Here is a 137,810-nt window from a genome sequence, read left to right as displayed (position 1 = left end):
GTGAGACCCACTTGCTGCAGCGATCTGAGTAGAAGTTTCATTCCCCTCTAACCTTCTGGGACACTTTACAGGTCACAGAAGACTGCAGTTAGAAGCCACAAGTCTTCACTGTCGGTTTCTCTTAGTGATGATGCTGGTTCCTGGACGAATCGGCTTTGGTGAGGACATTGCTGGATCCAAGGGCAGGTAAGTGTCCTTATATTATAAGTCAGCAGCTTCAGTATTTGTAGATGCTGACTTTTAGTTTTTTGGGGGAGACTGAAGCTCCTCTTTAACCACTTTCATAATGGGCATTTCCTGCCAGTACAATTTTTAGCTTTCAGCGCTGTCACACTTTGAATGACAATTGCGCGGTCATTCTACACTGTACACAAATAGAGCTTTCTTTTGGTGGTATTTGATCATCTTGCGGATTTTAGTTTTTGCGATATAAACGAAAAAAGACCGACAATTTAAAAAAAAACTGATGGGCACTGATAGGTGGCACTGATAGGCGGCACTGATGGGTACTGATAGGTGGCACTGGATAGGTAGCATTGATGAGGAGCTACTCACAGGCATTACTGAGTGGCACTTTGATGGGGCACTGACCGGCATTACTGATAGGGCACTGATTGGCACTGTTGTGGGCACTGACAGGCATTTATTAGGGGGCAGGCTGGCAGGTGTTGGGCACTGATTGACACCTTTTGATGGGGGCTGTGCTGATAATCAATGTGCTTATTATCAGCACATTCCCCCCCTCTGACAGAGAGAGCTGCTGATCGGCTTTTCCTGTCAGCGTGAACCGAAAAAAGCCGTCACTTCCTGGTTCACGCGATGATCAGCTGTGATTGGTCACAGCTGATCACGTGTTAAGAAGCCTCTGTCAGAGGCTTCATACCACGGTTGGAGTTGCTGTGTGTCAGACTGACACACAGCACCTCCGATCGCCACGCTGCGTGCCACCGCAGGCGTGCCACCGCAGGCGTGCGCCGGCTGTGATATCCTGACCACGTCATATGACGTCTGGTCAGGATATCACAACCACTTTCCCACCTTCATTCTGCTATATGGCGGGCGGCAAATGGTTAAGGTCCTCATCTCTCCTGCATACATACACATACTAGGACCAAATAACCTTCCAGCATGTTTTTGGAGTAACCAGAGGAAACACATGCAAGCACAAGGAGAACATGTAAACTCTATGCAGATAAAAACCAAGCTAGGATTTGAAACAAGGACCCCAGTACTGCCAACCAGACATTCTAACTACTAAGCCACGGTGTGTTTTATTCTTCTAAGTCTGGCTGATTTCTTTTATTTTATACTGTCATGCAAGGGGTCATTTTAGGCCAGCACCTAGCTTGGAGTGTGGATTTATGTAGCATTTTGGATTTAGGATGGCGTTTATTGAGAAAGAGGATTTATCAGATTCTCGGAATCTGCATCAAGAAGTACACATTCCACGCTGTACGCACAGCACATTTACAGCAACTAAATAATACCCTTCTAACTTAGCACTTAGAAGTTTTCCAATCAGCCCTCTACATGTGGCTTGTAAACTGTTTATAAGCTGCAGAAATAATAAACACGCATTCACAAGGACCATAGTGACCCCAAATACACGGCTCAGCGTGCGACAATCTCTCATGCTGAAGAAATCTGATTTGTTGCTGGACCAGCGATTTAGACCCAGGAACTCAGCCACCGCTGCCGTGTCCTAAGTGAAGGGTCAGGAACATTGTGTGTTTGGCGCTCAGACATGTGGAATAGTTACAGCGGTAATGACTTCACATCTCGGGGTGGAATGTCAGCGCCGTCCCAGTAGCGCAGTGTGAGGTAAGCCCTGGCCAAATATATCCACAAAGGGAAATGACGCATTGAAAAACAATTCCACCAAAATAGAATTTTACTGGCTAATGTCTCCACTGCCTCCATCTCCGCTCCTAAAGCTGAAGTTTAATTCTATTTTGCCTTCCCTGGTTCCTCCTTTCCGCCCTCATCAACATGCTACTTACATTTTTATATAAAGCCTTTCATTACAAACCCCATATACAGAAACCAGTAATGACATGACTGGGCCTCTTTGCTTCTCTATTCAATGCAGGCAGATCATAGCTGGTGGGAGGAACCAGCAGGGTGCTCTACATAGAATCAGGAGGACATCACAGCACCTTGCCTCACTACTCCTCCCAAGAGTTCTCAGATCTGATACAAGAACTGGGCTGGCTCTGGAGTTATATAGCCGGATTCCGGTAGGCGGGCGCATCCTTGCGACAGCGTAGCGTATCGTATTTACGCTACGCTGCCGTAAGTTAGCAGGGCAAGTACTGTATTCACAAAGTACTTGCCTGCTAAGTTACGGCGGCGTAGCGTAAATGGGGCTGGCGTAAGCGCGCCAAATTCAAATGAGGATGTGGGGGGGGGGGGTGTTGTATGTAAATTAACTGTGACCTGACGTGATTGACGTTTTTTACGAATGGCGCATTACGTCCAGCCCTATTCACGGACGACTTACGCAAACAACGTCAATTTTTTAAATTTCGACGTGGGAACGACGGCCATACTTAACATTACAGTCCAGCTATTTGATGGAATAACTTTACGCCTGAAAATGCCTTACGTAAACGGCGTATCTATACTGCGTCGGCCGGGCGTACGTTCGTGAATAGGCGTATCTAGTGATTTACATATTCTACGCCGAACGCAATGGAAGCGCCACCTAGTGGCCAGCCTAAAAATTACACTTTAAGATACGACGGTGTAAGACACTTACGCCGCTCGTATCTTAGCCTAATTTAAGCGTATCTGGTTACCAGAATACGCTTAAATTTGCATCGGCGCAGTTTCAGACTTAGGCTGGCGTATCTACTGATACGCCGGCCTAAGTCTTTCTGAATCCACCTAATGCCCCGTACACACCATCACTTTATGTGATAAAAAAAAACGACGTTTTTAAAAACGTCACTTTAATTGACCGTGTGTGGGGGAAAACGTCGTTTTATGTCTTGTAAAAAACGACCAAAAAAAATTGAAGCATGCTTCAATTTTATGTGTCGTTTTTCAAAACGTCGTTTTTTACTTCACAGAAATTGACCGTGTGTAGCAAAAAGACGTTTTTACACCCGCGCATGCCCAGAAGCGAGCTTCAATGGAAAAAGTGGTGAGAGCGTAACCTCGCTTTGCTAGAACATTGTGAGAAAAACGATGGTGTGTAGGCAACTTCGTCTTTGAAAATTGAAGTTTCAAAAACTTCGTTTTTTACTTCACAGAAAATGTCGTTTTTTTTCATCACATAAAGTGATGGTGTGTATGTGGCATAATAGTATGTATTTTATATATATATATATATATATATATAAAATTCGTTTTGTTTCGTTTCGTCTCGTTTCCATAGATTCGTAAAGATTCGTAATTTCGTAAGACGCAAGTTTTCATATTCGGACTCGTTCGTATTTTCGTAACAGTTTTATTTCTGTTGATACTGAATGATTCATAATTCTGTCTAATTTATTTTCTTTGATTCGAAATTCGTAATTTTTTTAGATAATAATTTTTGTTTATTCGGTACACTGCTCGTAATTTAGTAATTGTTACTTTTGTGAGATTGCCTTTTCCGTTGATGCGCGAGTCGCGCTAAGCCTGCCGATTGGCTCCCGCTGTCAACAATGGGGGGGGGGGGGGGGGACGTCATGCCCGCCGTTTACCCGAGACTGTGTGGCCGGAAGTGGGTGCATCTGCACCCCCCTGAAAGGTGTCAAATGTGACACCGGAGGGGGGTAGGGTGGAGGTCCGCTTTAAGTAAGATACATCACTCACTACATTCGAAAGAACGATTCGAGAACACGAAATTACGAACAGACAAAAAAACTAATTACCGAAAATACGAATGAAAATACGAACATACAAAATTACGAACATGCATACAGTGGCGTCATTAGGGTTGGTGTCACCTGGTGCGGAAAAAATTGGTGTCACCCCCCTGTCCACCAACTATAGTCACCCCTCAGTACAGACCCCCCTCCACTAACTACAGTCCCCCCTCCTGCAGTATAAACCCCCCCAATAAATACAGACCCCCCTCCCTCAGTACAGACCACCCTCCGTTAGTATAGACCCCCCTCAGTACAGACCCCCCTCACTAAGCACAGACCCCCCTCATCAGTACAAACCCCCCCATCAGTGTAGAATCCCCCTCTTAGTGCAGACACCCCCCTTTAGTGCAGACCCCCCATCAGTATAGAATCCCCCCTTAGTTCAGACTCCCCATGAGTATAGAATCCCCCCCTTGGTACAGACCCCCCATCAGTATAGACCCCCCCCCTTAGTACAGACCCCCAGCAGTATAGACACCCCCCTTAGTTCAGACCCCCCATCAGTATAGACACCCCCTTTAGTTCAGACCCCCCATCAGTATAGACACCCCCTTAGTACAGACCCCCATCAGTATAGCCACCCCCTTAGTTCAGACCCCCCATCAGTATAGACACCCCCCTTAGTTCAGACCCCCCATCAGTATAGACACCCCCTTAGTACAGCCCCTCATCAATATAGACACCCGCCTTAGCTCAGACCCCCTCATCAGTATAGACACCCCCCTTAGTACAGAATCCCCCCTTAGTACAGACCCCCGCAGTATAGACACCCCCCATTTAGTGCAGACCCTCGCAGAATAGACACCCCAATTGAGGCAAAACCCCCATCAGCCTGGGCACCCCTCTCCCCATGTTCAGACTCCCCATGAGTATAGAATCCCCCCCTTGGTACAGACCCCCCATCAGTATAGACACCCCCCCCTTAGTACAGACCCCCAGCAGTATAGACACCCCCCTTAGTTCAGACCCCCCATCAGTACAGACACCCCCTTTAGTTTAGACCCCCCATCAGTATAGACTCCCCCTTAGAACAGCCCCTCATCAGTATAGACACCCCCCTTAGTACAGAATCCCCCCCTTAGTACAGACCCCCGCAGTATAGACACCCCCCATTTAGTGCAGACCCCCGCAGAATAGACACCCCAATTGAGGCAAAACCCCCATCAGCCTGGGCACCCCTCTCCCCCGCACATGTCCATCTAGAGTATAAGTACTATACAGACCTAAGAACAGCGTGGCTGCGGACGTGTACACACAGCGGTGTGTGTCCCTCAGGCTCCTCCTCCTCACTGGATATAAACAGAGAGGAGGAGGCGCCGGTGGCTTCAATCCGCTCCATTGAGAGCGAGGCGCAGATTAGTGTAGGGCAGCGGCTGTAGGGCAGCCGCTGCTGCTATTCACGGGTGTCACTCCGGTCCGCACCCACCTAGCAATGCCTCTGCATGCATATTAAGATACACTTTCTTACACTGTTCATTCAAAAGAACAATTTAAGAACACGAACAAACGAAATTACGAACATACAAAGAAACGAAATTACGAACACACAAATAAAATACGAACATACGAAATTACGAACAGACAAAGGATTGAAAATACAGAATGCAAATCATTTGTTATAGATGTAATTTTCGTTCTTTTACTGTTTCGGTGTTTCGTATTTTCGTAAGTTTGTCCATTCGTAAAGTCATATTTTCGCATGTTCGTTATTTTGCTTATTCGTAATTTTCGTATTTTGGTTCTTTCAGCTATTCGGATGTTCGAATTGATCCGAATGTACAAATACTAACAAATTGGTACGAAAATACATTTGTTATGAACCGAATAGCACAGGTCTACCAAATACTGCTGAGCTTCTCCAGCGGTCCTTCAGGTATGAGATATGCATACTTACAATGCAACTATGCAATTAAGATCAAACCTGGAGGCCAGCTTTAAATTATTCTCAAACCTGAAATGCGAAAAATTGCCTATAAAGTCAAGGAAATCCAAAATTGGTCCTTATGCCTGGTACACACGATCAGAAAATCGCACAAAAAATACGGATTTTGGAGCGATCATATGATAATCTGATTGTTTGTACAGAGCTTACAAGAGCCGATCAGGACAGTTCTTCCAATATTATTTGATCGGACATGCACAATTTTGTTTTTCGTACGATACCAGATCGTACGATTTTCGTTCTAACAGTACAGCTGTAGTTCGAAAATGCAATACAAATACATTACAATACATGACATCACTTCCAAATTTTTATTCTGTCGTATGCAAATTTTCGGGACTTTAATAAACTCATCAGATTCGATCTGAGATTAGCATACAAAAAAAAACGGATGATCATTTGTCCGATAATCTCATCGTGTGTACCGGGCATTACTGTTTATTGGGGCACTGGTTGATTTACTAAAACTGGAGAGTGCAAAATTTGGTGCAGCTCTGCAGATAAACCAATCAGCTTCCAGGTTTCTTGTCACAACTTAATTGAATAAACTGAAGTTAGAAGCTGATTGGTTTCTACGCACAGCTGCAGCAGATTTTGCACTCTCCAGTTTTAGTAAATCAACCCCATAAATGGCTAAAATTAGTATAAAAATTTATAAATACAGTCTTAGTTTTTGTGACGATTTTGCATACGGTTTCAAACAGCCACAGTATCTGTATAGATATCTAAACAGCAGCAATAAAACAATATGAATCCATTGTAACTGAATTGATGCAATATGTGTTACTGTACTGCCCTCTTATGGCCATAGCTGGTATTGGTGGAGTTGAAATGTTTTTATTATATAGCAGTATGGCACTAATATGAACTGGTGATTGATGCATCTTGAAGAATCAGAGACAGATTTACCATTAGATGTAGTAGTCCTGGGCCCATGGAACTGACTTTTTTCCTGCATATTCTTAATGCTAAACTGTTTTCTTCTGACATCAATAAAACATAAATCAAATAGTTCTAATATAATCTTATATTATATAGATGATCAAAACGTGGACATATAATTGAGATGAACTCAATAGGGTGTTGGTGCGCTTACAGGTTTCACATATGAAAACCAGGTCCTTTGTATCCTTGACATTTCCTAAAACGTAAAGTACATGTAAACGATCACCTTGTAAAACATCCCATTTAGTTTTTAACAGAAATTAAAGGCAAAACATTTGTGTGTGTGTGTGTGTGTGTGTGTATTGTAAATAACGTCCCCCCCCCCTTCTTTTTTCCAAATTGGAAATTCCAAATTTTTGCTTATAGCGCAAACAAAACAAAAAACGTCTGAGGTGATCAAATACCACCAAAATAAAGTTCTATTTGTGGGGGAAAAAGGACATTCATTTTATTTGGGTACAATGTTGCACGACCGCGCAATTGTCAGTTAAAATAACAGTGTTGTATCATAAAAAATGGCCTGGTCATTAAGGGGGTAAATCCTTCTGGAGGTTGAAGTGGTTAAATGAATTTTTCATTTTTATTGTTGCACTTTAAGCATCATTAAAATCACTGCTCCTGAAAAAACAATCAATTTTAGAAAACGTATGTCTCCCAGGGCAGTACCTGGACCTCCATACCCCCTTTATGGCCAATTACTTGCATATAAGCCTTCACTTATTGATTTTTCCTGTGCTGCTCTTCAATTCACCATTCAGATTAGAACTTTTCCCCTGTTTGGGAGTTCTGCTGCGAACCGTGGGGGGGGGGGGGGGTTGTTCGCCCCATGGTGTACTTACACCTTAGATTGTACTTGTCAAGTGATAACTCCTTATGCAAAGGAAAAGCGATACCAACTGTGGATAAGAGTGCTGTACACCCCTGATTAAACTTATAAAAAGGAAAAAATACCCCTAGGGGCTTTGAATTGCAGCAATAAGTAAAAACAACACTGAAGATTGAATTTGTAAAACAGTATAAAGTTTATTGAAATTAAAAATCATGTAAGGTAGTAAAAACCATCTGATAGGAATCAGAACATGAGCTTCAAGAAATATCAATGAAAGCTAGTACATGTGTATAAAAGCATCCAATGCAAAATTGAACAACATTGTAAATATTTACTATAGACGCAAATCCCAACGCGTTTCGACCTTTGTCTTCTTCAGGGGGAGAGATAGGTTCTATAATAGAATATATGCATATCAATGAAACTTGTTAGAGACAAAACAACAACCAACAAAGAAAGGAACATATATACCCACATACAAATGTATGTATACATGATTTTCACATGTATATACAGTCATCATTGGTAACAGTTGTAAAATACATACCAGGGTGGATGTCGAGAGCCGGGACTAGTGGTCAGCCCTTCTCCTTATTTCCCAGAGTATTTTCTTTGCTAACACTAGCATCTGTGTGAATGTGGGAGTTACATTATCCTGTAACTTGGCACTCCTACACCACAAGCAACAAACACCAGGGAAAAAAATATATCCTAGGAAAGGAGTTTTTTGTTAGAAAACATACAAAATCTATTTTACCAAAAATTCACCTATTAGCATATTGAATTTTTTTATTTTTAAGCAAATGAGTTAGAAATACTGTTTGGGTTAGGTATTAGGTGTATGGTGTATATTTGGTAGATGTTAGGTGGTAGATGGTAGGTGTATTTGGTAGAACTTGATGTTGAACATCCATGAGTAACCAGTCTCATATTGCTAACTTTTGGTCTTCACTCTTACATGTGAAATGTCTCCCTCCAGTGTTGATTTATGGTCACTACACTGTATCTTAGACTGCATTCACACTTTGAGTATCATTGTTTAAAATGTATTTTGTATGATGTAGCATTAACAGTATAGAGAGAGCATTGCCATAGTTGTGTGAGGTCATAAATTAGGGATTACAAATATTCGGGAGGTATAAGGGGATCAAATTAAACAGCTTTTTTTTATTTTATTGTTTGGTCATTTTTTCTTTGATACCATTTCTTACATAACTCATACCTTATGCCGCGTACATACGATAATTTTTTGGGTTGTAAAAAACAACGTTTTTTAAAAATTTCATTTAAAATGATCGTGTGTGAGCTTTAGAACATTTTTCGGGTTCTGAAAAACGGGCGAATTTTTTTTCGAACATGCTCTATTTTTTCACAACGTTTTAAACAATTGTTGTTTTTTGGTTCGTAAAAAAATGATTGTGTGTGGGCTTTAACGACGTGAAAAACCTGCGCATTCTCAGAAGCAAGTTATGAGACGGGAGTTTTGGTAAAACTACCGTTCGTAATGGAGTAAGCACATTCATCACGCTGTAACAGACAGAAAAGCGCGAATCGTCTTTTACTAACACGGAATCAGCGAAAGCAGCCCAAAGGGTGGCGTCATCCGAATGGAACTTCCCCTTTATAGTGCCGTTGTACGTGTTGTACGTGACCGCGCTTTGCTAGAGCATTTTTTTTAACGATCGTGTGTAGGCAAGGCTGTTTAATGATGAAGTTTTTTCTAGAGCCTGAAAAACGTAGTTTTTTACAACCCGAAAAATGATCATGTGTACGCGGCATTAGATCTCAATTCACAAATGTGCATAGAATTTTTTCTCCTGCTTTTTAGGATTACTGTACCACTATTAGGAACTGTTATACCTCTGACAATATTATTTGATTGGCTCTTATAATAAACTCATGGTAAAAGTCAATTCACAAAAATTTATTTCAGATAAAAAGGTATTTTTTTTTTTTTTATTAAAAAACAAACATGCTATACAGGCTGGCTGGTAAGTTGAGCTGGGAATTTTTCTTTGTTTTTGTTTGACATGCGTCACTCTTCCATGTGCGTCTTGCCTGTATGACCAGTTATAGGTTGCCGTTTGTTTGTACTGTTGGTTATTTGGTGAGGGGGTGCGTTGGACACCTTTTCTGCCATTGTGCTATATGCTGGGTGTCCAGTGTTCCCCTGTGCCTTTAAGGAGAGGTGAGCTCCCTCCAGGTATACCTTCCCTCAATCTATCCATTATTATATATGTACTCCGTCTGAGACTCTCAAATGTATATCGTTAGGACTGTAGATAATACTGGGGTGCCTGGTCGCGGCATCTGCAGCTTACACATATATTTGCAAATGTGTAAAAGCTAAACCCGTTTTGAATGTCAGTTTGTTGCAGGCTAGCTGGTAAGTTGAGCTGGGAATTTTTCTTTGTTTTTGTTTGCCATGCATCACCCTTCCATATGCTCCTTGCAGTTATAGGTTGGGACACTTATCGTTTGTACAAACATGTTGTACTTACCCGTTCTGTGCAGTGGTTTTGCATAGAGTGGTCCTGAACCTCCTCTTCTGGGGTTCCATGCCAGCGCTCTTGGTCCCTCCCCTTTTTTGTGCCTCCATAGCAAGCCGTTTGCTATGGAGGCACACTTGTGGGTTTGATCCTGAGCTGGGCTGTGTGTGTCTGGAAGTAAGTGCTTCCAAAAAGGTTCCAAAGTGTTAAGTTTTCTTTTTCTATGTTCATGCTCTGAGGTTAACCAGGTCAACTATGTTGCAAGGTGTTACAATGTATATTTGTTGCACTGTGTCCTTAGGTTGACCTGCTGCACTGCTGGTTCCTGAAAAGGAAGGATAAGTGCCGGTTCACACAGGGGGGAATTGTCAGGCGACTTGTCAGCCTGACAAGTCACGCCTCACTCAGTACAATGCAACCGTTCTAATAGGAGAGACTCAAGTCCCTCCAACTTAGAACAAGGTTTCTGTACTACTTTAGGGCAACTTCGGAGCGGCTTGCATTGACTTCTATTAAAGAAGTAGGGCCGGATTCACAAAAAGTTACGCCGACGTAACTCCGAATCTAAGCCCGTCGTATGTTTAAGTGTATGCTCAAACAGAGATACACTTAAACATGCCTAAGATACGACGGCCTGCGCCGTCGTATCTTAGGGTGCAATATTTACGCTGGCCGCTAGGTGGCGCTTCCATTGAGTTTGGCGTAGAATATGCAAATGAGTCGTTACTCCGATTCACGAACGTACGCTTGCCTGTCGCAGTAAAGATACGCCGTTCCTGTAAGAGATACGCCGCGTAAAGATAAACATGCCCCCTAGGTGGCGTATCCAATGTTAAGTATGGCCGTCGTTCCCGCGTCGCAATTTGAAAATTTTACGTTGTTTGCGTAACTCGTCCGTGAATGGGGCTGGACGCCATTTACATCCACGTCAAAACCAATGACGTCCTTGCGACTTCATTTGGAGCAATGCACGCTGGGATATTTTAGGGACGGCGCATGCGCAGTTCGTTCGGCGCGGGGACACGCTTCGTTTAAATGAAACACGCCCCCTACCCGCCGAATTTGAATTCCGCCGGGTGATTTATGCTACGCCGCCGCAACTTTACAGACAAGTGCTTTGTGAATAAAGCACTTGCCTGAAAAACTTGCGGCAGCGTAACGTAAATCAAATACGTTACGCCCGCCCAAAAATACACCCATCTACGTGAATCTGCCCCGTAATTTGCATGCCACGCTGAGGTCCCACTGTGCGGGGCGACTTCAGAGGCGGACGACTTTAAAGCTGCCCGTGTGGACCGGCACTAAGTGTTCCTCGACAGGTATTCTCACTGGGCCAGATTCTCATAGAATCGGCGGCGGCGTAGTGTAAGCCATTTACACCACGCCACCGCAACTTTCTGGAGCAAGTGCCGTATTCTCCAAGCACTTGCTCCGTAATTTGCGGCGGCGTAGTGTAAATGGCCTGGCGTATGGCCGCGTAATTCAAAGGGGGCGGCTTGTATTCAAATTAAGCGCGCCCCCGCTTAATTTAAAAATAGCCCAGTGCGCATGCTCCAGCTCACGACGGAAAACGCCAATGACGCCGATTCCGATAACCCCCCCACCCGCAATGCACACTGGGAAATGTAGGCGCCCGGCGCATTCGCAGTTAAAAAGTAAAGTAAAAAACGTAAAGTCAAGCACAATTAGCATACAACATGCCCCCCTAACACACATTTGAATTCGGCGCCCTTATGCCCGCCCGCTTTAGGCTACGCCGCCGTAACATAGCAGGCAAGTACATTGAAAATCATGTACTTACCTAGCTAACTTACGGCGGCGTAGCCTAAACACGCTAAGCTACGCCGCCACTAGTTTAGGCTATTGTGTGTGAATCTACCTAACCGCATCTCCAGTCATGGTAAAGAGCCTATGATGTAGGCTCTTTACCATGTGATCAACTGTGTCCAATCACAGCTGATCACAGTGTAAATAGGAAGTGCTGGTTATAGGCATTCCTCTACTTATGCGGGCAGCGCGTGACAAGAGGAGAGCCAATAAGCGGCTCTCCTGATGGGAGGGTCTGTGCTGATAATCAGTGCAGTGATAATCAGTGCAGCCCCATCAGCAATGCCAACCAGTGCTTCCTTTCAGTGCTCATCAGTGATGCCTGTCAGTGCCTCCTCATCAGTGCCACCTATCAGTGCCCATAAATGCTGCCCATCAGTGGCGCCTATGAGCACTGCCTATCAGTGCCCACCGGTGCTGCATATCAGTGCCCATCGGTGCTGCATATTAGTGTCGCCTATCAGTGACCATCAGTGCCACCTCATCAGTGCACATCAGTGAAGCAGAAAAATTACTTAGTTACAAATGTTATAACAAAGAAAACCTTTTTTTTTTTTAGCAAAAAAAAAAAAACAACCCAGTGGTGATTAACCACTTGCCGCCCGCCAATGACAAATTGACATCGGCAAAGTGGTTGTAGAATCCTGACTGGACGTCATATGACGTCCTCAGGATTCTGAGCTGCTGCGCGCCCCCGGGGGCGCGCATCGCGGTGATCGTTGTTGCGGGGTGTCAGTCTGACACCCCACAACACCGATCTCGGTAAAGAGTCTCTCACGGAGACTCTTTACCACGTGATCAGCCGTGTCCAACCACGACTGATCACGATGTAAACAGGAAGAGCCGTTGATGGCTCTTCCTCACTTGCGTCTGACAGACGCGAGTAGAGGAGAGCCGATCGGCGGCTCTCCTGACAGGGGGGGGGGTCGCGCTGATTGTTTATCAGCGCAGACCCCCCTCGGATCGCCACATGGACCACCAGGGAAGGGCAGATAGAAAAAAAAAAGGAAAAAAAAAAAAAGTCTGGAAAAAAAAATAAAGATGCACAAATGGGCACTGACTGGCAACAAAAGGAAAACAGTGCCGCCCCACAGTGTCCATCAGTGCCGCCCCGCAGTGTCCATCAGTGCTGCCCCACAGTGTCCATCAGTGCTGCCCATCAGTGCCACCCCACAGTGCCCATCTGTGCCACCCCACAGTGCCCATCAGTGCCACCCATGAGTGCCAATCAGTGCCGCCCATGTGTGCCCATCAGTGCCGCCCATGTGTGCCCATCAGTGCCGCCTATGTGTGCCCATCAGTGCCGCCTATGAGTGCCCATCAGTGCCGCTTATCAGCGCCCATCATTGCCGCATACGAGCGCCGCCAATCAGTGCCACCTCATCTGTGCCCGTCAGTACTACCTCATCGATGTCCATCAGTGCCATCTCATCTGTGCCCATCAGTGCCGCCATATCAGTGCCCATAATTGAAAGAGAAAACTTACTTATTTACAAAAAAATTTACAGAAAAAAATAAAAACGTAATTTTTTTTCAAAATTTCCAGTCTTTTTTTAGTTGTTGCGCAAAAAAAAAAAAATCGCAGAGGTGATCAAATACCACCAAAAGAAAGCTCTATTTGTGGGGAAAAAAGGACGCCAATTTTGTTTGGGTACAGTGTAGCACGACCGCGCAATTGCCATTCAAAGTGCGACAGTGCTGAAAGCTGAAAATTGGCTTGGGCGGGAAGGTGTATACGTGCCCTGTATGGAAGTGATTAAATACCATCAAAAGAAATCTCTATCTGTCTTAAAAAAATAATAAAAATTTAGTTTGGGTACAGCATTGCATGACCGCGCAATTGTCATACAAAATGTGACAGTGCTGTATTAAAGTGGTTAAAGCCAAAACAAAAAGTAAAGGGAAATCTCCCCAATGGGACACAAATGACAAAAAAAATAAAAACAATTGGGGGTTATAACCCTCCCTTATTCTGTCCAAAATGGAGAAAAAAATGTTTCCTTTAGTTCTTTTTCAATATACTTTAATTATTATGTGGGCGGGTCATCTGTGGTTCACTAGAACTAGTGGGGTAGATTCAAGTAGCAATTACGCCTGCGTATCGATAGATACGCAGCGTAATTGCTAAGTAGCGCCGGCGTATCGACTTTCTTCAGAAAGCTCGATACGCCGACTGTAGCCTAAGATATGACTGGCATAAGGCTCTTATGCCGTCGTATCTTAGGCTGCATTCTTACGCTGGCCGCTAGGTGGCGTTCCCGTAGTGGTCAGCGTAGAGTATGCAAATTGCATACTCACGCCGATTCACAAACGTACGCGCGCCAGGCGTTCGAGTTTTTCGTCGTTTGCGTTCGTCGCTTTCTGCGTAAGGCTGCTCCTGCTATTAGGAGGCGCAGCCAATGCTAAGTATACCCGTCGTTCCCGCATTGCCATTTTTGAAATTTACTTCGTTTGCGTAAGTGAGTCGTGAATGGCGCCGGACGCCATTTACGTTCACGTCGAAGCAAATGACGTCCTTGCGACGTCAATTCCCGCAATGCACGTCGGGAAATTTTCCCGTCGGAGCATGCGCAGTACGTTCGGCGCGGGAACGCGCCTAATTTAAATGATCCACGCCCCCTACGGGATCATTTAAATTACGCGCGCTTACACCGGCCACTTTTACGAAACGCCCCCGCAAATTACGGAAAGCAAATGCTTCGTGAATGAAGCGTAGCTCAAGTAATTTACGGAGGCGTAGCGTAAAAACGGAACGCTGCGCCGCCGTAGTAGTGCACTCCCCTACTTGAATCTACCCCAAGTGTCTCCATTGGAATGTTTTCCTCTATTACTGTTCTGGGGACAACCCAGAATTTTCGGATTTTCTTTTACACTCACTTTCAGTGATTAATATTAACCACTTTAATACTGGGAACTTTTAACCCCTTCCTGCCCAGGCCAATTTTCAGCTTTCTTAGCTGCTGCACTTTGAACAACAATTGCGCGGTCATGCAACACTACCCAAACAACATTTTTTGCATTTTGTTCACACAAAGAGAGCTTTCTTTTTGTGGCATTTAATCACCATTAGGTTTTTAGGGCCAAATCCTCAAAAGGGATACGACGGCGTAACTGCTGTTACGCCGTCATATCCCTGGTCCTAACTATGGAACTGATCCACAGAATCAGTTTTCCATAGTTAGGCAGAAGATCCGGCATGTGTAATTGAATTACACTGCCGGATCTTAGGATGCAGTACCGCATCCGCCGCTGGGGGCATTTCGTGTCGAAATGCCGCCTTGGGTATGCAAATTAGCACTTACGGAGATCCACAAAGCTTTTCTGCTTCATTTTTTCCCCGTAAGTATTAAGTTGCATACGCAAAATTAGGGCTGCTTTTACATGGTGTAAAGTTAGTACACCATGTAAAAGCAGACCCTTCTGTCTAGCGACGCGTTTTTTTTTCGAATTTGAATTTTTTTTTTCGCGCCGTATTTTTTTTTTTCCCGACGCAACTTTATTGACCCGTCGCAATCCACAAAGCCCGGCGTAACGTAATTTCGCGCTATGCACGTCGGGAAAATGACGTCACGAGCATGCGCAGTACGGCCGGCGCGGGAGCGCGCCTCATTTAAATGGGAATCGCCCCCATGAAATGAGGAACGCCTTGCGCCGGCGGAATTTAAGTTACACGGCCAGAAATTTCTAGGCAAGTGCTTTGTGGATCGGGCACTTAGGTAGAAATTTTAAGGCAGTGTAACTTAAATTAGAAATTCGCCGTTACGCCGGGTCTTTGTGGATTTGGCCCTTAATTTTTTGCTAAATAAACGAAAAAGACTGAAAATTTTGAAAAACATACGTGTTTTTCTTTGTTTCTGTTATAAAATGTAGCAAATCAATAATTGTGCTTCATAAATTTAGCCCAAAATGTATACAGTAAAACCTTGGTTTGAGAGTAACTTGGTTTGAGAGCGTTTTGCAAGACAAGCAACATGTTTTAATACATTTTGCCTTGATATACAAGCGATGTCTTGATATAAGAGTAGCGTCATGTCACAACTGAGTATAAAGAAGAAGAGAGGCGTCTCTAAGTGTAGCAATATGATTACATTTACTGAAGGTACAATATTTAGCAACTTATTGCTACACTTAGAGGTTCCTCTTTTTTCTTTTATACCCTGTAAAAAATGCTTTGATATACAAGTGCTTTGGATTACAAGCATGTTTCTGGAACGAATTATCCTCGCAAACCAAGGATTTACTGCACTGCTACATTTCTTTGGTGAAAATAACCCAAATCATTATAATTTATTATAGCGGTGCACCCGTGGGGTCGCTGAGTATACCAGTAGTTTCACCCGTTGCCCTGCTTAGCCAGGCATTCACTTCCAGTCACACGTTGCCAGACAATGAACAGTCCTTCAGCTTGTTTTTTTTATTGTTTTTTTATTGAGGGGATTAAACTTGGATGGGGAAAAGGGACATGGGATGCCCAGATAATTGATCTTGTTAGTTTGAACAAAAGATGATTAAATCAATATTGCTAAAGCTCCTTACTCCTCCAGCACATTTGCTTCACTTTCTCTATTGCGCAATCCTAGATTCCTGTCACAGTTAGCACATGGTTAGGCCTCACTCTGAATAAGTCCCAACTGTTGAATATCCGCCATTTGTGTGGAGTGTTGTGCTCGCCCCCTCCCTTGGACGACTACAGGAGAGTCAGGACGCTCTCTACGATGCAGATAAAGAGAGGAGCTGTGTATTAGTGAGCGTCCTGACTCTCCTGTAGCCCAAGGGAAGGGGCGAGCACGACACTTCACACCAGGGAGAAAGCCTTGCATTACTGTGTGTAGTTACAGACAGAAGAACAGGAAGTGAGGATTTATCAGAAGAAATAAGGACATTTAAAAGCAAAATGGAAGGATGAGGTAAGTGAAGGAGGACTGCACTACGGTAAAGGAAGTTATTTAGGGGGAAAAAAATTGTACCTTTACAACTCCTTTAACCCTTTGATCGCCCCTGATGTTAACCCCTTTTAGCGCTGATCACTGTTTTGGTGTCTATGGTCCCTAAAAAGTGTCACTTAGGCCGGGTACACACGGGCAAACATGTACGATGAAACCGGTCCGTCGGGGTCTGGCCGGGGACTTCTGTACGATGGCTGTACTCACCATCATACAGAAATCCGCGCGTAAACAATACGCGGGGCGTGGCCGCGCCGTCGCCACGACAATGACATGGCGACATGGGCGGCCCTGCCAGTTCAATGCTTCCACGCATGCGTCGAAGTCATTCGACGCATGCGAGGGATGGCGGGCGCTCGGACATGTACGGTAGGTCTGTACAGGCGACCGAACATGTCCGAGCGGACAGGATTCCAGCGGGCTGTTTCTAAACAAGTTTGGAAATATTTGCCCGCTGGAAAAAGGCCCGGCGGACAAATGTACGCTGGAATCCTGTCCGCTCGGGCCTACACACGACCGAACATGTCTGCTGAAACTGGTCCGCCTATTTTGTTTATAGCGCATACGCGAAATCGTAGAGGTGATCAAATACCACCAAAAGAAAGCTCTATTTGTGGGGAAAAAAGGACATCAATTTTATTTAGGTACAGCGTCGCACGACCGCGCAATTATCAGTTAAAGTAACGCAGTGCCGTATCGCAAAAAATGGCCTGGTCATGAAGGGGGTAAATTTTCCGGAGGTCAGGTAGTTAATAAAAACGTATTATGAAAAACAAAAAGTCACATCACTACAATTCTTAAAGCGGTGGTTCCCCCTTAAAAACAACTTTTTTTTATTCCACTGCCCCCCCACATTCCATCACGATTAAGGCTCTTATTATTTTTTTCCTGCTGTACATACCTTAGTACAGCATATTCACCCGTGCATCCGGGTTGCGAGTCCCACGGGAGTGGGCGTTCCTCACATGCTGTTGATTGACGTTTTGCCCAAAAACGAGCTCTCCCCCCGTCGCGTAAGCCGCGTCACGATTGGCGAAAGGAGCCGAACGGCGATGCGCATGCGCAGTATAGCGCCGACTCGCCGTTCGGCTCCTTTCGCCAACCGTGACGCGGCTTACGCGACAGGGGAGAGCTCGTTTTTGGGCAAAACGTCAATCAACAGCATGTGAGGAACGCCCACTCCCGCGGGACTCGCAACCCGGATGCACGGGTGAATATGCTGTACTAAGGTATGTACAGCAGGAAAAAAATAATAAGAGCCTTAATTCGATTGTAATGTGGGGGGGCAGTGGAATAAAAAAAAGTTGTTTTTAAGGGGGAACCACCGCTTTAATAAAAACGTATTATGAAAAACAAAAAGTCACATCACTACAATTTTTAAATGCTGCTTGTATTTTTATTTTCCAATTTTTTGGAGAAGTGACTGAACCTCTTTACGATAATGCTCTCGTTCTGAGAGGATGTCATATGATGTCCTCGCCTTGCCGAGCCACCAGCCGTCGCGTTACTGGGAACCTGATGCGCGTGTCTGGCGACAGCGATGTCAGCCCAGGCACCCGCAATTTCCCAGTAACTGAGCAGGACCGTGGATCTGTGTGTCTAAACACAGAGATCCACGTCCTGTCGGGGAGAGGAGACCGATGCTGTCCCTTGTACATAGGGACACAGATCGGTCACCTCCCCCAATCAGTCCCCTCCCCCCACAGTTAGAATCACTCACTAGGGTACACATTTAACCCCTTGATCGCCCCCTAGTGCTAACCCCTTCCCTGCCAGTCACATTTACACAGTAATCAGTGCGTATTTATAGCACTGTTCGCTGTATAAATGTTAATGGTCTCAAAATAGTGTCAAAAGTGTCCGGTGTGTCCGCCGCAATATCGCAGTCACGATACAAATCACTGATCGCCGCCATTACTAGTAAAAAAAAAAAAATGCTATAAATCTATTCCCTATTTTGTAGCCGCTATAACATTTGCGCAAACCAATCATTATACTCTTATTGCAATTTTTTTTTTACCAAAAATAAGTAGAATACGTATCGGGTAAAACAGAGGAATTTTTTTTTATATATATATATATTTTTGGGGATATTTATTATAACAAAAAGTAAAAAATATAGCTTTTTTTTCAAAATTGTCGCTCTTCTTTTGTTTATAGCGAAAAAAACAAAAAACGCAGAGGTGATTAAATACCACCAAAAGAAAGCTTTCTTTTGGTGGTATTTGATCACCTCTGCGTTTTTTTTTTTGTTTGTTTTTTCGCTATAAACAAAAGAAGAGCGACAATTTTGAAAAAAAAAGCTATATTTTTTACTTTTTGTTACTTTTAGTGGCAAATAAATTATTACAATTTCATTTGGGTAAAGTGTCGCATGATTGCGCAATTGTCATTCAAATTGTGACAGCGCTGAAAGCTGAAAAATGGCTTGGGCAGGAAGGGGGTGAAAGTGCCCAATATTGAGGTGGTTAATAAGTGGTAGATTATGGTAGGAGTTGTTCCCCTTTCTACCACTAGATGGCAGTACATGAGCGCACATGAGCTCTGTGTCCCAAGCGATCACTATGTACAGTCTGTAGACTCCTCCATGTCTCTCTATCGTCCTATAGAGGGGTTATCAGGTCATCAGCCGATCACATAGGTGCTAAGTGTGACCCCCCCCGCCCCGGGCTAAATAGTACATTCCACATCTTCCCACTCACTGCACCCTTCCCTCGGCTCCTCATTGTTCTGCCATCCCTGGCTTCCTATTGGTGCAGCTCGCAGTTGTTCCAGCAGCGGTGGTGGGCGGGGCCTGTGCGGAGCCACCGGGATCAGAGAGCTGGAGAGGAGGACACAGGAAGCAATCCCGGGCTTCCTGTACTGGGAGCAGAGAAGAAGGAGGAGGAGCTGAGCGGCTGTGTGCTGGGATGAGGAGGACTGGAGGAAGCCAGGACACTGCACTCTCTCTGCAGGTACTCCAATCACAGGCTGGGACTTGTAGTTCTCTAAGGGGAGCAGTGAGTGTAGGGATGGGAGGATACAAGGGGTGTGCGCATCTCACCTCCTTCCTGTCTGGAGTCAGATAGATGGAAGGATCCTCTAAGTGCAACTCTGATGTCTGTACAACTTACAGCGGTATTAACCACTTTCCTAACGGGCACCTTTACCCCCTTCCTGCCCAGGCCAATTTTCAGCGTTCTCGCACTTTGAATGACAATTGCGCAGTTATGCTACGCTATACACGTATCAATTTGTTTTCACACACATAGAGCTTTCTTTTGGTGGTATTTAATCACTGCTGGTTCTCTTATTTTTTGCGAAACCAAAAAAAATACAGACAATTTGGAAAACATACAAACAAAAAAAATCATTTTTCATAGTTTGTTATAAAATTTTACAAATAGGTATTTGTTTTTTCCTTTACTGATTGGCGGCACTGGGCACAGATTGGCAGCCTGATGGGTGGCACTGATTGGCAGCACTGGGCACTGATGGGTGGCACAGATTGTCGGCACTGATTGGTAGCACTGATGGGTGGCATTGATTGGCAGCACTGGCCACTGATGTGTGGCACAGATTGTCGGCACTGATGGGTGGCACTGATTGGCAGCACTGGGCACTGACTGGTAGCACTGGGTGGCACTGATTGGCAGCACTGGGCACTGATGGGTGGCACTGATTGGTAGCACTGATGGGTGGCATTGATTGGCAGCACTGGCCACTGATGTGTGGCACAGATTGTCGGCACTGATGGGTGGCACTGATTGGCAGCACTGGGCACTGATTGGTAGCACTGATGGATGGCACTGATTGGCAGCACTGGGCACTGACTGGTAGCACTGGGTGGCACTGATTGGCAGCACTGGGCACTGATGGGTGGCACTGATTGTCGGCGCTGGGTGGCACTGATTGCAGCACCGGGCACTGGTGTGGCACAGTTTGGCAGCACCGATGGGTGGCACAGATTGGCGGCACTGGACACTGATGGGTGGCACTTATTGGCAGCACTTGGCACCGATGGGTGGCTCTGATTGGTAGCACTGGGCACTGATGATTGGCAGCACTGATGGGACTGCATTGATAATCAGTGTAGATGTGCCTTTTTAAAGGGGTTGTAAAGGTTTGTTTTCTATTTTCTAAATAGATTCCTTTGAGCTAGTGCTTTGTTGGTTCACTTACCTTTTCCTTCGATTTCCCTTCTAAATGTTTTTTTTCTTTGTCTATATTTCTCACTTCCTGTTCCTCCTCAGTAAGCTGTTCTGGCTGACTAACCCCCAGCCATAAGGACTCGGATGATGGGGGCAAGCTTCACAGCCAGGCAGACATTGTCCGATGCTCGGCTGCAGAGATCGGGAAATGTCTGCCTGGCTGTGATTAGCGCAGCGCCGGTGCCGACTTCCTGGCGGGCTCCGCAAGTGTTCTATGCGAACACGCCGGAGCTCATCCTTACTGAGGAGGAACAGGAAGTAAGAAATTCAGACAAAATATAGAAAGAAAAGGTAAGTGAAGCAACAATGCACGAGCTTAAAGGAACCAATTTAGAAAATGAAAAAACGAACCTTTACAACGCCTTTAACAGAATTGGGTTATCGACTTTCTTCTCCTCTCCTCATGCTGTCAGCGCGAAGAAAGAAAAGCCGATAACCCTCTTGTGTTTACATCCTGTGATCAGCTGTCATTGGCTGACAGCTGATCACATGGTAAAGGGGCGCTGTTATTGACCCTTTTTCCCCGATCTGTAATCAGCCGAGTCCGAAGGACTGAGCGTTCACAGAGCAAAGGAAGCCTGCGTTGTGACCGTCTTTCGGCTATAGCGCGGGTGTGAAGTGGTTAAAGAAGTTGTAAAGAATTATTTTTTTTTTCACCCTAATGCAATCTATGCATTAAGGTGAAAAAACATCGGATGATGCCGCCCCCCCCCCCCGAGCCCCCATTATACTTGCCTGACCCCTCGAAAGTCCCGCTCAGCCTGGCCCGCTGATTGGGTAGAGTGGATGGATTGAGCGCAGCGCAGCAATTGGCTGGCGCTGCTGTCAATCACGCGTGTGTGTCCCAAGCATGTCACGATCCTACGGGGTAAAATGACCGCACCAGCCAAGCAGACACTGGCTGGAAAAAGCGCCCAGAGGCGATTCAGTTCACATGAGTAGCGCTATACAAGTCATTCATTCAGTGACGCGGCGCGCCGGGGCCGAGTGATGCAGTGAGCGGCTATGGCCGCTCGCTGTATCACGGGAGCGCGCCCGCAATTACTCACCACCATGCGAGCTCTCTGATGACTGTGGTCAGTACTTGCGGGGAGGACCAGAGACAGCCGCCAAGGGACCCCAAAAGACGTGGCCACTCTGTGCAAAACGAACTGCACAGTGGAGGTAAGGAGGAACGCTGGCGAGGGACCTGAGAAGAGGGGGATCGGGGCTGCTCTGTGCAAATTCACTGCAACAGAGGTGGGAAGTATCGCAGAGTATAATCCAGAACAGAAGTATGTTTTTGTTGTTTTTAAAGTGGGGGGACTTTAGTATGACTTTGAGGCTTTCGTTCTTCTATTTTCATCCGGTGAGCCAGCCAGCAAGTCTGTTTTTCAAAAAGCACAAGCTCTTCCGCAGAATCTATAATTTTACATGGATGAGACAAACCAAATAGAAAAAAACTGTTTGCAGTAACTGCTTATAAAATGTGAGCTGAAATGTGGCTTCAATTTGTTAGCGTATCTAAATCTGCTAATACACTTTTTCGCGCCGTGCATTGCTCCCAATGACGTCGCTAGGACGTCAGTGGTTTCGACGATTCAGAAACGTACGTGCGCCCGGCGGATTTTTTTACGTCGTTTGCGTAAGGCTTTTTCCGGTGTAACGTTACTCCTGCTATATGAGGCATAGCCAATGTTAAGTATGGACGTCGTTCCCGCGTCAAATGTGTGTTTTTTTGAAGCACGTGATTAGAGCCAGAGGATCTAATAAACTTAAAAAAGGGTGGGCTTGGGGCGCAGAGCACTGCACTCCGAGCCCACCCAGTTGTGTGACAATAGTGAATACATATTCACTATTATCATACTGATTCTTCTCTCGGCCAATCAGGAAGTGGGCTGGAGCTACCCCCGCTGACCGATGGCGCACCAGCCGCCACTGAATTAATGTAATACATTTCTTCTAGGTTCATTTACCAGGGAAAGCTCCTTCAGCTCTAGCCAGAAACACCCACCATGCCAGGCTCAGACCCAGATGTGGGACAGTGGAGCCCAAGAAACATGGCAGGAGGATTTGCGCAGGCATATGTTTTTTTGGAGTTACTTATGAAATAAAAGTACAAGATGCTTTGGGCTGTCTTCCTGGCAGTGCCAAGACAGGTCCCTGATTGCGCCATGTAAGAGAAGATGGTACCCCCTGGCCTTGCTGTAAAATCTCTCCTATTTGTTCCCCAGGAGCCTGCGCTGTCTGATGTCGGGGCGGATTGGAGCGATCTCTTCTGCCGAATCCTGACCTCCTAGATGAAAATAGACCCAGCGCATTCCTCACAGGTACGTTGTCCTCTCTTCGGATGGAGCGCCCCCATCTGGGCTGTGTGTATAAACTGGCTGCTTTAACCCTCTCATGACCAGTGTTAATTTTGTCAACTTAAACAGCATTTTTATTCACTGACTAAAACAAAATCGAAATTTGAATAAAAAAATAAACACTGCGTTACCACATAAGAACAAGTAAAGGGCATCTACTAAACTGCTGAAAGAGAAAAAAATATATAAAAAAAGGCTTTTAACTACTTTTTTTTTTTTTTTTCTATTTTATATATATATATATATATATATATATATATATATATATATCCTGTTAACCACTTCCCGCCCAGCCTAAAGCAAATTGACGGAAAGTGGTTCCGTTATCCTGACTGGGCGTGGCGATCGCAAGTACAACGTGTCAGTCTGACACGCCGCATCTCCAATTTGTGGTAAGAAGCCTCAATCACAGCTGATCATCGCGTGAACCAGGAAGTGCATTCCTCGGTTGGCACTGACAGGGAGAGACGATCGGCAGCTCTCCCTGTCAGGGGGGGCGGGGGGGTCTGTGCTGATAATCGGCACATTGAATATCAGCACAGCCCTCTCAGATGTGCCACAACAGCTTCTCAAATGTGCCCGTAAACTGCCAGTCAGTGCCCCATACAAACACAGCTCACAGTACTAATTAGTGCCCAGCAGTAAAACCAGTCAGTGCCCATCACAGCCGCCAGCCAGTGCCGCCTATCAGTGTCCATTAACTCTACATATCGGTGCCCGTCGGTGAAGGAGAAAACAACATTTTATAACTGAAACTAAGAAGAAAATTTTTTTTTTTTTTTTTTTTTTTTTTTTTAGTTTTGTTTAGCAAAAAATGAAAACCCCAGAGGTGATCAAGTACCACCAAAATAAAGCTCTATTTGTGGGAACAAAATTATAAAAATGTAGTTTGGGTACAGTGTTGCATGACCGCACAATTGTCATTCAACGTGCGACAGCGCTGAAAGCTGAAAATTGTCCTGGGCGGGAAGGGGCGAAAATGTGTCTGGTATTGAAGTGGTTAAGGACAGCCCTATAACAGATTTACTCCTGCACAGAATCGTGTGTGTGAGTGATTCTGCATTTCTGCCTAGAGGGCATGCACCGCTCTGCTGTAATTACTCACAGCAGAAGCAGATCTGTGGGTGCCGGGCACTGGATGTCCGCTGCCACCTGCTGATCAACCTGCAGAGACACAGAGCAAAGATCTGCCTATGTAAACAAGGCAGATCTCCGTTTGTTCTGATGGGGATTCGTTTTTGCAGGAAAAAAAAAATCACTTTCCTGTGTAAGAGCGGCACACAGAACAGTAAAACACTGGCTAGGTACACCATAAACCTCTTTAATCACCCTAGATGTTTAACCCCTTTCCAGCCAGTGTCATTAGTACAGTGACAGTGCATATTTTTAGCACTGTATTGGTGTCACTGGTTTCCACAGTGTCAGTTGGTGTCCGACTGTCCACCGCAATATTGCAGTCCCGCTGTAAGTCACTAATCACCGCCATTACTAGTACTGTATTAATAAAAATTCCAGTATATATGCCATCGATTGGTTATAGCATCTGCAATCAATATACGCTTATTGGGATTTTTATTTGTTTTACATATTTTTTTATTTTTTTTAGAGACAAGAGTGTAAAAAAAACAAAAAAAAAACACCTTTTTTTTAAAGTGCCACCGCATGCTCTCGCGTAATGAACACATATCCGTAGATCACGCCCACACATGTAAATACTGTTTGCACCACACATGGGAGATATTGCTGCGAATGTCAGAGCGAGAGCAATAATTGTAGCACTAGACCTCTTCTGTACCTCTAAGGCTGCATTCACACCTAGGCGTAGGCGATTTGCGGCGTTTTTTACCGCGATTTGCCGCGCCAAAACGCAGCCGCTTTTTACCGCGATTTTCGCTAGAGGGGTGATTACACATTTTGTAATATGGCCGAACGCCGAAGACGCCTGAAAAAAAGGGTCAGGGACTTGTTTTGAGCTTCAGGCGTTTCGGCGTTCGGCATGGAGATGTGAACCATCTCCATAGCCGACCATGTTAAATCACCCCTCCAGCGTATTACAGGCTGTAATAGCGGCAGGCGTCGGGCGTGAAAACGCCTAGGTGTGAATGGAGCCTAAACTAGTAACCTGTAGAGATTTTTGAAAGCTTTGCCTATGGGGATTTTTAAGTAATTTATTTTGGCCGCCATTCCACGAGCATGCGCAGTTTTAAAGCATGACATGTTGGATATCTGTTTACTTGGCGTAACATCTTTCATATTATAAAAAAATTAATTGGTGTGTATGTTATGATGTTATTTGTTTTTTTTTATTTATTCATTAACCACTTCCGGTTCGCCCGCCGTTGTTTTACATCGCTACTTTGAAGAGGGATATCATTGTAATGGCAGCAGCTAGCTACCATAACCCCATTATCATCTTCTTCAGCGGGCGGTCCGCTTCAAGATAAAAGTGGTCTCTGCAGCGGATACGTCACGATACCACTTTTATCGGCGACGGGAGAGGCTCTACGGTGCCCTCTGCCGCTTACCGGAGCCTTCGGTAGCAGCAGAGGCGATCAGGTTTTTCTCCCTGTTAGGTACGAGTGTTGGGAAGATGGGCCCCCACCCGTCTCCATATCATTGCAGGGCGGAAGTGACTTCAAAATGTCACTTTCGCCCATAGCTCTTTAAGAAGCTTTTTATTTTTGTGTAAATATGAAGCCTTTTTGACCCCAGATCTCATATTTAAGAGGTCCTGTCATGCTTTTTTTTTTTTTTTTTTCTATTACAAGGGATGTTTACATTCCTTGTAATAGGAATAAAAGTGACACTTCCCTTTAACCGCTTGCTTACTGGGCGCTTAAACCCCCCTCCTGCCCAGACCAATTTTCTTCTTTCAGTGCTCGCGCTCTTTGACAATTGCGCGGTCTTACAACACTGTACCCAAATGAACATTTTTATCATTTCCCCCCCCCCCCCCCCACAGATAGAGCTTTCTTTTGGTGGTATTTGATCACTTCTGCATTTTGTGTGTGGTTTTCATTTATTATTATTTTTTAAATACAAAACCGTTTTATATTTTGTTATAAAATTTTGCAAACGGGTAGTTTTTCTCCTTCATTGATTTACGCTGGTGGGCACCGAGAGGTGACACTGGGAGGTGGCACTGAAGGGAATTGATAGGTGACAATGATGGGCACTGGTAGGTGAGACTAATGGGCAGCGCTGCTAGGTGGCACTGATTGGCACCACTGGTGGGCATTAATAGGTGGCACTCGTGAGCATTGATAGATGGCACTTTATTGCACTGTGGGCACTGGCAGGGGGCACTGATGAGGCGGATGTGTCTCTTCCACTGGGGACCGATGTCCCTTACACAAAAGCGTGAACCAAGGAAAAAAAAAAGATTACAAGCTTTGTTTACATCACGTGATCAGCTGTCATTGGCTGACAGCTGATCGCGTGGTAAGGGGGTGGGACCGACCCCCTACTCAGATTTGTGATCACCGAGTCACGGAGTGTAAAATTGATATATATATATATATATATCATGTGTGTATGTATGTATATAACGTGCCCTGTCCAGTCGAGCTTGCATGCAGAAGTGAACGAATATGTGAGCAGCGCCTGCATATGAAAACTGTGTTCAAACCACACGTGTGAGGTGTCGCTGCGATCGTTGGAGCTAGAGCAATAATTCTAGCCCCAGACTCAAACTTTGCGTATGGAGATTTTTAAGGGTAAAAGTTTGTCGCCATTCCCTGAGCGGGCACAACTTTGAAGCATGACATGTTGGGTATCAATTTACTCAGCTTAACATTATCTTTCACAATATAAATAAAATTGTGCTAACTTTTAATATTGTAATCTTTTTTTCCCAAAAAAGTGCGCTTGTAAGACCGCTGCGCAAATACGGTGTGACAAAACGTATTGCAACGACCGCCATTTTATCTAGGGTATTAGAAAAAGATATGATGATTGGGGATTCTAAGTAATTTTCTAGCAAAGAACACCAAATGTTATAAAGAGGCTTGGGGCTGAAGTAGTTAATTTTTTTTATTTACCCCCCCCCCCCATTTCTTTTGAAAAACTGCTGCGCAAAATCCCTGTAAGTGAAAAATGTCAGGAAAAGGCTGGGTCTTTAAGTGGTTAATGAGTGTGTCAACATGGCACACCTGTGTGAAAGGGTCCTTGGTGTTGCCTTGTTTCTTGCCTCTGCTTTCTGTATGGTATAGAATAGATTCAGCAGGATAAGTGGGTGTTTTGTACCTAAAGCTGTCTGTACCTGCCTTGCTGTAGGCTGGGTTCACATTGCTGTGCGGAGCGGCTGACGGCAGGGATCCGGTGCGTCTCTGTTCACAGTTTTTTCAGGGACGAATAAGGCTGGATTTGGATCTGAAACGGACCAGAAAATGCACAGGACTCTTCTGCAAACCGATCCGGAGATGTGTGAACCGGCTCCATAGAGAATCAGTGTCCTGACCTGCGAATTGGATGCAGAGAAACCCACATCCAATTCACAACAGTGTGAACCCAATCTTAAGGTGTATATAAACCTTAACAATGAACTTCTCAAATTTTTCTCTGTTTATGCCTGTTAAATATAGCATTGAGAACATTTTGTCATGTACCGTATAAGCCGAGTTTTTCAGCACATTTTTTTGTGCTGAAAATGCCCTCCTCGGCTTATACTCAAGTCACCTTTTTGCGCCTGATCTCCCGGACTTTGGGGACCTGGTACCAGACGGCCGTAGGTCCCCTGATCTTGGCACACATATAGCCACATTCTTCCTCTGCATAGTTTGTTGTCTGGGGGACCTATCGCCGGGGGGCACCGATTTTCCAAAGTTGGACACCCCTTTCATAGACTCCCATGTTAAACAGTCATTTCTCCGGTAACTTTGGGGACCCGGTACCGGTCGGCCGTAGGTCCTCTGAACCTTGGCACACATGTAGCCCCAGTTCTCATCTACAAGTGTGCAAAGTTTGCTGTCTGAAGGACCTACGGCCTGGGAGCACCTATTATTATTATTATTATTATTATTATTGTTACCGTATTTATCGCGGTATAACGCGCTCCCGCGTATACCGCGCACCCCTAAAGTTGCCCCCGAAATTCCTGTAAAAAAATATGTTATAGGATTTCATTACTTACAGTTTTGGTGTCTTCCCAGCGTCCATCGTCCGGTCCGGCGTCCGTCTGCGACCTCGATGGTGTCCTCCCGGCTTCTCCAGCACGCGCCTCAAGTCGAGTCCCCGCTTCCCGCGCTCAGTTTGAAATCCTGCGCCGACATATACCGAGTGCAGTACACTCGGGTACATTCGGCAAGGCTCGGCGTCACTCGCGCTCACGCTCTGTGACGTTTTTGCGTGAGCACGAGCGAAGCCGAGCCTGGCCGAATGTACCCGAGTGTACTGCACTCGGTATATGTCGGCGCAGGATTTCAAACTGAGCGCGGGAAGCGGCTATCGGCGTATATCGCGCACCCACGATTTTCCCCTTATTTTAAGGGAAAATAGTGCGCGATATACGCCGATAAATACGGTATTATTATTTTTATTTATATATATATATATATATATATATATATATATATATATATTAGGGCTGTGCATTAAACGCGATATTAACGGCGTTAACGCAAACCCATGTTAACGCCGTCAATATTTTTATCGCGCGATTAACGGGGGTGGACGTGCAGCGGCGCGGCGCGGCTTACCTTCTCGCTGGATTCACAGGCAAGTTACTCACCTTGTCCCTGGATCCAGCGATGCCACCCCGCTGTGTGATTGAGCGGGTCCTCCTCGCTCGGCGGGTCCTCCTCGCTCGGCGGGTCCTCGCTCGATTCACAGTGCCTGTGTGCCGCCGATCTCCGTTCCCTGCGACGTTACGACGCACGGGAGCGGAGAACGGCGCCAAATTCAAAAAAGTAAACAAACACAATACACACAGTATACTGTAATCTTATAGATTACAGTACTGTATGTAAAAAATACACACCCCCCTTGTCCCTAGTGGTCTGCCCAGTGCCCTGCATGTACTTTTATATAATAAAAACGATTCTTTCTGCCTGAAAAACTGTAGATTGTCCAAAAGTGTCCCTTTATGTCAAAAATAGTTTTAGATCAGCTAGAAAACAGCGATAATAAATTATAATCACTTGCAGAATTGTGCGATATTTGTGGGGAAATTCGTCATAAATTAGATAGATTAATCGTGAGTTAACTATGACATTAATGCGATTAAAAATTGTAATCGTTTGACAGCACTAAATATATATATATATATATATATATATATATATATATATATATATATATATATATATATATATATATATATATATATATATATATATATATATATATATATATATATATATATATATATATATATATATATACTTTTTTTTTTTTTTTTCAAAGCTGGGCACCCCTTCTATATACTCCCATGTTAAACGTAAGTCTAGTCATGGGCACGGTGAGGCATGCAGAAGGACACCCTAGGCTTATACTCGAGTCAATACGTTTTCCCATTTTTTTGTGGTAAAATTAGGTGCCTCGCCTTATATTCGGGTCGGCTTATACTCGAGTATCTATGGTAATGTTCATTTAAATCCCGTTGATCCTGCCCCTATTTCAGTGGGTCAATAATGTCCAGTGTTGACTGTTACCAGTTGGCATTGTTCTCTCTGAGAACTGCAGCACCTCCCTCCAAGTATTATGGAGAGGAGGAAGCATTCGGTTGTCCTAACATACTGCCCATCCTTGTATACCAGTGCTGCTGCTCCATAGATGCAATAAAGCGAGTGAACGTGGTCACTGTAAGGCAGACCATACATGGGTCGAATTTCAAAAGAATGTTCTTTTGAAAATCTTATTTAAGAATTTTAGTTCGTATTTCGCACCATTAGTGCGGCCATCGAATTTGAGTAATCGGGCAGGTTGGCATGTTTTTGTTGTTATTAATGATTTTCTAATCGATGATGGGAGAATTGTGCGAGAAATGTAATCAAAACAAAAATGTGCAAGAAAAGAAATTCCCAGCCATGAAAATAATTTTCTGTAGTACAGGGCTTGACAAATCCCGGGCGCCAGGTCGCCATGGCGACTAGAAATGGTGTCCTGGCGACTCTTTTTTTGTGAGCTGGCGCCATCTGGTGGTGAGCCGTTGGTATTACAAGTTATTACCACCAGATGTGTGAGCTGGCGCCATCTGGTGGTGGCCGTTGTTATTACCAGTTAAGCATTACAAGTTAAACAGCAATTCTAATGTAATTTTTCACTATTTTCACTGCCATCTTCTTCCCTCCAATTAGAACCCCCAAACATTATATATATTTTTTATCCTAACACCCTAGAGAATAAAATGGCGATTGTTGCAATACTTTCTGTCACGCCGTATTTGCGCAGCGGTCTTAATAGCGCACTTTTTTGGGGAAAAAATGACACTTTTTTTAATTAAAAAATAAGACAACAGTAAAGTTATCCCCATTTTTTTTTAATATTACGAAAGATAATGTTACGCCGAGTAAATTCATACCCAACATGTCACGCTTCAAAATTGCGTCCGCTAGTGGAATGGCGACAAACTTTTACCCTTTAAAATCTTCATAGGTGACGTTTAAAAAAAATCTGCAGGTTGCATGTTTTGAGTTACAGAGGAGGTCTAGGGCTAGAATTATTGCTCTCGCTCTACCAATCGCGGCGATACCTCACATGTGTGGTTTGAACACCGTTTACATATGCGGGTGCTGCTCACGTATGTGTTCGCTTCTGCGCGCAAGCTCGTCGGGACGGGGCGCGTTTTCTGGCTCCTAACTTTTTTAGCTGGCTCCTAGATTCCAAGCAAATTTGTCAAACCCTGCTGTAGTAACAGGAGGTGAAATTGAAAGCTTGGTTAGTCGAATTTCGAAATCAATGGTGGCATCATCAGATCACAAAACGCAAGAAATTTCTTTCGAAATTCGGCCAGCCTAATGCTCCGTACACACGATCCGAATATCGTACGACAGATCATACGACTTTTTTCGCTTAATAGTCGCAAGTAGAAATTAAATAGGTTATTAAAGTCACGCAAATTCTCGTACGACAGAAAAAAAAGTGATGTCATCTTTTGTATTGTATTTTCCGATGAGCACTGTACTGACTAAACAAAAATCGTACGATCTGATACCGTACGAGAAATTTTCGTGAACGTCCGATAAAAAAAAATATCGATTGAACTGTCGTGAAAGCTCTGTACTAATGATCCGATTATCGTATAATTCTTCCTCAGACGTTATTTTTCGTACGCTATTCGGATCGTGTGTACGGGCCAGGGCTGGACTGGGACAAAAATGTGGCCCTGGACTTCATCCAGACCGGCCCACTTTAATTCAATAAAATGCTGCCCCCCAACCCCCCCCCCCCCCAAAAAAAATCACGCCCACCAAAAGGCCCCTACAACCATTATTGGATATCATGAAAGGGTGAGAGAGAGGGAGGGTTGAGGAAAAGGGGGTGAGAGAGGGGGGTGAGTGTAAGAAAAAGAGAGGGGATGAGTGTAGGACCCCTTTTTACACTGAGGCGTTTTTTAGGCGCTTTTGGGCAAAAAATAGCGCCTGTAAAGCGACTGAAAAACTACTCCGCTGCAGTCCCAGTGTGAAAGCCTGAGTGCTTTCACACTGGGGTGCTGCCAGGGCGTTAAAACAAGTCCTCCAAGCAGCATCTCTCTTTTAAAAAACGGCCCACCGAGCCATCGACTCCCTGTAGTCCCTATGGCCAGTCCATCCCTGGTACGGGTCATAAGACAGGAAGTGTGTTACTGGCAGGATCACTAGGTGAAAATAATTGAGCCTGAAAAGAGGAAAGCTAATGCCTTATCTAATGTCTCATAAGCAGCAGTACATTACGTTTTTAGTTCTAGGGTTTAAATATGCCTTAAAGGAGAAGTTTGGGGTTTAAAAAATAAAATGTATACATACCTCCATGCTGCAGCTGTCCCATGTCGGCTCTAAGACCAAGAACTGAGGGATTACATGACAGCTGATTGCTTAGTTCTCGATCTGCTCCAAGCACTCTGTCGGTTACTCCATTCTGTTCCTCCAGTGCTCAGTGGCACCCCCAGGCTGGGGAGGGGGCAAACACAGCTGGCTCCAGCTCTCAACCTTGTGCTGAGAGGTGGAGCTAGCTGTCGGGCAGTAAGGTGGATCCTGACAATATTGTTGATATCCTTCCAGAGCCTGGTGTGGCTCTGCCATAACAACTGATAGCGGGCAATAACCTACTATCAGCTGGTTCTCTGTATGGCAAAAAAGCTTTGGCTATACTTCTCCTCCTCTTTTAAGGTATATCTGAACCCAAGAACAAAAACGATTATTTTACAGCTAGCCATAACTAATGTATGTGATGGCGTTTTTCTTTTTTGGCTTTTTTTTTTTTTTACCTGGTGATTCTACAAGTGACCCACTCCAAGGTGACGATGCTCACTTGCTGTACTGCATCTACAGGGGAACAGTGTTGTTATCGTAGGCTTCTTGATTTTGACTTGGACTACAGAACACCTCCCACTTCCTGGCTCCATAACATAAGGGGGAGGGGTTATGAAGTCTAGCAGGGAAGTATGGGGACAGGCAAAGAACACTGCCTTGTGTTTTCAATGAAGCAGAAGCATGGCAGGAGCTTGCTGGTAGATCAGCAGATGTTTTTCTGTACTTTCAGCACTTTTAAAGAGACAAAATGTCACATAGAGTGACAGCAGGAAATGTCCAAATGATCCAACTAGTCTCCCCTTCCTTCCCGATTGTTTTAAAAAAAAAAAATAAAATTAGTCTGAGTGGAGATCTAGGTTTTTCCCTGTTGACCGACTCATTACCTCTGCTGGAAGTGAAAGCTTTATGTTTGATGTTAAGCGTACAATATATATATTCTAAACAAACACTTTGGCGATATAACAAGAACGGTTGCGCATTCCGGAGACGGTTTCCTTCCCTGAAGGTGGATGACAAATGTGTGTTTTATGTTACACTGAGCATAATATAAGCGGAGCCGGGCCTGTGCGTTTATGTGCAGACAGGCTGACTACATAGAGGTCTCACCAGCATGTCGGAGGACAGACACGGAAAATAAAAAATCTTGTCCGCGATGCACGCAGCTGGGCGCCAAACCGTAGCGTCCTCTTTGTGCTGTTACAGCTGTTTGTGGTATTACACCGGGGCTTATTAAGATGTGTGAGGACTGAATTGTTTCATGCTCTATTTTTATTGAAGGTTTTTCTGTCTGCTTTAAAGGTTCACATCTACAATTTCTTTTTCAATTGGCCACATATTTGAATGGTGTGTGTGTGTGATATTTTTTTTTATAAAAAAAAATTATTCTTAAAGCTTTTGTCCCTGTTTTATCGGATCTAGGGCTGCAACGAACGATTATTTTCATAATCGATTAGTTGGCCGATTTTATTGTTTTTTGATTACCGTATTTATCGGCGTATACCGCGCACTTTTTTGCCCTGAAAATCGGGGCAAAATCGTGGGTGCGCGGTATACGCCGATAGCCGCTTTCCCGCGCCGAGTTTGAATACTGCGGCGACATATACCGAGCGCAGTACACTCGGGTATAGTGGTGCAGTCTCGGCTCCTTCCGCGCTCACGTCCTGGACGTACAGGACGTCAGCACGAGAGTTGCCGAGCCTGCCCGACTATACACGAGTGTACTGCGCTCTGTATATGTCGGCGCAGTATTCAAACTCGGCACGGGAAACGAGCGGGGAGGACGCGAGGCCGCCGGACCCGACGAAGAGGACACCTGAAGCCACAGAAGGCTGCCGATGGACGCCGCGCAAGACACCAAAACTGGAAGTACAAAAAAAACTTTTTTTCCACAGGATTCGGGGCAACTTTAGGGGTGTGCGGTATCCGCTGGAGCGAGTTATACCGCAATAAATACGGTAATCGTTATTTAACCTTAAAAAAAAAAAAGTGATTTTGCTGTGATTTGCCAATTTGTTGTTGGACAAAAAAAAACACATTGCCGCAAAAAAACGCATTACATGCTTTTCTACAGCTTCTCCATTGAAGTCTATTGAACGAAATAAGCACTGTTTTGCATTTAAAAAAAAATCCTTGCCCTTTCCAAATACGCAGCAGCTGAAAAAAGCATAGATGTAAATGTGTCCCTTAGGAAACCAGGTTATATATACTGTAGAGTGTTTCTGCAAAAAGCACCAAAAAAAAGCATAGGTGTGACCCAGGTCTAAGATGTTTAGTAACATAATGGGGTTAAAAAAAAAAAAAAAAGATTTGCCCTTTAAAGTACAAAAAGAGCAAATAATCGCTACTGTAAGGGGTTAATTTTTTTTACTGTGGAACAGTGAAAGTAATATTTACAGTAGCGATTTTCCTCTTTTTGTACTATAAAAGGCTTTTTTTTTAACCCCATTATGTTACTGGCCGAATACTCGATTATGAAAATAGTAATCTATTAATTGCAATTAATCGATTAGTTGTTTCGGCCCTAATCGGATCGATTTCAAACTTTATTAAAAAAAAAAATTGCAAAAAAATACACGCCTAAAAGAAAAATAATATTTTATGGTACAAAGGGTGGGTGGTAGAAATGAGGGGAATTAGGAAATATGTATCTATATTAAGGGGTCCAATATATAGTCCATAAGGTCCAATATTCACTATGGATGGCTGCAGCTCCTCTGATTAGAGTATAGGAAATATCCTCTGTACTTGTGCCATTCAAAAGGCAGGGGGCACCAAGTGTATATTATTTTTTTTTTTTTAACCTGCACATATTAAAAGGTAAGATGTACTCGCATAGTAAAAATGTATAAAAGGCTAATCGTGTAGTACTGTGTATATCTGCAGAGTTCGCTAGGGATGTGGCCAGGTGTTGCAGAGTTCGCCATGAAAGCATTGCCGAGACATGTAGCGTTGTTGTAGACAATGGCCAGGAGAGAGCATGCTATTTAGAACCAGCATGGAATGCACCAGCATACCTGAAGCGTGATTACGTCAGGGCACGTCAATGGCAGGGGTGTGACTTTGTGTTTCAGGACTTCAGAATGCCCCTCTCTCTTAATCTACTCTGCAACACCTGACCGCCTCCCTGGTGCACTCCTTCTTCCTTTTTTTTTTTTTTTTTTTAAGTGTGTGTGTGCATTTAAAAATTTTTATATGTGCCATTATTAACTCTACACTTGCATGCTGAAAAGCCTAATGTGAGGCTAAGCAATTAGAAACCATGTGGCTGAAACTCTATGGCCAAATGCCTGTGAACGTTCCTCCAACTTGAGTTCAGATCTTTCCAGTGAAGGGTACCGTTAATACTACAGCATACAAAGACTTTGTACATAATTGTGTTTGAAGCAGGTAATACCGTACCCCAGGTGTACTTCAGGTAATGCAGGATAACTTTCAGTGACCCCAGGATCCGTGAGAAATCAAATGAGACACGGAAACAGATTTGAGTGTGTTCATAAGATCTCTAACCTTTACTGAATACCACAGTGGCTTATATGCAAAAGAAAGAAGGGAGGAGCTGTGTTTTAATGCATATGTCTCTAAAAGTTGTACAAACTCAGTATTTTCTTATCAGGCCCTGTACACACGGCTGGGAATCCCGTCAGGAAAAAAAAAAACATTGGTTTTCCTGACGGGATTCCTGCCAAGCTTTTCTTGCAAAGCCGTGCATACAGACGGCCATTCAAAAGAACCGCCGTTCTTTTGAATAGCAAGAACGCACTGACATCGACTATGACGAGCCGGCGTTCGTCGCTCTCGATGCCATCACTGCCATCTTGCTACACCCCACACTAAACTTGTATGCTACCGCACATTCGTCAAACTCTTATCGAGCATGCGTGGGTTTACCTGGGACAGTTAAGCATACCGATGACCGGTTTTCTCGGCAGGAAACACTCTGCCTGGAAACCCAACGAGAAAATGGAGGGCAGGGTTCTCTATTTTCCCATTGGGATTCTCTGCTGTTTTCCTGACGGGAAAACTGCTAGGGAGCATACACACGGCCGGGATTCCCGGCCAAATGCTCTCCTGGCAGTTTTCCTGCCAGGAAAACAGGGCTGGTGTACAAGGCTTCATGATTAAAACTGCTGAATTTTAGTTTAACAAGAACTAGTTGATGATTTTGCTTACACAACAGGCTGCTCCATGAATCGGCTTTAACTGCAATGACTTGCAGGACGTGTTAGTCAGTTATTTATACATTCTATTACAGTGTTCCTCCAGTGTTGTAGTAACTGTTTTTGGGGAAAGCCCTTTTCTGTTCCAGCTAGACTGTTCCCTGTGCACATAGCCAACAGAATAAAGACATGGTTTGATGTGGAGGGACTCGAGTGTCCTGCACAGAGCCCTGACCTCTACCCTACTGAACACCTTTTGGGATGAGTTGGAAAACTGATTGAAAGCCAAGTCAATATCCGTACCTGACCTCACAAATGGTCTTTGGTTAAATTGGCACAAATTCCCAAAGACACGCTCCAAAATCTGGCGCAAAGCTTTTCCAGAACAGTGGCGGCTCTTCTAGCCACAGAAAGGATCAGCTCCATACCAATGGCCTTGCTGTTGGGTTGGGTTGGGTTGTCCAGCAAGCTCTTATAGTATGGTGTTGCGGTTTCTACAAACTTTTAGCTGCATACCAGTGGGGGTGTTGGTGAGTAAGATGGGGGTAAGGCGTAAAAGTATTGTTCCCTGCATGGAGACAGTGGAGGTTGGGGGTGATCTGTTCCTGCCCAAGGTTCTGAACGTTCTCCAATGCCTTTTAAGCAGCTTCAGCACCACCCAACATGCAGTGAAGCCTGTGTGTGAATTCTCGTTTTCAACCCACACACTTTTTGCTCTTGGCCTCGGAAGTTAGAAATGTCCGCCACGCACCCAATCTTGATGCCTATGTGTACAGCGTTTGAATAAAACATTTTTTTTTTCCGGTTTCCCTGGCTGTATATCTGTGTGGAATTTGCTTGTTTTCCCACGCAATTCCCACCCCCCTTTCTCTCTATCCTCGTTAAATGCTCCATCATCTGGTTTGTGTCTTTCCTGACTCTTCTGCAGGATGGGCAGAGATTTCCTGATCTCATGGGAAGCAGTCTCGGATGAGGGGAGGCTGGAGATCTCTCTTCTTATACTAGATAAGGGGTGGGGGCTCCCATTTCAAAACAGATCACCCGAGGCCAGATCTTAGAGAGGCTGGGTGAGATGGGTTCCTCCACAGCCAACAGACCCATGCCTTCTCTATGGTGCTACCCACAGTGATTCTTGGAGCCTAAAGGTTCAAAGATACAAGATCTTTTAGCCCACAGCGTTTGTACTATGAATGTTGACATAAGTAGGTGAGTTTTAGATCAACAAACAGATTTTGTGGAGTGGAGGTCTACCCTAAAAAAAAAAAAAAAATTACACCAAAATACTGCAAAAAAATTGAAAGAAAAATGACCAGAAATTGCGGTTGCTAGGCGGATCTTCCTAATCTGCCGCTTCCTAGTCCACGGCTGGTCTTCATCCTCGCGTTGTCTTCTGGGGAATGCGGTGCGCTGCCTTCTGGGAACTGTGTGTATCCCAGAGATTAGCCGCCCATTCATACAGCGCCGCGAGACTCGCGCATGCGCAGTAGGAAATGGGCAGTGAAGCCGCAAGGCTCCTGACTTAAACAAAAAAAAATTAAATCGTGGGTGGAACCCCGCTTTAAGCAGGGTACAAAGAGTTTACCTAAGCAAGTTAAAAAATAAATAAATAAGAATACTTGTAGACAAAAAAAATATATATACATTTATTTTTATCCAAAAGAAAATAAATGATGCACACATTTCATACAAGTTGGCACCCGTATCATAAATAATTCCAAGAACAATTATTACCATTGCCACCCTTAAAGCGGAGGTTCACCCTAAAAAAACAACTATGAACCATGCCATCCAGCATACTAGCGTCAGCTACAGTATGCCTTTATTTTTTTTTGCGCTGTACTTACAGTTTAATCCTTTAGTTTTGTTTCAGACTCCCGCGGGGATTAGGCGTTCCTATGAAGAAGGTAACATGATTGACATCCGGCTATGGCGCGTCACGCTTTCCGAAAATAGCCGGAGTAGGACTCGTCTCTTCACGGCGCTATATGGCGCCTGAGCACAGACAAGGAGCTGACTGCGCAGGCGCCGTATAGCTCCGAGTCCTATTTCGGCTATTTCCGGAACGCGTGACGCGCCATAGCCGGCCGTCAATCATGTTCCCCTCTTCATAGGAACGCCATCTCCCCACGGGAGTCTGAAACGAAACTAATGGATTAAACTATAAGTACAGCGCCAAAAAAATAAATAAAGGCATACTGTAGCTGACGCTGCTAGTTAAAGGGTCACTAAATAGCTTCCTTTACCCTACTGCAGTACTGGTTTCATGTCCTCATTGTTCGTTTTTGCTTTGAAGTAGCTGTAATTCTGCTGTGATCTCCACACTTCCTGGTTGCCTGTTTCCTTATAACCATCGTACTGGGAGATTTTCACGGTGGTCTAAGCTGTCATTACTGTGTGTCTAAAACTCCTCCGAACCAATCAGATTCATTTTAAAAACAAAACACCGCCCTGGATTTGTTGTTTTTGTTCTGTGAGTCTTCCCGACTCACCTCTCACCCGGAACTTCATGTATGTACCTTTAAAACCGAACGTGAAACTAGAGGCACATTATATGATAGATTAAATTAAATTTTTAATCATTTTTAAAAGGAATCAGTTAACTTTTATGTCTCTATACCCTGTAAACAGTCATTTCAGCAAAAAAAATTTTTTCCTTTAGTGACCCTTTAAGTGCGTGCCTAACAAATGTTGTGTGTATTATGTACTGCTTTTTACTAAAAAAAACGATTTGTTCCTTCTCCCTGCATTCTCTATATGGAGCTCTGTGTTTGCCAACACAGGGTTTTGGGCCGTGCTTGGACACAGCCGATCAGCAGGTCTCAGCCATGAATCATTGACTGGCTGGACACAGGGGGAGTCGTGAGGGGGGCGCCTGCCCTATGCACGGAGCAACGTACAGATTATTATGGGTGACCTTAAACTAGAAATGTCTGTTCTTCGGGTAAGACGCCTGTCAATGCAATTGCAGAGAAATAATTCAGTGACTATTTCTGGTTTATTTACAAGTGTAGCTGGTGTCTTATACATTCTTTAGAAATAGATCACCCATTGGTCAATAACAGATAAGGACCACATAGTATCTAGTATCTATCTGGTAAATAACCTTCACTTTTTGATTAGTGCATTTCTTAGGGCTCGTGCACCCGGCAGCTCAAAGGAGCGGCTCCTACGGGCTTTTGAGCTCTTGTTTTTTGCCTAGAAACTCCTCTCCATGCACACTATGGCCTTTTCAAGCATTTTCATGCATATGCTTTTACAGTTGGCCCCACACCAAACACACGTTTTGCTAGTTCCCCCCGAAGAGCTCAAACGTTTGTGAGTGTGTTTTTTTATTTTTTTTGAGCTGCGGTGTGCATGAACCCTTAAACTTATACTACATGTCTGATTCCTCAAATTTGATTGCTGTACGAAAATTAGCTGTTGCGAAATTCGTACGAAAATTCTTGGATACGATTTTAATACGGGGCCACATGAGACTTTTAGCTACTAAATGGTGCTAATTATCAAATTATCACAGGCAATTCGGCTGCTTTCACACTGAGGCGTTTAAAAAACGCCTATTTAACGCCTAGCGATATTTCCACGTTTGACGCCCTTTTACCGCATTAGCACTAATGCACAAGCATTTTTGATGCGTTGGCTTAAAAACCCACCCCATTTACATCCTGTACACTTCCTGGTATTTTGTGGATGAAGACTGAATAAAGAGAAAATGGAGTTTATTGAGCTAATGTTTCGGGAACATATCCTGAAACAATTATATAAAAATTATATAAAAATGACTTTAATAATAGCATTTTAATGCAGGTATAATTTATTTATATATATATATATATATATATATATATATATATATATATATATATATATATATATATATATATATATATATATATATATATATATATAATACATTTCCTAACCTGCTCATTTTGGGGTGTGTAATAGTGGGGAAGATGTGTTCTGACTGTATGGCTGCTTGTGTGTGAAGCATGGAAGTCAAAAGACTTCTTCCTTCTTCCTCCACAATACTCGGCCAGCTTCCCGCTTCTCTCTCTGATTCTCCACCTCAGAGATGGTGAATCAGAAAGTGAGAATTCTGTCACAGATCGCAAGTGAGGTGCTGAGATCGCACCTTCATAAACTGTCCATTTCTGTGACAGTCAGTTAGGCCCCTTTCACATTGAGGCGTTTTTCATGCGGTACAGCGCTAAAAATAGCGCTGCTATACCGCATGAAAAAAACCTGCCCTGTAGTGTTCAATGTGAAAGCCCGAAGGCTTTCACACTGAAGCGGTGCGCTAGCAGGAGCGCTCCAAAAGTCCTGCTAGCCGCATCTTTACTGCGGTATAGGAGCGGTGTGTTCAGCGCTCCTATACCGCGCCTTCCCATTGAAATCAATGGAAAACCGCGGTATTAACCTCACCGCTAGCGCCCGAATATCGCGGTAAATACGACGGTATAGCTGCGCTACAAATATCGCGGCTATACCGTCACCGCAGCTCTATCCCCAATGTGAAAGCAGCCTAACAGATTCTCACTGTGCTGAGGTAATCAGTGGAGAACATGTTCTCAGCTGATTACCTCAGCTTCATAAACTGTGTATGACCTGAGATCAGCGGTGAGACTCGGGATCGCCGCTGATCTCACTTTCATAAAAGGACACCTTAAGGTGCTTTTAAAGTGCTTCACATTCATTTCAATGGACTTGGGCGTTTTTGAAGCACTTTTTTTAGCGCTAAAAACGAGCTCCAAAGATGCTGCTTGCAGGACTTTTCTCAACACCCCGCCAGAGCATCCATCGAGATGAATGGGAGGCAGTTTTCATGAGCTTTACAAGCGCATGAAACGCCTGTAAAGCGCCTCAGTGGGAAAGCAGCCTTCCTATGACACTTGGTGCCATCTAGTGGCTGAATGTAGGTTTTCTCATTTTGAATCATTGAAAGCATTCGACCAGCACAGGATATAGCCTAATGGTAGGTGTGTGTGTTTTATATATTTATTTCGTTTTTTTTCCCCCTTCCCTCTCTATTACACAGAACAAATGTACATGCACTTCACTGAGTGAATTGGTGTGCAAATCTTCAAAAAATGATCCCCTTAAAAGCATATCTTTCTATTTTTTTTTTTTTTTTTTTTCTGCTGGTTTTTTATTTTAATAGTTTTGTCTTCTAAGGAGAGAAGTTTTCCTTTTTGCCTAATGTGCGGCTCCCGGTGGCATGAATAAAGACTGTTGGACTAGGTTTTAATGTGTTTTCATTTTTACTGTTTTTGTTCTGGATTGCTCTAAGGCAAGGAGATTAAGTTACAAGAGCAAGAAATGTGCCAGCTTTGTTCCGGATTCCATTTATCGAATGGTTGTCATAATAATGATAAAAAAAAAAGGGGAGCGATGTCAATTTGTTACGGTGGGGCGAGCGCTGCTGAGACTTGTTCCGTCACTGCTGTGCATTGAATCTCGGCTCTGGTCTCTCTTGTGTTTGGAATCAATCTAATAAGTGAATCCAGGATGGGCTTTCAGCAGGGGGATCTGGTTTATAATCACTCGGTAAACTTTGGCAGGATCTTAGAATTTTTTTTTTCTGCTCTATATTTAAAGTGATCTCACATTTTGCTAAGGAGCTGGGAGAATCTCCATTTAGGATGACTATGTATAGTGTGTGGATTTTTTTTTTCCTTTTTCTTTCTTTCCCCAGTTGCTAAGATGTCATGCACAAGGTTGTTTACCTGCATGCATTCTATGAATCACTTAGATTCACTTTAAAACTAAAAAAACATGTATACTTGCGCAGTGGTTTTGTCCAGAACAGCCCTGATCCTTCTCTTCTCGGGTCCCTCGCTGGCACTCCTAGCCCCTTCCTCCTGCCGAATGCCCCCACAGATGGCAGGTTCCTATGGGGGCACCCGAGCTGAGCCACTGCTCTGCGTGTCTATTCAGAGATGGCAGCATGGCTCGGGCCTCATCTCATTGGCTCACTAACTTTGACAACAGTGGGAGCCAATGGCGTCCGCTGCTGTGTCTCAGCCAATCAGACAGCCGAGACTCTCCTGCAACATTGCTGGATCGAGGTGGACCTCATGTAAATATGACGGGCCCGCTGCACAAAAGGGTGTGGGGTGTTTTTTTTTTTATCTTCATGCATAGAATGCACAAAGATATATATATATATATATATATATATATATATATATATATATATATATATATATATATATATATATATATATATATATATATATATATATATATATATATATATATATATATATATATATATATATATATATATATATATAAAAAAAAAAACCTCTGCATTTACACCCACTTTAACATATTAATGTTATTTTGTAACTGCAACTTTCATGAAGATACTGCCTGGTGGTCCTGCCATGAATGTTCTTGTTCAGACACTTCTTGTTATGGGGTGACAACTGTTTCCCATTTGTGCTTCTGCGTTGTCACCCTGTCACATGCACCCCTGACGCACTGCACAGGAGCCGACCACTGTTGTCACTCTGAGGGAGCTGAAAGTCCACTCCGAGCAACAATGTGTCAGGCTGGGAAGAATACATGTAGCCAGGAAGTGACTGAAAATAACTGAAGGAGATGGCAGCACGATGATGGTGGGGAATATCATAATATGCATGGGCAGGCAGAATACCCAAGTTTATTGATCGACCAACTCCTGTACAACCAGCCTGTCAGGTTTTGCATGTGATTGTTGCTAATGGCTGGTGTAGCCGCTAGCAATAATAACTGTGTAATCCTGGCGGGGGGCGGCTTCCCCTAAAAATAAGTAAGAGGGATACCTTGAGATTGAAGGCGGGTATTGCAGCAAGAGCTCCTATTTTTATTTTTAGATGTGGGTTATAAAACAAACAATATAAGATGGACAACCGTCGGCTGGTTTACTTTTTACTTCTATGCGTTTTTACTCCGCAGTGGACGGACATACTTAAGCTATTATGCGTGAGCTTCCCTAGTCACTAGTAAGGTCAACGTGCCACAGTAGGGAATGTTAATGAAATACAACGTACAGAATGTAGCAAAGTACCCAGGTCCCCCCACCCCCCTCCTGACCATTGGGAGTGTTTTGGAAATTTTGCAAGCTGTAAATAATTGAGAATAAAGCAAAAATTCACAATATGGGGTTTTCTTGGCTCACAGCTGCATATAATTTCATGCTATACGGTTTATATAAATGGTTTAGCAGCTAGTGACTTTTTTTTTTTTTTGCTTAGAATAGAAGGGGAAAAATCTATACATGCATGGATGTTTATTGATGAAAAATACAGAGATCTGCACTATAAAAAAATAATTTTTTTATGTTTTGCCCAGTTGTATATTCACTAAGGCTGAACTCTGGGCACAAAAACTTCCATTTAGATATATTCCTCAATAGCAACAGAGCATATAAGTGTGTGTGCGCCAAATGCTCCAAAAAATCCTCAGTTTAGGCCGATATGTATTCTTCTACATATTTTTGGAAAAAAATTGCAATAAGCGTATATTGATTGGTTTGCGCAAAAGTTATAGCGTCTACAAAATAAGGGAAGAATTATGACTTTTTTATTGTATTTTTTATTTTTATACTAGTAATGGCGGTTATCTGTGATTTCTGTCAGGACTGCGATATTATGGCGGACACTTTTGACACATTTTTGGGACCATTCACATTTATACAGCAAACAGTGCTATAAATATGCACTGATTACTGTATAAATGTGACTGGCAGGGAAGGGGTTAACACTAGGGGGCGATCAAGGGGTTAAATGTGTTCCCTGCTAGGTGGTTCGTACTGTGGGGGGAGGGGACTGACTGTGGGAGGTGACCGATGGGTGTCCCTACGTACAAGGGACACACCATCGGTCTCCTCTCCCTGACAGGACGTGGAACTGTGTGTTTACACACACAGATCCACGTCCCTGGCTCTGTAACTGCCGATCGCAGGTACCTGGCGGACATCGCAGCCGCCAGGCACGCGCATCGGCACCTGAGTGATGCGGCGCGCGCACGCCCTCCAGCGGCAGGGAGGCCCAAGGACATCATATGACGTCCTCCCGGCATTGTAGAGGTTTCCTATTTATAATAATAAGCTGTCGGGTTAGTAAAACGACGATATCAGAACCGATTCAATCATACAGTTTTTAGTGTACAAAGATTTGCAAAACAATGGCATAAAGGAATATTCCTGAACTTTTGGTTTATCTCATGCTTACTGTGAAATTGTGTGAACGCATCAATGCAGTGCATGTTATCTCAGCTTGGATTCTTTGAATGAGTTTACCAAAAATGTAAATATTGCAGAATAAACAGCATCATGCTACATAACTAAGCTCCATTTCATGCTGAATAAACTAAATTATTAATGCATCTTAAATAGAGAACCGTCTTTAGATTAATTTTTACTCAAAGCATCTTATTAACCACTTGCCTACTGTGCACATACACCCCCTTCCTGCCCAGACTAAATTTTAGCTTCCGGCACTGCGTCACTTTAACTGACAATTGCGCGGTCGTGCGACGTGGCTCCCAAACAAAATTGACGTCCTTTTTTTCCCACAAATAGAGCTTTCTTTTGGTGGTATTTGATCGCCTGTGCGGTTTTTAGTTTTTGCGCTTTAAACAAAAAAAGAGCGATAATTTGAAAAAAAAAACACTATTTTTTACTTTTTGCTATAATAAATATCCCATTTTTTTTCCTTTTTATCTCCGTTTAGGCCGTATTCTTCTACATATTTTTGGTAAAAAAAAAAGGAAAAAAAACGCAATAACCGTATAGTGACTGGTTTGTTATATTGCCTACAAAATAGGGGGACATCATTTTTTTTTTTTACTAAGATTGGCGGCGATCTGCGTTTTTTTTTAAATTTTATTTATTTATTTATTTCGGGACTGCGACATTATAGCGGACACTTTTGACACATTTTTGGGACCATTTACATTTATACAGTGAATAGTGCTATAAATATGCATTGATTACTGTATAAATGTGACTGACAGGGAAGGGGTTAACCACTAGGGGGCGGGGAAGGGGTTAAATGTGTAGCCTAGTCAGTGCTCTAACTGTGGGGGGAGGGTGGTGACTGGGGGAGGTGACCGATCTATGTCCCTATGTAAAAGGGACACAGATCGGTCTCCTCTCTCCCTGACAGGACGTGGAGCTCTGTGTTTACACGTCCCTGCTCAGTTACTGGGCAATCGCGGGTGGCCCCTGGGCACGCGCACTGTGTTCCCAGTAACGCGACGGGTGCGCGCGCCCCCTAGCAGCTTCTAATGTCAGAACGTCATATGACGCCCTGTCAGAACAGGGGATTCTGCCCGCTGTCATTTGACGGCGTGCGGTTGTAAGGAGGTTAAAATCATGTTTAATCCATATATATAATTTTTTTTTTTTTTTTTTTTCAAAAAGTTGCCTATAAATGCCCCAGTGTACATGTACTGATAAGATTACTGAGGAGAGTTCAGGGGCAGCTGAAAAAAAATCCCAATTGCTCCTAAACGTCCGTTTACCAGCAGCAGTGTACATGAGGCCTTAGAATCTGTCCCAAGCTCTGCCATCTATGGCCTGACCAATGGGATTCTCTTTATTTCCAGCAAATGTTGAAGGTTTCTGAACATTTTTCTCTAGCCAACTGTTCAGTGAGTTGCCGCACATCAGTTGTCAGTTTACCTAAAAAAAAAACAAAAAAAAACGAAGCAAAAAAGAAAAACAGGCGACCATTGAAAAGCGAAATGACTTGTGTAAGTATTTCAGCATAGGGAAATGATAACCCCCGGGGTGGGGGGGTGGGGGGAGAGGCCAGGCGGAGGCACCATAATGAGCACCTGGGTAATAGGTGATAAGTATCTGAGCACCGTCTGTTCTGGAAGGTTACAGGGCAGCGTTTGATCCGGCGGCGGCGGTAATTGCGTCTGGTGGCACCTCATCATATCTGTAGGGTTCCCCCGCTTCTGAACAGCGAGACGTCGTATTTCATCTTTAAGAGGGCATTGCCGTGCCGTTTGGTAGCTGCGATTTTTGTTTTATGTATTTTTTTTTTTTACTTATTAAGTTGTTCACTGAAGTTGAGGGATAATTTACTGATTCACAGCCAATGTTTTCCGTTTTGAATGTTATTGGCCCTTTAAAAGAAATCTGATGTATGAGAACTTCTAGGTTGTTGCTGATCTCCTGAAAATGCTAATTGCCTGGCTAAAGAAACCATGTGACCAGGCAATTCATTTTAACAGCAATGTTCTTATATGTGCATTTGATTTATTATAGGGATGGGATTTACCTGTAAAAGCCTCCTTTGTGTACCCATCCGAAAGCCCTGAGACTGCTGCCGGGTGCCGCCATCTTGGATGGGATAGTGGCAGCCCCAGCAGACTCAGAGCTGTCACTCAAGTGACACCTTTTATAGAGCTGCACGATTAATCGCGGAGAGAATCACGATCTCGATTCTCCCCGCCCGCGGGATGACCCACGATTCTTCTGTGTCACCGCCGGTTCCACGTAACCAGCGTGGAACGCAAATGGCGCCGATATCGGAACCGACGTCAGCAGCCTGCGCCGCTGGATGGATGCCTGGGCTTCTCTCACAGTTCTGTACAACTGTAGTGTGTATCCATGCGCCACCCAGTGGTTGCCGGCAGTACTGCTTCTGATGTATTAATCTTTCTCACAGTTCTGTACAACTGTGTGTATCCATGCGCCACCCAATGGTTGCTAGCGGTACTGCTTCTGATGTATAAAAAAACAGACCAGTGATATGTAAGCAGAATCTAAGTTTGATTCTGCTTTTTTCATAGGAGTTATATGGTCTTTAACATTATAGACATATCGCTGGTCTGTTTTTTTATATATTCATTTTTTCACATAAATCACAGGTTTATTTTTGGGGGGGGGGGGGGGGGGGGTTCTGGCATTCAGTTTTTGAGAATCGTGATCTTTAGTCTAAGCAAAAGAATTGTGATTCTCATTTTGACCAGAATCGTGCAGCTCTAACCTTTTATAGTATTACCTTTGTTCCTACCCCAGCAGCAAAGATTATGTAGGGAGTTTAGGGGAGGGGCCAAGGAGCTGGGTCAACACAGAGTAATGTGACCCTCCTAATAGAGGAGAGGGCTATGACATGTAAAAATAGAGGGGGCTGCAGTAGCAGTTAAATTTTTTATTATGTTTAGTGTCATTCACTCTCCTGCATCTTCAGTAGAAGAATCCATAGAACAATCGTAGGAAGCCACTGTTTAAAAACCTAAAAGCCAGACTTATCTTCCTTGCAACCATGGCAACTGTACTATGTTCTTTACCCCCCCCCCAATTGCTTTTCTTACTATCTGATGAGAGTTTGAGATAAAATTACTGACGTTCCTACCCTATTACCTGTATAGTTGCCAGGTGATCTGTATTGTGCAAGGCAGTCCTGGAAAGTTCACATTGTATACAATGCTGCAGATGTGTTCCTGTTTCTAAAAGACCGGCGGCTACATTGACTTGTTCACATTGCCTAGTACTTCTTTTCTTCTACACAATAGATCTTCTCTGATCTTTTGTGTTTCTCAGTATCTGATCTTATTCTATATGTATGTACTCTGCACGGTAGTACTTACCTCGTTCTGTATTATTGGTGTAATTCTCAGTATATGTTCTTATTCTCTATGTATGGTCTTTGCTGGGGATCATGCGCCGATATATCGGCCCCATTTTCAGCGGCTATCTGCGTTCTGGTGATAGAAAAAAAGGTGCTGATAATGGCTGCCGGAAAACGTGTGTGATCTTTACTGCATTTGTAGTGCGCTACAAAAATGCATCACGGGTGCAGGATTTTTATTTATTTAATTTTTTTGATGCGTGATTGATTTTTTTTTTTTTTTCCTTACCAAATATGCACCAAAAACACATCAAGCAAGGATTTTTTTAAAGTGACACTAAAAGGTGTTTTTTTTTTAATAACAAACACCTTTTAGTGTCACTTTAAAAAAACCTTGCTTGATGTGTTTTTGGTGCATATTTGGTCAGAAAAACAAAAACATATCGTACTTGCCTCCACTGTGCAGTACGTTTTGCACAGAGTGCCCCCGATCGTCCTCTTCTGGGGTCCCACGGCCTCTCCTCCTCGCAATAGATAACCCCCTCTGGGAAGCTCTCTCCCAAGGGGGTTACCTTGCGGGCGCGCTCCTGTGTCCTAAGCCTCGTACACACGGTCTGACATCCGACAAACTTTCCCTTAGATTTTTGTCCGAAGTGATTTGTCCGGTCACACTCATGGCATACACACCCTCTGACTTTTCTGAAAACGTTTCTAAAACTTTCCCAACATCATGTGGTTTTTCTGCTCTTTTCTGCTCTTTATCGCCCACCCTTTGGTTAACTTCTGCTATTGTTGGTTGATTTTAACATTGGTTCTGGGCATGCGTATTTGTACTTCGGACAAAAGTCCGATGGCTTGCTGTACACACGGTCGGACTAGGCACCATCGGACTTTTGTTGTCGTAAAGTTTGTCTGTTTGCAGACCAAACTTTTTGTCTGATGAAACCCGAAAAAGTTGGTCCGAAGGAGCGTACACACGATCGGACAAATGTGAAAACTTGTTGATTTTGAAGTTTGTTGGCCGAAAGTCCGACCGTGTGTACGGGCCTTAACACTCGCGTGTATGACGCCTAGTGTATGACTCGGCTCCGCCTACCGGCACATACGTCATTGGATTTGATTGACAGCAGCGGGAGCCAATGGCTGCGCTGCTATCAATCTATCCAATGAGAAGCCGTGGAGAGCGTGACGCGGGATTGCGACCACGGAAATTCAGGGCTCAGGTAAGTAAAATGGAGGGGGGCTTTACACTGCAAGGTGTTTTTTCACCTTAATGCATAGGATGCAAAAACGTGAAACAAAACACAAATCTTTACAACCCCTTTAACACCACAATGGAAGCGCAACGGACCAGTGTGAAGACATACATAGAATTTAAGAGGATGCCTTTTTTCTTGCGCTTTTTCTGGCGCAAAAGCAGTTCAAAAACTGCTCAGTGTGAAAACATCCTATTGGTCAAAAAGGTACTGTTAATGGGTAAAAAGGAATTCTTCATTCATATTAATAATAAAAAATAAATAAAAAATTAACGTGTGTGTGTGCGTGTGAAAATATATCGGTCCAGCAGTTTTCATTTCAGCGCACCACTAGTCTGTGCACAGTAGAACTTCTCTTGTCCTGTATGCTGAGTGTAATTCTCAGTATCTGTTCCTGTTCTGTCTGGACTGTGCACAGTAGCGCTTCCCTTATTACCCCTATAACTGTCTGACCTCTCAGGATGCACGCAGCCCCCTTTATAATAGAGGCGCTCTCACCGTCTGGCGCCCGCGGTATTTCGTGGTGACAGGTTGGATTTGATGGGTTTGAAGCTGTTTTGCTCAGACCCGCATGTTGGTGGAAAGCGTGAGAATGTGAATAGTGCGGTGGTCGATCAGCCTGTGATCCGGGAGAGTCAATATTTACCCCGGACACAATAGCGGCGATGGGAGGAATGCCTTGTTTTCTGAAACATGTCGCTCGGCTGGAGATGTCAGGACAAGAAAGGATTGAAGGCGCATTGTTGTTTTCATGTAGTTCACGCCTAGGACGCCTTCACAGCAAACGCTGGAGGACTGTAGGGGTAGCCAAGTGTACCGAGCACCCCGGGGGCTACAAAGGCTCAAGTATCAGAAGACATATACTCTGACAGAGGTCCAACTCCAGACCCAATCTTATTTTATTTTTATTAATTTTTTTCCTTGGTTTTTGATGGGATGTGGAGTTTTAATTACTGCTTTGTGTCCCCACTGGAGAGATTTCCATTACTTCCTGTCTGACAGGTTTTAAACATGGAAGGAAGGGAAATTCCCCCACTTTCTGTGTTTTATTTGATAAGAATTTGTCTTTCAATACACTTTTTGTATTCTTTAAAATTTTAGAGGGAAAAAATGTGTCCGGAATCCGATGTACAGATAGAAGCTTAAAGGGGTTGTAAAGGTTTGTTTTTTATTTTCCAAATAGGTTCCTTTTAAGCTAGTGCATTGTTGGTTTATTTACCTTTTTTCCTTCGATTTCCCTTCTAAATGTTTTTTTTTTCTTTGTCTGAATTTCTCACTTCCTGTTCCTCCTCAGTAAGCTTGCCCCCATCATCGGAGCCGTTCTGGCTGGTGGTTAGACAGCGTGCTCGCCCCCTCCCTTGGGACTACATCCCTGCAGGGGATGTGAACGTTCACAGCGTCTCCCCACAGGGATGTAGTCCCAAAGGAGGGGGCAAGCACGCTGTCTAACCCCCAGCCAGAACGGCTCCGATGATGGGGGCAAGCTTACTGAGGAGAAACAGGAAGTGAAAAATTCAAAGAAAAAAAAAAAACATTTAGAAGGGAAATGGAAGGAAAAGGTAAGTGAATCAACAATGCACTAGCTTAAAGGAACCTATTTAAAAAAATAAAAAACATTTACCTTTACAACCCCCTTAATATTTGATAAGAATTTCTATAGGAAACAAGTAGAGGTCATCACTGGGTCTCTGTGCTGCTACTTCCTCGGTGCAGATCATGGTCTGGCGGGGTGCTGTACATCGCTTCCTGAAAACATCACTGCACCCATGCCTCGGTACTGCTCTCAACCCTGTTGGTGTCACCCGATGCGGTAAAGCATGGTTACCCCCCCCCCGCCCCCAGTGGAGCACTGAGCAGCCTAGTGCATCAGCAAGGCTCCCCCCCCCCCCCCCAAATTGCTGTCAGTGACCCCGTTAATGTCCTTAAGCCCCCCCCCCCCCAAAGTAGCCCTACAATAGGCAATACAGCCCAGTTCTCTCTGTAAGCACATGGTGGGCACCTCCTGAGGAGAGAACCTCACCCCCCCCCTCCCATAGGTGATACAGCTCGGTTCTTCCTGTAAGCACATGGTGGGCACCTCCTGAGGAGAGAACCTCACCCCCCCCCCCCTCCCATAGGCGATACAGCTCGGTTCTCTCTGTAAGCACATGGTGGGCACCTCCTGAGGAGAGAACCTCACCCCCCCCCCCCTCCCATAGGCGATACAGCTCGGTTCTCTCTGTAAGCACATGGTGGGCACCTCCTGAGGAGAGAACCTCACCCCCCCCCCTCCCATAGGCGATACAGCTCGGTTCTCTCTGTAAGCACATGGTGGGCACCTCCTGAGGAGAGAACCTCACCCCCCCCCCCTCCCATAGGTGATACAGCTCGGTTCTTCCTGTAAGCACATGGTGGGCACCTCCTGAGGAGAGAACCTCACCCCCCCCCCCCCTCCCATAGGCGATACAGCTCGGTTCTCTCTGTAAGCACATGGTGGGCACCTCCTGAGGAGAGAACCTCACCCCCCCCCCCTCCCATAGGCGATACAGCTCGGTTCTCTCTGTAAGCACATGGTGGGCACCTCCTGAGGAGAGAACCTCACCCCCCCCTCCCATAGGCGATACAGCTCGGTTCTTCCTGTAAGCACACGGAGGGGGGGGGGACATCTCTGCTGGAGTCTGGGGACTCCCTGCAGAGAGAAGCTCACCCCCCACCTTGAGGTCTGTGTACAGCAGTGCTAACCATCTCTCCTGCCTAATTGTCACTAATTGGAATCTGACACTGGCTGCCAGGTGGAAGGCTTCACGAGCGCTCTTCACTCCATCCGCCGGGGCTAAGGACCGCCATTAGCGCAAAGTCATTATAAATTCTCTGCACAGTAGCATGAAGACCAGCCGGGGGTGTGATGCCAAATCAGGCTGACGATTTCTACGAATACTTCTGCTGTGTGTGTGTTTTGAACTTGAAAGAAAAAAAGCCAAGCATTGTATATAGAGTGCATAGGTAGGTACCTACCCCAAGACCCTATGCGCTCTATATACCATGCTTGGCTTTTTTCTTTCAAGTTCAAGAAATGGTCTGGGAACTTTTATACAGTATTCACCAATATTACCACTGCTCATCCGCTTTCACACTTCTAGATTTTCTCTACACTGTTGTTTGGGTCGCCATGCGGCCGTGGACTGTGCTGCCTCGGCCCCAGGGGATGGTATTCCCATGGTGCCTTTAGCTGTCAACACCGCCATTTGTATATTGAATCTACCTGTAGATACATCTACTTTTAATTGCTCCTGATGATTGGGAATACCCATGAAACGCGTAGAGATACTGTTACATGCTACACCACTGCAAAGATATGTTTGAGATTCATCTGTCTATTATGTCAATGGACAACTTAGGACTATCGTTATTATTATTTTACAATGCTAACTTATGCTGGAATATATATATATATATATATATATATATATATATATATATATATATATATATATATATATATATATATATATATATATATATATAAATATATAGTTGTCCCGCTCCCACTTTTTTAGGACCGTGTACAAGTGCCGATACTTTTTTTTTTTTTTTTCAATGCTATGTGACGGTTTGACTGATGGGCACTGATAGGTAGCATCTATGGGCACTGACAGATGGGCGGCAGTTATGGGCACTGATGGGTGCCTGGCACTGTTAGATGGCACTGATAGGCAGCACTGATGGCACTGACAGGTGGCTGGCACTAATGGGTGGCACTTGTGGGCTCTGACAGGTGGCTGGCACTGATGGGCGGCAGTTATGGGCAATGTTAGCTGACACTGATAGGCAGCACTGATGGCACTGACAGGTGGCTGGCACGTATGGGCAGGCACTGAAATGCAGCAATAAATGACATGAGGAAAGTATTTTTAAATGCTATGCTGCAGCGCCCATCTTGGTACACCCTGCACTCGGCATCAGTAAGTATCGGCAGACATCTTGTTACACCCAGCCCGAACTATATGGGCTGGTTGTAACAAGATGTCAGCTGCTGGCTTACTGTGGAAAAGTACAGGGTGTACCAAGATGGGCGTCGGGATGTCCAAGCTGACGGCGACCGCTCTGCCCACTGAGGCTGCCCGCCCACTCCGCCTGATCCACCTACTGACACCGCCCATCCTCTCCGCCCACTGAATCCGCTCGCCCACTGAGTCCGCTTGCCGCCGACCAAGTATAGGGAGCATATGAAATATCAAGTTGTCACCTGTCATTGATTATATAAAATGTATTACTATTACATGATTGCTTACCAGGAATCAATAAACGTGCTTTATTCAAAGTCCCACAATCCCCCCCCCCCCTCCCCCGTTTCTCAATATATTAGGGATGGAGGCGTATGAATCTATCCCTCATTGCCTCATATAAAGTCCCATCCTTGTTTCCCCCTGTTTTATGGGCAAAAGCCTCATCTACAATTTTAGTGTGGAAAGTCTGAGGGCTTTCACACTGGGGCACTGCGCTGGCAGGACATAAAAAAAAAAGTCCTGCAAGCAGCGTCTTTGAGGCACCGCTAATAAAGTGCCCCTTCCCATTGAAATTAATGGGAAGCGCTGCCAAAGCTTTGTGGACATTGTTATTTTAACCCTTTATTCGTCCGCTAGCGGGGGTTAAAAGCGTCCTGCTATTGCCTGAAAAACGCCGGTAAAGCGCTGCTAGTTTTAGTGCTTTACCAGCTTTTTTCGGGCGCTGGCAGTGTAAAAGGGCTCTAAGGAGTGTCTATGGGAATGTTTGACTATTCTTCCAGAAGAGCATTTGTGAGGTCAGGCACTGATGTGCATGAGAAATTCTGGCTCGGTCTCCGCTCTAATTTATCCCAAAGGTGTTCCATAAGGTTGTAGTCAGGACTCTGTGCAGGCCAGTTAAGTTTCTCCACCCCTAAACTCGCTCATCCATGTCTTTATAGATCTCGCTTTGTGTACTGCTCCAAATCATTTGGTGGAGGGGGATTATGATGTGAGGTTTTTTATCAGGGGTCGGACTTGACCCCTAAGTTCTATTGAAGGGAACTCTTAAGGCGTCAGCCTACCAAGACATTTTAGACAATTTCATGCTCCCAATTTTGTGGGAACAGTTTGGGGACAGCGCCTTCCTGTTCCAACATGACTGCGCACCAGTGCACAAAGCAAGGTCCATAAAGACATGGATGAGCGAGTTTGGGGTGGAGGAACTTGACTGGCCTGCACAGAGTCCTGATCTTATCCTGATAGAACACCTTTGGGATGAATTAGAGTGGAGACTGTGAATCAGACCTTCTCATCCAACATCAGTGCCTGATCTCACAAATGTGCTTCTGGAAGAATGGTCAAACATTCCCATAGACACTCCTTAACCCTGTGGACGGCCTTCCCAGAACATTAGAAGCTGTTATAGCTGCAAAGATGGGCCAACTCAATATTGAACCCTACAGACTAAGACTGGGATGCTATTACAGTTCATGTAAAGCAGGCGTCCCAATACTTTTGACAATATAGTTTGTGTAATTTAGCAGTGTACTTGAAGTTTAGCTTTAAAGCCTGTGATGACTATGGCTGCTTTAGTAAATAGACGGCAGACTTGCCGCCGCAAGTTTAGAGAGCCGGGATTGGATGAGCGGCGTCGGCGTCCCAGCCCTGGGAGAATTATGAACTGCTCTCACATAAAAGGCAGAAAAGAACACAAAGCAGCTCTATGGAAGCAGGAAGAGTCAGGCAATGGCTTGTCACCTCTCTATCCTGACTTGGTGACCTTGTGCTCCACTCCTGCCACTCCAGCTGTTACCACTAAACACATGGCCCCTGGGGGGAGACCAGAAAGGGGGCGTCTCTCTGCTCTGTGATTGGCTGCCTCTGATCAGAGGACCCCCCTCCTCCTTCCTTTCCCAGTCCTGGGATCCAGCATGTTCTTATCATTCAGTGCACAGAGTGCAGCCTTGGAGGGAGACTCATCCATGTGCAGCTGTGACCATGCCAGGGAAATGCCCCATAGGATAACACTGTGCTGGGCAGGCTGATGACTTTCCTGCCATTCCTGATGCTGAAGGTACAGCTGGTTTTATGTCTTCTTTTGTTACTTGAATCTTTGCATTGAGAGGCGCAGGTCAGGTCTCTGAATCCATGCAGACTGAGCGAAAGTTCCACCAATATACTCTGAGATCTGTCCATTGATTTCTCGGAAATCATATATGTAGGATGATTACGTATACGTTTTGTGTGTGTGTGTGTGTGTGTATGTATGTATGCATGCATGTGTGTGTGTATGCATGTGTGTGTGTGTGTGTGTGTGTGTGTGTGTGTGTGTATATGTATGTATGTATGCGTGTGTGTGTGTGTGTGTGTGTGTGTATGTGTGTGTATATGTGTGTGTGTGTATGTATGTATGTATGTGTATATATATATATATATATATAATTTATACATTTTTTTTTTTTTTAGACACGCACACACAATTATTATATATATATATATATATATATATATATATATATATATATAATATAAAATTGTGTGTGCGTGTCTAAAATAAATAAAGAATAAATGTATTATATATATATATATATATATATATATATATATATATATATATATTAGACACGCGCGCACACAATAAAAAAAAAATATATATATATATAATTTATTATGTGTGTGTGTGTGTATATAATATATTTAATATATACAAAAATGTAATAGAAAAAACACAACACACTTTTTTTATATATATATATATATATATATATATATATATATATATATATATATATTAAAAAGTTGTGTGTTTTTTTTAACAATGGTTTGTACAACTGCTAAAATGACATTTAGTTACATAGGTTAAAAAAAAAAGCAGAAGTCCGTTGAGTTCAACCATTGAAATTTTTTTTTACTGCATCGTCTGCTGGACCGTTGCCGTTCTAATATAAAGTTATTCATTGATGTAACTTGATTCTTATTTGCGAAATGTAATCTTGGTCTCTCTTATATGATGGGTGGATGAGAACAGGAAAGATTGGTAGTCAACTGTTTTGCAGTGTGTGTGTGATATAGATGGGGAGATATATTATAGTGTGTGTGATACAGATAGATATCTGTGTGTGTGTGTGTGTGTGTGTGTGTGTGTGTGTGTGTTTTATTTATATTATATATATATATATATATATATATATATATATATATATATATATATATATATATATATATATATATATATATAATATAAATAAAACACACACACACATCTCTATCTCACACACTATAATATATATATATATATATATATATATATATATATATATATATATATATATATATATATATATATATATATATATATATATATATATATATATATATATATATATATATATATATATATTATTTATAGAGATTTGGATTGATGCCATAGACTGGGAGATGAGAGATGTAGAAATAGCTGGAGAGAAAAGATTTAAAGCAACGAATTGTTGGTTAGTGCGGTTTATTCTTTGCGTTGGACGCGATGGATTAAAGCTCGCCGTACACGTGTAGATTTCTCCTCTTTCGCACCCCTGGGCTGAATGAAAGACATTTGTTGACTCCTTCATCCATGCTAAACGACAAGGATAGTGGAATCCCCACTGACAGCTATTGTATGCAGCAGCAGCTGAATACACGGAGAGTGCTTGCGTCTGATTGGCTGCAGGCACGGTTTGCTCCAAAAATTGTAAGTTGATCTATTGATCGAGCGGAGCCGCTGAGATATCGGTTGATCCAGCAAGAATCTGACAAAATCTGAACTGTTTATATTAGAATTGTTCTAATGACTAATCAATCGGATCTTTCAGTTGATCATTCGTTGCAACCAAACTGATCGAGTTGAATATTATTAATATTATTATTATTTAAGGTACTTGTATAGCGCTGTCAATTTACGCAGTGCTTTACATATACTTTGTTCATTCACATCAGTCCCTACCCTCAAGGAGCTTACAATCTAAGGTCCCTGACTCACATTCATATACTAGGGCTAATTTAGACAGAAGCCAATTGACCTAGCAGCGTGACTTTTGGAGTATAACATTTTTCTTAGCAAATGTAGATAAATCCATTCGGTGGCTTTGGCGAGCTCTTGATCAGTTTCAAGCCAAACAGCCATGCTGGAATTTTCTCAGTCTCTTCTAAACAGTCAAATGTGTGTGGGTGTGTATCGGATCGGAATACAATGATGCTTCTGATTGTATTTTCGATCAATATTTTCAATTGATCACAAAGTGCAGAACCGTACCGTGTATAATGCTTCGTTCAGTATTTAAATCGATGAAGGATCTCTGCTGTGATCTTACCTAGGTCAATCACAAATTGCTGGGTATATGGTCCCCATAAGGCTGGATTCACACCTATGCATTTTCGTGCTTTACACATTTTGCAGATTTGCACTACAGAACTTGTTCCATAGGAAACCGTGTTAAATGGACTGTAGTGCAAATCTGCAAAAGGTGTGAATCCAGCCTAAAACTCAAAGCTGAAGTTTTTAAAGATTAAAGCGGGGGTTCACCCCCAAATTTTTTTTAACATTACATTCAGCCGAGTTGTCAGAATGACAATCGGCTGTTTTTTTTTTATTTTATCCTGGTACATACCGTATTTTCACCGCCGCTTCCGGGTATGTCTTCTGCGGGACTGGGCGTTCCTAATTGATTGACAGGCTTCCGACCGTCGCATACAGTGCAATACGAGTTCCCGAAAGAAGCCGGACTTCGAGTCGGCTCTATACGGCGCCTGCGCACCGACGTTCGTCTTCTTTCGGCAACTCGTATGCGACGGTCGGAAGCCTGTTAATCAATTAGGAACGCCCAGTCCCGCAGAAGACATACCCGGAAGCGACGGTGAAAATACGGTATGTACGGGGATAAAATTTAAAAAAACGCCGATTGTCATTATGACAACTCGGCTGAATGTAATGCTAACATTTTTTTTTTTTTTTTTGGGTGAACCCCCGCTTTAAGGAAAAAAAATACACTTGTAGTGCCCCTCCCCTGCATCACAAGTGTTAAATGCTCCGGAGTGGGGGCATTGAAGATGATCCAAGTACTTTTTTTGTAATGTTTGCAGTGGGGGAAATTTGCTCTTTATATGATGCATTGACTTTCCATCAAAAGCATTTTCGAACCCGTAGAAGCAAATGTTAACACAGAAATGTGTGCATTCTACTTTCATGGGTGTTTGATGTATCCAGACATAAGGAAAAGTCGCATTAAATCTGCATTACTGTGAAGAAATACTGGAATATCGGCGCTTGCATAGATGGAAATGCGCAGATGTGCGTATTCAGTGTTCTAATGCAAAGCCATGAATGGACTCTACCCATCTTGTAGGGGCCACGTTTGCCAGTGCGGAGAAAATGAATAAAATAAACTTTTGATTCTATCACCGTTCCTCAACTGTTCATGAGTTATCGCTGTCCGCTCTGCAGCTGCTTTTTTTTTTTTTTTTTATGCGTTCACCCACGCCCCCCAATGACACATTTTCCCCAGTCTCAGGAAAACTTGTACCAGGGTTGCCAGCTTACTTGACTATTCATTTGTAAAGACTGGACAGTAATACCAAACATTGGTGGGGCCGTATTCTGGGACCCCAAATGTCTCTTATTTAATAAACCAGTTTAGGCCACAAGAATCTGATGGCTTACTATAGGTTAATATTAAACGCATCCGTTTAAATATTCTATCTTGCATTTACTTGGTGTCATCACAGCTAAGATGGGGCTGTTTGTACATTTTAGCTTCTATTGTAGAGTTTAGGGTTTCTGACTCCAAGCTGTCCCAACGTGTTACACAATATTTTCTCAATGTGTATTATGTTATCTTTTCGAACCCCTGCTACATTTACTAGTGTCTAAATGATCATTTTTATTTGTTTTTGTAACGTTGGCTTTTCTTCTCCTCCTTTCCTTTTAAGTGGCTTGTAAATGGCGCTCTGCTGAGGTCACAGGAGGGTGTCTAAAGCCATCAGTGATTATCTGCAATGTGTGAAGTGGGGTCCTGTTGTTTAGCAATCTATCAGATACAATGCTTTTTGTTTTTTTTAACACTTCAGCTCTCTCACCTCACTCAGGACCAGACCCATTTTTGGAAAAAAAAATGTTATCAGGGAAATGCGAACGCAGTGCCCCACTACCTCAAATGATGCAGTTGGGGAAATCGCAGGGGTCAGCACAGCCGGAGTGCAATGGCTTAGCCTCGCCCTTGGCGCATTACCAACTCTACACTCCCATCGTATTCTGGATTTCCCTAACCTTTTGCTCTGTGATAATGGTTACCAGGACGGGTAGAGAACATAAATCTACCTAGATGGCATTAAAAGGTTACATAGGTTCTAACCCTTACCAACAATATCCAAAACAAACAAAAGTTATGACTTGACATACACTTAAAAGTGGTTGTAAATCCTTCCATATACACAGTACAGTGTATCCAAAGAAAAAGAACTTGCTGCTCCAGGTGAGACAGGAAGGAAGCCTGATGATTTCACGGGTGCCCACCCGTGTCGCCTCCGCGTACGACCAACAATTAAAGAGATGGCTGCACTCCAAGATCAATCAAAATTCTTTAAAGCGGATGTGCGCTCAAAAAAAAAAAAAAATTAAAAGCCAGCAGCTACAAATACTGCAGCTGCTGACTTTTAATATTAGGACACTTACCTGTCCTGGAGTCCAGCGATGTCCGCAGCAGAGGACGAGCGATCGCTCGTCACCCTGCTGCTCCCCCCTCCATCTACGGTGAGGGAACCAGGAAGTGAAGCGCTCCAGCTTCACTGCCCGGTTCCCTATGGCGCATGCGCGAGTCGCGCTGCGCCCGCCGATTGGCTCCCGCTGTGTGCTGGGAGCCGAGTATTCCCAGCACACAACGGGGGACGGACGGGATGTCAGAAAAAACCCGTCTTTTGCCCGTGACGTGTGGCCGGAAGTGGGTGCAAATACCTGTCTGTAGACAGGTATCTGCACCCCCCTCCCCCTGAAAGGTGTCAAATGTGACACCGGAGGGGGGAGGGTGCCGATCAGCGCGACTTCACTTTAGGGTGGAGATCCGCTTTAATTTCCGAACATCCCAAGTGTTACAAACAGACAGGTACACAGTAAAGTGACTGACCTCAGGTGACGCATAGAGATTAAACAAATCTTCCTAGGGAAGTTGTAGCCATTGATCTGCAGCCCTCTCTCCGCTCCAGCTTTTCAAAGTCCAGAATTGTACAACTTTTTATTTTTTTTGGCCTTTAGAAACTAGGGGGCAAATCTGAGTGAGAGCTGATTTGAGGGAATGGATACCCCTCTTCATACAACACTCAGGAACAGAGTTTGGGCTGTCAATCACAGGCTGTGTGCTGAAGCTGCCTCCCCCTCACCTTTTTACTGCTAAGTGTCAGGAAAACTTGTGAGAAGTGACAACAAAGGAGAAAGGCAGCATTTGCAACTTTGTTGCAGAAAGGTGCATGGAGTATGAAGTTCTGGAAAATGTGTTGTGATCGAATGTAGCAATTGCAGAGAACTACAGTAGTGGAAAAGTAAGTGGCCACTGCTGACCTGTCCCTCAGAATATAATAGTTTCCTGGCTGTCATCCTTATCCAATGGCTTTGATGCTTTTGAAGGCACTGACTTGGAAAAAGTATAAATATTAGGAAATCTGACCTTTTTTTTGCAGGTTTGTGCCAGGGCAGCGACTCAAACTATTTGAAGTCGGCTGTAGGCAGGCAACTGGCGTTTTCAGAAGGTCAACAATGGGTGGGGGCTACATTCTTCTCTCAACAAACGTTCCCTATTGACAATGGGGTAGCCTGAAATTTTGGTGGTTTCATATTTTTTTTCGGAAGCCCTTTGCCTGTTTTCTGGACATTGTCTGACCCGGACCACAATAAAAGGCCAATTTTTATATAAAGGGCATGAAACTGTTAATTTAAAAAAAAATAAAAAAATCTTTCTCCCCGTCTAAGGTGTGGAAACCTCCCGTCAGATTTTGGCTCTCTTTTTTTTCTGGCTGCTCGTGAAGGAAATTAAATCATTTTTAAAGTGTGAGAGCTGCTGGCGGGTTGCCGTCTGGAGATGTGAGCTCTGAGGTAACTTTTCTATACATCTGTCCAGGCCGTGTTCTGTGCGCAGATTCTGCGGGATGAAAGAGGCCTGACTCTCGGCCAGAGTTCACTCATACATTTCCTGACAGAAAGGCCCATTCATGGCCGGGGCTGGTATTCAGGCCTCTCTGTGCACAGAACAAACACACGCTCCTCAGACAAACACACAGAGCGCAGTGAAACAACTTCACACTTTCTCGCATTCATCGTTGCCGCGTTCTCAGGGCACGACTTATAATATCGCCACTTGTGGGCTCATTCAGAAAACAAAGTGCAGAGACTCGAAATTCTCCCCCCATATTCCCCTTATTTGACTTGGGTGGACACAAACTACCTTTGCTGTGTTTTAATTGCACTTCAGTCTTTGGGCCTATTCACATATTAACATTTATTGCTGTGTATAATGTGCATTTTTGCCACAGGTTTACACTCGCCGGCCTTAGGTACACGTCGCTAGTACCAGGTTGGACCCCCTTTTGCCTTCAGAACTTCCCTAATTCTTTGTGGCAAAGAGTCAACAAGGTGTTGGAAACCTTCCTCACATTTTGGTCCATATTGACGTGATAGCATCTAGGGCTGCAGCTAGCGATTATTTTCATAATCGATTAGTTGGCCGATTTATTGTTTCGATTAATCGGATAATCTTAAAATTGAGTGTGGTGTACAATTTGGTTAATATGTAAATAATAAAAAAATGCAATTATATTCTTAAATATCCATACGCAGTGGTAAATATAAAAAACCAACTACAGTAATTGTAATGCAGTCTATTTCCTCCACTTTCTCTGGGTTCAGATGCTGATCTTCCCTGCACAGTCTTTAAAGTGATATTTTTTTTTAATTTTTTTAACCAAACTTGTTGTACTTACCTGCTCTGTGTAATGGTTTTGCACAGAGCAGCCCAGATCCTCCACTTCTGGGGTCCCTCACCGATGCTTCTGGCACCTCCTGCCTTCAGAGTGCCTCAATAGCAAGCTGCAAAGTATAGTATAGAGCGCCCGCTATAGCAAGGTAAAAAAGACTTCTGCCTTTAGAACCACTCACTTCCTGCCCAGGACTACATGTCCCATGTGGCATTGCTCCTCACTTTCACTTTCACATTCACTTCACTGCCCGGTTCCCTACAGCGCATGCGCGAGTCGGGCTACACCTGCCGATTTGGCTCCCGCTGTGTACTGTGAGCCGAGTGTTCCCAGAACACAACGGGGGACGGGAGGTGATGTCATGCCCGCAGTCTGCCCGAGACTGTGTGGCCGGAAGTGGGTGCAAATACCTGTCTTTAGACAGGTATCTGCACCCCCCTCCCCCCTGAAAGGTGTCAAATGTGACACCGGAGGGGGGGAGGGTTCCGATCAGCGGGAGTTCCACTTTAGGGTGGAGCTCCGCTTTAATGCATAGGATGCATTAAGGTGATAAAACAGGAAGGTTTACAACCCCTTTAACTCCCCTTTTGTTCCCCATTCTGATGTTCGGTTTGAACTTCAGCAAGTTGTTTTTTCACCATGTCCTGGATCCCTAAATGCATTAAAGCGGGAGTTCACCCATTTCTGTTTTTTTTTCCTCTTTTCCCCATAGCTGGATGCTCGTTTTGTCTAGGGGAATCGGCTATTTGTTATGAGCAGTACTTACCCGTTTTCGAGATGCATCCTCTCCGTCGCTTCCGGGTATGGGTCTTCGGGAGCGGGCGTTCCTTCTTGATTGACAGTCTTCCGAGAGGCTTCCGACGGTCGCATCCATCGCGTCACTAGTAGCCGAAAGAAGCCGAACGTCGGTGCGGCTCTATACTGCGCCTGCGCACCGACGTTCGGCTTCTTTCGGAAAATCGTGACGCGATGGATGCGACCGTCGGAAGCCTCTCGGAAGACTGTCAATCAAGAAGGAACGCCCGTTCCCGCAGCCCATACTCGGAAGCGACGGAGAAGGTGCATCTGGTAAACGGTAAGTACGGATCATATTTTAAAACAAATAGCCGATTCCCCTAGACAAAACAAGCATTAATCTAAGGGGAAAATGTGTTCTCCATGGGTGAACCTCCGCTTTAAGTCGCTGCAATGTGATTCGGCCGATTAGCAACTTGTGTTATCCTAGCAATTGAACAGTTATTAATTATGTTGTATCTGTAATTTATTGTAGAACAGGTTAAAAAGATGAAGAAATAAAATGAATTTCATTCTTGGCGATCTACCAGTCATTGGAAATCGCATGTTTTTTTTTCGTCAACTCTTGGACTGTTTTTGGTGGAGGTTCGGGAGTTATGAGCACTGTGAATGGGTGTCCAAAGGGAATTTATGGTTACACTGCAGCATTATTGCAGACACTAAGGGGCCCGTTTACTTTTTTTGTGATGTGTTAATGCACATTATGTTGCTTTTTAATGTTTATCAGAACGTTGAATGGGCTGTCAGTGCCCCAAAATGGCCTGTCTTGAAAATTTTGACATGCGCCGTTCGTTCGGTCCATCATTTGCATGGGGTCACGGTTCATTTAAATGGATCACGCCCACCATCCACCTACTTTGAATTAGGCGGGCTTACGCCGAATAATTTACGTTACGCTGGCGCAACGTAGGGAGCAAGTGCTTTGTGAATAATCTGCTTTCCTCTCTGTGTTACGTCGGCGTAGCGCATATGAGATGCGCTACGCCGGCAGAAAGATGCGCCGATCTACCTGAATCCGGCCCATATACTATAAAAATTATGTTGATTAGCTACCTGGATGACTCTGAGGTCTCCTAACTCACACACTACAATACACATTATCATAAGTATTAACACACACAGAACACCTTCACACAATAGCAGGAGCCCTCCAGTAGCAGACTATTCGTCTCCTACGTTGTACTGAGGCCAATGTGATCAGCCTTTTCCACTAACATGTATAGTTCTGAATCCAATAAACCAGGAATAGTCTTTGTATTTTTCCCAGGAGATATTGTGAATAAATATTACTGTTCCATTAAGTAGCTGTCAATCGTTTTCCTCAGTCACCCTGTGCCCCTAATAGACACGGGGTGATTTAGGTCCCATTCACGTGGTCGGACCGTTTAGATCCGCCTGTCAGTTTTGTCAGCAGACCTGAACGGCCGCTTCATGCAATTCTATGGAGCGTCGAATGTCAGCGGAGACGTGTCCGCTGACATCTGACCCAATCCGATCCGCCAAAATCAGACGTATGGTGATACGTCCCCATCCGTCCATATCGGATCGGGTGAGATCTGATGAAGGCGGTCATGCTGTCCGTTTTCATCAGATCTCTCCATAGGAGACAGTGGCGCTGCACAAGCCCCTCCCCGCTCATTGAGCAGAGAGGGACTCGTCATCCGCCGGCTCAGCGGAGAGAACTCCCGCTGAGATGGCGGACTCCGTAGCAACAGAGTCCACCTTGTGTGAAAGAGGCCTTAGACATAGGAGGTGCATGGGGAGCTGAAACAAGGGTTTCCCAACCTCTCCAAGGAATTCTGGGTTCCACAGCCCCCCGCCCAAAGTGACTTCCGTCACAGACACAACACCTAATTTTCTTGTCAAATGCTCTTTAAAGAGCAATCCAAACACGGTCACTCTTCAGAGACTAATGCAAGTATTACCGAGCCTTTGGTGCCATTGAAAACCCTTTCCTGCAACACAAGGATGTAGATGCGCTCTGAGGGCCTTTTAACACCTTCTGCTGCTGTAATGCATGGCAAGGCATGTTGAATGCATTAGTATTGTTTGGGGCTATTTTATAATGAATAGCGCCCCCTGATGGACATGCATTGCAGCACACTAAAGTGCAGGCACGTTTTTTTTACACTGCACTGCAAAACCTGTTGCGCTGCTCTGCAATGCATGTTCAGAATGAATGGTATTGCATTATTCCAATGCCTTTTAATGTGTGTAGCTATGCGTTGTGGTAACACACGCGTTACCACAACACGATGGTGTGAATGGGCCCTAAGGGCCTATTTACATTTTTGCAGTGTGTTAAGTGTCCTCTGGAAATATTTTTTATTTTATTTTTTCCAAGAGCTTGCTTTACTTTTTTTTTGTTCCTCCTCCACCCATTAAAGTTCATGGGCTAACAGGTGGCGCCTGGCCTTGGCTGCTGGCTTAGCCGATAGACGGTTATTATGGCATTTTCAAGGAATGTTGTGTATATCCAGATTCCCCAAATGTTTCTTGCCCTTTAATGCAGGCACTGAATTCCCAGCATCCCATTGTGTGTGATTTATATTGTGCTGTGGTTATGTTTTTAATTTCTTAACTCTTTTATGGTGCGGTCTCTTAGTTGCTGGCTGGTAACCAATCCGCTACTAGGTTTTGTCAAAGCTTAAAGAGGAGTTCCAGCTTTGGGAGGAAAACAAAAGTCAGAGGCTACAAATACTGTAGCTGCTGGATTTTAATATAAGGACACTTACCTGTCCAAAGAGCCTGTGATGTCTGCACCCCCAAAGCCAATTCATCCATCGGTTGCAGGCGCCGGCATTGCAAGTAAGGGAAACCGGCCGTGAAGCCTTCAGGCTTCACAGCCGGTTTCCTACTGTGCATGCGTAAGTTGTGCGCCACACACAGGTCCCAGAAGGCAGTGGGGGGGAAGGAGGACCAGATGCAACCGCGGAAGTGATGAACCTTGCCGGGGCAACATAGGACGGCAGTCCCTAGAGGGAAAAAAAGGCAAAAGGGTGCCAAAAAGAGGGGAAAAAAATTAATAAAAAATATCCAAAAACAAGAGGGGGGTGGGGTGGTGTTCAGTAAAACGGAGATGTTTTTTTTGCCTGGAACTCTGCTTTAATTGACCAAGCTGAATGAAGATGAGGGCAGGAGGAGGTGGGGGAACACAGAGGGCAGGAGGAAGGGGGGAGAGGAATAGGGGGCACAAGAGGAGGAGGAGGGGGGGGAGAAAGAGAGGGCAAGAGGAGGAGGAGGAGGGGGGAGAAAGAGAGGGCAAGAGGAGGAGGAGGAGGAGGGGGGAGAAAGAGAGGGCAAGAGGAGGAGGAGGAGGGGGGGAGAAAGAGAGGGCAAGAGGAGGAGAAGGGGGGGAGAAAGAGAGGGCAAGAGGAGGAGGGGGGGAGAAAGAGAGGGCAAGAGGAGGAGGAGGGGGGGAGAAAGAGAGGGCAAGAGGAGGAGGGGGGGAGAAAGAGAGGGCAAGAGGAGGAGGGGGGATAAAGAGAGGGCAAGAGGAGGAGAAGGGGGGGAGAAAGAGAGGGCAAGAGGAGGAGAAGGGGGGGAGAAAGAGAGGGCAAGAGGAGGAGGGGGGGAGAAAGAGAGGGCAAGAGGAGGAGGAGGGGGGAGAAAGAGAGGGCAAGAGGAGGAGGGGGGATAAAGAGAGGGCAAGAGGAGGAGGAGGGGGGGAGAAAGAGAGGGCAAGAGGAGGAGGGGGGAGAAAGAGAGGGCAAGAGGAGGGGGGGAGAAAGAGAGGGCAAGAGGAGGAGGGGGGAAAAAAGAGGGCAAGAGGAGGAGGAGGGGGGAAAAAAGAGGGCAAGAGGAGGAGGAGGGGGGAAAAAAGAGGGCAAGAGGAGGAGGAGGGGGGAAAAAAGAGGGCAAGAGGAGGAGGAGGAGGGGGGAAAAAAGAGGGCAAGAGGAGGGGGGAAGAGAGGGCAAGAGGAGGGGGGAAAGAGAGGGGAGGAGGAGGGGGGAAAGAGAGGGCAAGCGGAGGGGGGAAAGAGAGGGCAAGCGGAGGGGGGAAAGAGAGGGCAAGAGGAGGGGGGAAAGAGAGGGCAAGAGGAGGGGGGAAAGAGAGGGCAAGAGGAGGGGGGAAAGAGAGGGCAAGAGGAGGAGGAGGGGGGGGAGAAAGAGAGGGCAAGAGGAGGAGGGGGGATAAAGAGAGGGCAAGAGGAGGGGGGGAAGAGAGGGCAAGAGGAGGGGGGGAGAAAGAGAGGGCAAGAGGAGGAGGAGGGGGGAAAAAAGAGGGCAAGAGGAGGAGGAGGGGGGAAGAGAGGGCAAGAGGAGGGGGGAAGAGAGGGCAAGAGGAGGGGGGGAAAGAGAGGGCAAGAGGAGGAGGAGGGGGGGAAAGAGAGGGCAAGAGGAGGAGGAGGAGGGGGGAAAGAGAGGGCAAGAGGAGGGGGGAAAGAGAGGGCAAGAGGAGGGGGGAAAGAGAGGGCAAGAGGAGGAGGAGGAGGGGGGAAAGAGAGGGCAAGCGGAGGGGGGAAAGAGAGGGCAAGAGGAGGGGGCAAAGAGAGGGCAAGAGGAGGGGGCAAAGAGAGGGCAAGAGGAGGGGGCAAAGAGAGGGCAGGAGGAGGGGGCAAAGAGAGGGCAGGAGGAGGGGGGAAAGAGAGGGCAAGAGGAGGGGGGAAAGAGAGGGCAAGAGGAGGGGGGAAAGAGAGGGCAAGAGGAGGGGGGAAAGAGAGGGCAAGAGGAGGGGGGAAAGAGAGGGCAAGAGGAGGGGGGAAAGAGAGGGCAAGAGGAGGGGGGAAAGAGAGGGCAAGAGGAGGAGGAGGAGGGGGGAAAGAGAGGGCAAGAGGAGGAGGAGGAGGGGGGAAAGAGAGGGCAAGAGGAGGAGGGGGGAAAGAGAGGGCAAGAGGAGGAGGGGGGAAAGAGAGGGCAAGAGGAGGAGGAGGAGGGGGGAAAGAGAGGGCAAGAGGAGGAGGAGGGGGGAAAGAGAGGGCAAGAGGAGGAGGAGGGGGGAAAGAGAGGGCAAGAGGAGGAGGAGGGGGCAAAGAGAGGGCAAGAGGAGGGGGGAAAGAGAGGGCAAGAGGAGGGGGGAAAGAGAGGGCAAGAGGAGGGGGGAAAGAGAGGGCAAGAGGAGGAGGAGGAGGGGGGAAAGAGAGGGCAAGAGGAGGAGGAGGAGGGGGGAAAGAGAGGGCAAGAGGAGGAGGGGGGAAAGAGAGGGCAAGAGGAGGAGGGGGGAAAGAGAGGGCAAGAGGAGGAGGAGGAGGGGGGAAAGAGAGGGCAAGAGGAGGAGGAGGGGGGAAAGAGAGGGCAAGAGGAGGAGGAGGGGGGAAAGAGAGGGCAAGAGGAGGAGGAGGGGGGAAAGAGAGGGCAAGAGGAGGAGGAGGGGGGAAAGAGAGGGCAAGAGGAGGAGGAGGGGGGAAAGAGAGGGCAAGAGGAGGAGGAGGGGGGAAAGAGAGGGCAAGAGGAGGAGGAGGAGGGGGGAAAGAGAGGGCAAGAGGAGGAGGAGGAGGGGGGAAAGAGAGGGCAAGAGGAGGAGGAGGGGGGAAAGAGAGGGCAAGAGGAGGAGGAGGGGGGAAAGAGAGGGCAAGAGGAGGAGGAGGGGGAAAGAGAGGGCAAGAGGAGGAGGAGGGGGGAAAGAGAGGGCAAGAGGAGGAGGAGGGGGGAAAGAGAGCGCAAGAGGAGGAGGAGGGGGGAAAGAGAGCGCAGGAGGGGGGTGGGGGGGAAGAAGCATTGTTTATTTTTACTTGTTTTTTAACCTTTTTTATTTATTATTATTATTATTATTTGTATTTTTTACATTTCTTCAGTTGCTTCCTAAATTCTGCCCTATGCCAAATTCCAGAAGTCTCCATGGGAATTTTTTTTTCTTTTATGTGGAGGAGGGACTTCTCAGCTAAACACACCCTCCTGCATGCATGCCTGAGCCAAGGGCAGATGGACTCCAGGAAGTAATTGCTACGTGAATCATCTACGCATGGCCACAGCTAAAAATGCTAGGGAGGTGTTTTTAAAAGAGATTTCCCAACCAAATAAACCAAGGAGACCTGGATGGCTTTATGGATGGAAGGGGAGTTTGTTTTGAATATGAAAAATGAATTAAATAGCATTTTCAGTGGGTGGTGCGCAGATGTAGTTTTATCAATGCCTGCTATATTATGACTTTTACCACCTTTTGTTGATCCCTGGTTCCAAGCTTCATTTGAAATGTATGTTTATAAAGATGGGGAAAGGATAATCTCTGTCAGGAATTGTTTTATTCTTTATTTCCATTAAAGAGACGTGCACTAACTTCCTCTCCCAGAAAAGGGATGGTAGGAAATGATGATGTCCCTCTGATGGGACACTCGGATCCCCCTCATTTCTTGTCCTGGTGTCACTAGGGCAGGAAGTGAAGACCATCCCCCCCAATCGGGACACACAAATAAATCTTGGCAGACATTCAGATTTTACCTCCCTGGAATTTGATTTTTTTTTTGGCTTGAGTAGTTTTATAGCTTTGGTCATTCTAGGACATCGGCAGTTGATTTCCGCAGTCTAACATGTTTTGTTCCTTCACAGACCTTTCGATGACTGCAAGGCACCGGGAAGAGGATGGCTGTGGACAGCAGGAACAGCGACTGTACGGCACACAGTAATGGCAGCCTCCCATCCAAACCTTCCTGCACGGGCCACCCCACAGCCTGCGACGTAGACCAACCGCCCCCCAGCTCCGAGGAGTCCCAAGTTAAAGCCAGTCCTAATGGATGCCTTCCTCAGAATGGTGCCGCCAAACCTTGCTCCATGTATCTGGAGCACCAGAGAACGCCAGTCATCTCTCAGTGCTGCCACCACTGCTGCTATCACCCGCCCCCGAGCAGCCAGCAGGATCACGTTTCCCACACTGTTGGGACCTCACCTCTGCTGAACACCGAGTGCTCCCAGCTTCAACGAGAACTGTCCCCGACCTCTGTGTGTCCAAACCATCCACCCGTTTATCACCCCGTCTGCTGCGTGCAGCCGTCACAGTCCTTTTGTATTCACCAATGGAGGGATCACTTCCAGCACCAGCAGGTGCCACCACATCTGGTCAACATGAGGTCAGTGTTCTGTTCTTTGTTTATGGTGCCCCTTTCTCTTTAAAGTGGACCTGTCAAGTTTTTTTTTTTTTTTTTTTTTTTAATGTTAAGTCCATGCATGCTAAGTGATGCGTAATTTTAAGACTTCCAGATCTACCTCTACCGCTGACAATGCCTTCGTCCGCTTTACTCTACCTAGGAATAGGGCCATCTTTGTTTGGACATCCCTCAGGGTCAGCATGCCATCTCAGCGATGACGGTCACATAATCCTTCTGCCTGTGCAGTTCTTGATTGTGTTCCAAAGTGTCTGACAAAGATCAGCCCCTGCTGCAGTCTTTCACCTTGTGACATAGTAAAAAGGGGTAGGGAAGACTGAGGAAATGCTTCCTTCTGCCTGCAGCAAACTGATGAAATCATTTCAATCTAGGCAAGCTCACTGACTAGAGCTCTAAGTGTTAAACCCACAATGGTAAAACCAGCTTTGCTGTAAAGCATGCTTGTTATACTCACTGTGGAACCTAAGGGGTTAAAGTGGTTGTAAAGCAGGGGTGCCCAACCTTTTGAGGAGCGAACTGGTCGCAGGCCACAATGAGCGGAGCGGGCGGATGGCAGGTCTGTGCCCACTCCGAATATGTAGAGCAGACATAGACGCAGCCCGCTCTACTCTATGGGCCCTCCAATCCGGCCAGACAGAAGGGGACAGATGCCCTTCTGTTTTTTTAAGCAGATCGGATTGCAGATAGGCAGGTGTAAACAGACACGAGTCTGTTTACATCTGCCACTCTATAGAGGTGAATGGAGAGTCCGACTGGGCCCGCCTGAAATACACAGGCAGACCCGATCGAACTGATAGTGTGAAAGGGGCCTAAGGCTGCTTTCACACTGATGCACAGCAGTTGAGTACTGCTGTTGAGTACTGCCTGCTGGTACTGCTGTTGAGTACTGCCTGCTGGTACTGCTGTTGAGTACTGCCTGCTGGTACTGCTGTTGAGTACTGCCTGCTGGTACTGCCTGCTGGTACTGCTGTTGAGTACTGCCTGCTGGTACTACTGGCGAGTACTAGTACTGATGGCTGGTACTGCTGGCGAGTACTGGTACTGATGGCGAGTACTGGTACTGATGGCTGGTACTGCTGGCGAGTACTGGTACTGATGGCTGGTACTGCTGGCGAGTACTGGTACTGATGGCTGGTACTGCTGGCGAGTACTGGTACTGATGGCTGGTACTGCTGGCGAGTACTGGTACTGATGGCTGGTACTGCTGGCGAGTACTGGTACTGATGGCGAGTACTGGTACTGATGGCTGGTACTGCTGGCGAGTACTGGTACTGCTGGCACGTACTGGTACTGATGGCTGGTACTGCTGGCACGTACTGGTACTGATGGCTGGTACTGCTGGCACGTACTGGTACTGCTGGCACGTACTGGTACTGATGGCTGGTACTGCTGGCACGTGCTGGTACTGCTGGCGAGTGCTGGTACTGGTGGCTGGTACTGCTGGCGAGTACTGGTGGCTGGTACTGCTGGCGAGTGCTGGTACTGGTGGCTGGTACTGGTGACGGGTACTGGTGGCTGGTGCTTATACTACTAGCTGCTGCCCTAGATCACAGGTTTACTTTGTGTGCATTGGTGTCGAAGAAGCATGTGGCTGCAGTAGAGAGCCGACGCTTCCTGTCAAAGGCGGAGTACATTATGTATCACTCCGCCTGTGAAGGAGCCGGCACTATACAGGAAGCATCGGCTCTGCTTCCCCTAGTGGCGGCTCCGTTCTTCGTGCTGATGCTCGGAGATAGTGGGTCCTTTTACATAAATGGTATAATAACCTGTAAATAGCATTGGAAATGTTACAAATCTCTTGTGTGCTTTGTGTCTGGAATATAATGGACCGGCACCGGATGTCTCCCGATCATCCCACCTCCAAATGTCCTTCATTATCCGAGGTAATTGGGGCCAGACCCCTCTGCAGCATACAAGACCAAGTCCCATTTCACTTCATTACAGCACAATAGAACTTTGTCATTCGATCTTGCAGCGCTGTGGCGGAGGTCGGTGAGGTGACCTCCATTGTAGATGAAACTTTTATTCTCTCCTCGCAGGTTTTGTTGTTGGGAATTCGATTTTCTTTCACTCTGAGGAATTCCGAAGCCCGTTGGAGAGGAGTGTTGGGTGGAATCCTATTTTCCCCTTTATTACAGTTTACAAAACATGATGACAGGTTGTGTCTCCGAATGCTCTTTTGGCTGATCTCCTGTTGGGATTCTCTTAGGAGCAGTGGCGGTGCGTCCATACAGGCGCCACCCCCTCTATCACCAATAGATGTGCATAGCATGAATCTATTTATAGCTACTGCTGCCACCCCCTGTTCAGGCGCCTGAATTACAGCGGCGGGGGGTGTTTTTGAAGCACCTGATTAGAGCCATAGGCTCTAATAGGCATCATGGAGTCATGCTTGGCGCTCGCAGTTCACCCAGCTGTGTTAGAAAAGCGAATGAATATTCTCTTTCCTAACACTGAACTGCCTTTCAGCCAATCAGGTTCTTGGGACTGTTATCCGTCACCTGATTGGCTGAAACAGGCGCTGTGATTGGACGCCAATCAGGCGTCCAATCGTGGGAGAGGCTGGGAGGAGCGGGTGGGAGAAGACATTGCTGACATGGAGTATGGGGGGGACACCACTCACTGCCCCACCGAGAGTAAGTGACGGGCAGTACAGTGGCTGCGTTTGATGGGCACAGTGGCTGCAATTGATGGGCACAGTGGCTGCGTTTGATGGGCACAGTGGCTGCGTTTGATGGCAGAGTAAGGCTGCAACTGATGGTTTGTTTTTTTTTCTGAATTTTTCAGTTTGTTTTCACCAGCCGCCACTGCTTAGGAGCTAATAACTGCTTTTCCTGTCCACATTCAGGACTATAACAAGTCTAAAAAAAGAGGAATTTAATCTACAGTAAATTATCAATGCTTTTATTCAGGGAGGCAATTGGAAGTAAAACACAATGTTCCTAGCAACCCGTTCTGCACAAAATAACCTGTTTCAACAACTAACGAATAAAACACGGGTTTAGTTGAATATAATTGTAAAAGCGCATGAAGCCACACTGCTGCATCGAGGCACCTCTGAGAAATGTGGTCCCTAACTCGGGAACTGTTTGAGTTCCCAACCCTACAAGATGATAGTATAGCCATGCTTAAAGCTGACCCTTCCTGTGTCCAGTCAGATGCAGCCCTGTCCCGCCCCCTTTCTCTCCTCATTGGATCACCGACTTTGACAGCAGCGGGAGCCAATGGCGCAGCGCTGCTCTCTCAGCCAATGAAGAGGGAGAGTCTCAGACAGCCAAGTCTCGTGTGCAACGTCTCTGGATCTAGATGGACCTCAGGTAAGTATAAAGGGGGCTGCTGCACACAGAAGTTTTTTGTATCTTAATGCATTAAGATAAAAAGACCTTCTGCCTTTACAACCACTATAAAGTTTTTGTAACGCTTCCTTTTTTTTATTTTATTTAAATGACAAACATGTTTTAGACTTGCCACCTCTATGCGACGGTTTTGCACAGAGTGGCCCCGATCCTCCTTTTTTCTTGGGTCCCCCCGCAGCGCTCCTGGCTTCTCCTCTTCTTGAGTGCCCCTAAGGAGAGACACTTTCCCTGGGGGGGCACATGTGTTGCGGGCGCGCTCCCGAGTCCTGCTGCTACGTCCATTGACACAGGCAGCAGGACTCGGCCTCGGCTCCTGTGTCACTGGCTTTGACTGACAGCAGCGGGAGCCAATGCCTCCTGCTATCAATCTATCCAACGAGGACCTGAGATGGGGGAGGCGCTGCTAGGCTCGTACTCATTGCTGGTACGATCAGTTTCAGGTATAAAGGGGGGGGGGGGGGGGGTCTGCTGCAGCACAAGATTTTTCACCTTAATGCATAGAATGTATTAAGGTGAATAACTGAGGTTTTATAACCCTTTTTGTGGTGTGTGTGTATATATGTGTGTGTGTGTGTGTGTGTGTGTGTGTGTGTGTGTGTGTATATGTATGTGTATATATATATATATATATATATATATATCACACATATACACAGAATTAGGCCCCATGCACACGATACGCTGGTAAACGCGTGTTCAGAGGCATTTGGACAGCTTTTTCAACTGCCCCTGAACACATTCAATGTTATCCTATGTGTCCATGCACACCGTCACGTTTTTCGGCAGTTGCGTTTATGCTCGTTTTTTCAGAAGCAAAAAAATGGGTTCAGACGCAAACATTTTTGTGTTTCAGACGCTAAACGCGGCAAAACGCCGGTACCGCGATTTCGTTTATAGGCGTTTTTAAAGGTGACCTATTTTTTTTTTTTTTTTTACATTAGAAATCTCAAAAATGATGGCAATTGATGAAAAACCCATAAAAAAAACTGTAATTGCTTGCATTGCATTGTGGACAATCCACAACTTGTGACAGGTGACGTGGCAAGTGGACAATCCACAACTTGTGGTAGGTGACGTGGCCAGGTGACGTGGCCAGGTCATGTGACAAGTGGACAATCCACAACTTGTGGCAGGTGATGTGGCCAGGTGACATGGCCTGGTGACGTGGCAAGTGGACAATCCACAACTTGTGGCAGGTGACGTGGCCAGTGGACAATCCACAACTTGTGGCCAGGTGATGTGAACAGGTGACGTGGCAGGTGACGTGGCGAGTGGACAATCCACAACTTGTGGCAAGTGGACAATCTGCAACTTGTTGCCAGTGGACAATCCACAACTTGTGGCAGGTGACATGGCCAGGTGACATAGCAGGTGACGTGGCCAGATGACATTGCCAAGTGATGTGGCAAGTGGACAATCCACAACTTGTGGCAAGTGGACAATCCACAACTTGTGGCAAGTGGACAATCCACAACTTGTGGCAGGTGACATAGCAGGTGACGTGGCCAGGTGATGTGGCAAGTGGACAACCCACAACTTGTGGCAGGTGGCGTGGCCAGGTGACATGGCAGATGAAGTGGCAAGTGGACAATTCACAACTTGTGGCAAGTGACACGCTAAATACAAGTACACTGCTGCTCTCTCAGCTGCTACTCACTCTGGTCTCACAAAATGGTTAAATAATACTGTTTTTTGGGGTCTTATGATGTTTCTTAACTAAACGCTTATAAACGCAAACGCGGTAAAACGCCGTTTTTTGCGTTTGAAAACGTGTGTTTAGATGAGTTTGCATCTGCGTCTCGTGTGCATGGGGCCTTATATTTCCCCTTGGCTGGTGAGCTGCAGGTGGAGCATACAGCCTGTCATAGAAGTGAATGGCTGTACAGACCCCTCTATGACAGGCTGTATGCTCCCTGGCCATGGGAAAATGCTGCTATTTTTTTTGAACTGGGAATGTTTTCTGCCTGTATACATCTATGTACTCATAAACACCGCCCAAGCAGAATTGCATATTTGGCAGTCAAAACCGTAAAGCTATATGTAGTTCTACTTTGTGTTTTTAGTGGTTTGCCTGGAGCTCTGCATTTAATGGCCGCAGACAGTTTCAACACTTTCAAGCAAGCACAGGTCTTCATAAATGTTTTTTATTGCCTTTGGAGAAGTTTGATAAGTAAAGTTTACTTCTATCCATGAAAGATTCCTCACATCATTTTGCTTTCCCTTCCCCCTCGGATTTGGCTCGCTTTCAGAAAGTGAGTCACGGAGGCATTTTAAAAAGCTGCATTATTGCTCCTTCTTCAAAAAGCTTTTATTTGCCTTCCAGAGCAGTAGGCAGCGTTCCGGTGAAATCAAAGTGTTTTCTGGAAGGGGGAGATTTCTGTGCGCGCTTACCGCCAAGTGACGTGAGGCTTCAGCGGTGACGAGAAGCAAATGTCAGTTTCCTTAATCTTTTGCACTTTGTTTTATCAGTGTCCTCGTAGGGTACTTGTGATTTGTTCCGGCTGGTGGAGAGGAAACAATGGGGCGCTTGTAACACTTGTTACCGAATGTCATCCAGAAGAAGGAGATTTGTTCATACCTGGCATACTGCCATGAAAGGGGAACTACAGCGCCGAGTGAATAGACATTTTGTGGTGGTCTTGTAATGAACCAGTTGTAAGTTTTTTTCCCTGTTACATCATTGTAGACATTAACCACTTCAGCCCCGGAAGATTTGGCTTCTCAATGACCAGGCCATTTTTTACGACACGGCACTGCTTCGTTTTAACTGACAATTGCGCGGTTGTACGACGTTGTACCCAAACAAAATTTACGTCCCTTCCCCAAACACACACAGACACACACAAATAGAGCTTTCTTTTGGTGGTATTTGATCACTTCTGCGTTTTTTAGTATTTTATTTATTTATTCCTTTTTTTCCGTTCTTTACGAAAAAAGTTAACATTTTGAAAAAAAATAAAGTTTTTTTACTTTCTGCTATAAAACTTTTCAAAACAAAGGGCTAGATTCAGGTAGGGGCGCGCATAGTTACGGCGGCGCAGCGTAAGTTAGAGAGGCAAGTGCTGTATTCACAAAGCACTTGCCTTCTAAGTTACGGCGGCGTAGCATAAATGGGGCCGGCGTAAGCGCGCGTAATTCAAATGTGGATGAGGGGACGTGTTTTATGTTAATGTATGATGACCTGACGTGATTGACGTTTTTTACGAACGGCGCATGCGCCGTCCGTGTACATATCCCAGTGTGCATTGCTCCCAAGTACGCCGCAACGACGTATTGGTTCCGACGTGAACGTAAATTACGTCCAGCCTCATTCACGAACGACTTACGCAAACGGCGTAAAAAATTCTAAATTCAAAGCGGGAACGACGTCCATACTAAACATTGGCTGCGCCTCCTAATAGCAGGAGTAACCTTACGCCGAAAAAGCCTAACGTAAACGACGTAACGAAATTGCGACGGGCGTACGTATGTTTGTGAATTGGCGTATCTAGGTCATTTGCATATTCAACGCCGAAAACAACGGAAGCGCCCCTATCGGCCAGCGTAAAATTGCACACAATTATACGCCGCCTTATTAAGTTGCGTCGGTGGAGGAAGCCTATTTTTTGAACGTATCTGCCTTTGAGAATCGGCGTAAAGATACGACGGCGCAGATTTGAAATTACGGTGGCGTATCTGCTTGATAAATCTAGCCCAAAGTGTAAAAAAAAACATTTATTTATCAGTTTAGGCTGATATGTATTCTGCTACATATTTGTGATTAAACAAAAATGGTAAATAAAAAAAAATTAAATACATTTCTAGTAATGGCGGCGATCAGCAATTTTTAGCAGGACTGCGTCATTGCAGCAGACAGATCTCATACTAACTGACATTTTTGACACTTTTTGGGGAACCAGTGACATTACAGTAATCAGTGCTAAAGTCACGGGGTTCACAGTGTGTGCTGTGGTCCCTGGAGTCTCCGGATGCTTAGGCTGCTTTCTTCACACTGGGAACGTCAGCGGTAAAGTGCCACTATTTTTAGCGACGCTCTACCATAGTTTTTTGCAGGGGTATTCGGCTGCTAGCGGGGCACTTTCAACCCCCGCTAGCAGCTGCAAAAGTGTTAAACCCACCCGCAAAGCACCGCTGCAGCGGCACTTTGCCGGCGGTATGGCCGCGCTGCCCATTGATCTCAATGGGCAGGAGTGGTGGAGGAGAGGTATATACAGCGCTTCTTCACCGCTCCAAAGATGCTGCTAGCAGGACTTTTTTTTTTTGCGTCCTGCCAGCGTACCGCTCCAGTGTGAAAGCCCTCGGTCTTTCACATTGGAGTGTGAGGAGCGGCTCTTTCAGGACGCTTTGCAGGCGCTATTTTTAGCGTTTTAGCGCCTGAAAAGCGTCTCAGTGTGAAAGGGGTCTTAGGGATGTGGTGGAGACATGGTGTGCACTTGGGTCGCTGAATGGCACAATGCTCAGAGGTACACTGGAGTCACGTCGGGCACACTGCAGTCATAGGATGCTTAGGGGTGATCTTTTACAGGAGCCTCAGGAGTCATGTGGGGCACACTGGAGAAACTGGGGTGCACTGGAGATGGCGGCACAAAGTGGCAGTGAACACTGGCAACTGAAGGCGCTCAGGGGATATAGAGAACTGGTAAACCTACTGCAGCAGGGGCGGTGGGTGGTGTCTCGGCTTGGTTTTAGTGACATGTTGCTCGAACTCTGAGCCATGTCACTACATTTAAATCCAGTGCCAATCGGGTGAAGTGCGTAGCTGGCACTCTTGGTGAAACCTTGAACTTCTGGTGGCCACACATTTGAGAGGAGACCTGGTGCTGGATCCTGGGAGAGGTAGGGCTCTTTCACACGCCCGCTCAGTTTTTTAGATCATTTTTTTTTTCATCAGTTGATCCGTTTTTTCGTCCGTTTTTTTTTTTTTGGGGGGCTTTTTACATATATTGATGAAAAACGGATGTTAGCGGATCGGATGGTAAACGGATCGTCCGCTAACGTCCGTTTTTCGTCCGTTCTGTTTTTTTGACGGAAGAAAAATAGGGTTTTCTTCCGTTCAAAAAAACTGAGCTTAACGGAGACGGATGTTAACGGACGTTAGCGGATGCTCATCCGCTAACGGACACTAACCCATAGGAAAGCATTGCGGTCCGTTAACGGACGTCCAAAAAACGGACTAACGGAACGGACGTGTGAAAGAGCCCGTAAACATACCATTCTAAAACGGAGCAATTTTCAGAGCATTTCCAACTGTCCAATAAGTGCTTTACAGCCAGCAAACAAATACCCAAGGGCAGTTGTGGCATTCTGGGTTATCTCCAACCCTGTTTATCGAGCAGTGGTCATCCTTAGAATCTCTATACTGTACAGATTCTACAGATCGCTCATAAATTCTTAGGTCCCTGAGTGAGCCGTGATGATTTCATATCAGATAATGCACAACTAGTGGGAATGATATCATCTGGGACTGCAGTGCCAAGTCCCCGCCACCTCCTGTTACAGATTGCACTGCGACATCTCACACATTTTTATGAGCTGCGAACACTCCACATAAAATGCAAGTTTTAACATCTTGCATTACTTTGCCACAGTAATTGGAGAGCACTAACGCAACCATCTACATGTTGTAAAAGGTTTTTTATTTAAGAGAAACAGCTGACTTTATTTATTTTTTCGTAAAAGTATTTTCTTAATATATAGCTTTTTCTTTTAAAAGTTTTTGAATGCATTAATGACGGAGCACTGGGGTTTTTCTGAAGGAAGAACAGAAGTACAGTAATACCTTGGTTTGAGAGCGTTTTGCAAGACAAGCAAAATGTTTTAATAAATTTTGCCTTGATATACAAGCGATGTCTTGATATACAAGTAGAGTCATGTCACAACTGAGTATAAAAAAGAAGAGAGGAGCCTCTAAGTGTAGCAATATGGTTACATTTAATGGGGGTGCCTCACTTCTCCTTTATACCCTTTAAAAAAAATGCTTTGATATACAAGTTCTTTGGATTACAAGCATGTTTCTGGAATGAATTATGCTCACAATCCAAGGTTTTGCTGTAGGTGTGTGTGTGTGTGTGTGTGTGTGTGTGTGTGTGTGTATATGTGTATATATATATATATATATATATATATATATATATATATATATATTATTACACAGGGAGTTTTTTTTTAATTCAGCCCAGCAGGATGAACAAAAACTGAGGTTGAGTACCAACTAAGCCATGTTAGTGCGGCAATCTCTCTTGCTGTGCTATTGTGTTCTGACAAGGGGACTACCCCTGCCAGAACACACTGATGAGCCATTGGTTGTAAGCGCTGATCGGATGCTGTTTTTTTCAGCATCCCCATTTGATAAAAGCCAGTCATTAGACTGTTTTTTGTTGGACAGGCTGTGGTACACACAGGCTGAATGTCGTCCGGTTTCTCTTGAACTGGCCGATATTCGGCCTGTGTGTACCACCCAAAAATGGAACTTGCGCTTTTCGGAACCCTCCCTCCCAGTGTCGCATTTGGCACCTTTCAGGGGGGTGGGGGGTGCAGATACCTGTCTAAGGTGACAGGTATTTGCACCCACTTCCGGGCATAGACTCTCGTGGGAGTCACGCCACTTCCTGCCCCCACCCCGCTGTCTCCTGGGAAACACACTGGTCCCAGGAGAGCGGGGACCAGTGTGGGCGCCGAGATACTCGCGTATGCGCAGTAGGGAACCGGGCAGTGAAGCTGCAACCCTTCACTTCCTCATTCCCTCACCATGGATGGCGGCGGGGGCAGCCGAGAGACAAGCGATTGCTCGGCTGCCGGCATCGCAGGCACGCTGGACAGGTAAGTGTCCATTTTTTTTTTAAAGTCAGCAGCTGCAGTATTTGTAGCTGCTGGCTTTTAAGTTAAAAAAAAAAATCGGGTGGACCTTCGCTTTAAGTGTAATGTGAGCTTGAGCTATTTAACTTTGTAAACACTTTTTTTTTTTTTTTTTCTGCAAGGAATGCCAAATTTGACCAGTTAAATTAGAAAATGAGCCTCTAGTATCACCTTCTGTCTAGAAATGGGTAAATTATGAGATTCATATAAAGCATTTCATATGTAGCAGACTTGGAGAATATATTTTTCAAAACAATAATTACCGTATTTATCGGCGTATAACACGCACCCTAACTTTAACAGTTTACCCTCCATTTTCAGGGTAAAAACGTGAGTGTTATACGCCAATAAATACAGTATTATTCCAGCATTAAATTTGGTAAAATAATAAATGGACAAACAATGTACATTAATACTGTTGTTCTACTCTAAACCCTGCGAAAATACTAGCAGTAATTGTTAACAATTATCAACACATTGGGGTAGATTCAGGTAGCAATTACGCCTGCGTATCCATAGATACGCAGCGTAATTGCTAAGTAGCGCTGGCGTATCGACTTTCTGTATTCAGAAAGCTCTATACGCCGACTGTAGCCTAAGATATGACTGGCATAAGGCTCTTATGCCGTCGTATCTTAGGCTGCATTCTGACGCTGGCCACTAGGTGGCGTTCCCGTAGTGGTCAGCGTAGAGTATGCAAATTGCATACTCACGCCGATTCACAAACGTACCCGCGCCCGGCGTTCGAGTTTTACGTCGTTTGCGTACGGCGCTTCCGTCGTAAGGCTGCTCCTGCTATTAAAAGGCGCTGCCAATGCTAAGTATGGACGTCGTTCCCGCGTCGCGTTTTTCGAAATTAGCGTCGTTTGCGTAAGTGGATCGTGAATGGCGCTGGAGGCCATTTACGTTCCCGTCAAAGCAAATGACGTCCTTGCGAAGTCATTTACCGCAATGCACGTCGGGAAAGTTTCCAGACGGAGCATGCGCACTACGTTCGGCGCGGGAACGCGCCTAATTTAAATGATCCACGCCCCCTACGGGATCATTTAAATTGCACGCGCTTACGCCAGCCACTTTTACACAACGCCCCCGCTAATTACGGAGGAAATGCTTTGTGAATGAAGCGTAGCTCAAGTAATTTACGGAGGCGTAGAGTAAAAACGGTACGCTGCGCCTCCGTAGTAGTGCGCGCCCCTACCTGAATCCACCCCATTGTAAAGGTTGTCTATTATTATTATTATTATTATTATTATTATTATTAGATGTATAAAGTACCAACAGTCTCTGCAGCTACAAAATGGGTGTGCCATTAAGAAAACCTATAGGGACTTTGAACATATTTTCTTTTTACTATGATCAGGTCAGGATTGAAAAATGTAAAAAAAAAAAAAAAAAAAATCTCTCCTACCCTTTTGGTATCTTCAGTTTTGCCTTATGATATGTGCACCTAAATCTGAGTCTGAATTTAATTCCCTGCCCCCATAAATCTCATTCCCTGTCTTGCCTCGGCAAATATATACAAAATTGTATAGCAAAGGAAAGTGGAAATTCAATTAGCCAGATTCAGGTAGAGTTACGCCGGCGTATCAGTAGATACGCCGTCGTAACTCTGAATCTGCGCCGTCGTATATTTAAGTGTATTCTCAAATTGAGATACACTTAAATCTAGCTAAGATACGACCGCCGGCGCCGTTGTATCTTGGCTGTCTATTTCCGCCGGCCGCTAGGGGCGTGTACGCTGATTTACGCCTAGAATGCGTAAATCAGCGAGATACGCCTATTCACGAATGTACGCTTGCCCGTCGCAGTTGAGATACACCGTTTACGTAAGGCGTTTTCAGGCCTAAAGATATTCCACCAAAAAGATGGCGCAGCCAATGTTAAAGCGGGAGTTCACCCATTTAAAAAAAAAATAAAAATCTCCCCTTAGCTTCCTGCTCGTTCGGTCTAGGGGAATCGGCTATTTATATTAAAATATGTGCAGTACTTACCCGTTTTCGAGCTGCATCTTCTTCCGTCGCTTCCGGGTATGGGTCTTCGGGAGCCGGCGTTCCTTCTTGAGTGACAGCCTTCCGAGAGGCTTCCGACGGTCGCATCCATCGCGTCACTCGTAGCCGAAAGAAGCCGAACGTCGGCGCGGCTCTATACTGCGCCTGCGCACCGACGTTCGGCTTCTTTCGGAAAATCGTGACGCGATGGATGCGACCGTCGGAAGCCTCTCGGAAACCTGTCAATCAAGAAGGAACGCCCATTCCCGAAGCCCATACCCGGAAGCGACGGAGAGGATGCGTCTCGTAAACGGGTAAGTACTGCACATATTTTAAAATAAATAGCCGATTCCCCTAGTAATAACGAGCAGGAATCTAAGGGGGAAAAGTGCCCTCTAAGGGTGAACCCCCGCTTTAAGTATGGACGTCGGAACCGCGTAAATTTTTTTAAAATTTTTACGTCGTTTGCGTAAGTCGTCCGTGAATGGGGCTGGGCGTAATTTACGTTCACGTCGAAACCAATAAGTCTTTGCGGCGTAATTTGGAGCATGCACACTGGGATATGTCCACGGACGGCGCATGCGTTCAAAACGTCAATCACGTCGGGTCACGATTCATTAGCATAAAACACGCCCACACAATTTGAATTAGGCGCGCTTGGGCCGGCACATTTACGCTAAGCCGCCGTAACTTAGGAAGCAAGTGCTTTGTGAATACAGCACTTGCCTCTCTAACTTACGGCGGTGTAGCGTATATGAGATACGCTACGCCTGCCTAACGTTCGGCACATCTACGTGAATCCAGCTAAATGTGTGGTGGTGTGAGCTGGGAAATAAGACTTGTGAAGTCAACTAAAATGTCAAGGTAAATGTTAAAAAAAAATAAAAAATTGTTTAGTCACTAAAAATACTCAAATTACCCATTTAAAAAAAATGATGCAGGATTTTTTTTATTTTTCTCTTCCTGTTGGAAACAGAAATCCATCTTCTACTTTCAGTCTCGAAATGGACATTCTGCATTACAGAAATGTTGCAGAAAGCAGATCCGACGTGGTGTACTCAGGGATTCAGCTTTTGGCTTCCTCTGAAAATCTCCAATTTAAATAAGAGCTCGATAACAGGCTGCTGTGCGCCTCAATCCCCTGCAATGCAGCAAGCCAGAGAATGACTAAAGAGGAATAGAAGACAAATAGCTAAAATCCAGAATCCCACCAGAACCCTTCAAGGGCTTAATGAGATAAACTGACATTTTCCAGAGCCACTTCCTTTAATGATCCTATAGTTGGAGTGAAAAACTCCCTTTTTTTTTTTTTTTTAATATGTGAAGTTAGGCAGCTTTACAGTACACTAAGAGCCGGTTCACACTACAGTGACTTGTGATCCAAATTGTGTCGCCCTGAGTTGCCCGACAATGAGAAATTCCATTGAAGTGAGTAAGAGCCGTCTTAAAGTGGAGGTTGACCCAAAAAACATTAGATTGAGGCTAATTACGGGAAGCAGAATTTGGTGTTTTTTTTTTAAATCAATGCAGTACTTACTGTTTTAGGCTGGGTTCACACTACTACACTACTTTCATCCTACTTTGCTCTGCTACATTGGTCCTACATTTATCCTACATTGGTCCTACATCCATCCTACTTTCATGAACAGGATACTACTTTGGTCCGACTTCAATGATATTCAATGGGCCTGAAGTAGGATCAATGTAGGACCAAAAGTAGTACAGGGAGCATTTTCAAAGTCGGACGGACTTGTGTAGGACGCTACAAGACGCTCTCATAGGGAAACATTGAACACAGAGCAAAGTAGGATGAAAGTAGTGTAGTAGTGTGAACCCAGCCTTAGAGATAGATGTTCTTCCGGGTATGGGCTGCGGGACTGGGCGTTCCTATTTGATTGACAGCCTTCCGACCGTCGCATACAGCGCGTCACGAGTTTACGAAAGTAGCCGAACGTCGGTGCGCAGGCACCGTATAGAGCCGCACCGACGTTCGGCAACTCGTGACGCGCTGTATGCGACGGTCGGAAGGCTATCAATCAAATAGGAACGCCCAGTCCCGAAGACCATACCCGGAAGCGGCGGAGATGATCTATCTCTAAAACGGTAAGTACTGCATTGATTTAAAAAAAAAACACCCGATTCTGCTTCCCGTAATTAGCCTCAATCTAATGTTAAAAATGTTTTTTCGGGTGAACCTCCACTTTAATGTACACTACTAATGTTGTTTCGACTTCAGAAATGATTCCTGTACTACTTCAAGGCAACTTGTACCCACTGATTTTAATGGAAGTTGCCTCCAAAGTCGGATCTCTGTCTTAACTGAAGCAACTTTACAGGAAGAGAAAATCTTTTTCTCAGGCAAACCCAACCCTCCGACAGAGCTGATTATTGTTTGATTGGCCACTGGCAAAGTCGCCTGTCCTGGAGGCAACTTCAAATCGTGTTGTAAGTTGCTCCAAGTCGTGCTAAAGTCGCCTTGCAAAGTGGTGCTGTAAGTTGGGTTGCCTCTGTGTGAACCGGCACTTAGGGTAAAAGTAATCTGGAGATTCATGCCGCAAGCATGACCTACCTACAGATTAGACTAGTTCTTCCCCCGAGCATGGAGCCAGTTCACCCCATTCTCTTCTGTCTGTGATCTGGAATGTGCCTTCTTGAGATGCTATAGGCACCTTGTTGTTTCTCAAAGAAAGCCTGAGTAAAAAATGATGAATGCTCAGTAGTTTCTCGAAGCAACCTCTCCTGACTTAACTGTCCCAACAGGAAATGAGGGAAAGTCTTCCCAATGGAGGCAAGGACTGTAGTAAAACCCTGTTCTAATCCAAAGCTTTATCTGGGGTTGGGCTTTAAAGAGTAAACTCTAACCATAAACTTCTTTTACTGGCTCTTTTGGTATGTTGAACTTGCCACTGAACGTTTTTGTTATCTAAATTATTATTATTATTATTTTATTTGATCCTGCCCCTTTGTTATCACTGACATTGTCCAAGCTTTCTCTGGATAGAAAACACCTCCCTGTTATGGAGAATTGGAGAGGGGGGAGGGTGTTTCTGTAGTGCTGTCCATTCCAAGGGTGACCATTCAGCTCCTGCATGGAAACCGTCATTAAAGTATAAATCACTGCGTGGGATCCGGGTTTCAATTGCGTGGTGATGAGAAGTGCTGGTGCTCAGACTTGGGCTCCTGTGACCAAATTATAACCAAGCAGTCCAAGATTGTCAGAATCTAAATACATAGGGCCAGATTCAGATAGATCAGCTGATCTTTAGATCCGCGTAATCTATCTGATTTAAGATCCGCCGCCGCAAGTTTTAGAGGCAAGTGGGTAATTCACAAAACACTTACCTCCAAACTTGCAGCGGCGGATCGTAATTCCTCTGGCGGAATTCAAATTCCGTGGCTAGGGGGAGTGTACTATTCAAATCAGGCGCGTCCCCGCGCCGATCGAATAGCGCATGCGCCGTCCGCAAATTTTCCCAGTGTGCATTGCTCCTAATGACATTGCAACAACGTCATTGGTTTAGACGCTTGCGTAAATGAGGTCCATCCGTATTCGCGAACGACTTCCGCAAACAACGTAAAAAATTCAAATTTCGTCGCGGGAACGATGGCCATACTTAACATTGGCTGCGCCTCATAGAAGCGGGGGTAACTATGCGCCGGGAAAACCATTACGTAAACGTCGTAAAAACACTGCTTCGGGCCCGCGTACGTTCGTGAATTGGCGTATCTTTCTGATTTACATATTCTCGGCGTAAATCAGCGAGAACGCCCCCAGCGGCCATTTTTAAATTGCAGTTAAGATCCGACGGTGTAACACAGTTACACCTGTCGGATCTTAGGCATATCTATGCGTAACTGATTCTATGAATCAGTCGCATAGATACGACCGGCCTAACTCAGAGATACGACGGTGTATCAGGAGATACACCGTCGTATCTCTTTGTGAATCTGGCCCATAGACTTTATTAAGGCATTGGGTTAAAATCTGTGTTTATAGCCCCACTAACGTGTTTCATCTTCACAGCCTTAGTCATAATTATGATGAAGGTCGTGAGGTTAAATTCGGGTCTACAGACATGGATTTTAACCCAATGCCTCAAAGTATTTTATGTATCGAGATCCTGCTTATCTTGGATTACATGGAAAGCGTATGGTGAATGAGCGTAGCTACCCTAATGCCGCGTACACACGATCGGACATTCCGACCTCAAAACCGTGGATTTTCTTTCCGACGGATGTTGGCTCAAACTTGTCTTGCATACACACAGTCACACAAATGTCAGAAATTACGAACGTCAAGAACGCGGTGCCGTACATCATTACGACGAGCCGAGAAAATGAAGTTCAATGATTCCGAGCATGCATAGAATTTTTTGCGTTGAATTGTGTACACACGGTCAGATTTTTCAACGGCAACTTTTGTTGTCAGAATATTTGAGGACCATCTCTCAAATTTTCGTTGTTGGAAACTCCAACAGCAAAGGTCTGATGGCGCCTACACACGGGCGGATTTTCCGCCAACAAGCTCAGATCAAACATTTGTTGTTGGAAATTCCGACCATGTGTACGCGGCATTAGACTAAAAGTGTATGCCTGGCAGGATCACCAGATGAGCATAAAGTAAAGCGGGAAATTATTCTATATTGGTTTTAAATACACTTTAATCAGTGCGCTCGGATTGAAAATCCAGGTGGTAGTGCCCAAGAAAAAGGGCCTTGGGAGGACATGGCACAGGCTGTTTGGCCATAAACTGCTGTCTTCCAGTATGAGAACGTCTCCATTAGACAGTGGAGTTCCTGCCTTCTAGTGTGGGAAAGTCTTAATTCAACAGCAGAGACCCTGAGTGTGATTTGTGATGTCACAGATGCAGAGGTCATTAGAGCGGCCATTGCTCAGGCGCAGTGGATCAAACAAATGTCCCCCCCCCCCCCCCCCCCCCAGTCAGTAGCTGACTTATCCCCTAATACAGTCATTTCCTTCCTGATGGTTAGAAAACATTATCTGGTATTCCTTTGAAACGTCTCCGTGTCTTCCCGTCTCTGCCGTGTCTGAAATGGATCTCCCTGAACAAGTTGACGCAGAGGTGCTAATGCCAAAATTACAGCCCTGCGTCCTAATTGCCGGTACTTCTGCTGAGCTGAAGGCTCCCTCCTAATCTCCAGTGGTGCGGTTCTCCCATTGAATGGGAAGACGGGACGGCTATGCATTTCTCATCTTAGTAGCATGGCAAAATCATTTTTTCTGTTGGTTTCTGGGGATAATATTCCGTATTGAGCAGCATAATAAAGACATCACGGGAACAGCTGCGTGGTGTGGCTTACATGGCCGGAATGTCTTTGGTGGACGCACATTGTTACACGCGCTTTTTGAAGCAAAAATATTTAATGATAGCAGGTGTGACCCTTGACCCTCCGCTCAGTGTCAAGGCTTGTTTTACTCCATAAAATCTGCAGGTTAGAATCCCAAAATAAGTTACTGAAGTTTTATCAGTGTGGGAACTGAGGTTGGGTTTGCCCTGGTTTCCGAGGCTAGACAAGTCCAAGAGACCAGGTGGCTCCTGTGGCGTTTTATTTTTTTTGGTCAGTGGAATTGCATGTTTTCTGGCTACTTAATTCTGATCTATGATGATGGGAATTTGGAAGCTCCCATTGGCAACCCAGAATAAGCTTGGCAAACAAGGCTGTTTTTCAGCGGCTACATGCTTGTCCAGGTTCTGAGTTCCGCTGTAATTTGTCCATTCCACGTCTTCTACATCATCATCGCTTAGAGGCATATTCATGAAGCAGGAAATTTGACATTCTCCAAATATTCACTTCATATGATTCTTTGGGGTACTGTTGTGTAGTATCGATGTGAACCCAGCCATGGACCCCTTTCACACTGAGGAGTTTTTCAGGCGGTTAAGCCCTAAAAATAGCACCTAAATACTACCTGAAAAACTCCTGCCCTGCAGTCTGTGTGAAAGCCCGAGGGCTTTCTAGCTGGAGCGGTACACTGGCAGGACCGCTCAAAGTCCTGCTAGCCGCATCTTTGGAGTGGTGTGTTTACCGCTTCTTTCCATTGAAACCAATGGGAAACCGTGGTAATACCACCGGCAATGCGCCTCTGCAGAGACGCATTGCCGGCGGTATTAACCCTTTTTTGGCCGCTAGCGGTGGTTAAAACCGCAACGCTAGCGGCCGAATACCGCAGCAATATCCGACGGTACCGCCAGCGCACCTCCCGCCCCAGTGTGAAAGGGGCCTTAGAGATGAATTCCAGTGGTGGATATTTTATACTTTTATTACATTGGACCAATGTAACTGTATGTGTACCATACCGGGGCCAAGGGCGCTGGAAGTGACTGAAGTGGACACCGTTACTCCAATGATCTCCACTAGATTCCGGGACCTGTGCCCTGCTGCATTGTAAACACAGGAGGTCAGCTGCTTTTTCATTTGTTGAATGAATGCAAAACATTCTCTGATTGGATGAGGAAGAGAGCATGACATCACTGCCCTGTCTGTCCACCTCGTCCAATCAAAATAATAATATGCATTCATTCAGCAAATGCTAAGCATTGTTTCAAAGGCACCCATGCTGAGCAGCCGGCCTCCTGTGTTTTTTTTTTTTTGATTGGGTCATTTCATAGATGCTTTAGGATTGTTGGGATCTTTATCTTGTATTGACTAATTCTACTATTGCTCAATGTGTTCCCAGTGTTTTGTATTGCAACTATATTACGTTGACTGATCTCACCAAGGTGATGAGTTTGCACATGGTGTATTGCAGCTGGATGTTTGTACTATTTTTATTTATTTTCTTTTGTTCATCTCTCTGACATCTTGTAAAGACAAAAATATTTTCCTCTTAAATTAAAGTCTGACAGTAGCTGATAAAGTAAAAAGTAATGTTTTGCATTAGAACTAGCTTGATACCTGTTGAAATCGAGCTGTTTTATTCACCTCCGTCACTCCTGAATCATTATTCTCACTGACTTCCTGGTTTGCGGTGCGCATTCATTCTTGCTACATCACGGCCTATTCGGAACTACAGTTCCCATTAGGCTTAGCCTCCATGCCTGTGAGGGATAAGAGAGCATCTTCACGCAGGGCTGTAGTCATAGGGAGGGGGTGAGCACATTCTGCTTTCCACCATGCAAAACGGCTCAGATGCTGGTGGAAAGCAAGAAGAGGAGTGACAGGAAATGGCATTTTCAAACCTGGATTACTGTATTTTGGAGGTCAAAAGAAAAAAAACAGGTAAGTGATATTTAAATGCTCTAGCTTACAGCAATCAATTGATCTAATAAAAAACAAACCTTTAGTGTTCCTTTAATAAAGCCTAATGCCGCGTACACACCATCACTTTATGTGATGTAAAAAAACGACATTTTTAAAAACGTCAATTTAAATGATCGTGTGTGGGAGGAAAACTTCATTTTATGTCTTGTGAAAAACGACAAAAAAAATTGAAACATGCATCAATTTTATGTGTCGTTTTTTAAAACGTCGTTTTTTGTTTCACAAAAATTGGCCGTGTGTAGTTTAAAACAACGTTTTTAAACCCGCGCATGCCCAGAAGCTAGTTATGAAGCGAGCTTCAATGGAAAAAAAGTGGTGAACGTAACCTCGCTTTGCTAGAGCATTGTGAAAAAACGATGGTGTGTAGGCAACTTCGTCTTTGAAAATTGAAGTTTCAAAAACGTAGTTTTTTACTTCACAGAAAATGTTTTTTTTTTTCATCACATAAAGTGATGGTGTGTATGCAGCATTAGAGCCGGTTCACACAGGGACGACGTGGGATCCGACTTGAAGTCGCGCGGTTGAGAAAGTCAATATAAGTGAATGGAGCTGTCTTAACTACTAGCCGACCAGCCACCGTCATTATACGGCGGCAGGTCGGCTCTCCTGGGCAAGAGCCCGTAGCTATACGTCTGCTCTTCGAGCGGCCACTCGCCCCCGACTTCCGTGCGTGTGCCCGGCGGGCTCGATTGCCGCTGGGCACCCGCGATTGCTCGTTACAGAGCGGGGACCGGGAGCTGTGTGTGTAAACACACAGCTCTCGGTCCTGTCAGCAGGGGAAATGCTGATCTTCTGTTCATACAATGTATGAACAGAGGATCCGTGTTTCCCCTAGTGAGGCCCCCCCCCCCCCCCCCCCACAGTAAGATAACACACAGGGACATACTTAACCCCTTCCCCGCCCCCTAGTGTTAACCCCTTCACTGCCAGTGGCATTTTTATAGTAATCCAATGCATTTTTATAGCACTGATCGCTATAAAAATGCCAATGGTCCCAAAAATGTGTCCGAAGTGTCCACCATAATGTCGCAGTACCGAAAAAAAAATCACTGATCGCCGCCATTACTAGTAAAAAAATATATAAATAAAAATGCCATAAAAATACCCCCTATTTTGTAAATGCTATAACTTTTGCGCAAACCAATCAATAAACACTTATTGCGATTTTTTTTTTTTTACGAAAAATATGTAGAAGAATACGTATCGGCCTAAACTGAGGAAAACATTTTTTTTTTTTTATATTTTTGGGGGATATTTATTATAGCAAAAAGTAAAAAATATTCATTTTTTTCAGAATTGTCGCTCTATTTTTGTTTATAGCGCAAAAAAATTAAACCGCAGAGGTGATCAAATACCACCAAAAGAAAGCTCTATTTGTGGGGAAAAAAAGGACGCCAATTCTGTTTGGGAGCCACGTCACACGACCGCGCAATTATCCGTTAAAGCGGCGCAGTCCCGAATCGCAAAAAGTGCTCTGGTCTTTGGGCAGCAATATGGTCCGGGGGTTAAGTGGTTAATACACACTACTGAAGTCGCTCCGACTTCAGAAAAGGTTCCTGTACTACTTCAATCCGACTTCTAGGCGACTTGTACCCATTGATTTCAATGGAAGTCGCCTCCAAGTCGGATCCCCTGTCTTAACTGAAGCAACAATGCAGGAAGAGAAAATTGTTTTCTCAGGCAAACTCCCCCCTCCCACAGAGCTGATTGTTGTTTTATTGGCCACTGGGAAGCCCCCTGTCCTGGAGGCGACTTGAAGTTGCCTTGTAAGTTGCCCCAAGTCGCACTGTGGTGCGCACTAAGGTTGGGTTCAGTCGCGGCCAGAGTCATGTCGCCCCTGCGTGAACCGGCTCTTACCGAATTTAAAAATGAATAAAAAAAAAAAAAGTAAAATTCCCTGGTTCCTCCAACGTGCTAATACAAATTTTATATTCTATACTTTATTTTATACCCAGTGAGCTCAGAGTGAAATCAGAGTAAGCCATTTCAGTACCACAAATGAGCCTGTGCAAGGCTTGATGTCGCATTTAACATATTCAATTTTCATCCAATCAGGCAGGCCCTTGCACCTAGTGATGAGTGGATCTACATTTTACAAATATTAGAGTGTATGGTTGGCTTTGGAGTTCATTTCAGTGCCCAACTATCAAGAGAAAACAAAAAAGCCTTCCTGCTGTTTGGTTACTGTAGCTTTCCCTTCTTCCAAATGTTTGTCATGCTCAGTTCCCTCGTTAATTGACAATGCATCGGCCTCTTAACTTACGACATGGCTCATGGAAAAGTAGCAGCAAAGTATTTTAAGTTGAAGGAACAAAAATGATTAGCCGAAACTAGATCTTCAGCCTCCGCTAAAAGCTGTTCAACATCTGTTGGCACATTCCTCTATATCTTCAAAGCAATCTCTGCAGGGTTTGTGCTCTTATGATTCTCATATGTGCCGTGTTTTATTACCTGTGTAACGAGAAGCCGAAGCCGAGTTTTCTGATGTGCTGCCCATATAGATTAGGGATGAGGCATGATGGGAAGTTTCCAGGTAATTCTGGGGGAAAAAATACGGCTTTTTGAAGTGTTGCATCTTCCATATGTTGCGTGGTCACACTCTTCTAGAAAACATTGTCTTTTGTTTGCAGGAATAATCCCGCTTTTGGGAGATCTGAACTCCAAATTATCCCCAAAAGCTGAACTCCGGGATAAACAAATATAAACAATTTACTAAAATTGGAGTGTGCAAACTGCTGCAGCTTTTTTTTTTTTTTAAAGATATTTTTATTAGGTTTAAGACAAACCAACAAACAGAAAAACATACAAAAAAAACCCACCAGACAACCTGGTCATAAACGTTAGGCAATACACTCAAAATAAACTGACATCAATGCAAAATATAAAGTAGGCACAGTGGTAAAAGGCTCAGGTATAATGCCTGGATATAGCAAAAGCGGAGGTCCAGACATAAACTGCTGCAGCTCTGCATAGAAACCAATCGCCTTCCAGGTTTTATTGTCAAAGCTTGAACAAGCTGAAATTAGAAGCTGATTGGCTACTATACACAGCTGCACCAGTGCTCCAGTTTTAGTAAATCTCCCGATTGTCTACAGCAAGAGGCACGTGCGTTCTTGTTGTGGTTTGTGTATTGTATTACATCTGGATCTGTGCGGTAATCCAGCATGGAGCTTTTCCTTTGTGCAGGAGCTTCCTGTAATAAAGACCAGTCATTGCTGCTCTCTCTCCCAGTGTAGGGTGACTGGTCTTGTCTACGCCCCTCCTGTAGTTTTCTATAGGTTTCCTGTAGTGGGTGGGGCTGCTGGGTCCCTCCCACAGCTCTGCTCTCTGCACAGGCTATATACAGCACAGTGAAGATGTCATTGCTAAGTTACAAGGCAATGCCTGTGTTTGCAAAGGTGTTTGGTGCTCACAAATTGGTTTGATATGCTTTGTGGCTATTGAAGCATATTTTTAAATTGGAGTTTTTTTTTTTTTTTTTTTTTTTCTGGAGTTCAACTCCAAGCCTCATCAGTGGAGCTCTCAAGAGATTCATAAGAAGTTGGGAAGTGACTGAACACTTGTGCCCAATACTGAAATGGAAATGTTGATTTTTGTTACAGATGCCATTTTAATTGAGTAGCAATTACAGCTTTTTTTTTTTTGTCGGTCTTTAATGTCTTTTGCTTGATTAACATAGTAATATTTAATTTATTTTTATTTTTTGCAGAGCTTCAAAGCCATTCCAGTTACCAAAAAGGTAAGAATCGATCGCAAATTGCTAATATCTAGTAATACTTTTTCATATTGTGTCTTGTGAGGGTTTGGTGAATTGGAACCCCTTAAAGTGTCAGAAGTGAAGATCCTGCTAGAGATTTATAGCTTTTTTTTTTTTTTTATTAGCAATAGTCCCTTTTTAAATCCTAAACTCCAATTAATGGATAAAGTCACAGAAGTAAAATTTTCTTTTTTTTAAAGTATTTTATATCTGTTTGTGACCGAATTTGGGAGCAGTGGGGTTGATTTACTAAAGGCTCACTATAAGAAAATCAGGCGAACATTTTCATCAAAGGAACTTTTGTACAATTTTCATATGGTGTGTACACAACTTTCGACAGCCGATCGGGAATTTTCGTACGAGAATTCGTAAGGGACAAACTCCTAAATTCTTCTCGTACGGGAAGAGAACAAGCTTTTTTTTTTTTGCTTTTTACGTACCATTTTCGTACAAGAAAAATCCAAAAAGAAATACTGCACATGATCAGAAGCCATAAACAACAAAAAAGCCTTTTGTGTGTGATTTTTCGCTCATCGTTTCCGATTCGCTGTGAAACAATGAGGAAAATCTGACGATATTTTGTTTGATGTTCTTTAAAGCTGCAGCTGTGCATAAAGGCCAATCGGCTTCTGAGCTGAACTTGTTCAATTAAAGGGGTTGTAATGTCAGAAGCATTTTTATCTTAATGCATTAAGATAAAAATCCTTTTGTGTGCAGCAGACCCCCTATTACTTACCTGAGCCTATCTCTATCCAGCGATGTCAACGAGTGTCTCGGACATCTGAGTCGCTTACTCCTGTTTGGAAGAGACACAGCAGCAGCGTGTATGGCTCCCGTTGCTGTCAATGAAAGTCAGCCAGCTAGCCAAGCAGGGGGGAGAAAGAGGAGGCTGGGCCATGGCTCCGTGTCTGAATGGAAACAGCTGTGACTCGCCTCAGGTGCCCCCATAGCAAGCTGTTTGCTGCGGGGGGCATTTAACATAAGGAAGGAGCCGGGAGCACAGAAGAGGGACCCGAGAAGGGTACAGATGATGGGAGAAAATGAATTTGTATTAATTTTCAATTCATGATATTCATTACCACTTAAAGCGGTGGTTCACCCTCGTTACCAACATTTTAGCATTAAATTAGGCATAGTAGCGCGAGCTACAGTATGCCTGTATTTTTTTAGCCCCGTACTCACTGTGCAATCGTATAGATAAGATTCCGACTCCCAGCGGGGAATGGGCGTTCCTATCCAGAGGGAGCATGATTGACGGCCGGCTATGGCACGTCGCGCTCCCCGAAGATAGCTGGAGTAGGTCTCGGCTCTTCACGGCGCCTGCGCACAGACTATGCGCAGGCGCCGTGAAGCGCAAAGTCCTATTTCGGCTATTTCCGGAGAAGCGTGACGCGCCATAGCCGGCCGTCAATCATGCTCCCTCTGGATAGGAACGCCCATTCCCCGCGGGGAGTCGGAATCTTATCTATACGATTGCACAGTGAGTACGGGGCTAAAAAAATAAATACAGGCATACTGTAGCTCGCGCTACTATGCCTAATTTAATGCTAGAAAAAAAAATTTGTTTTATTAGGGTGAACCCCCTCTTTAAGGACCGAGCCTGTTTGAGAGAGAGAGAGAGAGAGAGACTCTATAGGTTGCATCTTTTGAGTTACAGAGGAGGTTTAGGACTAGAATTATTGCTCTCACTCGTTTTCATATGCGGGCGCTACTCACACATGCGTTCGCTTCTGCGCGTGAGCTTGTCGGGATGGGGCGCTTTTAAAAAAAAAAATCTCGATAACGGCTGCTGCTGTTACTGAGATATTCATCTTTAAAGTGCCGACATATATGTACGTGAGCCGGTCCTTAAGTGGTTAAAAAGTCAAATATAATACAAAATATATGAATAAGAAATATCAATTTTTTTAAAACTGTCCATTTCGATTTTGGTGCATCCTTAATATTCAGTTTTCAGTCCAGATTTTTTTTTTTCAGTGCTCCACTATTGGGGATGTCTCAGAAAATCTAAATCTGCTGTTGTGACGCGCTGCGTCATATGCAATTTTTACTTTTATCCCCCATAGTTCCACTTTTATCTTGACTTGGACCAGTCATGGCCCCATGTATGTCCTGGACTTGGGATCCAAGGGAGCTTAAAATGAACACGGGGATGAGTTTAAAGACTAAATTGCATATTTGCCAGCACCACAAGGGTTCATTACCTTGGAAATGTTTTAGGTCAGGTTCACTTTAAGTAAATTCTTTGGCATTTAGAACATTTTTCTGTCTCGGCTCACACTGTGAAGGATGACAGAATGATGATGATGTTGAATTTTGGCTGCCAAGTCTCAGCAGAACACGCTGAACACTCTAGAAATAGACACACATCTTCATAAAGGTCACAGAGTTTTGGAAAAATAATCAGTTCCTCACCTAAAATACCCTTTCTTTTAACTCTAGCTACATATTGGACCTCATTCATTGATGCGTCAGAGAAGACTACTCTCTTTGTTGCCTTTGGCTACCCATCAGATTATTGGTCTTTTTTCCAGATTCAAAAATATTGCTTGGCTATTACAACCCACACCATGTTCTTTCATGGTCGTGAGTCCTTTGCTGTTTTACATATTCGAGTGAAAGATGTGGAATGTTTCCTACAGGAAAGCAGGTTCTGTTGAACTTGAGGAGTGCCAAAAAAAATTCATCTTCTGTTCTGCTCTTAGTAGGCCACAAGGGAGCCGATTTTATAGGGGATACCAGACTTCTGTTTTGTCTGGATACAGATTCGAGTATGTCCTTGGGGATCCCAAGGTGTTTCGAGGCCATGTAATCCCTTCAGCTTATTCCGGGACCTCCTCCTTCCACCTGGACTTTCTGGGCACAACTCCAATGGGATCATTCCAAGAAGAATTATATTAAAAGGTTTAAAGCACATCGGTCCCTGCGAGAAGTAGCAGGTGCAAGGCGCTCCTGGGTTGCTTAATTGATTCTGTTGCACTGAATAAACCAGACCATAGTTACTAATGTATATTGATCAGAATCTCTCAAACTAGCAAGCAATATACATTGACCTGTAAATTCCTATTATTTTGGGTCTGTAACATTAGGGGACCAAGCCCCATCCCGCTATAATGTTTATTCACACTGAAGGTTTGTGTTCTGTTTCAAGTGTTTGATTTATACAAAAGACATAAGAAAAAGTCGTCAGACCCAGACATTGCTAACAACATGGCAACCTGCTAAGCCAGAATGATCCACAGACGGTCAACTCGCTAAGAGTGAGATTCAATGTAGTTTGTTCTAGGTTGGCAAGTTACAATTGATCAAAACCCTACTGACTTCTTAAAGCAGTGGTCTAGGCCAGATTCGGCCCTTTGCTTGCCTTTATCTGGCCCTTGTGGTGCTGTTTCTCCCACTGACGCCATTGATGGGGCGCGGTTGCTCCCACTGACGCCATTGATGGGGCGCGGTTGCTCCCACTGACGCCATTGATGGGGCGCGGTTGCTCCCACTGACGCCATTGATGGGGCACGGTTGCTCCCACTGACGCCATTGATGGGGCGCGGTTGCTCCCACTGACGCCATTGATGGGGCGCGGTTGCTCCCACTGACGCCATTGATGGGGCGCGGTTGCTCCCACTGACGCCATTGATGGGGCGCGGTTGCTCCCACTGACGCCATTGATGGGGCGCGGTTGCTCCCACTGATCACAGATGCTATGTCATTTTTTTGGGGGGGTTTTAAAGGTCATTTTTTTTTCCCTAAATGGCTTCCTTTACCTTCAGTCCTCCTTCACTTACCTCATCCTTCGATTTTGTTTTTAAATGTCCTTATTTCTTCTGAGAAAACCTCACTTCCTGTTCTTCTGTCTGTAACTACACACAGTAATGCAAGGCTTTCTCCCTGGTGTGGAGAAAGCCTCTTAAGGGGGCGAGCAGGCAAGTCAGGACACTCTCTACGTTGCAGATAGAGAAAGGAGCTGTGTGTAAGTGGGCGTCCTGACTCTCCTGTTGTCCAAGGGAGGGGGCGAGCATGACACTCCATACCAGGGAGAAAGCCTTGCATTACTGTGTGGAGTTACAGACAGAAGAACAGGAAGTGAGGATTTCTCAGAAGAAATAAGGACATTTAAAATCAAAATGCAAGGAGGAGGTAAGTGAAGGAGGACTGCACTAAGGTAAAGGAAGCCATTTAGGGGGAAAAAATTGTTTAGGTAGGTTCTCATATTACAGAAATTGGGAAAACTAAAGGAGATTGTGACTGTTTAATCAGATTGTAAGGTGTGAATTCACCTTTTCTTTTCTTTTCCTTTCCCTTTCCCTTTTCCTTTTCCTTTTCCTTTCCTTTCCGTTTCCTTTTCCTTTCCTTTCTTTTTTTCTTTTTCTTTTTCTTTTTCTTTTCTTTCTTTCATGAGGCTGGAACAAATATTAATGATGATTGGGTTTTACGTATATTGATAATATTTTGAGAGAGAGCTTTTCCATCCTAACCAACTTTTGTTTTTGTCCTAGTTATTCTGCTTTAATAGCAGACTGGCCTGTGGTGGTCCTGGGGATGTGCACTGTGCTTATTGTCGTCTGTGCCCTGATTGGTATCTTGGTGCCTGATCTGCCCGACTTTTCAGACCCACTTCTGGTAAGTGTTTTTTTTTTTTTATGTTCTCCCTGTTTGAGCTGACAACATAGTGTCTCTTCTGTGTTAAATTTCCAAGCAGTGTTATTAGCCATGATTGCTGGACTACAGAACTTTGCCCCTCTCCACATGTATACATTGATATCTTTTCCAGCAAAACAATGCTGCTGCCTTGACTCCCAAGAACGTGTTCACCAATTGTGTGTAAGAAAAGGGCTTTTGGGAGATGTAGTTCTGGTGGTGTGCCCACGTTTTATAGGAGCTGGGCTCCCCCCCCCCCCCCCCCCCAGCTGCATCTAAAATAATTTTACACGCCTGGTGCTATCAAAATAATAAAAAGCGATTTCTCGTTGATAAAATACAATGCCTGCACACATGAGCTAAAGGGAAGAAGTCTGAGGTTAAAAATCTGTTTTACATTGTGGCATCATGCCTCATTAAATGCGGTATTATTAAAGCTTATCTTGGACACTGGTTTCCTCATCGGCCCTCCGTGAGTTTTCCTGTCTCTAGAGCCAAGGACCATTAGCTAGATTCAGATACAAGAGTGTATCTGTCGGCGAGCGTAACGTATCTCGGATACGTTACGCCGCCATAAATTAAGGCGCAAGTTCTGTATTCAGAAAGAACTTGCGCCCTAAGTTACGGCGGCGTAGCGTATCTGGTCCGGCGTAAGCCCGCCTAATTCAAATGTGGATGATGTGGGCGTGTTTTATTTAAATTTAGTGTGACCCCACGTTTTTGACGTTTTCTACTAACGGCGCATGCGCCGTTCGTGAAAGAATCCCAGTGTGCATGCGTCGGATATAATGCCTAAGATACGTTGGCTCAATGCCTGTGACGTGAACGTAACTTACTCACAGCCCTGTTCGCGTACGACTTACGCAAACGACGTAAAAAGATAGGCCTTTTTCCGACGTCCATACCTTGCATGGGCTGCGCCACCTAGGGAGCAACTTTATCTTTACGCCGGCGCATCTCTTCCGTAAACGGCGTAACTAATTGCGACGGGCATACGTACGTTCGTCAATCGGCGTATCTTGCTCATTTGCATATTCGACGCAGAAAACAACGGACACGCCTCCTAGCGGTCAGCCTAAATTTGCACCCTAAGATACGACGGCGTAGGAGACTTACGCCGCTCGTACCTTAGCCTAATTTATGCGTATCTGGTTTCCAGAATACGCTTAAATTTACGACGGCGTAGATTCAGAGTTACAACGGCGTATCTACTGATACGCCGGCGTAACCCTATGTGAATCTAGCTCCATTAGGCGGTGTCTAGATTATGCAGGTGATGTGACACGAGAAGGACTCCAGGAAGAAAAGGATTAACATGTGACAGTAGCTTCAAATAAGTACAATTATTATTTGAATACACTTCCTTTTTTTCAGCAGTAAGGGGGTTGGCAATATTCTGGACTGGCCTTTTTTTTGCGATTCTGTTGCATATTTTTGCCAGGAGATTGTGTAAGTAACGACGCTTCATAATCGCCAAACCTCTGCCACCCCATTAGCAGCAGCATTGTGAGCCTGCTATGTCAGCTCCTTCAGTTGGCCATTGGCCCTGATAGGCAGCCCAACATACAACTGCTCATTATGTAAAGGAAAAATTCAAACATTTTTGCTATCAAGAAATTTAGTGACTTGAGTAGTATGGCTAAATTGTGTTTTTTAAATGTTAAAGGCCCATCAAGAGCATTTAATAAGAGTGCGAGATGATGAGCAAGTGTCATGCCTGTCCTGAGGCTTTGTAATGCAGAGAGCAGTCTTTCCTAGCCTGGAGCTGTTAGTTGTCATTCACCTGTTATTAGCCAATGACCTCTGACCTCCGTGCTCTGACCTCTCTTTGTAGTAGGGGGCTGTGTATTCGCTTGTTTGCGGTGTGTTTGATGGAGATACTCCTCCTGTTAGAGCACAGTGATTGATGACATTCCATTTATTTTCTCTTACAGGGGTTTGAGCCCAGAGGGACGGCCATTGGCCAGAGACTGGTGACGTGGAACAATATGGTGGACAACACTGGATACAAGGCAACATTGGCCAATTATCCCTTTAAATATGCAGATGAGCAAGCCAAAAAGTAATTAAGTCGTTTTATGTTTTTTCTTTTGCTTTTTGGCACGATGTTACTTTAAAGCCCCGGTTTACACTTAACTGAATTTCTTTAACTTTAAAATTCTTTATTAGGAGTCTAAAGATGTTTCCATACAACTTTCATGCGGGATTCACAATTTTTTTTCCCCCAGAAAATGTTGTGACTCTTGTATGAAAACATTTTATAGATCGACCCTTCCATTCCTTTCTAAGGATTATAGCTGCACAATTAAGTATCTAGGACGGAGCATTCAACTTCCTCACAGAATTGTGTCTGAACAACCAATCGCCAGGTTAACCACTTAAGCCCCGGACCATATTGCTGGTCAAAGACCAGAGCACTTTTTGCGATTCGTCACTGCGTCACTTTTACTGACAATTGTGCGACGTGGCTCCCAAACAAAATTGGTGTCCTTTTTTTCCCACAAATAGAGCTTTCTTTAGGTGGTATTTGATCACCTCTGCGGTTTTTAGTTTTTGCGCTATAAACAAAAATAGAGCGACAATTTTGAAAAAAATGAATATTTTTTACTTTTTACCATAATAAATATCCCCCAAAAATATATATAAAAAAAACGTTTTTTTTTCCCCGATACGTATTCTTCTACATATTTTTCGTAAAAAAAAAATCTCATTAAGCGTTTGATTGGTTTGCGCAAAAGTTATAATGTTTTACAAAATAAGGGGTAGTTTTATGGCATTTTTATTAATATTTTTTTTACTAGTAATGGCGGCGATCAGCGTTTTTTTTTTCTCGGTACTGCGACATTATGGCGGACACTTTGGACACTTTTGACGCATTTTTGGGACCATTGGCATTTGTATAGCGATCAGTGCTATAAAAATGCCACTGGAACGGAAGGGGTTAACACTAGGGGGCGGGGAAGGGGTTAAGTATGTTCCCTGGGTGTGTTCTAACTGTAGGGGGGGGTGTACTGACATAGGGAAATGACTGATGACTGTTCATACATTGTATGAACAGACGGTCAGGTATTTCTCCCCTGACAGGACCGGGAGCTGTGTGTTGACGTCGGCGAGATGACGTATAGCTACATGCTCTCGCCCAGCAGAGCCGACCTGCCGCCGTATAACTGGGGCGGCTGGTCAGCAAGCAGTTAAAGTGGTTCTAAAGGCTCAAGGTGTTTTTTTTTGTTTGTTTTTTTAACCTTCATGCATTCTAATGCATCCAAATACTTAAATCGCGATCCAACGATGTGCACAAAAGGCTCGGCTCTCCGAGGACTCTTTCGTCTTTGGCTGAGACCTCAGTGGGACCCATTGGTTCCCGCTGCTGTCGATCACAGCCAAGTGAGCCAATGAGAAAGGGGGGGCGGGGCTAAGCCGCCGCTCCATGTCTGAATGGACACACAGAGCAGTGGCTCAGAAGCTAACCTCTTTGGGTGCCCCCCTCAGAAAGCTGTTTGCTGTGGGGGCAGAAGGGTGGAGCCGAGAAGAGGAGAATCGGGGCTGCTCTGTGCAAAACCACTGCACAGAGCAGGTAAGTGTAACATGTTTAAGTTAACCCAGTGTAAGCACTGACACCAGTTGACAGTGTAAAGCAGGGATCCTTAAACTACGGCCCTCCAGCTGTTGCGGAATTACACATCCCATGTGGCATTGTAAACCTCTGACATTCACAGACATGACTAGGCATGATGGGAATTGTAGTTCCTGAACAACTGGAGGGCCATTGTTTGAAGATCCCTGGTGTAAAACCTCATACACACAATCTGACTTCCATCAGACTTTTCTGTGGCCGTGAACTTGTTCTGCATACACACGGCAGAACATTTTCAGCCAACGTTCACCAAATCACATGGTTTTTCAGCTCTTTACCGCCACTCTTTGGGCAACTTCTGCTATTGTTGGCTGATCTTTAGCATTGGTTCTGAGCATGCGTGTTTGTACTTTGGACTTTAGTCCGATGGACTTGTGTACACATGATCAGATTATCCTCCATCCGACATTTGTTGCCGGAAAGTTTGAGAGCATTCACAGCGAACATTTGTCCGTTGAAAAACCGAAAACGATTGTCCGATGGAGCATACAGACTGTCGGATTGTCTGATAAAACACATTCGTCGGACCGTTGTTGTCAAAAAGTCCTATCGTGTGTATGGGCCTTTACGGAGTTAGAACTTAGCCGTGGAAGTAATGGGATAGGTAAATGGCTATCAGTAGTTGGTAGGTTGTTCTTAACTAGAGAACCTGTCCCTTTTGCCCTGAGTGGGTAAAGTGTCAGAATTCTTAAACCAAGATAAGCACCCCCTTTGACGCTTAGTATATTTCATTGTTTGTCTTTGGTTGCTCGTTCTGCTCACCGTGTCCATCCGATCAGCTGGATTGTATTTTTGTTTCCTCTCTCCTTTTGAATAATATTTATAAGTGTTCCATGTCTTTACAAGTGTTACTTTGCCTCTGGAATGTCTTCCCATTAAAACAGCTGTTTTGTACAACCACATCCATTATTTCCTATGAGCCTTCAGACAAGGCTTGCATTGTGCTGATCAGCTGTGGTCCTGAGCTTGGAGGCAAGCCCAAAAGAATGAGTTTTCTCCACTGGATTGTGGGGCTTACTCCCAAGAGCGAGTTGGTCCGGTAGTGTCTTTGAGCAGAGTCACTACTCCTTCAAACGAAGGGCTGTCATTGAGGAAGTTTGGGCATGCTTCATGGATGTCCTCTTCAACAGCGTTCCCCAACCTTTTTGGCATCGGGGACCTGCTCCGTGCAAGAAAAATGGTGCCACGGCAATTTTTTTTCACGGGCAATTTGTCAGGGCAATGGCTGGTGTTCGTGCTTCAATCATCCCGGCACCATGGTTATTATGGTGTCAGGATGATTGAAACGCATTATTTCTATCATTACATTGTAATATAAAATGAAATAGTTCAATACACCATAATGTTGAATCACTGGGAGCCTTGAGAGCGTCACTTGAAACCATCGCTTGTCACTTGCCAAATCACCTGCCACCAGATGAGGATGTCACTTGCCACTATATCTGCCGCCAGATGAGGATGTCACTTGCCACTATATCTGCCGCCAGATGAGGATGTCACTTGCCACTAGATCTGCCGCCAGATGAGGATGTCACTTGCCACTATATCTGCCACCAGATGAGGATGTCACTTGCCACTATGTCTGCCACCAGATGAGGATGTCACTTGCCACTAGGTGAGGATGTCACTTGCCACTAGGTGAGGATGTCACTTGCCACTAGGTGAGGATGTCACTTGCCACTAGGTGAGGATGTCACTTGCCACTAGGTGAGGATGTCACTTGCCACTAGGTGAGGATGTCACTTGCCACTAGGTGAGGATGTCACTTGCCACTAGGTGAGGATGTCACTTGCCACTAGGTGAGGATGTCACTTGCCACTAGGTGAGGATGTCACTTGCCACTAGGTGAGGATGTCACTTGCCACTAGGTGAGGATGTCACTTGCCACTAGGTGAGGATGTCACTTGCCACTAGGTGAGGATGTCACTTGATTAACATGTAACATGGCTGCAGAGTACTTGCAGCCAGGCACAACACTGTCAGCCTCTGCAGGTGAAACACATGCGACGGAGAGAGGGCGGGCAGTGAGAGATGACGTCATTCTCTCTCTGAGTCGTGGCTGCACCCCCGTGTAGAGCAGCCTTCGTGGCACTGAAAGTAAGGGCGGAACAGCGGCGCGGGCAATGAGAGATGACGTCATCTCTCTCCCCCGTCGCCGCACCGCTGACATTACCGGTCTCCTCCACGGCCCGGCAGCAGAGGCGATACGGCCCGGCGTTGGGCCGCGGACCACAGGTTGGAGACCTCTGCTCTAGAAGACTCGGAACGCCTAGGCTGTGCCAGACATGTCCAACTGGTAGTACACGGCCAGAACAGAAAGGTGGGATAACTTTGGAAATATCCTAGAGCTGGAAGCTTTCAGCTGGAGATGATTACTTATAATTCTAAAGCTAGCACTACTAGCTTAATCATCAAAATATTTAAATGTCGAGTAATTACCAGGAGTAAATATTCACTGCTAAATAGATGGAACTGATGGCTCCCTATGGAGTAAGCTACACAGGTAATATGCAGAAGCCTCTAGCGATCGTCTGATGCATTTTGCACTTGTGCTAGATTGAGCACTTCTACTTGCTATCGCTGTGGCTTACTTTATAGGAAGCTCTTTCTTTCACCCGTTTATGGACCTGTGACTGCTGGGAATAACTATCGTTGGGGATTTGTATAGCACGATTGCGCTACTAAAAATGTACTAAATTTAGCACCAGCCTAAAGCTGGCCATACACATGCAATTATTCGCTTTTAAAAACTTCAAGCCACTACCTGTTGCAAATACGATTAGCAAGTAATCCTCCAACTACAAGCTCAATATACAATGCTGTGAAAAAGTATTTGCCCCCTTTCTGATTTTGTTTCTTTATTTTTGCATATTTGTCACACTTAAATGACTCGGATCATCAAACTAATTTTATTATTGCACAAAGATAACCCGGGGCAAAAAAGCTGTCCAAACCTGCTTTGCTTTATGTAAAAAAGTAATTGCCCAATAAACATAATAACTGGTTGTGCCACCCTTGGCAGCAACAACTGCAATTAGGCGTTTGCGATAACTGCCAATGAGTCTTTCCCATTGCTGTGGAGCTATTTTGGCCCCCTCTTCTTTGCAAAATTGTTTTAATTCAGCCACATTGGAGGGTTTTTCAGCATGATACATGATGTAAGGTCATGATACAGCATCTCAATTGGATTTAGGTCTAGGCTTTGACTAGGCCACTCCAAAACCTAAATTTTGCTTTGTTTGAACCATTTGGAGGTGGACTTGCTGTTGTGTTTCGGATCATTGCCCTGCTGCATAACCCAAGTGCACTTGAGCTTGAGGTCAGAAACTGATGTCTGGAAATTCTCCTTTAGGATTTTCTGGTAGAGCTCAGAATCCATGGTTCCATCAACTATGGTAAGTCGTCCAGGTCCTGGAGCTGCAAAGCAGCCCCAGACCATCGCGCTACCACCACCACATCTGACTGTTTGGTATGATGATCTTGTTATGAAGTGCTGTATTAGTTTTATGCCAGATGTAACGGGACGCACACCTTCCAAAAAGTTAAATTTTTGGAAGGAGTCTCATCAGTCCACAAAATATTTGTCTAAAAGTCTTGGATAATCAAGATGATGTTTGGTAAATGTGAGATGAGCCTTTGTGTTTTTTGGTCAGCAGTGGCTTTGGCCTTGGAACTCTGCCATGGAAGCCATTTTTGCCCAGTCTTTCCTATTGTTGAATCATGAACACTGATCTTACCTGAGGCAAGTGAGACCTGCAGTTCTTTTAGATGTTGTTCTGGGTTCTTTTATGACCTCCTAGATGAGTCGTCATCATGCTCCTTGGAGTCATTTTTGTAGGCCGGCCACTCCTGGGAAGGTTCACCATTGTTCCAAGTTATCTCCATTTGTGGATAATGGCTCTCCCCGTGGTTCACTGGAGTTCCAAAGCCTTAGAAATGGCTTTTAACCCCTCCTTAGACCGATACATGTTTGTTTCTAATCTGTTCTTGAATTTTTTCTAGAGTGTGGCATGTGTGGCTTTTTGTGATCTGTTGGTGTGCTTCATTTTGTCAGACAGCTTCTATTTAGGGGATTTCTTGATTCAACATGTCTGGCAGTAATCAGGCCTGGGTATGGCAAATTACATTTTTAACTCGGCTTTTCCAAAAATTGTGGTTAATCACAGTTCATCATGATTCGGCATGGGAGGGGTAAATTACTTTTTCACATAGGGCCAGGCAAGAACAGCTTTTTTCCCTTTTAATAAATTAAATAATAATTTTATAAACTGCATCTTGGATTTACTTGGGTTATCTTTGTGTATTATTAAAATGTGTTTGATCTGAATCATTTAAGTGTGAGAAATGGGCAAAAAAACAAAAAATCAGGAAGTGGTCAAATACTTTTTCACAGCACTGTATAACCAGATTTTGGTAGAATGAAAAAGGGGGCATCATCAGTGCCAACTACATGGGATTGTGGCTATCATTATATTTAATTTAAAATTGGGTTATAGATTTAAAAAAAAAATGGGGTTTCAATGAACACATTTTTGTGAGGTAGGAAATCAGGATTTAGGCGGGATTTGCACGTGTTTTTGAGCGGGAAGGAGTTCAGGCGGGAAAAACATGTGTACTGATGACTCATACACGTGAGGTAGAGGGGTATATAAAGCCCACAGGTGTGAGGGTCAGGGCACAACATTTTTTACCTTGTCAGGTTAAGAGCTCCCCATCCCCCCCACCCTTGTCGCTGCACCTTTTATGTGGTCTGTCACCCTTGAATCAAGGGGGGACTTGGTTGATATTTCATTTATGGCAATCACTTGAGTCTTATGACTGAGTGAGAATGTTTTGAAAGATTTGAAAAATATCTTTGAAATTAAATATTTATTTATTTATTGAGATTTTAATAAAGAAAATTATTTAAATAGATTTAATGTTTGTATTCTAAATTATACCAATAAAGGTGCCGCGGCCAATTTATCACCATCTTTGATGGTCTTGGTTGGGTCTATTATTTATTATTTATTATTATTATTGATAACATTGTATAGCCTACATTCCCATGTGAAGTCAATAAATGAACAGCTTTTAATGCAGTTAATTGAAAGATCGAATTGAAGGATGATCGAAACAGGGGAAGAAAATGGGTGGAAAGTGATTGGATTCTTCTATTGCATTCAGTTGATCAAAACCAACATTTAATTTCTTCGATTTGCTTTGCATAGTTCACAAAAAATGGAATCAAAACTTTGACCACTTTAATAAACTGCCAGGATAAGTTCACCTTTGGGAACGTGTTACTTGCACCGCCCATTCCATGGATGGAACATGTAACATTTGCAGCCTCCCCCCGATTTCCCAACTGTCCTTCTAATGCACTTCTAATGCAAGCTCACAGTGTGCAGTGAAATTGGAGTGAAGAGTTTATAACCATTGGCCAATGGGCTGAAAGAAGGGAATCTATTTGTGTAGAGCAACCAGTGCCGGCTGAAAACCTAAAACTCATTAGCACCCTGTACTGATTATACCATCATTCCTCTTTTGTTTGCCCATCTTTTTCCTTTAGAATATCTCTCCCATCTTCAGGCGTCTCCAGTAGCCCTGATATCTGATCCAGTTTTAGTCTCTCCTTTCCCAGATTAGTCCATTCCTCCATATGCTGTAGAAGACACAAAAATGACTTGATGAATGAAGCCATCAGGTGTCTCTGCCATGTAATGTAATTATGGGATTGTGTTTTTATCATAGACACCCGGTTGACAGATGGTCAGATGATCACTATGAAAGGGAGAGAAGACAAGCGGACTGGGACTTTCACAAAGACAGTTTCTTCTGTGCTGTGCCAAGTGAGTTTTTTTTATTCTCCCCCTCCCTTTTTTTTTGCTAGCAATGATCATGAGAGCCGTACCGAAACTAGATTGATAATCACGGCCCCAAGGTCACCAAATGACCATGTTTCAGTGTGAAAAATGTACAATACTTGACAGCAGTTTTGTTTAATAAACTAAAAAGGCCCAAGGTTTAAAGATTGGGGGGGGGGGGTGTGTGTGTGTGTGTGTGTGTGTGTGTAAATGATGCATGTGGTTTCAAGGAAAATGGTATTCTCATAGCAAACCAGTGTCCATGCAATGGTACCGTATATACTCAAATATAAGCCGAGGCACCAACTTTTACCACAAAAAAACTGGGAAGACTTATTGACTCGAGTATAAGCCTAGGGTGTCCATCTGCGTGCCCAAATTTGCTTCACTGTGCCCATGCCTCACTGTGCCCATGCCTAGACTTACATTTAACATGGGAGTATATAGAAGGGGTGCCCCGGCTTTGAAAAAATCAGTGCTCCTCGGCCGTAGGTCCCCCAGACAGAAAACTTTGCACACTTGTAGAAGAGAACTGGGGCTACATGTGTGCTAAGTTGATCACTTTTATTCCTATTATAAGGAATGTAAACATCCCTTGTAATAGAAAAAAGCATGACAGGTCCTCTTAAATATGAGATCTGGGGTCAAAAAGACCTTGGATCTAATATTTAGACTAAAATGCAAGAAAAAAAAAATTGAAACTGTAATTTTTTCAAATGACAAAAAAAAAAATTGTTTCTTTAAGACGCTGGGCGGGACTGACGTTTTTCCCTCACTCACACCCCCAGTCAGCTGCCGAACAGTCCCGATCGCCTCCGCCGCTACCGACGGCTCCGGTAAGCGGCGGGAGGCCCTCTCCCGCAACCGATAACGGCGATCTCGCGGCGAAGACCGCCGTTATCGTGTACAGGACCCTTAGCACTAAAGATGGATACCTCGGTTGTGGCAGCAGCTGCTGCCGTTACCGAAATATCCATCTTTAAAATTTGGACGTATATATATATATATATACAGTGCAGGGTCTGGAAGTGGTTACGTTTCGGGCGCATGTCCATTCATCTCCACTCGCATGTCCTACCTTGGCTCAAGTCCCGGCCAGCCGCCTGCCTGCTTATCTCCTTGCCTTCCCTGGCTGAGTGATTTTTCCTCTGCTCCCCACCCAGTAGTAGCCGGGGCACGGAGAGTAAGACTTGGCAGGATGTGAGGCGGGCAGTGGTGGCGACAGGCAGACTTGCTGATTCCCGCCATTACTAGTAAAAAATATGTCCCCGGATTTCATTTTAAAAATCTGGTTACCTTATGCTACAAGCTTGGCACACCTATTTTTGGGCAGTTTCTCCCTGGACGACCTCTCAAGCTCCAGGTTGATGGAGGAGCGTCTGTAAACTAACATTTACAGTCCAACAATAAAATAATGCATTACTCCGTTACATTCACTGACACATCCAACAATTGTAGTTTTATATATGCAAAATCAAATACATGTGCACTGCCTATCAACAGATATACTAATGCAGTGCATATATGCCTCCATCACCCCTCAAGTATGACTAGATTGCATATAATTGTCTAAATCCAAAACCATCTTCTGACTATTATGGTCTAGTCAGACACACCAACACTCTCTGGTATACCAATTCCTTTGGGCTAAGGCCAGGGGTATTCAGCCACCTTCCCCACAGCTTTTCAAATATGCTGGGACATTCCTGGAGAGTATAAATGTAGTTTTCTAGGAGCAAAGCCTTGCCCACAGACGCCACCCTGGACTTTTGTGTAGGGGGATCTGGAGAATTCCACATTATCAGAAGTAACCTACGTGCAAGAAAGAGGACCCTTCCCAATGCTATCCTAGGATGCTCATCCTCAATGACCTCCTCCAAAACATTCAGTAGGCAGCCTTTAGGTTTCAGAGGTAGTTGTACCCCAAATACTATATTACATTTTTGCAGTAAGGATGTCATTTAGGGCAATGCCATAGCAAAAAGGTTAAGTCCCCATGATCTCTATGACAATGAGACTCCATGCTGTACACCATCTTGTACAGTAACTCCTTAGAGGAATGAAGTGACAGCATAGAATATAGTTTCTGAGCCACGTTTTAGGGAGCAGGTTACTACAGCCTGATGCACACCTCCCGTTGTTCACCAAATAATAGTCCCAGGTTCCACTCCCATCTTGAAGTCTCCTTGCAAGGGTGACCCTTATTATGAAATTCAGCTAGCAACATGCTGTAGCATTGAGAGATGAAACCTGTAGAACTTTCAGCCATTTGAATTGGATTAAATCTATTAGTGGGAGATACCCGCCAATCCTGCGCCCGAACCGCATGCCATAGTTGCAGATAATAAACGTGCATATGGGCGGGTAATGAATATATAGCCTGCAGGGAGGCAAAAGGTAAAAAGACACCATCCTTAAATATCTGAAACGTATAGGGCCGGATTCAGAAAGAAGATACAACGGCATATCTCCTGATAGGCCGTCGTATCTCTGAGTCCGGCCGTCGTATCTATGCGCCTGATTCATAGAATCAGGTTACGCATAGATATGCCTAAGATCCGACAGGTGTAAGTGACTTACACCGTCGGATCTTAGGCTGCAATTCCAGCCGCTAGGTGGCGCTTCCCTATCTTTTACGCGTCGGATATGCAAATGAGCATTTACACCGATTCAGAAATGAACGGCCGCCCGGCGCTTTTTTTTTTACGTCGTTTGCGTTTGGCTTTTTCCGGCGGAAAGTTACCCCTGCTATAGGAGGGGTAAGTGCGACGTATCCTATGTTAAGTATGGCCGTCGTTCTCTCGCCGAGTTTTGAATTTTTTACGTCGTTTGCGAATACGGCCGGACGTCATTTACGTTAACGTCGAAACCAATGATGTCCTTGCGACGTCATTTGGAGCAATGCACGCTGGGAAAATTCGCGGACGGCGCATGCGCTGTTCGATCGGCGCGGGGACGCGCCTGATTTAAATTGTACACGCCCCCTAGCCGCGGAATTTGAATTCCGCTGGGGGATTTACGATACGGCGCCGCAAGTTTTGAGGTAAGTGCTTTCTGAATTAAGCACTCGCCTCAAAAACTTGCGGCGGCGGATCGTAAATCAGATAGGTTACGCGGATCTAAAGATCCGCTAACCTATCTGAATCCGGCCCATAGACTATACCATATACCTTCTATCCAGCGCCATGCACTCATTTGGCTAGCTCCAAGTAATTATTGTTCTATATCGGACTATCTCTCTTTATTTGATTTTTTTTTTTTATAAAAAAATTATAAACTTCTTTCACATTGTCATTATGGGGTATTGTTTGTAGAATTTTGAGAGAAATAATGAATTTAAATCATTTTGGAATAAGGCTGTAACATAACAAAAGTAAAAAGTGAAGCGTTGTGAATACTTTACCAGATGCACGGTAGTCCAAGGTTAGTTGGGGGTATAAAATGAATAGCGCAGCGAGGTTGGTTTTGTGCAATGTACACACAGGTGTAAATCATTCTACAAAATGTTGGTGCCTCTGCCAATTTTTCAGTGCAACATGGCCCTAACTGAACAAGTCCCCAAATCCCTAACAATATTGTAACCTTTGTATTTTTTGTTTCCAGATGAGCACTACTCCCGAGTGGTCTTCACCTCTGTGAATGGAGAAAGCTTGTGGAATTTGCAAGCCATCAAGTCTATGTGTAATATAGACCATAACAGGGTAAGTGTAGCGACACCACATATTTCTGACATTCTTGACATTCTTTTGATAATGATTGGACACTTCTGAACAAACATGACAACACCCGGGTCACCCTCCGCAAACAGCTCCATTATGGGTGTCACAGGGATGTGTGGTGTTTGGACAGGCAATGATTTTGCTGGGTCACCAGAATGATTACAATTGGAGGAATTTCCTTTGTTGGTCCTGCAGTATGTCTCCAGGACATAAACTCGGCTACTGTGTGCTGTCCAAGCCTATCTTTTTCTTTTTAGATGGTAAATTCCCAGTGCAATGCAACATTCCATAGCAATCACCCCCCAGGCAAAACCAGTGATTTTTAACATCACTTTGGGAAGTTGCTAGCACTTCCCCTGCTATACTATGCAGAATGTTTTCTGATTTTGTTGGCAAAATATGTTCAGTTATTGAGCTCCCTATTCATGTTGTTGCAGCACATGTACTTGAACACAAATGTTTAGTATACATGTGTCACCAGGAGGAAAGTCGCACCTGTCAAACTTTTTATGCATTGCCCTATAAAAAGAATCCCTGTTTTTAAATTTTATTTTCCTTCTTTTTATTGCTTGTATGGCCTACCATAAAAAAGTGTCTTGCATCACATAAAGTAGAAGTTCCGCCCTTCTTCTCCCCCTCTTACATTTGGCAGTTTATTTTTTTGTGTGGGGGGGGGGATACCTGATTTTGACAGGTACCCACTCCCCCACTTCTGCTCAGATCGCCGCGGCAATCTGAGAGGAAGTGTGGCTCCCCTCCTTCCTCTACAGCGGGGATATGCAATTAGCGGACCTCCAGATGTTGCAGAACTACAATTCCCATGAGGCATAGCAAGACTCTGGCAGCCACAAGCATGACACACAGAGTCAGATGCATGATGGGACTTGTAGTTTTGCAACAGCTGGAGGTCCGCTAATTGCATATCCCTGCTCTACAGCCTTCTGGGACACCTCACAGGTCCCAGAAGACTGCAGGACCAGTCATAGAGCACAGCATGGCTTGCATGTGCGCAGTTGGAAGCTGGCTGTAAAGCCGCAAAGCTCCACTGCTGGTTTACCTTAGTCACCTGAAGCTGATTGAAGTATCGCCTTGGGAGAGGACTGGGTTGGATCCAGGGACAGGTAAGTCATTTATAGTAAAAGTCGGCAGCTACAGTATTTACAGACTTCTTTTTTTTCTTTTTTTTGTTATGGGGACCAGAGCTCTTCTTTGATTAAAAATGTATCAGTACCCTTACAAAGCCCCACAAATGCCTGTTGATCCTGTTTTTGTGAAGTCCAACTAATGCAGCTAGCTTCCTGTGATGGTATGACAACAATGCTGCACTGCTTCTGAGTTGACAGCAGAGTTGCTACACTTGTGTAGGTTTGCACTACAGTGGGATAAATAATGTTGCAGGGGGCATATCTGCTTCCTTTCCCCAGTACATTCCTTTTATGACTTCTGCTGCAAATATCCAGTACTTCCAGGTATGGGGAAGTGTCCGAATTCCAGCATACAGTGTTCACTGTTTGCTGACTAGGATAGTCACTGTCATCTGATGAGGACACAATTCCCAGCCCATGTAAATGGCAGCACCTGGCATTTTTATTTAATTTTCTATTATAGGAGCTTGCAAAGCATTGCACCCGCGACCAGTGGATAACTGGTGCAATGTCAAGATCCTTCAAACTCTTCCTCCAGCTCAGTGTCTATACTTCTGTATGGGCTTTCAGTTAGAGAGCTGGAGGAATAGTCATTGGACTGCGAGTGCACTGATTGCCTTAGTCATGTTCCATTGGGAACTACAGATCTGCACCCGCGGTTGCAGATGGTACTTGTAGGTCATTCATTCACAGATCTCTCTGAATGAATGATGTGTCTGTGCCAGCGGAGCTGGTTGCTTTGCAACATGTTCCTAAATGTGGAGTTGGCCTTTAAATGCACCTGGGGATGGGGTGTTGGACACGGGTTGATTTACTAAAACTGGAGTGTGCAAAATCTGGTGCATCTCTGCATAGAAACTAATCGGCTTCCAGGTTTTTTTTTTTTTTTTTTTTTTTTTTTTAAAAGCTAAATTGAACAAGCTGAAGTTAGAAAATGTTCAACTACGATGTACAGCTGCACCAGATTTTGCTTTCTAGTTTTAGTAAATCAACCCCCACTGTCAATTGGCATACTGTTTCATAAAAGCCAGGTGTTGTCAAAATTGGAAGTAGCTATAAGCCCAGGTTCACACTGCGCTGCGGGAATGAGCTGAACTCGCACGATTTCACTCCCGCTTGTCAGTCCCGGTTTCTGCCCAGATGTGAATGTAAATCGCGGCCCGAAATCGCAAAAAGTAGTACAGAAACTACTTTTTGAAATCGATGTGGCGTCGCACCGATTAGGGCGGGGCAAATGCCGGCGATTTGACATGTCAGAACGCACCAGTGTGAACAAGGGCTTATGCACATAATTTTATTTACATTTTTTGGCTGCAGCGGATCTTAAAGTGAAACTACAGGCACAATATATAAAATGCATAAATGATGCAGTCTGTCACCAGCATTAACACAATCGTTTTATTTTCCCCCATAACATAATTTTATTGCCTATTGATCCTGATCCTGCCAATAGGTCTGTTATTTTTCTACTTTCTTTATCAGACAACGCGGTTTGTTTTGCAGTGAAATTGCACAGCAGTGTTGTCATCCCATGGACAGGGTATGCATCATTTTAAATGGACTTTTAGGCTAGGTTCACACTGCTGCGAATTCGAAATCGCGGTAAAATCACGATTTTTACCGCGATTTCGCGGCTGCGATTTTGCCGCGATTTTGGCCTGCGATTTAAGAGACATCTGTGCAGTGTTCAATGTAAATCGCGGCCCGAAATCGCAAAAAGTAGTACAGGAACTACTTTTTGAAATCGGTGCAGCGCCGCAAATGCGGCGTCGCACTGATTAGGACAGTGCCATTGCCGGCAAATGCTGCCGATTTGAGAAATCGCATCTCAAATCGTACCAAATCGTACCCAGTGTGAACCTGGGCTTAAAATACTTTTAGACACTTTCTAACAACTCCAGCTAAAACCTTTTTAGGAAGTTGTAGCAATATTTTTTATTTCTTTTGGTTTAAAGCAAATGAATAACAGCTGACTATTTTAAGCACTACTGCTGTTACAGGAAGTATAACAATAACTGATTTACTGGCAGGACCTACAGGTAATCAAACTATGTTGTAGAGACTCAGAAAAACAAAAGCAGGTTCTTTATACTATTAACAGATCACACATGTTATTTTTAATTTTGCACATAGCTCCACTTTGAATTATAGCTGATGATAGTGGATGAAGGGGTTTGCAGGCCTTTATTTCTTTTTTCTTTCCCTCGTTAATATTACATTCTTAGCCGTGATCATTCAGGATTTCCTGCTTGTGTTCTGTGGCTATTACACTTTGCAGGGTTTGATGTCAGCATGAGGAAATACTCTCTCTCCTTTTTATATCCAGGGTAATTGTGGCCGGCCAACTAATGAATTTCATATGGCAGGAGTTTTCTCATCCTACGGTTTAATCACTGTAGGGCACGAAGACAATTAAACATGAAATACAAACTGTTGGAGCCCTTTGGTTACGGTTCACGCCGAGCAGTAAAAACAGCCTCATTAAAGCTGTAAAAATGGAGCTGTAATCTGTTTATGGAAGACTTAATGATTTGGGTAAGCAAAACTTTAGCCCCAGTACGCGTAGGCATTTAAATCCTCTCAGTGCTGCCAGCAGGAGATGTATTGGGTTGTACGCAAAATGAACTGCGGAAGGAAAAGATTGTGGAGATTAAGATTTTTTTTTTGTTTACCATTGAAAGAAAACTACAGGCTATACATGTGTATTCTAAGCTACTATATTGCACTAGAAGTATTTATCTGTAATCTGTTTTTATATCACAATGAAAATTTAGTGCATTTCAGCAAGCACACATTCTCACTTGGTTTAACATTTTTTGAAAGTAGCTTTTATGTTATTATTACCTTTTTGCTTTTTGATGTGCTTCATTATTTGGCTGTACCATTTCATGCACAGATTTGGAACTACTTCCCTTTCTGGTTATTTGGAATGCAATTAGCATCCCTGCTTAACCACTTAAGGACCAAGGTTCTTTTTGACACTTGTTTACAAGTTAAAATGTATTTATTTTTGCTAGAAAATTACTTGGAACCCCCAAGCATTGAGGGGCAGATTCACATACAAATGGACACGCGCAGCGTATCAGAGATTCACTACGCCGCCATATCTTACCTGGCTTAAAGTCGAATCCAGGAAGAATTCGCTCCGTAAGTTATGGCAGCGTAGTGTATTTTTGGCGGCGGAATTCAAATCGGCGGGTAGGGGGCGTGATTCATTAAAATGAAGCGCGTCCCCGCGCCGATTGAACTGCGCATGCTCCGTTTCGAAATTTCCCGCCTTGCTTTGCGCGAAATGACGTCGCAATGATGTCATTTTTTGAACTTCGACGTGACTTACGTCCATCCCTATTCACGGACGACTTACGCAAAAAAAATAAAAAAAATTCAAATTTCGACGCGGGAACGACGGCCATACTTTAACATGGCAAGTCTATCTATACGCCGCAAAATAGCAGCTTTAACTATACGCCGGAAAAAGCCGACTAGAGACGACTTAAGAGAATGCGACGACCGCGCGTACGTTCGTGGATCGTCGGTAAAAGCTCATTTGCATACCCGACGTGGAAAACAACGCAAACTCCACCCAGCAGGCGCCGAAGTATTGCATCTAAGATCCAAAGGCGTACGAAGCCGTCGTATCTTGGTTTGAGCTTTTGCAGGGTTTAGTAACAGGGGAATGCATGGAGGCAAGCATCACTAAGTGGGGGTTCCCACAAGAGAACTGATCACTTTACCTTAAACACCCAAGATGATTGTCTTACAACCGTCCAACACACGCTGCTTGGTGGCCCATAACAGTGCTTCCAGCACAAAGACCAAGTTATCGAAGACAGCTTTTTGTCTGGGCTAAAGATCAGTATCTGGCAGGATTGACTTCTGATCATGTGACCACGGTGACTGGTCATATGATCACCAATCCTTCCTGCTTCCCCGGCATTCCAAAAATGTTTAAAGTGATGCCAGGGTGGGTGGGAAGGGGTTATCAACAGCTGAAATAGTCTCGACCATATAGAAAGGCTTTTTCTGCCCCTGTGCCAGAAGAGACACTGATCGGCGCTCACAACCATTAGCTCCAAGTGCTGATCATATTCTGGTTTTCCAGCATGTCCTTTTCGACAAAAGCTGGTTGTTAGAGCGGCTTCTGTTGGAAAGACAGCTGTACATACTGACAGAATGTTGGCTGGTTCAACAGATATCCAAGCTGTGTGTACTAGGCTTTAGACAGTTGTCACTAGAACAATTGGTCAATTTTCCCTCACCACCTTTTCTAGTTCCACCGTTATGTCTGCATTTCACTTTAAAGCAGGATGTTAAGATTAAGTCTGCTTTTCGCTATAGATAATTTTTGAAAAACTCTGGTTATATTTACCTTTGTTCTGTTTTTTTACAGATTCGTTCCCACCCTCAGTTTTCAGACCTCTGCCAGCGAACTACTGCAGATTCCTGTTGCCCAAGCTGGACTTTAGGAAATTATATTGCCATCCTTAACAACAGGTCTTCGTGCCAGAAGATCATAGAGCGTGATGTCTCGCACACACTAAAGCTTATCCGTACCTGTGCCAAGTTCTATTACAATGGGACATTGGGACCAGATTGTTGGGATATGGTGGCCAAGAGGAAGGACCAGTTGAAGTGTACGAATGTGCCTCGCAAATGTACCAAGTACAATGCCGTCTACCAAATCATTCACTACCTGGTAGATAAAGACTTCTTAAACCCAAAGAATGTGGATGTCAGTCTTCCAGTTTTACGGCACAGCATGCTTTTCTCACCAACAGAAAAAGGCGACTCCATGATGAACATTTATCTGGACAATTTTGAGAACTGGAATTGTTCTGATGGTGTGACAACCATCACTGGGATTGAGTTTGGTATCAAACATAGCCTTTTTCAAGACTATCTCTTAATGGATACTGTGTATCCGGCCATTGCTATCGTCATTGTCCTTTTGGTCATGTGTGTCTATACAAGATCAGTATTCATTACCCTGATGACCATGTTTGCCATTATAAGTTCGCTGATTGTATCATATTTCTTGTATCGCATAGTATTTAACTTTGAGTTCTTTCCCTTCATGAACCTCACTGCACTGATTATTTTGGTTGGAATCGGAGCAGATGACGCATTTGTCTTGTGCGATGTCTGGAATTACACAAAGTTCGACAAGCCCCATGCAGAGACTTCGGAGACGGTCAGCATCACACTACAACATGCTGCTCTTTCAATGTTCGTCACCAGCTTCACCACCGCCGCTGCCTTCTATGCTAACTACGTCAGTAATATTACAGCCATCCGGTGTTTTGGGGTCTACGCTGGTACTGCCATACTGGTGAACTATCTTCTCATGGTCACGTGGCTGCCCGCTGTAGTCGTTCTTCATGAACGCTATCTACTAAACATCTTCACATGCTTCAATGGTTCTCAACAGCGGCCTTACAATAACAATAAAAGCTGTTGGAGCACAACGTGCCAGAAATTAAAGAAACTCTTTTTTGCCATTTCGGAAGCATCGAGGATATTCTTTGAGAAAGTGTTGCCATGTATTGTTATCAAGTTTAGATTAATTTGGGTGTTCTGTTTCCTCACATTGACTGTTGGTGGGGCCTATATCGTGTGTGTTAATCCAAAGATGAAACTCCCATCATTAGAACTGTCAGAATTCCAGGTGTTCCGCTCTTCCCATCCTTTTGAGCGTTATGATGCAGAGTACAAAAAGATTTTCATGTTCGAGAGAATTCACCATGGTGAAGAGCTCCACATGCCTATCACAATCATTTGGGGGATCTCAGCAGAAGACAATGGAGATCCCCTCAATCCAAAGAGTAAGGGCAAGCTCAAACTGGACAGTAGCTTTAATATTGCCAGCCCTTCCTCACAAAGATGGCTTTTGAACTTTTGCCAAAAGTTGAAAAACCAAACATTCTTCTACCAAACCGATGAACAGGACTTTACTAGTTGTTTCATAGAAACCTTTAAACGGTGGATGGAAAATCAGGACTGTGACGAGCCTGGTCTTTATCCATGCTGTAGCCAGTCAGGTTTTCCTTATAAACAGGAAGTCTTTGAGCTCTGCATTAAGCGTGCCATTATGGAGCTCGAAAGAAGCACCGGTTACCACTTAGACAGCAAGACTCCAGGACCAAGGTTTGACATCAATGACACAATCAGGGCCGTCGTCTTGGAATTCAAAACTACTTACCTTTTCACTTTTGCCTATGAGAAGATGCACCATTTCTACAGGGAGGTGGACGCTTGGATCTCAGAGGAACTTAAAACTGCCCCTGTTGGTCTCAGCAATGGCTGGTTCGTCAGCAATCTTGAGTTCTATGACTTGCAAGATAGTCTTTCCGATGGAACATTAATCGCTATGGGATTGTCTGTTGCTGTAGCTTTTAGTGTAATGCTCCTCACGACATGGAACATAATCATCAGTTTCTATGCGATAATTTCTATAGCTGGCACAATATTTGTCACTGTCGGTTCTCTTGTCTTATTGGGATGGGAGTTAAATGTTTTGGAGTCAGTTACAATATCCGTTGCTGTGGGGCTCTCTGTAGATTTTGCCGTACATTATGGCGTTGCCTATCGCCTTTCTCCAGATCCAGATAGAGAAGGGAAAGTGGTCTTCTCTCTAAGTCGCATGGGATCTGCTATAGCAATGGCTGCCCTGACTACCTTTGTTGCTGGAGCAATGATGATGCCTTCAACAGTTCTAGCTTACACCCAACTGGGCACCTTCATGATGTTAATTATGTGCATTAGCTGGGCTTTTGCAACCTTCTTCTTCCAATGCATGTGCCGTTGTCTCGGCCCGCAAGGAACCTGCGGCCAAATACCGTTGCCAAAAAAGTTACAGTTCAAAGCTTTTTCTGAAGCCTTATCTTCGAACAGTTCAGAAAGAGGACAGATCAAAATTAATCATGTTAACAAATACCAGTTAGACACTCGAGGTGCAAAAGAAGAAATAGAACATGAACATTATGAATTGGAGCCTTTAGCTTCACATAATTCTAGCACATCTTGACAAATGGATTTTGGCAAATCATTTCTCTTGTTATGGCGAGAGATTGGCTGCGCAGAAAACTGATGTGTCTTCACTGCCCTGTGTAAATTCACTAACTTATTTTTATTATTATTATTGTTATTTTAACATTCTCTACAGCTATGTACATAAAGATGTGGGCCAACAAATTGGTTATTTTTAAGTTGGCCATATGTATACCGGTATATTCAGCCAAAAATAGACGGCATCTCTGAATGCATGAGGTGTAAACCGTTGGGTTCTCATTGGGAGTTATTCCGCATTCCACAAATAACCAAGTCCACCCATTGCCCTTCCATGTCTTCATAACTTGCCATTATATTGCAGACCTGTGGGCTGTCCTGGAATAGAAGGATCTGATGAATGTGTGGGTCCAATCCTGACACCAAACTCTAATTTTAAAGTTAACTTCAGGCAGATATAAAAGGCATAAACTAGTTCAGCTGTGTATTAATTATTACACCACAATTTTATTTTTATTTTTTTCAATGCAATTACTGCAATACCAAAATTTGACCTAGGATCACGCTCCCTATGCAGTAGAACTCGGTTTAGGAAAAGCGGCACAAGAAGTTGGTTGTACTACAGGAAACGTGCTAATAAGGAACATGCTGATGGGAGACAGCAGAGTTGAGCCTGGTACACACGGCTGAATATCGGACCATATCTGCCGCTTCAACAGAAACTGTCTGACATTTGGCCCGTGTACACCATCCTGTCCAACAGGAACTGGCCAAGGGGCTGGCTCCTGTCAAACAGGCATGCTGGAAAACCAGCATCCGTTCAGCACATGGCAGCTAATGGCTGCCCGCACTGGCCGGTGTGTTCTGGCGGCGGGCAGTCCCTTTGTCAGAACACAATAGCTCAGCAGGTAGATTGCTGTACTAACATTGGATAGTTTAGCACAGCAAACTCCTCAGTTTTGTTTCGTAACAGGCTTTACAGAGATATCATTTCATCAAAGTGCTGCCTCTTTCTCTGCTCAGCCACAGGATAGGGAGGAAAGGAGACCTATAAGTATTCATAAACTAGAAGAAAGAAATCAGGTTCTCCAGTTTTGCCAGCTAGGACTGTGCGGAGTGGCAGAGCTGTGTATATCTAAGGCCGCGTACACACGACCGGTTTCCTCGACAGAATTAAGCAAGAAACTCGATGGGAGACATATTCTGCCGAGAAAACCGGTCGTGTGTACACTTTTCGCCCAAGAAACCCATCGGGAAACTCGTCGAGCCAAAAAGAGAGCATGTTCTCTATTTCCTCGTTGGGCAATGGGAACATTTGGCTCAACGAGTTTTTTGACAGCCGAACAAGGAACTCGACGGGGAAAACTATGTGTTTTGCCCGTTGAGTTTCTCGGCCGTGTGTACGCGGCCTAAGAAGTGTATCGCCAAAATGCAGATAAACACCTTTAATATACAGTATGTATTTGTCTCTGTATTTACCTGTTTGCCTGGAGTTTAGCTTTTAGGCCAAATACGTGGGTGGCCAAGAATGGCATTCACCAAATCGAGCGACCTTTTGCAACTGAATCCTCCATCTCGGTTCTTTAGTATAAGAGAGGGGTCAGCCTTGAATGTTGGATGCACCCATTACACTGGCCATTTATAGGGCATAAAGGTCTAACGCAATCTTTATAGGTGTGATGCCGTATACACACGATCACTTTTTGTGATGAAAAAGTCATTTTTCCAACTTCATCATTAAAAATGATGTTGCCCACACACCATCGTTTTTGAAAAATGATGAAGAAAGCGACGGCACTCTAAAGGGGATGTTCTATTCGCCTTGAGGCTGCTTTTAGCTGGTTACTTGTTAGTAAAAGACGATTTGTGCTTTTTTGTCTGTTACAGCGTGATGAATGTGCTTACTCCATTATGAATGGTAGTTTTACCTCCCGTCTCATAACTTGCTTCTGGGCATGTGCGGGTTTAAAACGTCGTTTTTGCCCACACACGATCATTTTTTACGACGCAAAAAAATGACATTTTAAAAAATGACATAAAAAATTGAAGCATGTTCGAAATTTTTTTTGGTCGTTTTTCAGAAGACAAAAAATTATGTTTTGCCCACACACGATCATTTTAAATGACGTTTTTAAAAACGTAATTTTTTTTTTATCACAAAAAGTGATCGTGTGTACGGGGCATAACACTTTCTCATATGACTCACTTTTAAAAAAAATAAATTATATATATTTTAGCTTACAGTTAAAAACCGCCTTTAAAGCGGAGGTTCACCCATACCTTACACATTGTCCTCTTAGCTTCATGCTCGTTTTGTCTAGGGGAATCGGCTATTTGTTTTAAAATATGAGCATTACTTACCCGTTTACGAGATGCATCTTCTCCGTCGCTTCCGGGTATGGGCTGCGGGAATGGGCGTTCCTTCTTGATTGACAGTCTTCCGAGAGGCTTCCGACGATCGCATCCATCGCGTCACGATTTTCCGAAAGAAGCCGAACGTCGGTGCGCAGGCGCAGTATAGAGCCGCACCGACGTTCGGCTTCTTTCGGCTACGAGTGACGCGATGGATGCGACCGTCGGAAGCCTCTCGGAAGACTGTCAATCAAGAAGGAACGCCCGCTTCCGAAGACCCATACCCGGAAGCGACGGAAGAAGATGCATCTCGAAAACGGGTAAGTACGGATCATATTTTAAAACAAATAGCCAATTCCCCTAGACAAAACGAGCAGGAATCTAAGGGGAAAAAAAAAAAGGAATTGGGTGAACTACCGCTTTAAGTTCCAACTATCTTTTGCATACTTTACAAGGAACCATTTTGTGAGAACTGTAAAAACGTTACATAGATGCTCCAGTTGTTTTTTTTTTTTGGTTGCACGCCCTTTGTTGTGACACTGCTTTGGGACACCCCTGTTTGCTTAAGCTTAAAAAGGGAGGCTATGTCCATCAAAGAACCTAAGAGAAAACTGGAGTTAATTGGCAGACACCGCACCCATCACGCTTTTGCTGTTTATATTTCTGACAATGCTTTGACTAACTGGCTTGCCTATAACAGAGAGGGGGTTTTATACCAGAGGACTGTCCATAGGACGTGTTGAGTTCTATTCCTACTCCTGTAGGTGGTGCTATAAACGCTGTTTCTTCAAGAGTAAAGGGGGGGAGCCGTGTCTTTCAATGAACTCAAAGGGTTTTTATGGTGAGTAATAAAAAAAAATCCTGTTTCCGTCATTCCTTCTTGAAGAAAGAACACCATGTAACCCATCCAGGGGGTGGTGATATTTAAAGGATCAAAAAAATAATAATAGTTTAACTGATTTAGCTTGTAATCTTTGTTGCAGCCTAGCCCCCTCAACCATGACCATCATAAAACTAAATCAGGATCCATTTTTTACATTGAGCCTGTGACTCCCTCTGTGTTTGGTCTCTGAGGTAGAGAGGACAACTACAAACAGGTCTGCTTGTAACCCATGTCCCTAACCCATGTACAAATCTGGTGCCCTTCCTCTCCTGGAATATCAGTTTTGGGTGTTCTTAAATTTAATGTATGTTCATTTGTCCTAACACTTTAAAAAAGAAAGAAAACAAAAGTCTATGCAGAACATCTCTGCAATACATGCACATTTACCCATGGTTTACCCCTTCAAAACTGTAGTTAGCAAATATAAATTCCTGTTGATCTGCCAGAAATCCAGTGAGCTCCTGTTTTAAGCTCACAATGCTGACTCTGCACTGACACCCCAACCAGTGTTGTCAGCCCTGCCCCATTCTCTTCTATGGAATTGCATAACATCTCCTTTTCTCCATTGCAAAAGTTTTATTGTCCAGTGGGAAATAATAATAATATTTAGGCAGGGTCTGCTTAGGGCTTTAGTGCCTCAGAGGCATATTTGTCAATTCACTACAGGAAGTTTTGAGCTTAAAGGGGTTGTAAAAGCAGAAGTTTTTTTTTTTTATCTTAATGCATTCTATGCAATAAAATAAAAGCCTTCTGTGTGCAGCAGCCCCCCTAACACTTACCTGAGGTCCCTCTCTGTCCCGCGATGTCCATGAGTGTCTCAGCCATCCGAGATTCTCCTTCCTGATTGGTTGAGACACAGCAGCAGTGCCATTGGCTCCCACTGCTGTCAACCAAAGTCAGCTAGCCATTCAGGGAAGAAAGGGGCTGGGGTTGGGGTGCTCCATGTCTAAATGGACACAGGGAGCTGTGACTCAGCTTGGGTGCACCCACAGCAAGCGGCTTGCTGAAGAGGAGGATCCAGGCTGCTCTGTGTAAATCCTCTCCAACAGAGCAGGCGAGTATAACAGGTTTTTTATTTATTTTTTATAGAAAAAAAATGACTTTACAAGCACTTTAATGGATTTCTAAAAGCGTCAAAAGGTGTTTATCTGAACTAGTCTGTTTTTACTATTGGCCACCCACAGTATTCTTACTGAGGCCTGATCCCGTGATGGCTGTTTCTGGTGGATGCAGCGGATCATGTTACTCAGTACCTGGTCACTGTATCATGTGATCCTTATGATTAATCATAGCAATCGCATGATTAAATGTAAGCAAAACTGTCATGAATGGCTTCCATTCATGACAACTTGCTTACTATTGTAATGCTGTAATTGGCCCACGGCTATCACATGGTACCTAGGCCAATCAACGCTCCCTGTACCATGTGATTAGCTGTAGCCCATCACAATAGTAAGCAAGCTGTGGTGAATGAAATCCAATCATGACAGTTAAAACTATTGCTTCTTACAAGCAATAGTGTAAAAATAATATCCCTAACTGACCCCTCCAGAGTAGTATAGTGTCATTATGGTTACACAGAACTACTCTGATTTTTAGAATGTAAAAGGAAAAAAAAAGAAAAAATTATTGAAATGTTTTAAAAAAAAAAAAAATCTTTTTTTTTTTTTTACTTACTGTCACCAGACAGTATCCCTAATAGCTGCCATTCTTATGATCAAAGAAATGTAGCAGAATACATTTTGGCCTAAATATATGAATTAAGAATTATTGGATTGCAAAATTGTATAACCGAAACTAAGAATGCAGGACTGGGTTTTTATTTTTTGAGAATATATATATATATATATATATATATATATATATATATATATATATATATATATATATATATATATATATATATATATTCTCAAAAAATAAAAACCCAGTAGTGATTGAATACTACCAAATAAAAAACATTAATTTGTGTGGTAAAATGTACCATATTTATTGGGGTATAGCGCGCTCCCACGTATAGCGCGCACCCCTAAAGTTGCCCAGATTTCCTGTGGAAAAAAGTTTTTTTGTACTTAGTTTTGGTGTCTTGCGCGGCGGCCTCGTCGGGTCCGTCTGCGGCTTCGGGGGTCCTTTTGGTCGGGTCCGGCGTCCTCCCCGCTCGTTTCCCGCTCCGAGTTTGAATACTGCGCCGACATATACAGGCATACCCCACTTTTAAGTACACAATGGGACCAGAGCATGTATGTAAAACGAAAATGTACTTAAAGTGAAACAATACCTTTTTTCACTTCTAGGGTGTAGTAGGGGGTCAGGGGCTGTATTGGGGGTGTCAGGGGCACACTGGAACAGGGCGGGCTATGCTCTCGAAGCTTCAGCTCCTTCTAGTGCGGCTGCAAAATGCCTGTACAGTACTTGTAAGGCACTTTACATACACTCGGGGGTATGTCCTTACTCGCGAGTGTATATAAAGTGAGTGTACTTAAAGCGGGGTATGCCTGTACCGAGCGCAGTACACTCGTGTATCGTCGGGCAGGCTCGGCTACTCTCGCTGAAGTCCGCGCCGAGCCTGCCCGAAGATACACGAGTGTACTGCGCTCGGTATATGCCGGCGCAGTATTCAAACTCGGCGCGGGTATCGGTGTATACCACGCACCCATGATTTTGCCCTGATTTTCAGGGCAAAACAGTGCACGTATACGCCGATAAATACGGTATATAAATTTCATTTGTGTACAGTGTTTCATGACCAAGCAATTGCCAGTTAAAGTAGCACAGTGCTGAATAGCAAAACATTCCCCGGTTCAAGTGGTGCATGTATTGGAGAGAGGTACTGAGATTTTTTTTTTGCCCAGACATATTTTTAATACGCCATTGTTTTACATACTTCCCCTTTTGCAACGTTTTTTTAAACCCAGACCTTACAGTATTTAAATTTTAACCAGATTTAGAGCTGTGAGACATCCCTGCATCCCATAGAAGTGTGTACTGTAAATTACAGGGAGCACCGTGCCACAAAACCCTGGGCCTGGTAGGTACAACTTGCATACTGGTGCACCAAGATTTGTAAATGGGGGGCATAAGAATGTGTAGACAGGGACATGCTATGAGCTAATTACCCTCTCCTGCATAGAGAAAAGGAAAAATCTTCTGCTAGTGGAGGACCTCGGTTTCTTCCTTCAAACTGTTCTATTAATATCGTTTAATGGGAACACCACAACCTTTTTAATTCTACTGACTTTTAGGGTCCATTCACACCAGCCTGAGCATGTTGTGCTCCATATAACGAGACCACACTGGCGTGCGTTGTGTAATGTGATGTCACAATGCATTTGTTTTTGAAATGCTCACCAACGCACATGTAGGGCACATAGAGAACAATTCTTTTCTGTGTGTCCTTACATTGAGCTTGTGTTGATCATTGCAGATCAACACAGCTCAATGGACTTGGTGTGAACAAGCCCTTATGCCGCGTACACGCGGTCGTTTTTTGTGATGAATAAAAACGTCATTTAAAATGACCGTGTGTGGGGAAAACGTTGTTTTATGTCTTCTGAAAAACGACAAAAAAAAAAATCGAACATGCTTCAATTTTTTGATGTCGTTTTTCAAAACATCGTTTTTTGTGTCATAAAAAATGACCGTGTGTGGGTTAAAACAACGTTTTTAAACCCGCGCATGCTCAGAAGCAAGTTATGACGCAAGCTTAAATGGAACAGAGTGCCGCCGTATGTGCTGAACGTAACCGCGTTTTGCTAGAGCATTTTGAAAAAACGATGGTGTGTGTAGGCAACGTCGTTTTTTAAAATGAAGTTTGAAAAGCGCTGTTTTTTTTTTCATGAGAAAAAACGAAAACATTTTTTACAAGACAAAAAACGACCGTGTGTACGCGGCATAAGGCTGTAGTATGTTTCTGTAAAAAGCACCAAAAACGCATAGGTGTGATCCGAGCCGAGTGTCTAAGTGTAACCTAAAACAGCAGGTCTGGATTCATGAGCATCTATGAAGAAGGGATGGGCATGGTGGTTCTTGGCTATTTCCACTGCAGTATGGAGAAGAATGGAAGGGGACATTTGACTGGTCAGTCCAGAGACTTGGACTGTGACCTAATACAGGGGTCTCCAAACTTTCTAAACAAAGGGCCGGTTTACTGTCCTTCAGACTTCAGCAGGGCCAGATCCGTGGCCAGTGGGACTGGACATTTTTCTGCCATTAGTAGAAGTAAACATCACCACATTTGGTATTGGGTTAGAGGAATATCGCCCCATCGTTGGTATCATGAGGAGAAATAGTGCCCTACTAGTGTCTGTGGGAGAAATGGTGCTCCATTGTTGGTGTTCAATGGCAGAATAGTGTCCTGTATCAGTGGGAGGATTAGTGCCCCATGGGCCAGATAAAAGCAAGCAAAATGCCGCAGTTTGGAGACCCCTGACCTAATATAATGGGATTGAATGAAACGACTTTTATTTGTTTGTTTTTTTATCCCCAAAAAGTGTTCAGAAGTATGAAAACCAGAATGCTGACCTTGTTTGGTGATCTGTGCGAGTGGAACAAATGGCACTTCCAGAGAATCTTTTCCCCCTTAAAATGTTATTATTGTCCCTCAGAACTCCTGTATGAATGTCATTTGTGTCAATCGTGCTTTGTCTTTCTGCTGCTGAGAAACTGCTACCTGACTGGGCTTGCTGGGAGTTGTGGTTTCTCAACAGCTAGAGTGGCTGAAGGCAGCCCAACCCAAGCGCAAAATGGTGAGAGGCTAATGATAAACCACAGAACCCTTTAATGATGCGAGCTATGTAGGTTTCAAGTGCAATTCTTTTGATTGTCTTATGCCAAACATTGACGCCAATGTGCCTGCTGTATTGAGAGAGTTATCAAAGTTTAAGTCAATAAAGCTATATAGAGTACTGTGTATTCCCTGTGCTTTGTGCCCTGATCATTGACATTCCCATTGAAGTGGAACTCCCTATATAAAATGTACAAATTAATGCAGCCCTACATTTATTTTATTTTTTATTTATATATATATATATATATATATATATATATATATATATATATATATATATATATATATATATATATATATATATATATATATATATATATATATATATATATATATATATATATATATATATATATAATTATATTGTCAAAGTATTCGGACGCCTGCCTTTACACAGACATCCCAGTCTCAATTCCGACAAGAAAAGTCCGATGTGAACTTTTGGTAGGCTTGATCGGACTTTTGCTGTCAGAATTTCCACCAACAAAAGATTGAGAGCAGGTTCTCTATTTTTCCGATGGAAAAAGTTCCCATCAGCAAATGCACTTATCTGTATGCAATTTCCGATGTGCAAAAAAAAAATGCATGCTCAAAATCAAGCAGAAAAGCCAAACTGCCTATTGTACGTCACTGCGTTCTTGGCGGTCGGAATTTCTGACAAGATTTGTATGACCGTGTGTATGCAACACAAGTTTGAGCCAACATTCCGTCAGAAAAAATCCACGGTTTTCTTGTCGGAATTTCTGATCGTGTGTACGCTGCATTAGTCCATAGGGTTCAATATTGAGTTTGTCCAGCCTTTACAGCTATAACGGCTTCAACTCTTCTGGGAAGGCCGTCCACAAGGTTTAGGAGTGTGTCTATGGAAATGTTTGACCATTCTTCTAGAAGCGCATTTGTGAGGTCAGGCACTGATGTTGTATGAGAAGGCCTGGTTCGCAGTCTCCACTCTTATTCACCATCCTGGAATCAACCACATGGTTAAAAGTTTGCTGCAATGACTCCCATTTTTGGTCACTGTATATAAATTGGATAAGATGTGTAAATTAGAACACAAGACAGGCTTGTTTCAAAGTGTAAATCTCTCTTCTTAATTGCATGATCACATACAAAGACTGTTTAGTGACCCTTCATCAGACATGTGATGTGTGATGAAGGGTCCCGGCACATCATTTCAAAGCAGAACTGCATGGGTTAACTGCTCTTTTTTGTCCAGGGGCACACAAATTCTATACACCCTACACATCCAGCAGTGGGCTTTTCCTGCCATCCTCCCATCCAGAGCGGGTATATGGGTGTGATGACGTCAGGAACAGTCTATGCACAAGACCACTAGCATACAGGGGGGCAGGAGTCTTGCACTTGGAGGATCGGCGGATTATGCAAGTATATCTCATCACCCCTAGGCAAAAACGTGTAGTTAACCACTTCACTACCCGCCCATTGTCATATGACGCCTGCAGATGGAATCTCCCATCCTGGTTGGGTGTCCTCGGCTTACCGGCGGTAAAGGGTGCATCACAGAGGAGCCAATGTGCGCGACCGGCGGCCATGATGTCCACCGGGCAACCACGATCACTCGTGACAGAGCAGGAACGTGGATCTGTGTGTGAAAACGCACAGATCAACGTCCTGTCAAGGGAGAGGAGACAGATCATGTGTTCCTAGTATATAGGAACACCGATCGATCTCCTCCCCTAGTCAGTCTCATCCCCCCCACAGTTAGAATCACTCCCTAGGTAACACATTTAACCCCTTGATCGCCCCCTAGTGTTAATTTCTTCCCTGCTAGTCACATTTATACAGTAATTGGTGCATATTTATAGCACTGATCGCTGAATAATTGTCAATGGTCCCAAAATATTGTCAAAAGTGTCCGATCTGTCTACTGCAATGTCAGTCACGATAAAAGTCGCAGATCACCGCCAAAAAAAAAAATGCTATAATCAATAACCTATTTTGTAAGCGCTATAAGTTTTGTGCAAACCAATCAATATATGCTTATTGAGATATTTTTGTTAAAAAAAAAAAAATGAAAATACATATTTGCCTAGTCAGAAAGGGGGCGAAGTGCCCGGTATTGAAGTGGTTAACCAATGTACTGCGTGCACAGTCCTACTGCGGGGGAAAAAAATCTTGGAATTCTTCTTTAACCGCTTGCCGATGCCGCACGACTATTTATGTTGACAGAATGGCACGGGCAGGCAGATTGGCGTACAGATATGTCCCTTTAAATCTTCCACCCAGCAGTCGCGCCCCGTCGTGGGTGCCCGCCGTGTGCCTCGTGAGGGTGGCCATGGGTCCCGGGAACTCGACGTTCCTGGGAATCCCGCAATTGCGGTCGGCAAGGGCAGAACAGGGGAATGCCTTTGTAAACTATTCTGTCTAGTGGCACTGCCACTGATGACTGTTCCCCCGTGATCCGGAACAGTCATCAGTGACGTGTCGCGTATAGCCACGCCCCCTAACAGAATCACTTCCTAGGGAACACTTAACCCCTGCAGCGCCACCTAGTGATTAACCCCTTCACTGCCAGTGTCATTTTTACAGTAATCCCTGCATTTTTATAGCACCGATCTCTGTAAAAATGACAATGGTGTCAAAAGTGTCCGATGTGTTCCCCATAATGTCATTGTCCCGATAAAAATTGCTGATCGCCGCCATAACTAGTAAAACAAAAAATTATTAATTAAAATGCCATAAAACAGTCCCCTATTTTGTAGACGCTATAACTTTTGCGCAAACCAATCAATAAACGCTTATTGCGATTTTTTTTTTTTGTTTTACCAAAAATATGTAGAAGAATACGTATCGGCCTAAACTGTGGAAATTTTTTTTATATATATATTTTTGGGGGATATTTTATATAGCAAAAAGCAAAAAATATTGTTTTTTTTTTTCAAAACTGTAGCTATTTTTTTGTTTATAGCGCAAAAAATAAAAATCGCAGAGGCGATCAAATACCACCAAAAGAAAGCTCTATTTGTGTGGGGACAAAGGACGTTGATTTTGTTTGGGAGCCACGTCGCACGACTGCGCAAGTACCGAATCGCAAAAAGTGGCCTGGTCTTTGACCACCAAAATGGTCTGGGGCTAAAGCGGTTAATTGCCATTGTAAATTTATATTAATTTTAGACTGAAGTTTTTCTTTAACATACAGATTTGTTTGTGTATTGTCATGTTGCCACAAAAGGAAATCGTGAATTTCCGAGTCGCTTATCCTATATTTGCTATTTATACCCATCATTAGGGTTTCCTGTTGGGTGTAAATATGCTACAGATAGGATCTTGATCCTGCCGCGGCGTCGATGCTCAAACTCCCATTCTAAGCTTGCTGTGCAGGTTATTACAAAGAGCCTTCCTTCCGCTGTCATTGTCTGATTGCTGGCTGAAGGAGACGGCTCACATCTAAAACCAGGAAATAATAATTCTCTCGGACGGGGCCCTCTCAATGCACTTCCAATGCCATTGCCATACCGGCCTGGAAGGAAATTGCACTGATGTCTCAGGAATCTGTCCGCTTATGAATTTTCTTTTCTAAAGAATAACTGGGACATTTTATTTGATGTGTACGTGTCGGGACAGAGATATGAGAGCTGCTATTGTTGACTTTTGATCCTGGTTTAAACGAGAGCAAAGCACACAAACATCATACATAGTAGCTTACCATTCCTAAGATGTGTCTACATCTGTCTTTTTCCAGGTCTCTCCTGTACTGAAATTGCTCACTCAGATTTCACTGCACACTGTGACCATTTCACAATGTGCATTAGGAAATGCAGCCTCAGTCTCACCTCAGGTCCTGCCTGGAGGATGCCTAGTATGATCTAGCGCTTTCCTCCCCACAGGGCCGATCCGCCCTATAGGCTCACTATGCAAGCCGCTTGGGGCCCCCCAAATTACTAGCGGCCCCGCCGGGTGAGAAGTAATTTTTGCCCCCTCACCCGCTTCTCAACTCGCTGGTTGCATGGGAGAAGAGGTAAGAAGTCAGCACCCCCTGCTTCTCAATTAAATGTAAGATGTCATTTCCGACAGCAGAACACCCCCTCTTCTCAAGTTTCTTTAATGTGACATGTCACTCACCGGCGGATCCAGGGGGGGCAACAGGGCAATTGCCCCCCCCGAGACAATCATGTCACATTGGCTTCTAAAAAAAAAGCCTGCCGCTGCCGAGTCTCTCTCTCTCATCACCAGGGCCGGACTGGCCGAGCCCGGTAGGCTGCCTGTCCTGAGGCTGCTTTGAGCTGTAGCTGACTGCAGCGCTCCCCCTCTCTCCTGCGTGTATGACACCGGGCATCTCTCCCTGTGTGTGAGAGCTGGGTCTGTGTTCGGCTGTGCTGCCTGTGCTAGACCTGCTTGTGTGATAGTAGATGGAGATGGAATACTGAATCAGTGTTTTGTCTATCACACAAGCCTGTCTAGGAGGGGACCTTGCTAGAGCACACTGCCCTGCCGAACACAGACCTACAGCTCCTGTTTGTTCCATGACCCACGTCGGGAGAGGAGATACCTGCTGTGTGTGATGGAGGCAATGCCATGGTGAGTGCCATGCACAGTGGGGCTTCATTCATATACAAAAGTGGGGCTGCATTCCTATACAAAGTGGGGCTGCATTCCTATACAAAGTGGGACTGCATTCATATACAAACGTGGGGCTGCATTTATATACAAACGTGGGACTGCATTCATATACAAAAGTGGGACTGCATTCATATACAAAAGTGGGGCTGCATTTTTATACAAAAGTGGGACTGCATTTTTATACAAAAGTGGGACTGCATTTATATACAAAGTGGGGCTGCATTATTATACAAAGTGGGGCTGCATTATTATACAAAGGTGGGGCTGCATTAATATACAAAAGTGGGACTGCATTCATAGACAAAAGTGGGGCTGCAATCATAGACAAAAGTGGGGCTGCATTCATATACAAAAGTGGGGCTGCATTCATATACAAAAGTGGGGCTGCATTCATATACAAAAGTGGGACTGCATTAATATACAAAAGTGGGACTGAATTTATATACAAAAGTGGGGCTGCATTTATATACAAAAGTGGGGCTGCATTCATATACAAATATGGGACTGCATTCATATACAAAAGTGGGACTGCATTCATATACAAAAGTGGGGCTGTATTTATATACAAAAGTGGGGCTGCATTCATATACAAAAGTGGGGCTGCATTCATATACAAAAGTGGGACTGCATTTATATACAAAAGTGGGGCTGCCTTTATATGCCAAAGTGGGACTGAATTTATATACAAAAGTGGGACTGCATTTATATACAAAAGTGGGGCTGCATTCATATACAAAAGTGGGACTGAATTTATATACAAAAGTGGGACTGCATTTATATACAAAAGGCTACATTCATATGTACAGTGAGGCTGCAATGATGGGCACTGATGAGGCTGCATTGATCTCTTGTACCATGTCTTCAGTCTCTGACCATCTCTTGTACCATGTCTCCAGTCTCTGACCATCCCCTGTACCATGACCATCCCTTGTACCACGTCTGCAGTCTCTGACCATCCCTTGTACCACGTCTGCAGTCTCTGACCATCTCTTGTACCATGTCTGCAGTCTCTGACCATCTCTTGTACCATGTCTGCAGTCTCTGACCATCTCTTGTACCATGTCTACAGTCTCTGACCATCTCTTGTACCATGTCTGCAGTCTCTGACCATACCTTGTACCACGTCTGCAGTCTCTGACCATCTCCTGTACCAACGTCTGCAGTCTCTAACCATCTCTTGTACCATGTCTGCAGTCCCTGACAATCGTCTACAAACTATGGGATAGATTTATGGCATTTATATTTAAATATTTTTTACTAGTAATGGCGGCGATCATTGATTTTTTAGCGGTACTGCAACATTGCAGCGGACACACCGGACACCTAATTGAGTTCTGTAAGCAACACCTTATTTTCCGGCAGTGCCCCCCACGAGACTAGACTCTGGATCCGCCCTTGATGTCACTGTCGTCAGCGCCCCCCGCTTCTCATTTTTAATGTGCCATGTCATTTTGCTTAGGGCCCCAGGGAGGTCAGGATCGGCACTGCCTCCTCAACATGACTGTCCCTGGTCCAGTGACTTCTTCTAGGCCGTGATGATGTCAGTGTGCTGCAGGTAAGAAGAAGCATTTTCTCTCCAGTGATCAGGACTTCATGAGAAATTTTTTTTTTCTTTTGTGAAGCACTGACAAAAGGTTTTCTAAAATGCTTGGATCTTTCCATTTACACTATTACAAAAAGTATTGGGACGCCTGCCTTTAAACACACATGAACTTTAATGGCATCCCAGTCTTAGGGGCAGATCCACAAAGAGAGTACGCCGGCGTATCTACTGATACGCCGGCGTATCTACTGATACGCCGGCGTACTTTCAAATTTCCCGCGTCGTATCTTTGATTTGAATCCTCAAACCAAGATACGACGACATCTGGGTTAGATCCGACAGGCGTACGCCTTCGGATCGTAAATGCAATACTTCGGCGTCCGCTGGGTGAAGTTCCCGTCGTTTTCCGCGTCAAGTATGCAAATTAGCGATTTCCGACAATCCACCAACGTACGAGCGGCCGTCGCATTCTTTTACGTCGTCTCTAGTCGGCTTTTTCCGCTGTATAGTTAAAGCTGCTGTTTTGTGGCGTATAGTTAAACCTGCCATGTTAAGTATGGCCGACGTTCCCGCGTTTATTTTGAATTTTTTTTTTCGTTTGCGTAAGTCGTCCGTGAATCGGGATGGATGTAATTTAAATGACGTCCTTGCAACGTCATTTAGTGCAATGCATGGCGGGAAATTTAGGGACGGCGCATGCGCAGTTCGTTCTGCGCAGGGACGCGCTTCATTTAAATGAAACACGTTCCCCTACTCGCCGATTTGAATTAGGCGCCATTACGCCACGAGAGATACACTACGCTACCGTAACTTACGGCACAAATTCTTCCAGGATTCGAAACAAAAAAAGTAAGTTACGGCGGCGTAGCGTATCTCAGATACGCTGCGCCAGGGCAGATCTTTGTGGATCTGCCCCAAAGTCTATAGGGTTCAATATTGAGTTGGCCCACCCTTTGCAGCTATAACAGCTTCAACTCTTCTGGGAAGACCGTCCACAAGGTTTAGGAGTGTCTATGGGAATGTTTAAGCATTCTTCCAGAAGCGCAATTGTGAGGTCAGGCACTGATGTTGGACAAGAAGGCCTGGCTCACAGTCTCTGCTTTAGATAAATATTAACAAAATGGTAGCAGACTGGATTCTTCGATTGCTTGGTGAATGATTTGTTGTCAAAAGCCAGACAAGTGATATGGCATGCATTCCGTCACTTGTCTGCTTGGTGAATGCTCTGTCAGAAGCCAATCGAAGAATCCAGTGTGCTACCATTTTGTTGATATTTGTCTGTTGTTGACAGTGGTGAGCCGAGGTGTGATCCTGGTACTTGATTGCACCTGTGTGTAGCCTGGAGTGGTGTGTTCTCTCTTTGTTTGGAGAGAACACATCCCAGAGGTGTTCTATCGGGTTGACGTTACCACACTGGAATGAAAAGACACCAATGTGTTCGCTAGCCTTTCACTTTACTGCTGTAAGGTAACAGCATGAGTGTAGCTTTTTGACAAGTACTTCTGACTACCTCTACGGGTCCTCTGGTTGGCCCGACTGGTGGCTCTCTATACATATCACTAACATGGAGGACACCGGGCAGGACCCCCTGACTGCCATAGCAGAAGCACTACCCACCATGGGAGAGCCACGAGTTGGGCCAACCAAAAAAGAGACCCCTAGAGGAAATACCCAGCAAAAGCTACAAACTCATGCTGTTGCCTTACAGCAGTAAGGTGAGAGGCTAGCGAACACATAGGTGTCACCACACTAGAATGAAAAGACACCAGTTACCTATTCATTATGTTGCATGGTGAAGGGACTTGCCACCCTCCTGTATATTATTGCACTTCATATGGACTTACCGTAAATATACTCGAGTATAAGCCGAGTTTTTCAGCACATTTTTGTGGAATTCTGTGGAAATTAAAGATTAATTCCTCGATTAAATCGTAAATTTTTTTTGATCGATCAGAATTCTTTTGATCGGTACTAGAGTGCAATGGATCGTTAATGATCCGTAATCCGAACGGGTCACCATATGCGGATCATCACACCACGTAATCCGCGGAGCTCCGCTGCTGCCTCGGCCATAGGAAAGGCCGTGGCTTCGGCCTAGCTGCGGGAGCAGCGGCCATCTTGGTCCACCCGGTGGCGGCCTAGGTGAGCCTAGAGCAGTGCGCTGACGTCATCACCCGCTTCTCTGGTAAGACTAAGCAAGCACTAATCTTCCTATACAGTGGGGGAGATGTGGACCATATTACAGTGGGGGAGATGTCTGTGGATTACAGTGGGGGCGATGTCTGTGGATATTACAGTGGGGAGATGTCTGTGGAGATTACAGTGGGGGAGATGTCTGTGGAGATTACAGTAGGGGAGATGTCTGTGGAGATTACAGTGGGGGAGATGTCTGTGGAGATTACAGTGGGGGAGATGTCTGGAGATTACAGTGGGGGAGATGTCTGTGGAGATTACAGTGGGGGAGATGTGGACCATATTACAGTGGGGGAGATGTCTGTGGATATTACAGTGGGGGAGATGTCTGTGGATATTACAGTGGGGGAGATGTCTGTGGATATTACAGTGGGGGAGATGTCTGTGGAGATTACGGTGGGGGAGATGTCTGTGGATATTACGGTGGGGGAGATGTCTGTGGAGATTACGGTGGGGGAGATGTCTGTGGAGATTACGGTGGGGGAGATGTCTGTGGAGATTACGGTGGGGGAGATGTCTGTGGAGATTACGGTGGGGGAGATGTCTGTGGATATTACAGTGGGGGAGATGTCTGTGGAGATTACGGTGTGAGAGATGTCTGTGGAGATTACGGTGGGGGAGATGTCTGTGGATATTACAGTGGGGAGATGTCTGTGGAGATTACGGTGTGGGAGATGTCTGTGGAGATTACGGTGGGGGAGATGTCTGTGGATATTACAGTGGGGACTATATATGTTGGTGATCCGAAAAATGTATGTGCGTTTATAATTGAAATTTAGTTGATTAATCGATTAAAAATAAAAATCGATTAACCGAACACGAAATTTTTTATCAGTAACAGCCCTAATAACTACTATATAAATAACTACTATATAAAAAAAAAAAAAAGCGCCCTCCCCACAGTCTCAAATATGACTGCATGGAAGGTCCTTTAAAGTTAAGGTATTCCAAATTTTCACACTTCACCAACTCCCTGGTAAAAGTGAACGGTGTGTATAGGGAACATATCAACCACCTCACCAATCCAAGCCCAGAGGCAGTATGTCTGCTGATACTTTTGTATATAATCTGCAGTTATACAGTGAGGCGTAAAAAACATATTTGATCCCCTGCTGATTTTGTACACTTGCCCACTGACAATAATTTTAACGGTAAGTTTATTTTAACAGTGAGAGACAAAATAACAAAAAATATCCAGAAAAACACATTTCAGAAAAGTTATAAATTGATTTTCATTTTAGCCTAGGTTCACATTGAAGCGAATTGACATGCGCCATCCAAATCGGTGTGGCGCTGCACCGATTTCCAAAAGTTTCTGCACTACTTTTGGCAACTTCGGGGTGCGATTTCAATAGACAGCTGTGCAGGAACCCGCACAGATGTCTCTGAAATCGCCCCTGAAGTCGGGCTGACATGCGGTTATGAAATTTTCAATCCCGCAGCAGTGTGAACCTGGGCTTAACCACTTCAGCCGCAGAAGAATTTACCCCCTTCCTGACCAGAGCACTTTTTACAATTTGGCACTGCGTTGCTTTAACTGACAATCACACGGTTGTGCGTAGTTGTACCCAAACGAAATTTGTGTTATAAACAAAAAAAAGCAACAATTTTTTACTTTTTGCTATAATAAATATCCCCATAAATGTTTTTTAAAAAACAATTTTTTTCATCAGTTTAGGCCAATATTTATTCTTCTACATATTTTTGGTAAAAAAAAAATCGCAATAAGCGTACATTATTTTGCGCAAAAGTTAAAACTGGGCAAAATTGATGGCTTTTTTTTTCTTACTAGAAATGGCAGTAATCTGCGATTTTTAGCGGTACTGCGACATTGCCACGGACAGATCGGACACTTTTGGGACCATTGACAATTATACAGCGATCAGTGCTATAAAAATGCACTGGTTACTGTGTAAATGTCACTTTCAGGGTAGGGGGTTAACACTAGGGGGCAATCAGGGGGTTAACTGTGTGTTCCCTCAGTGTGTTCAAACTGTGTGGGGATAGAGGTGACTAGGAGAGGAGACATATTGGTTTTCCTATTTAGTAGGAACAAACAATGTGTTTCCTCTACCCTGACAGCACAGGGATTTGTGTGTTTATACACACACAATTCCCCGTGCTGGCGCTTGTGCGTGGCCGGTGGTGATCGTG

At 44.4% G+C, this 137,810-nt stretch overlaps 1 protein-coding gene and 1 pseudogene across 2 annotated transcripts; one reads left to right on the top strand and one right to left on the bottom strand.

The window, feature by feature from the left end:
• The first annotated feature begins 19,579 nt into the window (after positions 1-19,579).
• DISP1 (dispatched RND transporter family member 1) lies at positions 19,580-119,792 on the top strand. 2 transcript variants are annotated; one of them, XM_040351371.1, is made up of 9 exons: positions 19,580-19,786; positions 23,236-23,331; positions 69,542-70,059; positions 93,287-93,316; positions 97,828-97,951; positions 99,904-100,031; positions 107,337-107,434; positions 111,053-111,150; positions 116,704-119,792. In XM_040351371.1, the coding sequence occupies exons 3-9, from the start codon at positions 69,575-69,577 to the stop codon at positions 119,335-119,337; spliced, it is 3,597 nt and encodes a 1,198-aa protein (XP_040207305.1). In that variant the 5' UTR covers positions 19,580-19,786; positions 23,236-23,331; positions 69,542-69,574; the 3' UTR covers positions 119,338-119,792. The 2 variants fall into 2 exon arrangements, with proteins under 2 accessions (XP_040207305.1, XP_040207306.1); XM_040351372.1 differs by lacking the exons at positions 19,580-19,786; positions 23,236-23,331 and adding an exon at positions 54,994-55,343.
• LOC120938520 lies at positions 59,420-59,551 on the bottom strand (annotated as a pseudogene).
• Positions 119,793-137,810: the final 18,018 nt, after the last annotated feature.

The sequence above is a fragment of the Rana temporaria genome, chromosome 4 (genome assembly GCF_905171775.1).
Source record: "Rana temporaria chromosome 4, aRanTem1.1, whole genome shotgun sequence".
Taxonomy (NCBI): Eukaryota; Metazoa; Chordata; class Amphibia; order Anura; family Ranidae; genus Rana; species Rana temporaria.
Note: the sequence above shows the minus strand (reverse complement) of the source record. Positions and strands in the feature narration are given on the sequence as shown.

Excerpts from the sequence above, each read along its gene's own strand:
- DISP1 (XM_040351371.1), top strand. The coding sequence starts at position 69,575 with ATGGCTGTGGACAGCAGGAACAGCGACTGTACGGCACACAGTAATGGC. Across the intron at positions 100,032-107,336 it reads GCAGATGAGCAAGCCAAAAA|ACACCCGGTTGACAGATGGT; the intron begins GTAATTAAGTCG and ends TTTTTATCATAG. Across the intron at positions 107,435-111,052 it reads TTTCTTCTGTGCTGTGCCAA|ATGAGCACTACTCCCGAGTG; the intron begins GTGAGTTTTTTT and ends TTTTGTTTCCAG.